The sequence below is a fragment of the Varroa destructor genome, unplaced genomic scaffold, assembly GCF_002443255.2.
Source record: "Varroa destructor unplaced genomic scaffold, Vdes_3.0 BEIS01000003.1, whole genome shotgun sequence".
NCBI lineage: Eukaryota > Metazoa > Arthropoda > Arachnida > Mesostigmata > Varroidae > Varroa > Varroa destructor.
In genome coordinates, this window is record NW_019211456.1 from 15,278,106 (window position 1) to 15,415,911 (window position 137,806).

Genomic DNA, 137,806 nt, shown 5'->3' on the forward strand with positions numbered 1-137,806 from the left:
TATATAAGTAGATTTACACATATTGTTCAAGCATCAATAGCAATACATTTGAAAATACGTCTAAAAAGGCCCGGACACGAAGCGGAGATTACGAATAAAATAGAAATCTTAAATTTCTTGCAGTGGCAAGCTTTTCGAAGGGAAAGAGGCTCTATTAAAGACCAAGTATACTTACGTACTGATTCGAATTGGTTCCGTCTTCTATAAAATACGGTCAACGGTTTTATAATGTAAAATTGTCTGTCTATGATTCTTCTAATATTCCTAAGGGAGGACCTACTCTTTACCCTAGAAAATGTATTCTGATGGTGCGAACAAGACGATATCAACGTTGGTGATCCTCAATATGCTGCTCTCTACTCCGCAAATGGAAACGTTACGTTTGTAGTTATCATAAGAGACTGTACCATCTACAATAGGCAAACGATGTCCCGGTCTGTATTTCTATCCGTCATCGTTTCATATTGAAGAATCTTTTTAGAAATTTAAAACGTACATACTACTGAGAAGTCTGGCTGCCTTACATAAGATGATATATCGAATTTGTCAATCAATGTGTACGATCGATACTTTTTTGAGACGCAGCGCGAAACTGTAGACCCAGTAGAAAAGCTTTAATCCTTGTTTCTATCTAATTGCTTTATGAAAATTCCGATATGCGTGAACGTCTAATAGTATTCTTAAATATTTCAACATGTATCGCAAACAGGCTAATTTTGAAACGGAAAGGACAGGTAACGTATTTATGAAGATATATATATTGGTTAGACTTCGAAGTTATGCATAACACTTACCTATCAACATGAAAGCGACTCGAGTTAAATAGCTATTTGTGTCTATAAAAATCATTACATAACTACCGGTAGTTAAGGCTTGAGCATGAATGTATACTGCAGTGCGCTACGTACACATCGAATATATTTAATAATGATAAAAGGCATTGCCTCGAAACTCGCTAACCGTTATTTTGGATACCTTAGCAGCCATAGATTCTTGACTGATTTTTTAGTCATGAAGGAACGAGTGTTCGCCGCTTAGGTAAATTTATGATTAAAGGCTTTGTCAATCTAAACAGTTAATCATTCTTCATGAAAACGCGCATATAATATACTTGATAGGACCCATTGGGCACTATCTTGGAGAAAATAACTATCACGGAACTTATATGGGTTGTTCAACCACAGTGGGAAAACATTATGTACTTAAGAGTAAAACGGGGTGCCGCCAGCAACGTTAAGCGAAAAGAACCAACAGAAAAGTCACCACATAAGCACATAAAGCCGGGTCAGGTAAAATGTCCTTATTTGATTGGCATCAATGTCGATCGTGATTCCTTCTATTCCCAGGAAGCCCACCCGGATAATCCCACTCGTTGCACAGCTAGTGCGTAACTTCGATCCTCAGTCCAAGGGGTGCGAAGGCCCAGGGGCCTCTCGATCACGCGGGCAGGCTTAAGTTCAGCAAACGATCTTGCCTTATAACCGGCGGAGAAAACAGACCCTACTGTGGGCTTGACGTTGGTCAGAAATATCGGGAAGTTAAACTCAAACTCAGCCGCCAAAGCCATCCCGCTCTACATAAATCCGTTGAGGATTTTCTCTTGAAGCAATCAAAAATCGAGCTATCTGGAAGCAGGAAGCGGCCAACCAACAAGCTTCCTGGTAGATCAGTCTGAGCTGTCCACAGTTATCCGTTTCTCGCTTTGCGCTTGTGTCTTTACTGATTTATATATCGTTAATAAGTTATAGATTCAACGTCCTCCAATCTCGGAGCTTATAATACTAACCTAATAGCGTATACTGCTCCTTTTGACTCGAAAGATCTACTGTGATATTTCAAAGGTAAGTAATAATTTATTTGAGCAGTGATTTCTCTCATTGAGGAATATCAAATACCCTCTCGTATTTTTTCAATATTTATTTATCTATACATTGTTACGAAACACAAGCTTCTTCCACCATGAGCATGTTGTAGTTTCATTGTCATTGTTTTTATCTTAACGGCACACGTTCGAGTTTTTACGCGCAAGTGAAAATGTAACACTACGGCATGAGGGGAAACTTTCGCATTCGCGATATGATAACGTGAGGGACACGACATTGTACCAAAAGAGCTTTGTCTTGTAAATAGAGGTCCAAGCATAACATCTTTCTAATCAACCAGGACTCGATGTGTCGTATCTTGGGCATAAGCATGAATCTTTAGATAATTGAAGATAGTCGCCTTTTTCTTTATAACAAAATATTATGCCTCCAAAATTAATAAGGTCAATTAGAATTGTTAAAAATAGAATACTATTATTCCGAAGCATGTACTCCCATCCTTAGAGAAAATTGCGTCGTTGCAGAGGACAGGAACCGAGTGCTAGCTAGCACCATGACTTGTGTCATTTCACAGTCATATTTCCAAAGCATCGGAGCTATTCAAGGGAATTGTGTAAAACGCTTATCGAAATGGATAACTTGGAAGATCGAAGATGTAACAGTATCTATTTTGCTTGGCTCTTATTCTCATTACCGAGTTTTCCATACGATTCGAAAATGAGTGACGCTGATTCTGTATTACGAAGTGTACATTCGAGAATTCGACAAGGGCATGTTTTTGAGACAACGGTCAAAAAGGGGCTATTCGGAAAATCCAACTTTTCATGACGCCGAGCCAAGGTAACTGAATGAAATGGCACGTTTATTTTGTCTTTAGGTTGTATAGTACCTAGTCGTGAAAAAAGTGCTATCTGGCTAAATAACAAGTAAAATTTTAAATTGCATGATCATTGTGCAACAATATTGATTCGAAGTCTTTTTTCCCACATCTGTACAGGGTCTATACATTTCTTAGAAATTGGATAGTTACTACGATGTGCCTCAGCGCAGCGGCATCACCTAACACTCTGCAATATTGGCGCTTGTCGACAACTCACATTGATTGCGAAGTCTACACAGAGTGTATTAGATCGTTCCCTAACCCTAAGCAAAAACATTTTACTGATCTAAAATCTACGAACTTCTATAATAATAGTATGACCGTGATAGTCATATTATCATAATCATATTATTCCATATAATTTACATCCGTCAATGTATTGACACTTGATTATTATTCCAATTCTTTTTTTTTTTGTATCCGCGTTCCATATAGGAATTATTTTTCTGCAACAGGGCTTAAACCTATTTTTGCTAGCTACAATTGAGAAAATAAATACTTAATAGAGAAGAATAATTAAAAAGATGTTTAGTTTTCTTTGCGTCAGATTCGATGCTATTAGATGTGAGTAAGATTCGTAAGTTAAGCTTAGCAAGTTTTGCTTTTGTAGTTTTCGCGGTAGCAAAGGTCTTCTTCGAGGGAGCTTGGAGAAAAGCGAAGTCTTTGTCCATTTTTGCTTCCTAGCGCAGTATTGCGAATGTTTTGGGGATCTCTGACTGGTTATCGAATACACCGAGCGGATCCGAAAAATAGATTTCTGTACAGAAAATTTTCTATACTATGTACGATGTACCTTTAACAGTTAAGTGATAACACGGTTAGACTCTGTTAAACAATAAATACGTTTTTTTTTTTTCTATTATTATTCCATTATCATTATCTTCTATTTTTGTTATTATTATTATTATTAATATTATAGGTACTTACAATATCAACAGTAAATTATCGTCTTGTTTTTTTCGCACAATCCTTTCTTTGTATATCACACGGAGACGGCGACTCGGTGAGGTTTTTCCCTAAATAAATCGTTTGTCCTATTTGCATACACACGTGACACTCTAACACAACCAGTGAGTAGTACATGGTCTTTTAAAATTAAACTAACCAAATAGGCAATCTCAACCTTCTTTTCACCTCACTCTGCATTGACGGAATTACTATGCCCATACATATGTTTCGGTCTTATATGTTATTAAAAAGCAGAACTTTTCAAAGACGCGTACGAGTTTAATGTTGTACAGATCTGCAGCGCGCCTTGGAAAAAATTTTCACGTTTTCCCACCGTGGACTCCTCTGACGATACAGGATCAATGAATTTGATAGGTCTGTCAAGCTGGACATGCATAACATTTTGGGTTACCGTCTGTAGGATTTCTGAGATTTGATCATCTAGATTATTAATTGCTGAAGTCATGTAAAGTACCACCACCTAAAAGGACAAGTCAAAACTACCGGGAAATAATTTTGTCATCATCTGTTATTGTTTTTGCGTCCCTAGATGAAAAGCTATATCGCCAAGATATATCGTTACTAAATGAAATGGTAAAACTTCTATCCGCTAAGCTGATTTGTCAGTTTCTCCGTCATTTGTAACATTCCCTCATTAACACTTATTTGGTTTCTGACGTTTGAATCCCAGCTGCCGTCCGCCTCTGTCCTTGTGTTCTTACACCGTGAGCCCTTTCTTAGTAATAAATATCGTGGGTATTATCATACTATAATACAAATTTACACGCGGATCCGTTAATGACCCGCAACGGTAAAAATCTCTATATCTCACGTTGTTTACTCGAATGATACTGTACGCCATAAGCATATGCACAAAGTGTTTGAGACAAAGACTGGGTTTACGAATGTGCGTGTCGCGATCCCATGATGAAGTATCGTTTTAATGTACATATGCAGAAAATACGGAAATAAACAACTTTTGTAACACGCCATCATTATCCAGTTCTAATGTATTCTAACGTATATTCTAGAGTAACAACAGTTGCTACGGCACGTACCACGAGCATGGCCATTTGATGGGGAAGGGGGTTACAGCTCTTATCTACTATAGAGGTTTTCTAAATTATTCTATCACAACATGGGCACAACACATCATCCTTAAGTACAAGCGATTTAAAGTAAGCTATGCAGAACTGTGCATACGACATCAAACGCCCACTCTGGAAGGCATGCATTTTTCAGTAGTTGATTTCGGATTGAACTGACTTGTTCGTTACTTCTGTAAACATCGAGTAGCATCGATAGTTTGCTTGTTTATCTGCATACATTTCTATATATACATATTGTCGGGTCTGTCATACAGGATGTTGGGTCTGCTACTTGAAGCAGGTCAAGCTCTAGATGGAAAGGGAGGTCGTGGGATAGTCAACTTCTCATATGTGTCGTTTCTTTTTTGTATATAAGCTTATGTACTTTTCTTATTGTTTCTGCTGTTGGTACGCGTGCTTCCTAACTGTGAAGACAGTTGAGACGTGTATGGTCCCGACGGGCTGATGGGTGAGATCGAAGCTAAAGAGTCGGAGCGCAGAAGCATGGGCTCATTTTGCACCTCCTGTGGTACAGCTAGTGCTAACCAACGAGCGCACTTCACAGAATTTTTACGCTGACCGATATCTCGTCGAAGATACTTCATCTGCTCAACAAAGGCACTTTCCAAACGCTTCTGCGACTTGACTGCAGCGACAGGGAAAGATGCAGAATAAGTAAAGTTAGCTGTGCTTGTCAACAGAGATTACGGAATTAATTAGATTAAGAATAGATTTTATTATTTGACGTTCGATAACGTCTATATAAAGCACACTATCCACAGTAACAAAAACATGTCGATTTCTCTTCCGTTAGCTACACCGGTTGATGTACATACATACCTGAAAATTTTTTCTTAATATTAGTGCTGTCTAGGTCCTGGCTGTTAGTAGGCGGCCGCATGAGTGCGAGTGCTCTACCCGAGAATAGGGATTTCAGTGACAATCGCTTGTGTGTTTTACTGAGAGAACCATGATGCGCGATACATTGGACCGATTTAAGCAGGAGCTCAATTACCTGAATAATAAGCAGATCAGAATATAAATTTATGACAATGTCTGCCATCATTAAGGATGCGTATGTTAATCAAGTCACAGTGACAAAACAATATATCTTAATAATTCGACCACAGAATAAGCCGCTGAAAAAGAAAAACGGAATTAAAAATGTGGACTATATATCATTTGCAACGAGCCTTCATCTACGTTCCACATCATAATATCTGATGGGTAGTTGTTTGCTGAAATAGAGTATACATCTCTTACTTTCTTATTAACTAGCAAGTCTACTACAGTTTAGTTACCTTTGCGAGCTCATCCAAAACAGGAGACGCTGCTGGGATCGACGGCCCATGTTGGGTTAACCAGGTGATAAGGGATTTGGTGACGTATTTGTACAGCTGAATGAGAACCTCTCGAAAAAGCCGCTTGTCAGAGTTGCAGCCGGCGGCGAGTGGCCACAGCCGAAAGGCTTTCTCGATAACCGTTTTGGTCCAAAGGTAATCGCAGGCCACCTATGGAGAAAAACAAAGGGCAATGGAAACGGAGCTTAGAACTGGCCAATAAAAGACCAAAAAATAATGTTTTGTTCATCGACGTATATTATGTGCCTTCCAGCAAATGGTTCTCGTTCAATTCCTCCATTTGACTGAACTCTATATGGAGCGTATTCTGTCTTAATGGAATTAATTACGAGTTAGAAATGTCGGTACCTAGAGGTAACGATGTTTTAGTGATCTTTAGAAGAGCTAAGCTCTTACGTAAAGCGAAGTCTACTAGAATACCTAGACATTCAAAAACCGAGGTTAACAATGAAAACAGCTGTCATAATATCATCTGGTTGGTTCCCGACACTAATTTACATAATACTAAGCAAAATCTAAACATGTTTGCTACCGAGCTGCTGCTATATAAAACTCCAAGGGAGAGCATTTTCTCACTGAGGTTCTTCCTCTCGGTATTCATAGAGGCTAGACGAGTTCCTATTCTTAACGCTATAAAATCACTCATAAAGCGATGCGACTGGAGCCAACGAAAGGCCGAAAACACTCTGAAGATTTACAAGCAGGCAGACATTACAACTATTGCCCAAGATGGCAATGAGCGACGTCAACAGATGAAATAGAACCAGCTAGCAGGACGGGAATCATTAGCGTTAACGAAGCGGTATGACAAACACCGAATAACCATTTACCACAATTATAAAAACAATAATAATCATTTTATGCGTTATAGATTGAAATAAAAGACCATAGTAGGAGAAAGGCCAGTTGGCTCTTCGTAACGGATACATATTGTGCACACACACATCTATATATATATATATACATTATATATAGAGCTGGAATTCATTATGGATGTTTCACGGTGAACGAATGGTAAATCGTAAGCAAGAGTTACCGACTGTTACGATAGCTTAAATACGACCAACCACCAGTGAGATGGAGTCCGTTTGACGGGATGCAGTAATGCATAATGGCTTAAACGGATTCTAAAGCGAGATTCGCTAGGAAGAACGCAAGGGAAGTAAAAATGTGTCCTGTATTTTTCAACCAGTAGAAAATCAACTGTCACTTGGCCAACAATGCCAACTTAAAAATATCTAAATCATCCGCTGAGCGGGCTACTCTGAAGAAGCGAGGGCTAAATTCAATGCACCCTTAATTTCGTATATCATTCGAATCTGATATGCCACTCAATAACCGTTATTGCAAATTACGCAACGCAAACCTAATTATTCTTCCCTATATGGTGAGTGGTAAGTGGACTAGCGTAATGGGGTTCCGTCGGACAGGCTGACAAAGACATCGTCCGCTTCTGATCTGTAGATAGTTTCGTTTGATCAAGCCATTTACTATGATCTTCTGCCTGTGCGGCGTCCTTTCCGTAAAAGCTGTGTCAATACAACACTGTTTTGTTAGAGATGAGAGAAACTGATATCTCGTTTAGCAGTGATCGTACCGTCACGCTTTGCGCTAGCTTTGCTAATTAAGCTAACAAAATAGAGTGTCCGTCAATTTGCGACGCACAATGCCCGCTACGATTAGCCCTCGATCGCAGATCAGGCAACAGATTTATTTCAGAAGGAATGGGTCACGATTTCTCTGACACGATTTGACGTAAACGGCAGCATTTCTAAAGAGGTGGCCATTCATTGCACTCACCACGCGATGCCTGTTACAATACGGGATGCGACTGCCCCAGCTAAATTTGTAGCGCGAGCATGACGGTTCGAACGTACCGAATCTCTTGATACGGCCACTATCGATCACACGGGGAGTTTATTAAATTGGGTTCCGTAAAAAAGACTTATAGTTCTTAAGTGTCCTGTGTTAGAAAGCACTTTTTGAATAAGTTCCAGCGCATGAACAGCAAAAGCGTTTTTTTTAAATCCTGCCTTGTATAGTATCAAGTTTACGATTTAGTTAGAGATGCAGATCTAGTTAAGGTCGAAAGGTAATACCTTCTATATCTAATAATTTTTCGGAGCTACCACTACGTATAGTAGTTACTAAGATGCTTCTATTATTTTCTGTGAGTTGAAACGGGTACAAGTTGCGCATACTATATAAAATGCTTAAATAAAGTGGCGCAAAAGAAAAGTAGAAGAGTACCCACCTGCTGTAGAGCTGAATTTACCATTTCTGGCATGAAGCGTGGCGCAACCTGCATCAGGAAGTGAAGTGACTCGAAACCCGTGTCCAGATCGTTGAGTATCGACATCTTGAGTTCGTCAAAGCTCCTACTGAAACGCCACATAACGATCTGCACTAAGTTTTCTCCATCCATGGCTACCAGCCAGCGTTCAAGACGGCTGGCGGCGCAATTGTACACTTTACGGGCCTCCTGCAGCAAATGTTTGGCAGGCGTTGCTGGTTTCAGGCCCAGTCGTAGGGCCACCAAAAGGCCCAAATTAGAGGACACCTCTTGTTCTAACACCGTCATCTTTGACACTGTTTTCTAGTTTGCAGCGATAGTGGCACACCCGAGCCGTCTGCGTCAACCCCTAGTGCCGAAAACGGATCGAGTTCGCAGGATAAGTTGCAGATGTGAAATCGGTGCCCAGTTTGCCCAGTGTTTATCTGTCTGCTAGCAAACCACTAGTACTTGAACTCTATTTGTCGAGCGTATAATAAGTTGAAAGAAATTACACAACTGTGCAGTATGAATATAGTTTGTTCACGACCCCTTTCTCACTCGCTGCGACACAAACGACAGTATCGAGCCGCGCGGTGTGTCGGCTACTGTTAAGCGACAATAGACAAATGTCGTCGAACTTTGATTACCTAACACTCAACGGCGCTGCTTTTTGCCCTTTTCAGTTCTAGCGGCCGACTTCTTTCTCATGTCACTCTTGCTGTCACGTGAACGTGCTAGTGACAATGTGAACACTGTGGCTCGGACTGTTACGTTACGTTACAAGAGTACATCCATAACAATGTCTAATCGACAGATTGACAACGGCATACGACAAGAGTGAAACGATAAAGAGATACGAAGCCAGCTTCTATGTGGCGCGTTGTCCTTCCTGTTCAACGTGTAGAGGTTACATGAGTGCGCACTGTATGGAAGTCTCGGTCTTTAAACAAACCTGACGAAAGGGCTTGCCAACAGCCTGCCTCCGCCGCCGCCGCAGCAGCATCCAGCCTTCACATCCTCCTTTCCCAAGGGAAAAGAGATACGTAGGAAGCACCAGTAACCTTAGTAAAGATGGCGCGCGAGCCATTGAGGGTAGGTGGTAAGTCCCTGTTATGGGTGGAGAGTAAGAGGTACAAACACTACAATTTCTACACATACATACATACATACAGCCGGCTAGAGCTGTCATGCGCGCAGTCTAGAAATTACGCATTAGGACTAACCTACAGGTCGAACGAAATGCTGTTAAGAGTAAGAGCGATTACGCTTAGAGCAATCAGAAACGAAAGACACGCTGTCTACAGACGGTGGCCTCTACTGCTCGTACTATTGTTATTGTTGTTGTTTTAAACAGTCAATAAGATCGAGCCGAGTGTTGATTTGCAGTAAACGATGATCTTTTACATTGCTACTGCTGTTGTTAGAGGTCTACCAGCGATAACGTGTATAGGCAACTACGGACTTATGATGTATAGACAACTTGTCGAATGTTACTATAGAAAAATAGTTAATATATATTAAGTCTTTCGATTCTACGTATAGAAAAAAGGAAAAATCAAACTTTTTCATAGGCAAGATTAAATCCTAGTTGCGGACCCGATACGATGTGCAGGTAATTGTTGGTACGATGAAAATCGTAGATATTGTTGCACAGTGAGGATAATAGCAATATTGATAGCAAAAACAGCGCAACAAAGAGATGCATAGTGCCTCCGAGCACGCATACATAAATAGACATATCTATGAATAGTATATAGGACGCGCGTAGATGGGCAAACCAAAATAGATAACACGTCGCATATTGCCCCGTTGTCGAATAGAAAGCAAAACCCTATTGCTGGCCATGACGATACAGAAAAACAAGTAACGAAAACTGTTATATTTCGTGTTTTTGTATGAGCAGAAATTAGTGAATTAGGAAAGCGGCGGTAAGCGTTTTGTATAGCAAGATAAGGTAGGTTGGCAGGCGGCAAATCTATCAAGAACTGTTAATGGACGTTTTTCCAGCTGCACACAAATCACCCTACGCGTTGCCCTCATTCGATGCTCACCTGAGCTATTCTTGCAACGGCTGAACAGAATAAGCGCAATTTCAACCGACTGTTTATTACTAAACAAAGCAACATGTTCTTTTTTGCTCATTGTTAAAAAAAGGATAATTTCTAATCCTTCCCATAGTATAAATGTAAGACTCATTTAAGTTTACTGTTCTCATTTAAAAGCTGATAGTTCACTAGTAGCACAATTTCAAAGTGCTCCAAATCTTCTGCTCTTGGTGCGGCCTTTTTGTCGAAGAGTCGACAGATTTGTGACTAGACATACACAGTCTCCTGTATAACCGTCACATCGGCAAACGTTTCTGCCTGTCTCAGATATTTAGCATCGGTCTATGGCAATAATCTGATGCACCCAGGTCTCAATCTCTGTCCGTAAGTTTGATGACATACCCCACTGGAAAAGTTTCCGCTACGGACATTATGAAATCATTCTGTGTACTTAATGTTGTTAAACAGTTATCAAATACGTAGCAGTACAAGGACAATTATAACGGGTCCACTCTGTCAAGTTGTCATATCTGAGCCGCAGACTAGACTGTATTCACGTTAAACATGTTCATAATAATTATCTTTATCCTTGACAAAAAAAAAAAGCTGGCACATATTTCTTACTCCCTGTGAACATTTCCATTACATCACAATATACGAGATAAATCTATCCTCTTTTCAATCTATTATTCGTGCTGCCCTCGAGATGCTCGTAACGTTTAAATCACAGTAGGCCCTGTGCGCTAGCCATCGCCAATTAGCGAATAGGTCTTTATATTTCATTGTATTTTTATCGTCTATTAGTGTTCGGAAGCGTAATATTGATAGTGATCGAAGTTCTTGCTGGCCACAAGAAAAGCATGTTTTTATCGTTTTCATGATTCCGGCCGTTAGTTCATTGCCACAGCTGCATGTTAATCCAAACAACGTCCGCTTCTAATCGCTTTACAAAAACGCTACTCTACCGTTTGGCACGAGAATAACTTAGCTTTCGAGTCTAACGTAAACTTGACCAGCATAAAACGGAAAGCCTTAGGGCAATGCCCACTTTCGTATGCAAATATGAATCGAACCATAGAGTTTAACTGCTGTGGCTAAAAACACACTGATAAAATGTCAGGAACCTTCGAGAAAAGTCGGTGATTTTAAACCTTCTGGCATAATCAGCGGCAATGCAACGAAAGCAATCGAAATAAGTGTTTTGAAATCAGTTGCAGTAAAATTTCCAATAATACAAACAAACGTTTCAAACGAAACCTACTGATCATAGTCCTGATTTTCGCGTACATTTTCACGTAAAAACACGAGTTGTCACAGACTTCGTCTTTTATAATACTATGACATTTTTTGTGCCATTTATTGGTATTGCCAAAGGGCAAAAATCATTTATTTTGTTCGTATCTTGCGATAGCGAGAAAAAGCTGATCACTGAGCCTATGAACGTCGAACATTACTCAAGGAATATAGAAATCTTAAATTAGCCGGAACAGTTATATATATATATATATATATATATATATATATAACAATGCGCTCTTTAGGAAGAGTATATCGAATGGAGGTTGTTCATATACCGCCTTCATTTTTCAACAAATCAAGCTTGTCATTAATAAGAAAAATTTTTCCAGTACTAAAACGTGATGACACCAACTGGCTAATAAATAATAGGATGGGAAATGTTTTTCATAGCCGCCCTTAATATGACATTCCAGGCTTGAGGAACTACACCGAACTATTTGAAAGCACAAATCACCGATTCAAGCGAAACATCTGTCTGACTTCAGTGCTACAAGCTTGGGATTAATTATTCTTTTTTTATTGCCAAAGTCACCTACATTTCTACAGAAAAAACCTTACAGTCTCCTATAAGCATTGGATCACCAATCAGTCATGGTTGGATCAGTATTATTTTTCAAAGTTAGAATGGAACTTTCCTTGCTATTTGAGCGGTGAGTCACCGAATATAGCTGCATCAGATGCAGGTGTCCCATAAGAAACAAGTTTCACAACAGCTGTCTTGTGGTTTTGTAGTGGCCCAATTGCTGTGACTGGAGCAGTCACAGGCAGGCAGGCACGGGTGGTCAAGGCAAAGGTCGCGAACATCCACCGCGACTCCCTTCGGAAGTTTGCGGATCTTCACCACAGAGTCCACTGGAAAAGCACCCGTCTGCTGAGCACGTTCTTATCTTCGTTTGCAGCCTAGACAAACGCAAATGCGGGACATAGGCTAACTGACCGGAAGGTGGTTCACCACTGAATCCAATTCTAGGTCGTTCTCATCTGTGGTTGCGCTAGAACAGAGAAAAATAGGCACAGCATATACAAGCTTGGGCGATGTTTGCTTCTGTGCGCCCCATCGGCGAACGGTTTACGATCTCGCAAACTAGTGGAACCCCCGTTAGCTGCTTGTCGTTGCGCAATGCGCTTGAGCTACGGGGAGTCCGAGAAAGCTCCACTTGTTGATGGAAACATCCCATTGACCTCCGGTCAGGCGCAACTCGGTCATCTATTCGCGTGTGGCCTCATCATCGGCAACATAACTCGATATGCAATTCTGCCTGTTTTTTTCTCTATAGCCGTGTGTGACCGAGTTGCGAATTTCTGCAGATGTTTCGCCAGGATTGGCCACCATTTCATGATGGAATGTATGTCGGCCTTTGTTTATCAAGGGAAATGCTTCTCATCTTTGTGTTCATCGATAACTACCGCAATGCTGGTAAGATTATAGACGATTTTGTACGTATTGCTGCACACCGACGGCAATAACAGCAACAACAACAACAACAACAACAATAACAACATTGATAGCCAAAAACCGCACAAGAAACCGGGTATGCATAGTGTTTACGAATACACATACATAACTAGGCACATCCATTCATAGGAGGTAGAAGGTGCGTAGATAAATAAATCAAAATAGATAATAGGACACTATATAACGTACTATTCCATCGACGGATAGTTCACAGTACAAGGCGAAGCCACAGTGCTGCTTATGACAATGCCGAAAGAACGAGATGATGCGGATTGTACTAAGATAACGAAAGTTCTTAGGCAAGCAAGCCAACAGAAACGCGTCGCTAGGAAAAGGATCGTCAATAATACGGGGTTTATAAGCGTCTGTTAGAGCTATAAGCTGTCTGTCTCTGTGGGTTTAATTACAACAGCATAACAAGAACCTTCAGTCACCAGCTACTCTTACTTTTCAAAGTCAACATAAACTATCCGAATCAATTACTGGCGGCTCTATGTGATCATCTATTATTTGTTGTAAGTAAATATCGAAATCACTCGCTACAAGCGGCATCAGTAACGTCTACATGTGAAAATGCGTGTACATTTTTTTGTACAGTTCACGGAAAGCCATATTTCCCAGCAGCTTAAACAATTGCTAATTGATTCGAGAAATTAAAAAGCTAATGGCAGCATTGGCCATCAATAAAATACATACAATTCACCAAATGTTTCGCAGGAGCGAAACGCTTAAAGAGCTTCATCGTCTCGAAAAAATTGGTTATCTCTATCGTTCAAATCTACCCAGTGAAGATGCCCAGTCAAGCAGAACCATCGTAGGAGCGCGTCCTTTTATGTCACATTCTATAGTTAACTACAGTGTTTTTTGTTCGTGACAAAGGAAATGCGTACAGATCCGAGAATGATACGGGTACGCACAGATTCTTTCAGCTGCACGCGTTCAAAAACGAACTTTAAATAAGGTGCATACGCCACAACCGAAGACGTTTTTTTACACTCAAATAGGCAAAGGCGTAGAATTAAAAAAGAGCTGTAGAACCTTTTAGGCGAAGGTGCATTTCGGAGAAGGTCAATTTTGGATACAATTGCGCGGGAATAGGGTAGATCCTTTTTGGTCTTTTTTATTTAATAAAAATAAAATTTTAAGTGACGTATCTTTAGAGATTCTGGATATCTAAGGTTTCAACAGGGGTCGACCATAGATAGCTGTCCTTCCAAGAATCTAGATTATAGAGTACTGGGAACCTTAGACGTGGTTAAACAAAGGAAGAGAAGACGGGGCATAGCAGATGACGAGAAGCTCGGATGGAGCTCTACAGACTCCGTTGTCTGTTCCCATTGAAAATGCAACTATATCGAAACCAGCAAACCTGAGTGGAAATTGAGAAACGTAATATCACGCAAGTGTCGCGTACGGGACTGAAACCGTTGTATCGAAAGCAAGCAACGCCAGATCTTTGTGCTTAGTTAGATTCCAATGGCGCAGGTGCACCTCTAGGGCTGGCTAGGAGTGGGGTATACATCACCCAGTGTGTTCGTCTCACAAATATCTATTTAACTTATTAGTGCAATAAACTGAACGAGCTTTCGTCAGATTACCTAATACGGCCTATATCCAAATGGTTAAAATAATTTAGTCGGTTCCAGAGTAAGTGAGCTATTGTAGATTTTGGCCGGAAGAATCATCCTAGGCAAGCCCAATGACCAAAGTAGAACTAGGTTCGGCTTCATCTTAGGTTTGTTTTATATAGCACAATGTATGGCATAACTATTAAATTATCAGTCGGGTTGATCTAAAGAATCTGGCCCAACTGTTACAACTAATACGTTTACCATTCTATCCGGTAACTTTCCAGGTATTGTAGTCGTTGTATAATTCCTTTTTTCTTTCGTTTCAAAACCCAGCGAGATTTTATCCATATGTTAAGATTGCGGCTATTGACTTTGTTAAGACTTTATGCCCCGCATTTCATTATACTAAAAATAACATCGTGGCGGCCGGTACACGAGGAAAGATAAAAGGACAGAATACATTGCATTCAAGTAACGGATGCTTCGACATTTATGTTGATTTATTTGTCTTACCAAAAATCGAGCTCAGCTTTATAGTTAGTCAAATTATCCCGGGGCACATTTGCCCTATTGGTTAATATAGCGCTATATAGTGTTTAAGCAATAAACTGATACAAAATATCGTCAGGTGATTTTTGTACTAGTTTTAATTTGCGTTTGCAATAAAGGGTCTATGCCCTTCGACAAACGTCTACTTATCATCCAGATTGGCGTCAGCTTTGTCCGGAAGCTGAAACCCAGGCCAAAAATTGTCCACAAGCTTGGCACACGGACCTTCAACTTGTTGTATGTCTATCTAAAATGTTATGTACTGTACAAATGAATGTTGAAAACCAAAAAGGGCATTGAACTCTCAGTTTTACGTATAGCATCTTAAAGGACAGTATGAAGTCTATGCGCCGGCGCGTAACCTGAATATTGCTGGCTTACAGACGCTAAATGGATATTGGACTGATGTCTAAATCGATTTACAGGCGATTGTCCATTGATCTATTTGAATGTATTAGTACTGCATATGGCTACGTTCGAACTATCAAGGCTGATAGTTGACGACGCATACGTATTCTAACCGGTTTTACTGGCGATTATTGTTTTAGGAAACTCGTTGCGATTGTATAGATAAGCCGCTAAAACTAGCTATTTCTGGGACGAGTGCATCGCGGATGGTTAAACAAATGGAAGGGATATAGTTGGTGTTAACGCCTTGTAATATTGGCTGTTTGTTTACAGAAGCTTTACGACTATGACCCCACACAAATTAACATTGATTAGCGATGATGCTACGTATGACATAAACATCCGCCATCTCCACTAATACAAAGACCCCCCAAGTATTGACCTATAGAATAGCCAGACAAAGATATTTACTTTTCGCCTACTTTCAGTCTCATTTCCGTTAGAAGTGGACTGAAACACGTCAAGTTACGGAAAGGGGCGATTGAGGATTGACAAAGCGAACTTCGCTAGACAAAAGGAAATTCCCTCAAATAAAAAAACAACAACAGACCTGCCTAGATTTGCCGGAGTTAAGAGCCGTAATAGCAGATGTGGTACGTCTATAGTTGTCAGCAATACGAGAAGCAAAAGTCTTTCTAGAGGACGCTGTGGCGGACTTAAAGCGGAAAATCACTCGCGGACCCTGACACGTGACGATCCCGTCATCGCTGGTACTAACACCGGCACCACCACCATCACCACGATGGACGCTAACGTGGATATCAGCCAGCAAGACGTCATGGTATCACAGATCAACAGCCGTACCACCACCATCAACGTTTGTTGCTGGCTTCGAAGAAAAAAGGGCGAGAGAGTAGGGAAGGCCCCGCGCATGTAGTTACGTGGTATGGAGCCACTGTTAGTACATATGCAGATAATCAAAAAAGTAAGAAGGAGACAGCCAGTCTTCTAGCCCTGATGCACTGGCCAAAATCTTTTAAGTAAGAAAATGGGGACCACCTTTATTTAGCTGCCGCTAGAGTACGAGTGTGCCATCTCATGTTATCTGTCGATTTGGCGAGTCAATGGGACGGCACGCACCCAGACCGCGAAGCGGTGTGTAATAAAGAATACTATGTCGTCTGTGACGGTGTGCTAAACAGATAACGGCGTAAGTAAAGGGATAAAGAAGTGCTCAGCGTGATCACTTTTTTGGTTGGGGTTTTTGTAACGCATAGGGGCACTACCTGGTTTAGGTCTTTTAAAACCTACCTTATGCCGCTTGTGGTGCTCACCCGCACTTGCATAGCAAGATACCTCTGTTCACCTTTTAATCAATCCAAATGTTTACTTACGGCATTATACAAACGATATACATGAGTCCCTTCTATATCAAGTCGCTTGAGATGTACAAGCTAACATTCGCATAAGCAGTAGTGACAAAAAAACGCCAGAATGATTATGTCCTTAGAAGTTTTGTGTGCCAGTCGTCGCTGCAAGGCTTGCGCATCTCTGATCGACGATCTAGATGTACCTGAAGATCTTAAGGCTAAGAAAAATCAGCGTCATTTGCTGCACACTTAATTTTCAGCTGTTGAAAAAAGGTAAATCGTAAAAGAAGAGCAGGTAATAGCCGAATGTTAATACTAAGATATGCTGACATCAACATGGGTTCTAAACATAGGCCAACATCTTCTTTTATTTCGTTACATTTTAATGAAGGACATTTTCATAGGTGTCCAACATTAAAAGATTGAAAGGTACACTATATGTCGTAATCGACAGGCAGGCCGTGTGCGATTGGGTAGAAAAGCGAGCTTGTTTAATCGCTGATTGGCATTAAGTGAACTCTACAAACCAAAGAATTCATGCAAACCAGTGTTACGCCCTACACGGAGTGCTTCGTTTAAAGCAATGCGTTTAACAGTGCAGCACCGAATGCTAAGTTTCGAAACAGAGATGTGCGAAGTGGTGCCGCCTCGGATCGCCAGCCCAGGACTAGCGAAATATTATTAATTACATGGAGAAATGTTGTCGTCGAGCTTTTATAGTAGAAAAAGGTGGGGCTGCACGGGACGGGGGCTATATAAGGGACTATATTTCCTTCTGTTAAGGGAATGTTAAATTTAAATTTGAGTGCCCTTAAGCTTCCACAATTTTCGACATGCACATGGGTGGGGGATTTAGGACAATTCGTGTCACTAAGTTTTCTCTTTAACTGGGTTATAAAAGGGCGGCTTTATTGAAGCAGTTACGTATTTCTTCCAACCTTTGTTCAATGGCAGAGAAACAGAATAACCAGTTTGTTTCTCTACTACGGTTTTCCTATTTTGTGATTATATTTTCAAGGGCAAACTGAAAGCAAGTTACATTTTAGAAAAACGTTGTATTGAGTTATGTTATATGATCACCTTGAGGGCTGCACAGGCCAGAGTGGAGTTGGGCTATATGGGCTATCGCGTTTCGAGCTTATATGAAAGCGGATGGCGTCGATATTGAAGGAAATATATGGCCTCCGAAAACAACTTATCTATATATATATATATATATATATATATATATATATATATATGTCAAATAAAATGGAGACTTTATATGCAGCCATTCGCTGAATTAGTTGCGGTTATACCTGTTGTCAATAGCGTGCCACATATGGTTACTTTAGGAAAAAAATTTCGACGGTTTCGTTAGCAAGCCGCATTTTTCGGTCTTGTGTCGACATATGTATTAGAAGTTACAGCGAATTTGGCAGAAAATGGCAGTAAACATTTTCTCTTCTAGCTATAATTGCAATCCTTTCTATGAGAAGAAACAAGCTCTATTGGATAACTGACCTCACTAGTGGCACACACACTTCAGCTCCGGCTCATACAACCCCACTCGATGGGGTCATATGAGCTTAACTTACATTTTTTTCGAAATTCAAGCCCATTTAGGCTATCTAATGAAAAAGTCTCTGACAAACATATTGAAATATTTTTTTCCTCCCGTTACACCCACTGTTTTCAACGATAGCGTTAAATAAATTTTATCTGACATGGTCCCGCTCTCTTCTATTTCATATTTAAAATGCATGACATTATTCTCTTGAAATGTACTACTCAAGAAGTGTATAGCCCTATAAAAAAAAACAAAAAAAAGAAAATCAGTTTTTATCACCTAAACAGCCTACCTGTCAATGAAAACTTAATGTGTTTGGTGAACCACTTAGACTTTAAATAGTGATAAGGTACTATACGATATGTGTAGTAAGTGTTTGATTCGTCACCTATTTGATCACATGATGAAACTTTAAACGCTGCATTTGTTCTAAACTATAAGACTGAAAAGAAAGATTCCTTGATTTTTACGTAATAGGAAACATTGCACTTCTTATTTTTAAGGTAATAAATTATTATATATTTTCTCGGGTCTCTCCAAGTGGCATATACCGTCTCCTTAGAGGGCAGAAGTTTCCAAAACACGTTTTGAGTTGTTGATCCGTGTTGAAGTGCAAAGGCCACGAAGGTAATTATTGCTTTATGAGTGGGAGATGTCTGAAGTGTATAACAGAATATCCTATTCGAAGTCTCAAACAGCAGCGATGTGTAAATAGCTTTGCATTGTGACAAAACAGAACAACCTTAGTCGGGACTTTCTTCTGAATAGCCTGGTTAATACGAAACCAAATGAACGTACTAATCAACTACCTAACTCATAGGAAACAATACGTAATTAATCAGGCCCTCGTAGTGGCATAGCCTTTTTCGGATGACGGGTCTGGTTGGACGCTGGGCGTTGGTTTCTTTGCTGGAGCTATTCATTTCAATATCCAATTTAAACTAATGTCTCTTGTCATCACCGGCGACAATTCAGTGCAAACTACTCATTGTGGCCGTGTAAAGCCTGACGCAGAGCGAAATGATGGGATATCGTATGAACCCATAATCTAGTGTTGGATTCAAAACGCTATGAAATATCAAAGCTCAAAGATTAAGGTAGTTAACATTGGTCGCCTCTCTGCAGCCCACCTTTTCGGCCAAGCGGTTTGTCGACCGTCCTCCTCCGAAGGTGTACAGATCGAGCGAAAAAAGGTACTTTCAAATGGTGTACCACAAATTAAGGACAAGTGAGGGAAAGGTTACGAAGTGAGGAAAAAAACGTTCGATCCAAGCCGTCGAGTAATCACTAACCGTCTCTCAAATTAATCTAGAATAACTATAAACTTTCCTACTATATACCTAATAATGGTGACACTAATTTAGCTCTTGAATTGAGAATGTTAGCTATTAAATTAATCAATTAAAAAGAAATCAGTCGAAGATACGCGTTAAGTTGTCCAGTCTTTCCTGTTAGTTAACTAATTTCCCTTATTCGACACGACAGCATAGATTGCTTGACGCAGTTAGAAATATCTCTTCTGGGCATAAAGAAAACAACGAGTAATTTGCGTCGCCATATTATCAACGGACAGCTGCAATGACACGATACTGGGCCGCAGACCGAATAGTTAGGGTTGTTTTCTAAATGAAGGAACAGCGGATAGCTTTTATGGTCGCCTGGGCATCTCTTATTTCTAGTTAATATGGAAGCGATAGGCTGATTTGTTTTTCCTTTGAACATACACATATACCACACAAGAATTACCGATATTACTTAAAAATATAAAAAAAAATTTATAGAAAAGATGATTCCCACTCGAATACCCAGGTGTAACGAATAGACAATTGAGTCATCACATTTGCTAAGAGATTGAACAATCATCATCCTAAAACAAATTTCGTTAATTGATGACATTTTTGACGTAAACGAATAAGCGTTATGAGCCTGTCATGATAATATACGTGGCTGGCTTTCTACGGGATCGTATACGTTGCGTCTAATTGCAGTCAAACAATGTTTTATGTAACGAATTTCCTTGCCAATTTTTAAGGACGTATGATGACGTACGTTCGCGTACAGGCACGGACACACGGTTCGTGTTGTGCTGGGAGCCAATCGTCTAACAAGACTGTGCCGAACAACGGCGCTGAGCTTAAAACTTGAAATAATAAGGCTTCGTTATTGATGGCCTACTGAAGGTTAATGATGGCCTATACAGCAGTTCATCAGGGGACATGATCGTTTAAATAGTCAAGAGATAATACTGTGTTTTTTCTACTAGACGCACATTGTTGCTAATAGCGTACAAAATGCAGCTCTTATGCTGGCGTTGTATGGAAGCTATTCTAGAACTAAAATGTCACTTCATGTCCGATCATTAGGTAACGGTCTATTGCCTGAAAGCCAGCATAAACTTTGCACTCTATTGTCAGTCGTCAAGTAATTGTGCTATCATGGCTGAGTTTCACCCATAAATGGATGGAACTTTTACGTTAGCCTAATGATTAACATTTACTGGGTGTGTTGGTGCACGCTATGATCTTCCTTGCCTTGTTGATGACAGCTAATGTTAGCCGAGGCAAATGACAGAAGTGGTACGACAGCCATTTTATATATTTATGCTAAGGACCACATCACAAAGGGCTTGGCTCTCATGTCTTGCCCTGCTAATGTATGTCATCAAACGTGCAGAGTCTTTGGGGTAGTCTTGTCACGCAACGGGTTCTTCGTTACCGTCACCGTGTGTGCACGAACCGCAAATGCAACCTCCGTAAGCATTCTAATAGACTTTTACCTGCCTCATCTTGGAAATAGAAATCAAACAGATACTTCAACCGCGCTATGGCGAGATAGGTTAGTTTCTGTTCGGTAATGGCGTTTCTTTTTGTGTGCACATATACTTTTCATATATAATATACAGCTTAGACATATGTCTAAAGTATACTATGCATCTCATGCAGTAGATCTCGATGAAAAGGGTTTTGCGATTTATTTTCGTAAATGGCGACTTCGCTGAAGATATGCTATAGAAGCGGTGGATCTGCTCCGTGGCAGACGTAGAAAGGCAACTCTAAATTGAAAAGTTTAGAAGTTAAACTTAGAAACAGAGTTCTATCTATTTTTTTGTAAACAAAACATCAGTCGATTTGCAGTCAGCTGGATGCACATGATAGTTTGAAACTAGTTTTTAATACTTACTAACGGCCTTAAATCCCCTAACTTAAGTCAATTTATTTGTATTTGACAAGTTTTCTCTGTGTAAGTTTGAAACGTAACGCTTAGCATAAACGTTTAAAAATGCTACTGTGCTCTAGCCTTTTTGCGAAGGCTGTCCAGCCTTCGCAAATGTGCATTTCTTAACTAAATTGTGTTGTTCGTGCTGTAAGTTGGTACGTTAATAGCGGTTCGTGCGACGAGAATAGACTGCGCAATTTAAGTTACTCGACCAGTAGTTAATTACGGTTATATTCTGGATGTACGACAACACTCGTCTAACGATGCCAAATTAAACAATAGCAATCTTTTGTCGTTTGTCAAATACGTTTAGTTAAATCGAGTACGTTACATCAACGCGAGCATGATTCTCTGACGGCATCCGGATTTGTAGTATAAGAGCAAACGCCTTAGTCCTTTACGAAACGCAGCGACCCCAACAACTGGGCCCAGCTACGCTTGCATTTGGTAAATTGACCCCCTACCACTAGACATTTCTTCCATTTTACTTTATACAGAAACTAAGTGACAGCTTCTGATGTCAAATTCTAAAAGGCAGATTAATCTGACTTAAAAGCTACTACTACCTGAGTTCTGGAACGTGTTTCGCACCGCACTAATATGTAACTAGCTTCGCCGTATTTGGTCAAGAAAAACGTAGAGTTTAGATACGCCTGGCCAAAACGAGTCCACCTGCGATATAATCACTTAATATATCGATTACAAAAATCATTTTACGTAAGATTTATGTAAAGGTGTATCTTGATATTGTTTCGTTTCGCTACCGCTGAATTTACGAGATAAAGCTTTCCGCGGCAGAAAGTCTACAAGGACATCTTCTGATGTGAAATAGAGCGCTGGCCAAGAACTGCAGAGATTTCAATATCCTGTGTCATCTATTTATAAGAATTGCATGCCACAAATCTAATTACCAACAGAGTGCCCTAAAATACGAGGTATATTGACACTACCGTTAAATTTGAAACTATTTAATAGGAATATATGTGTATATGATTTGAGATGAATGTTGCCTGTTAGCGTAGTCGTAGATGCTTATAGGACAAAAATTAGAGTTTGCGAAGAAGAAGTACACTGGATGATTTGTTACAATTTGGTATAATGTTTAACAAATAGCTTAAACCAGATGTAATAAGGACTTACATAGGTACGTTACAGTAAGACAAAGGAAGAACTCGTTTCAACCTTTACAAACCTGATGCCTTGCCTCTTCTTACCGGCCTTTTTTTTGTTTGCCAAAATTACCTGCCTCGGCTGACTGCTATTTATTGAATTAATCATTGTATAACCTAAGTTCATCATTAAAAATAGAATCAGTGCCTGCCGAGCAACGCATTGCTGTTCCTGTAAACAGGACCGAATCGTGATAGTCGCCATTATCTGATCGTGTCACTTCCATTGGCCGTATCATTGGATACTATCTCGTTATCAACGAAAGGGCTGTTTAAAAAGGACGTCGTAGGCCCAAACAAAACATTCACATTATATCACCCGTGATCAAGGCCTATCAGCTGTATCGGAATCGCGGAAGATGCTCTGTATATTTCAGTAGACGATACAGGTCGAATGCAGCTAAATGATTGCAACTCTTGGAAGCCCCCTCGGCATGCTTCTTAGAATAGTGTTTTTCGTACGTTGCTGGCATAATTTGATAATAAAACAATTTTCCGCAGTAATATTGCCACTATTATGACGATTATCTAGTGGGGCAACGCAGTTAGGTTGGTCCGTTTCGAACGCCTAAGAATCATCGATTATTCGAGGTACTGATTTAAACTGTGAACGTAATTTGGAAATATATGGCCCTGATCAAAAATTGTTACCAGGTACAGTGTCGTTTTTCATTTATTTTCTTTAACCGCACCATCGCAACTAAAATATTATAGTAGAAATCAATTGAACTATTGGGAACGTCTATTTGTATACTTTTATATATATAACAGTTTAATTTCTTTTTTTTGTAAATAAGCCTTCGTATTATCATTATCATCATAACCACCATCGCGCCTTTGCAATAAGGAGTTCGACAAAACTTTCGCTTACATTACGAATTGCAAGTGTCCTTTGGCCTAAGAAGCTGTTGGTAATGTAGTTGGTCCCTTCTGATGATTCCCAATGATTATAAAAAAAAAAAAACGTGTGTTAAAAAAATCTTAGCCCGGGCGCTTTTACTGTTTGTAAGCGTTGTGTTAGTTGTTTACATAAAATGAGAAAACGCATTTTCATCTGAGCAGAAGGTTGTTTTCAGGAAAGCTTGCGCGTATACGCATTTACGGCACACTAATACATCGAGTGGCAACGCTGTTACGTCGTGAATCTTTTATTCAACGCTTAATCCATCCGCGGCGTTTTACTAGGATCCGCTTTTGCTTTGCTAACCTTCGGAATATATTGGCACACGTTTTTTTCTTATATGTTAGCCAATACGGGCTACTTAAATCGTTGTACATGCCGTAGACACCCGCACAGACTCAAACCGACGTCAATTTAAATTGGTGCGGTATCTTGAGCATAGAATGAACATCAACAGCATGATCTCGTTTCTTTGCATTTGCACATGGTAAGTATGCTGCATGATGGAGCGCAATGACACAGAGCAGGGACGATCTCTCTCTTAGACTTTTCAACGGCAAGTCCGCCCTTTTTCCATCTCGTCACAGTTTTCCTCGTTTGCCAGTAGACCCTATCACCGATTGGCTACAGTTCCAATCTCGGACCTGGGCTATAGAGGCGGACATTCACTAACTCGTTGATACAAAAGACCGGCCAAGTCGAACTACTCAACGTGGAGCATGAAATAGAGGCAAAAATGACTCACCTGAGGCCGGCGGCAACGGGTATGACTTTACGGTTTTGTCAAACACGTTCGGCGATATCAATTAAGGGAGCAAGTTGTTGTCTATTAGGAAGGATTCGCAGTTCGCGCTATGCTCGCTTGTGAAATTTCTAACAACAACAACAACAACAACAACAACATCGTTCGGGCCAAAACGCACAACGCACATACTACGTCTCCCACTCTGGGTCGCTAAACATGATGAGCATTATTGCCCAGTGTCATGTCAAAAGCCTCTTGCCGAACCCAAAGAACTCATTCATTAGTATGTAAAGAGGGACGGCATATTATAAATAGCTAGAACAACAGATAGTTAGATGTAAGCAAGCTTATTAAATACTGCTCCTCAAGATAATCAGGTCCGCCTAATTTGAGTTTGTAGATATATTTTTGTATATGTATACTATATTTTTATGAAATAATTTTGCCGGACACAAGGACTACTATTTGAAAAAAAGAAGTGCAACTTCACGCGGTACGATTTCATTTAGCACACAAATTTCTACAAAAATCGGAACAGGTAATATCAAACAGTTCCGTCGAGAGAATAATCTGCAGACCCAGAAACTGGGCGCGCTATTTTGTTTATAAGCTGGTTATAGCGATTTATATACTAAACGATTTGTTTTCGAAAGATAATGCAGTTTAAACTGAACTGGTAGCACCCACACTCTCCATTAGACTGTATATATCTGCAAAAAAAAATGACGGCAAGATTAGTTTTAAATTCGGAGGAAATTCAGCTTGCTATTACCCACAGTAATCGATCTTATCATCATTTAGGTAGGTTTGTAGCCGTAAGTGAGGGCGACGCGTCTGTTGAAAAATGCCTCTGCCAGTAACTTTCTTTAAAACAAACACCACAAGTCCACACGACAATGATAAATACTTTTGCTTTTTGCGGAGATAAATACGATACAGAGATATAAATCGACAAAGCTTATAATCGATAGATTCAAAGTCATAGTTGACGGTTTACAGTAGGAATGTAAACTTAAGAACTCAATTGGAATAGATCTATTTGATTTTGACAGGTACGGTTTTGCTTCCACTTGTGGTGGAAACACAATCGTAGTAAAGTACGCGATGCGTGGACCATCCGTACTGATTAAAAAGACAAGCTTCTATCTTGATCAAGGGTGATTTCAGTTAGATATAATCTACCCGGATGGCTAATTATTATATAACAGAATTCAACTAGACATTGTCCGCTATTCAGACATTGTCGCTTTCTGCATCGCACTTTTTAGCCTGATTGATAATAGGCGTCTTTACCATTTTTCTATGCAATTAGGGCTATGGCGTGCTTTTCAACACTGTTCGGTTCATACTAGAAAATATATAGCTCTATACATTCTGTTCTTCTCCGTTTCCATCTACGAAGAACATGCATTCTCTTTCTTTCAAAGCCCTCTCTATGCGATATTCTTATACAAAAAGTAAATAACAGTCTGCATAGTGTTATAGGTCCAGGCCCTTCTTCCATATATGTATAATCTTCATGCAGAAGATCCAAGTGTATATGTGTACAAAGAAAGCTATTAGACGCTATATTCCATCTTCATTTACATCGATGCCCAACGCGAGGGCTTTCCTTGCAGGCGAACACTGTAGAGTTATTCCCATTACTGGAGTCCAGTAAATTTCATTCTTGTTTGGCCTATTTTATGCCTGACTTGCTTAAAAGCCATTTATATCTCACTGCCTTACCCATCCACGATTTTCTTCCGTCAAGGACGATTCCAGACGGAATTGTTATGTAAGCTATAAAATGGACTTTGTATACCAGTATGTGCTAATACATTGACGTATGCATATGCACATATACATATCTAATATCTATGTGTGTCTGCCTGTCTACCTTCGCATATTCGCAGCTAGACAGCAGTTGCTAAGAAAGCGAGTAAAGTTCCCGACTCTGTTTACCTCGCCTGTGATTCTCAACTTAACCTCTCACGTAAACTATATATACATATGTCAGCGCTTTCGGGAGGAAAAGAACGTGTAACAATCGTTACCTAGATGATAGTGGTAAGCTTATCTTGCCAGTGATGGCGTGACGCACTTGAACAGGGTGGCAGCGCTGGACATTTCACGTCGCATGGCAGTGGGTAATTGCTATTAACCGCTATTCAGCGTCATTGGTGTAGCAAACGAACGCATTTTTCGGTATGCGCGGCGCGTCGCCCTTAGAATGAAAACAAGGCTATAAATACGGCGACCCAGTCTTGCGCAGCCAGAGACTGTGGACATTTCAAAGCCGAGGCTTTTAGGCAATTTTATAACACCGCCAACAGAAGGCAACCGACCTGGTAGACTATACAATGGTTCGTAATGCTCACTCATTTATATGAGCGTATGGTGAAAATCGCGGAAATACCTGCAAGATATCCCTTCCAAGATAAGTTCCTCTAAAAATTATCCTTAAACTAAAAAATAATAACAACAACAATAATAATATGAACCCGCGATTTTAACATCAAATTTATTATAGTTCTTCTATAGCTGTTATACCTGTTTTTCTGTTCTCCTAGAATCGAATACAAAAAAACTATGTCTTCCATTAAAAGAGTTCTTCTTGAGCTCGGCTTTCGATGCCGGCAAATTTGTACACAGGAGCCATCCGGTGGATAGCACAACCTGCCCAGTCTTCTTTCAAGGCGAGCAATGGTTCAGAAAACGGAAAAGTTGTCGTCCTGAGATCGCTGCCGCCTAAGATGCGGCCGTTTAACGTGATCAATTTACATTGTTTTTTTTTGACACGATAACATAGTGGCAAGCGCTGCTACTACCCAAGTAAAAGCGTCATGAGATGGGAATACACTTTCTGCTCGGCCTCCACCTACACTATCGTCTACTCTCGTTGGTCCAAGGTCCGATCAATGCTGGCGCCCTTGCGCGTTAACAATAATAATAATAACAGTAGGTGGGCGCCAGAAAAGATATCCAAGGTCAGGAAGACGTGAATCGATATTGTCGACGCGTAATCATTTACCAGAGAATAGTTAAAATATAGCGGCAGTCGAAGGCTAAGGTCCTCGGTTGGCAGAGAGAGGCTGAAGGAAGGCGCGCGGACAATTCAAAGGAGGAAACGCGTCTAAAAAAAACAATAAAAGAAAGGAAAGGAATTGTCTATGCCACCCCAGGAGTTCATAAAAAGAGTGTTGCCGCCAATTACAATCGCACGCTATTGAGCTGATTATGGAAATTATTTTATTAAGATTATGAGAAATTGTTATATGGCAATTGAGATTGAGAAAATGTCAATAATCATTGTTGTTGGAGAGCAACGGCTCGCTTCGCACCTACAGAATAAAACGGCAAAAAGTTGGTGATGCCCAGTAAGGACTGGGGACTGACGGGAACGGAAACAAATCATTCGACGATTAACCTTATCGAAGGAACTAAGGGGAGGAGGGGGTGAAAATCACAGGCTATTATGGAAAAGGAATACTTAACTGGCTCTAACCGTGATTCGCCGGCTCAAACCAACGTTGAAAAAGATCATGACTTCGTTTGGCAGTGACTAGTGTTATCTATAGTTTTCTTGGTCTCATCAATGTATGAATATGTACGAATACCCAATATTCTACTAAGCGTACGCGATGGAATTATGGCTTCAAATGCTTTTCTTCTATTGGCGTTAATACCTATCCGTTAAGGACACGAAAGCCGTTGGGCTGATAGTTTTGGTCCTATTTTTCTGAACGAATAGGCTCGAAGCAGTCGTTTTACTGTTAATTTTTTAGTGAACTCCATTTAGTTTCAGATCTCAAAATACCTAACGCTCATTTCAAACTATTAATGGTCACAATTACCCCATAGGAAGAAACCTGTTGGATGCGAAGTTATCTCTATCGCTTTCGTATCCTATTAGATGGCTTTACAAGGATAACAAGTAAAACCCATACCAACCCATATCAGAATCGAGTACACTATACTGTGTTGTTAATGCAATGATTCTAATCAAATAAGATAGGTTTGATGCTTTTATTGCGTGCGGCGAACTCCTTTAGTGCCGTTATGTGACTATTACAAGAATAACCTGAATACGCGCGCTTGTGTCTAAGTTGTTAGCCTAATTTACTGTAGCATTATGTAGGTACTAAATATGTTAAAAAAAAGTTAATTAATTTCCGTTATGAGGAATTACGACACATTCTAATGTACTAGTAATACAAGGATCAAGAATCTAAATAATGTTGCAAAACAAAAAAGAAAAATGCAAAATGTCTATAGCACGAGATATGGTATGGAATTTTGCTAAGTCTCCTTTTCAGAGACTCTGAAGACATGTAGAAAATATAGTACAAACGCGCTGTGATAAAATATAGTTAGCAAATTGCTTAGTTTGTTTCAGCTTTCAGTATATCGTTGTTTACACCTTTAGCAAAGTAACATTAAGAATCTACGAGATCTAACGACCGCTATGTTGTCAATGAACCGTAAGATCTTTACAGACATTTTTGAGGCGTAGCGTAAAAACGCATTTCTTTATTACGTACCTTTGTCATGTTCTGTTTGCAATTGGCAAAAGTCTTGCACCTAGCTAACTTTATTCGCATGCACATTCCTATAAATAGTGGCAACTTTGTCAGTTAGTCCCTACATGTGCCCTAGTATATTGCCTGTGTTTCTGTGCTTCTAGTGCTCGTAGTTTGTTACTGAATGTCGCAGGCCAACCTAAGCAGACCTGACAGAAGTTAATATGTCGAAGAGCTCGACTAAGGTGACCCCGGCCTGATGAACCGATGACGTTAGTGACTGCTTCGTACCAGCTTATACATCTGTTAAATAAAGATCTGGGCTCATTCTGGGCTGGGAATTTTGAGAGAGAAACTGAGCATTAGTGAGTAGCAGTCTCGGCAGAAACCAGTTCATTTAACTGGGCTTAGCCCCACGCTCCGCCAATTGGCATAGGTATTATGCCTTGGTGGTGCTAGTCGTATGTAACCTGTATTACTTAAACCATCTTAAGTATTTAGAGCTGATTTGTCCTACACAACATAAACATATCGACTAAAAACGTTTAGCTTCGAACCTTCGATTGAGTCTTTTGGTCACCTATAAACATATATGAAAAAAATCAACTCTTTTAAACTATGTAAAATATTCAAGTTAATATTGATTTTGCTCTGCATATTAAAGTTGCGTCCATGAACATTTTTTTACCAATATATATATATATATATATATAGTTGATTGGGTGAACTTCATGATGATGGCAATTATCTTTGCAGGCCGTGAACGTCACTAGAAAGAATTTGGAAGCGCATATAACTTATTGATTTTACCAGGGTTTGTATGGTTTACATAAATATCGCTTTTTTTCTATTTTTTTCTTCACTTTATGTGTCTTGATATATGGTTGCTTTTTAGATGTAGAGATAAGAGAATACCCCCAATTGTATTCACAGGGAAGGAGCTTAGTGAGCATATTGACCTCAGTGAACCCAGATTGGTACTGGTACGCCATCACTCGCTTATAGGGACAAAAAGATAAGCTTCTTTATTTGCACAAATTATAATTACGTGTACGATACATATACTGAGATATTATTACGCTCCAAACAGCTGAGCATACAAGATGGGTTTAGGTTAATGATGTGCACTATATATAGTTACACTATATAGTCATTCATACACAGGACGTCGATCGACAATGTTCTATATATAGAAGGCTGAAGACGAAGTGCACGATTACGAGGCACATAGTCGTGCTCACTTCGTTAAAAAGTTTTAATAGCTAAAGTAAAACATAATGACAGATCGAGAGAAAATCTCGTAGAAAAATATACTGACAGATTTCCTGTGGCGATAACAAGTCTCTGCTAGCGCCCGTCGTCTGTCGGTAGGGTCATGTAGTTATTGGACAATCCTTACAATAAATAGGTGAACTTAGATTTGCAATAGTAGATCGTACATTTTACAATAGATGGCGTATTTACTACCTCAACGCAGGTAGTCTATTTCTTCAAAAAACGACAAGCGCGCTTTGTACACTCAATGCAGAAGTCGATCAACGCTGTTTCACGCTTGAATCAATAATACCAAAAATGTTTACTAGACGTACAGCCAATTTAGCTAGTTACAGCTGTGGGAAAAATAAGATTGTAATGTATTGTAAACTTTTATAGGACAGCTGAATGTACAATTCAACTGTCCTCTAAGTTAACTTTCGAGCCCAAATCATCCATGTATTGAGACGGGCAGAAGGTGAGTGACGGTAACTTCATTTGGCCACGGCTATGCTGCGCTTCTATTCGGTCAATCTGTAATTAGTAGTTGGCTTGAATTAAGTGCACTTTTAATTAGTAAATTAGAATAATTGGAATTAAGACTAAGATTCGGATAATTTATATTAACCGTGCATGTATAATAAGAGATATAACGTTCAGTTATGTTTTCGTATGTTCATCGTATCAACTCTGTTCCAGAACAGCATTTAATGAGTGTCCTGCGAATGCCAATTAAAATTCTATGCTCTTAGTATATGTGTCAACACGGTTGAGCTTAGCTCCATGTTCTACATATGTGTAGCGGCTAGCCGTTTTCGAAAAGCCAACACGACAGCATATAGAACGCCAACATAAAAAGCTCTCGCTAACGCGTCGGTGGTAACCGCATCGGAGACAGATTTCACTCTACTAGCGCAGTAGCGATAGCTTTGTGTAGTGATCAACAACGAACGCTACGGTCAACAAAGGCCGGCTAAGTACGTTCATACCTAGTCGTATAATATACAGTATAAATATGAACTGATGATATTCGGTTAACTCAGAGCATCGAATCACTGACACCTATTGCTTCAGCGTCAAAAAAGACTCCAAGCAAAAGTAACCGTTATCTTACATACACTCGGTATGGAAATGGATGCCAGCTCTAAATGTTATCTGGGTCTTATGTCATATTACCAATTTGTTGACACTGATTTTTCAAACAAGAGTTTGTATCGGCCATCGTTAACAAAAATCGTCTAGAGGAGTTTACAGGCAAGTAACTCTAATAACATATTAGTAAACTAGCGTATCAAAGTTAACTACAAGACAGACAATTAGAAGTGTTACTACTTTCGATCTATGTTTCGTTCTGCTAAATGATTGACGATGAAATAGTATGGCACGTTCCGGGACGATCCAAAGGTGCAACATGTCGTTAACAGGACACCAAAAACTATAATCGTATCTCCGAAGTCGTAAATGACTTCCCTCGTGACAAGGCAATGTACCACGGTGACGTGGGGGAGAAAGGTTAGAGAATTAAAGCTGAATGTAAGAATATGATTACAAAATCTGAATATACATATGCAGTTACAGGAACATTCAGAAAGTTATCCGTCTTAAAACTAGAGTCCACGACAGAAGGACAGATTAATAGAACTTGCCTAAAATCAAATGAAGATTTAGTGTCCTAACATCTAACCTGGTCTTAATACCAAGAGAATCAGGAATAACGCCATACGGAGAAGTACTTGATACCATGTGAGATAGCAGTTTTCACGCGATACCAATACGTCCTGGAATTCACAAACGAAGATCACGAATCGGGACGTTGTAATGTTTACGTGCCACGACTTAACCGATCCGCTAAGGTTCTTAGCTAAAGCTAATTAGCGACCTGTTAAGTGCATGTTCTCTGTCAAAATGTATACCCAGCGATCTGGAACTATTGGGTGTTACCGGTTGTACTCAATTAACGCCTTTGTTACGGCTTTCAATATAAACTGCAAAGTGCTTTCAATACAGCTCAACCGACAGTGTGGTATCAAGTCGAGCACAATCCCTTCGGCACTTTTTGTTGTTATCTTTGAGTTCAGGAGCCGGGTTCAATCTCGTATATATCCCTATAAAAGGTGTCCTATGCTGTAATTTTGCATATAGTGTTAGCACGAACTCGACGCCAACGCTAATTTCCATGTCAAGTACTATTCCTATAATACAGTAACTTAGAAAGAACAGCGTTTTTATAAGCTCGACCTTGGTACGAGCGCTTTTTCTAAGCTTTCTTTTGGATAATAAGATCTTATCTTTGAAATAAAACTACAATTAATCAATGCGCTTAACGAAAAGTTAGGTGCACAGTTATGCTTTTGGGAGCTGATGCCGCCTCCTTTGAATTATCACAAATAAATTCATTTCGAATGTGAGGAGCTTTCTACGCGTGGGCATCATTCCCATCACCCAGTGAAGATTCTATTCGCATCTTTCCCGAACGAGAAAAACTGAAGATAAAGAAAATTGTGCATCGCTAAATATACAGTCTGAACATCGATTATAGAATTATTAGGTTGGATGTAGCGTTCGTCGGTGTAGCTTGTTCTGTTGTTCAGATTCACTGAACCCGTTGAACGTTTACGCATCCGAATTAAACGAAGGCGATCTAAGGCGTCTGATACACAAACCACTAAGTTGATTGCTTTCTCCCATCTTTGTTTTTCTGCTTGCTTCCAAAAGTCGTTGTCCCTTTACGTCATACGCAAACGACTACAATGAATTTGTCAGCAGCTGACACTTAGAAAAAAGAGAAATAGTATAATCTATTGATATAATTTGTGATAAGTCTGCAACACGTTCTATGTGAGACGCCAACTTTGGTCGACGGAGCTTCTGGATTTCAAGCCATGCCTTTCGTGGAAAGCCCTTTCGATTGCGGCAATGCGTTTGTCTTTCGGGTTTCCATATCTGACCATCTCCTCACTGCCCTTTAACATACTGATCTCCGTTCCTGAAACGTCTGCAGCATTCGCTTCGCGATACTTTCAGTTTAAGGCCTCCTTGCCTAACGTCTTCACCAGTCATCGATTAATTTTCACAGTATTATAACCTTCAAGAAACAGGAGTTCAGGACCACTTACCGTCGGTTTTCCAGATTAGATGTTGTTCCTGTTGAACAAATTTTTCCTGCTGTATTTATTATTGGAGCCGGATTTCGTCTGCTAGCGCCGTGTAATTCAAAAGTTATTCCATTTCAAATTCTGCTGAGTCGGCTTGTAACAGCCGAGATGGAGATTCAATGGAGAGATGCAATAATCATTTTTTTACTAAGAAAGTGCAGAAATCCTACAACGATTGAGCTATGGTGTCACCAAAAAATAGGAGACGGTCACTGGTGAGTTAAAATAGGCAAAGTTTAGCTTAGTGCCATTATTTTAGAATATAGAAAATATTTGCCTAAGTTTTGACTAAGAAGCCGTCAATACTTTTCGCCCGCCCAATATAGCGAGCATCTGCACACACTCCTATACTGACGGAAGTCAGAACCAAAGCTAGGTTTTTTGTGTCCTGAAATCCATCTCGTCGCCGTATGTTGCTTTATTATAAAACTCCGCAGAGCCAATCTAAAAATCAGAACTAAGGGTAGTATTGAAATTAATAATCGAGTATCGAATGAATTAATAAAATGCATAAAGGTTGCTGTTACTACCTGAATTGCAGTAACAATTATATTTAAACAATGCAAACAAAATATAGTACTATCATTATCTATAACTATTGTTGCCGATAATGAGCAGACGCCTTTAGGAACGCAATGGGAATATTACCGAATAACAGCCATAAACACAATAACCTCAACAATAACAACAACTATTTTTACGGACTAAATATTTAAGAGGTACGCCTTATCACTTGTGTTAGGTAAGTAGCATGCTTGGATTTATACTAGGGTTATACCTAGAACTGAGATTGTGACTTATGCCCGTGAATATGATCATAAATGCTCTTAAATGTTAATGCATAAGGACACGTTGTTTACTATGAAAGCGGCCAGCCATCACCGACTTTCCGCTTGTTTTGTCGCGCGCAGTTTCGGCCATATTACTGGCCAATGCAAAATCAGGCCTCTTTCATTAGTCAATATTGAAGAGATGTGTTTGGAGCTCTGAGCACCCCACGACATCTTCCTGCAAGATGTCAGACTGAACCTTCACTTATTTCGTTTCTAGAGGACATCACCCATCAAATAGATAAAGGGGTTCTGTGAAACAAGCCTGAGTTTCCTGTTAGGTAGTGATAGGTTAGGTCAGTTGAGGAGAACACTGGCAAAAACATTTCTTTGTCGTACCGATCTTCTAGTGTGCAGCTGGTCAACTGCATTCATAGTAAGTATTGTGGTTCCCCAAGCACATTTTTACGGCGCTTGGGGCTTGTTACGAGTTTACCAATGGTAAAACATGGGCTGCCTCCAGCAAATATCAGCTTACGGTTGAAACCGTGAATGACCACTTATCTTCTGAACGGATGACGAACGAAAACGGGTTATAATACGTCAGATAGATTTTTTTTTTTTTTGGCAAAAAGTTATCGTCGGCAGTTATAAATAACGATGCGAATAGGCTTTAGAGTAAGGGCGTCTTGTGATATTTGCTACCCTGTGCGCACAAAAAAAATGGGTTGTATTGGATGATATTGCCTGTATAAATCATCCCATTTCCAGCTGTAAATAATGACCTGTATAAATAAGCTTTAAGAATTTTTATGTCGATTGAAATCTACATAGAGCAGGATTGGTTCGCAAGGTTTACTATCGAAATGGGAATGGTCGAGTATGCTCTCGTTGGGCGTCAAGCTCGATAATAATAGCAGTTTGTGAGCTATATTCACGTAAGGAGTAGGCGTTGCAATAAGTTTAATTAGTTTCTACTGTCTGCTATATTGTATTCATGGCTATTTATAAACGGCCACGGATAAATCTCGTTCCTGTAAAAAAACGCTAGCTTGTGTATCGAGTAAAAGCATTTCTATTCAGCATAGCGTCAAAGCTTCGTCTCAGGCCACACTTAAACTCGCCATCTCTATAAATATCTTCACGTACTAGTAGCTATATTCCCGTGATAATGTCGTATAAAATAACTGTTCTCTCGGCAAAATATGCAGCACCAAGCGTTTAGTCTCTGAAAATATGTTGACCTTATCAGTCTATTGCATGTTCAGTTTGGGCGTTCCTAGTTTATCGACGTTGGAATGTATCGACAGAAAGCTGTTGTTTTGAGATATATTCTCTATGCCTTTTTACAACCAGCTAAAGTTATCTATTCGCGGAACTTCGCACGAGGTCTGTGAAAGTAAAGTGGAGTTGCTATAGCCGCACGGTTCCGTTTCGAAATCACTTATGTTTTTCCTGGTTATTTTTTACTAAATCATAGTTTTACAATGTTTCTTATAGCGTTGACCACTAAACTTGTCTCGACGTCACTGCGCTGGTAAACCTACAGGTATAACGAGTACTGCTGCAATAGGAAATCACTCGGTGTGAAAGGCGACGGTTAAGCTGCATTTTCAAGCTCCTCACCTTATCTAACGTAGTATAGGATAGTTGGATCCAACACTAAAACATACAGCAATGATCTTCTTTACTCAATGAATAAATTCAATGTAAAGCTGACAATGTCAGAAGCAATTATCTTCCAATTAGAATCGCTTGCTTATCCATATCATCCGTTAATTATTGTGTGAACTGAATGTTATTAAGGTAGTACCGCCGCCCCTGGTTGTTTTGTACACGGTAACGCCTAAGGCGGCTGTCGTCGTCTTGCCAGTAACAAAAACTGACAAAGTTCTTCATTAATAGGTGAATTGTCCGGCTTAGTACTGACCAGATGCGGCGGTGAATCTTGCTAGAAGAAAATGCTCAAACCTAGCAGACTACGTCGGAGAAGGTAGGTAAGGTTGTATGACAACTTCGCGCGAGTGTTGCTCCACTACGATAGAGCGAAAAGACCGCCAGCGAGTAGGTAATTGTAACAAGCCAATGTAAAATACCTGTGCAATCAAAGGCATACCGTCGTGATCTTGTCAAAAATAGATAGATAAAGCGCACCAGGTGTCATACGTAAGTCGCCTAGTTGCTACCATACCAGATAATAAGATTTGAACAGATGGCCCGTCGATAGGGCTTCTCTGCATTTTGAGACTGGAATGTGAAAAGCCCCAGACGGAATGGCGCAAAAAAGGTAATTATCTAGTAGCAATTTTGCACCTTGTTGTGTACCACCTGTGAGGACAGAGGGCAAGATTCCTATGTTTGTGCTACAAACATTATAGTACCTTATAACACAAAATATCTCCTCATGGGCAAACTGTGTGGAAAAGGACCAGGACAGAACAAAGACAGTCAAAGTTGTTGTTGTTGTTGTTGTTGTTCTTCTTCTTCTTCTCACGAGATGCGATAATATTCATGGTCCATACTTTTATGTATCGAGACGCCTATTTTAGGCTGAGATTTAATGGAGCCAAAGTATTAATATTTCAATTGGCAAAAACAGTACGAGCGGGAACAGTGTTGCCCGAGAATACAAAACGACTTTTGACAGTAAATGGGCGCATGCGCATATACGTTGAATATCCTATAGGCTATATATGATAGGTTTTCTTTCAAATATAAAATCAACACCCATATAATTACCTATCGTACCCAATTCTTTTAGTGAAGCTAATGACGTATTTAAATTGCCAGATTGTGGCTGTTGGCAGTTTGCTAAATTTGGACACTTGAAACGTGCTGTATCAAGAACAACATGAACGCACGAAACTCTGTACACAGAAGCTCCAAAGCAACAACAGCAAAAGTAATATCGAAATTTAAAAGGCAGGATTTAGACACCGGTAATGGTTTTGCAATGCACTCGAGAAATTGAATCTAACACAGTTACTCGTCGTCACTATTAGATATTTTCTCTATAGGGGATAAAGAAATCAGCTGAACGTTGAGTGTTTGGTGGAACAGGCTCGCAGTTTGAAAAATAGTAGGCCTACCAATGAAGCATGATCCTTTTGAACCATAGTCAATCGTTTGCTTAGCTAAAGGTCTACTGTTTAGTGTCTATGCGCTTCCAGCTGGTCTACTATTAATTTACTGTTGCACTCCGTCGTCTATAGATGTTCTTGATTTCAATATGATAATCGTTTGACTCGGGCTGGACGGTCCTGCAATTGGACAAGTGCCATCTTACGTTAACTCGATTTGCCGTTTGTACCAAATGTAAATAGGACAGTTTCAATTAGAAGCCGGACAAATGCAGTATAATCTTATCGCGTCGCTACAATAGTCGGCCCCTTAACAACAATAATTCGAAGTAGCAGTTCTAAATTGTTTAGCTTGATTTCTTGTTTCATTGTTATTCAGCTCTATTGATTTTGGGGTGATAGCTACGCCAGCGCGAGACAAAAAATAATGCAATGTATTCTATGCCTATAGCAATTCTTATAGAAAATAGTCGACTACAGCTAGTAGATCTCATCAGTAAGCCAGCAGTGTGTACTTCCGTCCTGATGTGCTGAGTAAATAAAACTAACCAGATTCAACATAGATTGGTAAGCGAATATTATGTATAATGGACATCAACGTAACTGCTTAAGTGAACATTACTTGTCCTAGTGAATCTAGTAGATACGTAGCACCCTAACACAACTACGATTGCCCTTGAGATGTTTACCTAATTCTCTTTCACTGCAACAGACTATATAAATTTAGCGCTAAGATATATTTTTACCGCTGAATTTCTACACGTTGCAAACAATTTGGCTTGTGAACATCTGGATCGTGTAAACACAATATCTATAAAGTCGCATTAACTTTTATGGTGCATTTTCCGGTTTCAATTCTATTTGTTTTAACCATTTCAATTCTATTCATTTAACCACCTCACCAAATTCAAAACATTTCCATCGCCTACAAACAGCACTATTATTTCTGAGATAAAGCGTGTACTTTTAATTGAAGAACGGCATGCACAAAATCAAGACCGGTAGCATATGGGCTTAACAATAGAAGTTAATTAAGCGAAATCAATTTTGGCTAATGCCAAACGCTTCTTCTTCTTCTTTACTTCGACTTTACTAAAGGCCTAAACGCAAGCAGAGAACTCCCATAGTTCAACAAAATAACGTATCTTCAATGTAGCAAAAGTCGAAATGGCCTGGTAAAAATCGTGATATACTTATTCATACTTGCTTGCGTTTCATTCGCTTTCCCTATAGATAGCTGTTTTTTGAATATGCTCTCTAACGAGACTTCCTTTCATGCATATTCAAGAGTTTTTACAAATATTTTTTGTTCTCATAGTTCGGCTGGACTGCCTTCGGGAGCATTTCGGAAGGCACCGTAGGTGCCATGTGTTAGAAAATCAGGCGCTCTCTGTTATCGATTTAATAAACTGTACGTGTTGCGATATGATATAAGCTATAATAATCGACAATCTCAGGTAAAATTTCTGCACGGTGAAAAAGCTATTTTTCGGAATCAGTCGTATATTTAACCATTTGGCAATTTTAAGTTTTCAATCGCTTGGTGACATGCTTTAAAATCTAAAAATGCGTCTGTCAAAGTTGCGTACAAAATATGGACCACGTCTTGTCTGATATCCGGTCTAACGTTTCTACCTAATTAATTTCAGTTAACTTAATTCAATAACCTGCATTGAAGTAAGTCCTCTCACGTCCAGTGCGATGAACCGACTTGTGGAAGCCATCCCTCGCTGTGTGTAATATTATGCATAGCTATTAACCAGTAGCTGAAGTGAAATCTAAATTCAATACATTTCAACTGAATGACATCTCGCTTTGTATTTATTGTGTAATTTACGGTTCTACCTTCCTCGAACTATTTCCAAGTGTTACTTCACTTTCGCCACTTGAAGGGAAAATGAAGTCGGTTTTTCCATTGCTACGGGGGCTAGAAAAAGATATTTTGCAATCGGATTAAGAGTTGAGTTGCCGATCAAGTTAAGCTATACCCAGAGGAGCTGAGAACTAGGTTAGACTATATTACGTCTGGATTCAGACGTGTACGTCCTGAATCCACATATTAACACACTTCGTTCTGGTAGCTAGCCAGTATTTGAAGGCTAAGGCACTGAACGTGAAACACAAAAAGCAATCTATAAGTGACGTCGCATCGCTTACATTGACGGGCCCCGTTCTGTGGCTGTCAGAAGCCGATTTCCTTTAAGCAATGTGTAGCTGTTTAGCTAACGAAGAAGGTACCTACAGATGATTTCTGCCAAGAATTGATCTACCAAGAATATTTACCGCTAGTTGCTTCACGTATTTACCATAAAAAAATACTTTTGTGTGTCTTAGAGTTAAATCATTTGTTGTTTTTGCCCGAAGACACGCTCATATCTGTAATACTAAGAAATAGGTTCGAAACCAAAAAAACGTCGGATCAAGCTCCATTATATGGCAAATATGTATACATTTTGTCCTTATATTAATTTCTTTTGCTGCTGCTGCTCTGCTCTCATAAGATGTCGTTCGGGCTTACTTAGGCTTACGGGCTTACTCACTTAAGCTCAGGTTAGCTGTTACTACGCTCTATTTACGTAAAACCCGTTCTAGTGTACTGTTATAAAGATCTGTTTGTTATAAAGGTTTAAATCCTTAACAAGATTCTTTAATTCGGTTTTTAATAGGTCTTGAAGTCTGGAGCGAAGATTCTATCGAAGTGTCAGTACTTCTGTAGCACAAATGCATTTGCTTGAAACATTTTTATTACGTTTGCCAATTGCCTTAGGTATTTATAGCATAACTATAAACATGTCCTTATGGTTACTTCTCTTAGGTACAATTCTAAAAATCAGAATAACAACTTTAAAAAGTCGAAGAAAGATCACTTTTGTGATCGAAACTATTCATCGAAAACCTATCAACTAGAAACACGCGCTTTAAAACTGGTAGTGAGACTCGCCATTTCCACTGTAAAAATATCCGTGGAAGTCAGAATTAGATCATACGGAAATGGTTATCTTAATCTTTGAATATTTATCGTTTATCTCAGACAAGTTTCTGTAAAAAAAAAATGAAATGCTTTTTCTCTAATCGGCTTTCGTCTGCTTTCGCATACCCGGCAATAGTATAGAGCACTTACGATTCGGTGTATTGTACAAGACGTCGCCGCGTCAACAGCGTCCTTTTCTGTTTGAGATCATTCTCGTTTAGCAGCGAAGGCTACAACGGATCAATATTGCTTCTTGTAAATTGCTTCGTTCATTACTGACAAATCATATTCTTATCTACGTGTCTTAGACCATGGAATCTAAATGGGACAACTGCTATATTACGAAAAGTTCTTATAGACGTAATGTAGTTGTTGTATGAGACAAAGTGCATTTTCTCTTTTGCCTTACGATTTGTTTTTATCATAGTTATAGTCAATTGACGTCACGCACAATTAAATTATAAAAAGCTTGCTATTGAAGTTTTATTACGAAATAATATTAGAAGCGTTTGTCATTCGTCGTATAATATCGTTCGTTATCGTATTTGCGCCCTGTCGCATTATCCATAAAGATGGTGCACTCTGAAGCCCCCTTACGTTTGCAGCCACAGTTTGAGGCCAGCAAGGTACGCAGTGGTCAAACAGAATGAAGTAATCAAAACAATGAAGAGAGCAAATACGGTATGGGCTAGGTCGAGAATAAGCAGTTTACGAGAAGTACATCTAGGAAATTTCACCGTTGGATATATATGTGCTATGGTATCCAGCCTGGTGATGGTCCAGGTCATATAATCGCTTTTGGCGTTTGTCATTAAACATAACTCCATATGGAAAGTGCTCAAAACCTTTTTAAGTGCTACCATGTTAACGCAATTAGCATGTGGTAGAAATTCAAAATGCACGCATTACTAACCCTTCCAGCCCGATCAACTCTATTGAAGATGTTCTTCCAATAGGCGTACCATGTTCTTGGTGTTTGTGCTTACTTCCCTGTTGCTGCGGCTGATGTCCTTTGCCTTTGTCGTGCCTGTTATCTTCAGACTCCCTGTTCAAATATATCATCGTCCTCGGAGACACTTCCGGCCCGATGTCGCCCACTTTTTTAGAGTTGGTTAGTTTTTCCTCAGCTAAGCGACCACTGCGTGTGTGTATTTTACGGCTCTCGTTTCTTCGAGTCTTAACACTGCGAAGAGCTACGTGCTGAGCTTCTGGCGTGACGTCTTTGCTGTTGATGTTCTGTTGAAGGGTCACATTTCGCGATCGCCTTTCGAGAATCACGGAACAGTGTGCGGTTTCAGGAATTTTTAAATCTGCAGTGCTCTTTATAGATGATCGCTGTGGCCGTGGAAAGGATTGTCCGGAAGTACTTTGCGACGCGCGCTTCTTAAAAATTTCTTCAACGTACGCCGACGCCCGATCTGACCATAGCGATATGCTTCGCTGCACCTTTGATTGTTGCTTCAATTGCTTACGACGTTGGCGTTTCTTAAGCATCTCCTGGAACCGCTTCTGGGAGGGACCGTGGTACGAGAAAAGCAGAGGCCCGATCGCGGGTCCACTGCTGCCGTTATTCGAACAGCACTGATGTGTCTTATAGTCCGCTGAGTGACTTTTGCCAAATGTGGTCTGAGATGGCCGCGTAACTCCATAGCGAACCGACTTAGCATCTGCTGTGATCATCCTACGTGCAGAATTGCGTAGGTGATAATTCTGGTGTTCTTCGTAGGACGCTCCTGGCTCTTCCAATCAGTATCTTCCTCTTAATCTTAGCAAGTGCTTAATAAACCGTTGGCACCAAATATTATGAAATAGTTTCCTCGGTTAAAATCAGCACTTCCATCTCGTGGTTACCTCAAATCGATCAAAACACGTTGCCTAAAAATATCCATACAAACGGCAAACTTGTGACACACTAAATGAACACCATAATATAACACGTAATTTACGAGTAAATTTAGATTTTGTAGCGTCGTACTCTGTCGCCCTGCTATTCCACGCAGTGCTCTCAAAAATTCAATCCCTCACGCGCTCCTACACAGGCCGGCTGGACGGAAGCCGCTGTCACGGCCTCTGCCGGCAGGTCTTTGTCCAGTAGAACGCCACCTTCAGTTCAAATAAACAGACACGTTGGCAGAGAACGTACCTCCATGATCACAACCTTAACTCTGTTCCGTCGCTTAGCAAACGAACTTTGAACTCGACTAGATTTGTTTTTAATCTCCCTCCGTATTTCTCTATGGCTCAGGATGTTTGCTTTTGCCCTTCCCCTTGTGGTATTTGCTATTTTATTATTTCCGTTACAGTTCAATTGTCAATAAAGCTACTAGATACAACAGTTACGAACAATCATCCGCTTCTGTCTGCTTCTTAGTCAGAGTAGGTCGAGAGATGGCAGCCAACCAACGGGTCTAGCATCATTCGCTCATCCAGCGCAGTGGCAAACGATTGCCTTGGCCCCCTTCTCTCTTCCTCAGGCGGTAGTGGCTGTAGAAGCAGTAACCTTCGCTCTCCCCCTTTCTTTACCGTTGTGTCTCCTATAAGGCCTCTAACTTGGTCAACTTCTCCGTTTGCGTCGACGGAAGTCGATGTGTCTGACTGGGTGCATATCTGTGTCTATGTGTTGCTAGCTAAGTCGATCAGCCGGACTGTCGGTTGGGAGAGTTGCAGGAAGTTGAAAGTAGCAGCGGGACGAACTGGTAATGGAAATAGCGGGTCTCTAATAGGAGGAAGTTTTCTAGCTGCGGTTATTTTGTTCCATAACTTTGAAGCAGCGTGGTAGCACGACGAGGCTTACAGAGGCCTGCAAGCACGTATTAGCAACAGCACCACCGCAACGGCGTAATAAGGACGATATGAAAGAGGATTGACATCTCCGTAAGGGGACCTGGCAGAGCTTGTCATTTGCTTGCTCGCTTCGTCGTTCGCTCTATTGGGTTGCAGTTCTCCACTCTCGCTTCGCTATAGGTTGAGAAGGGAACGACGAAACAATGGCAAGAACGAGCTACTAAGGCTGTTTGGGATGCGCCGCCTTGGACGGGGCTGCTGCTGTTGACGGAGCCAGTGGCCAAGTCGACCTGCCGCCCCCTTTGGGCTGATGATCGACCGTCAATCGATGCAGACTGCAGCATTATAGTCTTAATCCGGCTGGATGACGACAGCAGCGACAACGGGAGCTAGGCTTCTGCCACCACTACAATACGCACTCCGTCTCTTGCTTCTTATTCACATTTTTGCCCTTCGCTGCCTCGTCCTCTAAGGCTAGACCCCATCTTAACTCTCGGAACAAGCAGACAGCCTCGCTTATTTTTCCGCTATTGTAATGGAGCACGTATCGTCCAGTTCGTTGGACGTCCTTGAAAGGAGGGACGCCATATGGGGCGCGGACAGTAAAATTTACACACTATTCGATGCATCGGGTTACGCAGATAAACAGTGTCCAAGTTGGTTAAATATACATTTTTTTTTTCTATGTAAACGTATGACTACTCAAGACGCCTGAAATAGATAACACATGCATTATTTGGTCAACTTTGCTGATGACGAAGCATGAATGGACGGCCGCAAAACTCACGACCGGACAAACGCTTAATCATAATACCATTGTTGCAGTAGAAACGATGGCTTTGGCCTTTTTGATGCAACCCAAGGGGGCCATTGTGGCGATTGCAATGGTTGTAAATTTTGCTGGTGTTCCGTCCACAGCGACGCAGGTTACACGCTAAGAATTGTCGAAGAAAATTTCGGTTAAACAGCATGGGACGGAGATAGATTGTCATCTATAACTAGATAAGTACCGCCAAATTCACGTAATATACGTCTGCTACAGTTTATCATAGGATGCTGGTCGTAGCACTAGTACTGAACCTGGTTATTTCGCTGTTGAACGCTCACTATAATTGTTGTTGAACTAAATGATATGTACAATTTGACCGGCAGTAGTAGATATTGGACTCCCCGTTCAACTACTGTTTTCTACACAGCTGAATTTTTTGTCAAAAACATGTCTGGCCTAAATAGAATTGTAAAGGAGGCCCGCGCATTGATCGTCGATATTTGGTCGATCAACGCATCATTGTTCACTCAATATCCGGCCTCAATACAGCTACCGCTGCAAAACTAGTATTTCTATATATTACATAATATGAGTTATGCTGCTATGGTGAACAGTTGTTTAAAGCTAAACAGTAATTGGGGTACGCGTAGTCGAATCTTCGTTGGCGTTCAGAGCTGACTCCGTGCGTGCCGTATCTGTCGATTCGCTTCTAACCTCCCCCGCCAGTGACTTGTTGATTGAACAGGCTTAATATTTAGGCGCCTCTGTCATTAGCCCTAATAGATGCTGTCCGCTAGTCACGTACAAGTAGTCTTGCTGCCAAAGGATCCCTCGTATCACTCTAGACATAAAAAAGAAGTTTTTTAATATATTCATTTATATATAGCAGAGACGGCAATGATGCTCGGTCGCGCAAGCTTTTTCGTACACTGACACGAGGCGGAAAGCTTAACGAGGAAGCAATCGAATCCGCCTATTGTATTATGTTGTCAGAAAGTAGAACGCCTATAGATGATGCAGTCCGTGACCGAATTGCATAAACGTCCATCGCTTCTTAAAGACGGGGAGAAGTCGATGAAGGTGAGTCACGAAGGAGAGGCTGGTCAATGCACCTGGCCGCATAAGCTGGCTTTTGGATTTCTTCAACTGCATGAGTGATCAAAAAAACAATCTTTCATAACTTCGAGCAGAAGTTATCCCACGATTTAGGAGTTGAATTGGTAGCAGATCAGTAAAGGCCATATAATTCAATTAACATCTATAATAATATGTTCGGCCTAAATAAATGAAGCTATATATTATGGAAACTGTTCAATCGTGGCATTGCTCTACCCGAATACGTGTCAGATGATTTTTCAGTAAAAAATAGAAATAAACTATCCAGTGAATGTAGTATTGCATTCGACTACCGGCTTTTCCTTATACATAAAACAACATGAGGGAGAGCGCAGACAAGATGTACAGTCAACAGGTAAGAAAATTGACATTGAACTTTTGCGTAACTTCATACTTAGTGCGCTGCACAGCTGAAACGGGAGAACTAAATTTGCACACTGTGAAAATCAGAGATTAATTTACTGAGCAGAAGGCCATTCAGAACGCCTATTTGTTGGGTAGGTCTCCTGAGATTTCGAAGACGTTTACAAAGAGTTCCTTATCAGAAAGATCAGAGCGCTTCCATAGAACTACAGACGTGATTTGAAGGTCTGGCTATGACAGGAGTAGTACTTGTACTTATCTGGCCGAAACTGCTCAACTGGGAATACATAGGATGCTTATTTCCAGCATCATAAATTTGCTACGATAACTCATTTAATAGTGCCATAACCTCCTAGCCAAACCTTAATGATTGCAAAAACTTGGTACACAACGTGTACCCTTTAACTAACTGTGCAGGCTTCTGTTCGGAAAAAACGAAAAGTAACACCATACTCAAAGGCTGCCTTTGCAAGGAGCTCTGCCAGGATACAAGCTATTTACGTTCGTATATTTTAAAGCAGTTTCGATCATCTTCCGGCTAGCGTATGTACTGCTGTGTTATCAAGCCCGCACTGTAACAAATCGCTTGCTGACTAAAAACGTGTAGTGAAATAAACGAGATAATAAAGCGCGTGCTTTGTTCAGTGTGAACATGTTTGTTACTCTTGTTTCACGGCGTCTGCTGTACCCTGGTTTCCTTAATTACGTCTCTCAATAAATCCATTCTATGTATAAACTGTTTTTGATTCAACTGTCGTACGAATATACGTACTCATATTGAATGGGTCCATGCCTACAGCAATCACGGCAATTTTCTAAAACTTGCATCATCAGCCTCATCGTGATCAGATCCTAAAGTTGCGAGTCTCATCAATTTTTTCATCTACACACAATTGAACTTTTCAGTTCGAACATATTTATAGTAAACGTCATTAAGACGTCATTTCGTAGCAAGACGCATGGTAACCGAAAGGTAGCTGTCTCAGTTTTCGAAAAAATATTACGCGGTTCGCTCATGATCAGGCCAGTGATTCCCGAGTTAGCGGATAGATGCTACCTGAAATACAATCATATCAGGGTAAATAATCTTGCGCTCAATATGATTAGAGAGAAGGGAACTTACGTTTGCCCCTACGTTCGAATAGCACGAATTATGTCAATTTGAGTATCTTTTATTATTATCATCATCAAGGATCCTTAGTAGTATTTGAGTGTACGTGCTAAGTTAGGCCCATTCGTAAGGCATAAAATCTGACAGTTTCGCGTGTAGCGCCAAGAAGCACACTGCGTAAGATTATTTACTACCCGTTAAGAACTTGTCAAAACTATGAAAGCAAACAGACATCGTAGCAGAATTAACAGAAATACGCATCTATGCACACAAATGAGCAAAACAAACGAGCAAACAGAGTAACCTTTGTTTTTTTGGGCCGTTCGTTGTCTACGTACGCAAAGTAGGACATTTGTCAATGATTATAACCTATAGCCTAGCTAGAGACTCAAGAAGCACTTCTTCGTTTTTTTTTTGGCGCTATAATAAGTCGGAATAACTTCCCACACTTGGCCAGGAAGAGTAATCAGTTTAGCCTAAGAGGCTCGTTATCGTATCGTTGTTATGATTATTTTAATACAATAACAAATGAAAATGTTGTTGAATTGTTTCGTTGACATGGTGAACAGCCAGCAGATTTTGTCAAACGCCCAGAAACCGCTTTTTAGTGATATGATAAACAAAGGCTGCGCAATCCTTACGTGGACTTATAACGGATTGACAAAATTCAAAAATAAAAAGGACATAATCACTGTTGATGTTAAGCCAAACTTTGCCGATATACAATGAGACAGCGTTTCACACTATATATCAACATACTGTTTAGCAAAAAAGGAAGAGAATCCTACTATTGAAAAGAAGACTTCTTTTCTTGGTGGTTCTAAAAAGCGTCTCTCGTTTATCTCTATGGCAACGCTGGTAGCGACGTGCTTTGGCTTCATTTTTTTTTCATTAAAGAAGTGCTCTTCTTTAAGCACAGGGAACAACTACCAAATGATACATCGGCTCGGATTACTCAGAGTATCTGCACGATAAATCGAATTTAATGCACGGTCGAACTACACGAAAGTTATACTCAGGACAAGCTTAAGCATAACGTGCTATTCAATTCTATGTTGACTTCTTGACCACGTGAAAATACATCCTAAAATCATTGTCTTAATTTCTTTTTTTGCGCACATCTCCGAGAATTGGCTTTTCAAGAGATCGTAATTAAACCATATGTTTAGCCTAAGCATGCTTGGGTAGCTACCATGCGACTAGGGTATTAAGCGGATCCAGGATGGTTGTACTTTTGTACAACGTATTTGTTCTGTTTTCTGAAGAATGCTTGAAATAACTAAATCGCTGGGCAGTTTCTACAGAGATATAAAGTTTCCCATAACAGACTATCTTATGGAACGGGGCGTAGATGAGCAACGAAAGGACAATGGCGGCTTAGTCGGAGCTCCGCCTCAACCAGACAAGTCATTTCTTAACTCGGTCCTGGTATTTTTCCAACATGGACGTCCTATAACGACTATATTTCTACATTTAACGTTATTTCATTAGGCAGCTCTTTACATCGGCCTATATATAAATACATTTAAGCGCGATAGTACGTCAACTCGCTCATAAAAATGACAATCAATATTTTTCCATGCAAAGAATAAAGTAAAAATAAACTTGAATAGTGCCTTTCCTTAAAGTAGTAGGCATAAAATAATTCAGACTAGTAACACACAGCTGGCCACTGCTGTTTCTTGTACGTTTGTGGATGTAATGATCATCAACGTGCAGAGAGATGAATAACTTAACTTACCTTCAAATTTGTGCAATTGGTAAAAGTTCTCGTTCTCAGGCTTTTGCGAAATGGACTTCACGATTATATCTAGGCATTAGGACAACAGACGAAAGGCTAGCACTCATGTAATTAATTTGCCTGCTGATCTAGAAATTCTCCAACCTTACACTGTCTACGTGAATCCTATACAAGTCGATTAATGGACTCTTTAGATTGGACTCTTAAGACTCAGAGAAGCAACACCTATTTACCGTTTGGCGGGTAACGGGCCATTATTTGTACCGAAACATTATTTTATCCCTAGATAACTTAGGAGCCTTAGTCAATCCTAGCCAATAGACAAATTTAAAAGCTTTTTGGCCGACAGTCGACCATCTACAGCTATATCAAACACGTGCACATCTGTGTGTGTGTGTCATTTTCAAGCCGAGAAAAACGCAGCTGAGGATAGCTACCGTTAAGCTCATTAAGGGTAACTCGTATTCAGGCGGCTTTCGTGGTCAGATGGAATTAGACTTAGATGGAAGGAATGACAGAAACGAATTATAGTCTCCACTAAAATGTCATAGATAAACTTCTGTGTTTAAAGGTGTAGGGAACGCATGACGGGTCCTTGCATCGAATCCTCTCATTAGCCAGTTGGAAAAATAATGGAATTGCACGCTGTCACGTCTGACATAGAAATGCGGGTACATACTTAGACTTTCAGACAAGACTGGAATAGCTTTAACGCACTGGTATTATCTCGCTAAATCGATCCCAAAAGCGTATATCACCATCAAAGGAGCGGTTTTGCTCGTGAATTTGAAACAGATACAGGTAGGTGTGCTTGTAAAGATGGCCGGATCTCTTACAGGTAGCTACAGGCATTAGGATGCTATTACTAACATAAGCTCATCCTCGACTTAGGTTCTGGCAGCGTAGCTAAATATGTGACTCACTCACCTAGGCAACGCAATACTTCTGACCAAACTACGGAATGCTGCCTATTAAAAGGTACTGATATCGACAAGAAGTAATCTTACTAGTAAAAGAAATAACAGATCACTGCTCGGTTTGTTGTTATATATATGCAGGAGTTATTTCTTTATTTCCTGGGAAGGTGTGCCGTATCAGTTATGCGTGATTCATTGGTCCCTTTACGCCCCAAACGTACTGCACGGCGGACAGCAGAGTATATCAGTGTACACAGAGGGAAACGAGGCACCCGTAAGGCAATTGATACGTATGTTGAAGCATCTGACCGAACGCAGTAAGTAAACAAGTGAACGAAGGGTATTGAAGTGGGACCTACGCTATTAGAAAACGCTTTGTGGCTTCAAGGCAAACTTGCTGAAGCGAACTGTATTATAAATAGGTATACGGCCTTAGGAAGGCAACCAGAGAAGGGTGTAATTCATATTATCTGCCCCTTCAGGCGTTTCGTGCAGACACATCACACATCGTAATGTGTATTGATTTAGTTCACTTGGACGCATACACGCCGGACAAAGCCATACGAGAAAGAAGTTGAGTGACCATACAACAGGCTAGATCGATGTTGTATTCTCCAGTGTTAAGTGATACACATGCATATTGTGCTTCTTACTTACTCATATTAGAAACAGTAACTTCGGGACGAAATATAGACGGCTTTCATCTAATTAGCAACATGTTCACAGGCGTCATGAAACGACATTAGGGAGATATTAGCTCAAACGTTCACATTTTTTGGCCTATGGTAAATTGTTAAAGCTCTAAAGAAGGTAGACGGACTAGTCAAGGCCCAATGTTGATGTGTACTTATTAAACGCGCATTATTTAGTAGCAGTGCACAACTCATTTAAATAATGCGCTTATGCTTTTTTCTATTGATTTCACCAGACGATGTCCTGCTCGAGGCAGTGCGTACCTACAGACGTGCGTAACGGAGCATCGAACCGCTAAGTTCTTACTCATTTTTATTAAACGGCGATTTTTTTAGGCACTTAGTTCGGGCCACGGTAAAATACCAATCAACAGACGCTGCCATTAATCTGTTTGCTGTTAATATCAAGTAAAATCTTGTGCCTTTAGTGTGCTGTACATCTCAACCTCGATGCGTACGAGATTTAGGTCAGACTATTTGGTCACTATCTTGCTGCGTAGCTGCGCCCTATTAACGAGGCCGCTATGTCCCTATGATACAGAGAAAAAAGTCTTTTGGCATATTTTTTTTTCGTTGTCAATGGAAAACGAAACATTTTATTGAGGCTCTTCTGTTTTGCTTATTTATCCGCCGTTTTTAGCATTCAGCTTCCATAGTTTGCTTGAACTTAATGTAATTAACCTAGAGCAACTAATTACCACATAAGTTCCCTTATCATACAAAATTAGAAAAGGTGTGTAGGTTTCGCGTAACTTGGCAATAGAGACTCCAACTTTTCATTAAATTTCATGTTCCGCGCTTATTCTCCGCTCTTGTTTCTAGTATTAAATTGCAGTTCGAACCAACGAGCACCAAGACAGCGAGAATGAGAAGCCCTCTACTGCTGAAAAATATCATCGTATAACTAGAAAATGTGCTTCAAGTTACTTCTTAGGAAACCTTTTTACTAGCCAATATGCGCATTATGTGAGCTGACGCAATTTTATATTGCCGCTTGAGACAGAAAGGGCAGAAACTCTTGCATTCGGTGTATAAATACGGTTTTTTAAAGGGTTTCTATGAATAGAGTTCACCACGATCAAAGGCTATCCTTTTGATTAAACGCAACTTACGGTTAACACAACGGAAGCCAACATGCTTTTAGGCATCCCTAGGAATGATTTAGGCGAAACGTGCCCGATGCATTGCACAGAGTAAATTTTTGTTTCAATCTAAGTAAAGTACGTGTCTTCACATACGGATTGCGGACAATATTGAGAGCGTAGCGATGGCTGAGCGGGCCAGATACGTTTGTAGGAAGTTCGCAGATAACATATTAAGCAATATACGCGGTTTCCGGCTCTGCTATTAATGGTCTTTGGGGTTTCCTTCCCCAACCGTTTTTACCTGACCCGGTTAACAAAAAAAAACAAACAAATCCATAGAAAATATATGTGAAAATCCTTCTCCCTTAAACCGCATACATAGTTTTACATATGCTTATAGGTAAAAATAATTTTGAATACCGCAACGCTCTATTTTGGCTTTTTGTAATTCAGCATACCGACAATCGTAACACGAAGGGGATTTCTCTGCTTGAAGACATGGCGTCTTACTCAAGCGACAATTGGCCGTGTCTTCGTCGTACCTCGAGTAGTTATCTCATCTATATTCTGTGTAATAGACGATCTTGCTAGCACACGGAAAGTTTTTATCCGGCCAACAAATTAAAAATCACAAATTCGATCAAATTTCAAACCAGCGTATATCTAGCAGTAGCATCTTCAAAGTGGACTTTAAAGTAAACATGTCTATTTCCTAGATAGTGACTACGACATCTATTGAATACCCTAGCTAATTAACAAAATAGACTGAAGACCATATTTATTTAACAAACGGATAATCTTAACACTGTTCACGTATCTAACTTATGTTACGTTTGTTATCTTTTCTATTTTTAAAGTAGAATTGAGTTATTTTCCAGCAATTTGTTTGGTGGATAACTGTATTGAGTTTTTATATATTATCTAGAATTGTTCTTATTTCATTTCATCAATTTAATGTCTTAACTTTTTAAGAATATTGAAATTATTGCTTTTGATAACTTGTATGTAGCGGAAAAACTTTGTAATCTGGACAAAATGGTGGCAACAGATGGTGTAATGAAGAAAATACTCTCAACAATGATTAGGTTAGTAGAAGCAAATCATAGAAACAGAAACAAAGTTACTCGGACCCAATAATTTATCTAAAGGCGCAATGCAATTAATTTACTGTTCACTTGGTAAGGGTAAGTACGCGTATTTAGCCCCTTAAGATAACATGCTGCTAAGACAAAAGTCGTTTACCGATATATGGTTATCTTTATGTAATTTACCAAACCCCGTGTGTCCATAACTGAAAACCGTTTGGTCTCCAAAAGGACAATCGGGGGTTCTTACCGTACTCAGAAACGTCGAGTACTTCAGAAGACAAACAATCGATTAGATTTTCCGTGTTCACCCTAAATAAAATAGGGATTCTAACTTAATTCATTTCACATAGATGTAGTAAGCTGTTCAAAGCACTAGACGGGAGAAATGCCCCGCATCATATGATAAAGTAGTTCTGTTTTCAGTGAGCGTTATATCCATTAAGTAGCCACACTTTCACAAAGTGCAATACAATTATACTGTATAAAAAAAAAAAATATTTCAAGCTTTACGTTCGATACTGCCCGAAGTGCCTTTCAGAATTCGGTACATTATCGTGTGTGAGGCTGATGAATAAGCTGTTTCAGGTTTTTGTTTTTACAAACATTGAGAATTTCAATAAATACACACAAGTGGGCGAGAATCTTATATAATACAATAATATCCAGAGGGATGATGATTTCCATTTTTTACTATGATTATTTCTTTACTTCTAACGTCAGTAAGAATAGCCTCGAACCCTACCAGTAACTTAAAATATTCAGTATGTTTTACTTCGCCATTGCTCCATAATAGAGTGCGACGGATCGTCACTGACTAGAAATTTTCTTTTGAAATCGAGCACTAATATCGTACTCTTCTTTTGCTTAGCTCAATTAGATAAACCATTCTGATAATCATAGCCTCTATCTTTGTTTTCTAGGATAGGATGGCTCGGAATTATCAACTTCAGTCAAACGTAGTGTTAGAACAATGTTTGTAACAAATAATGTGAGACTGTGAAATATGATTTTAAAAAAATCTGCGCGTTACAATTATCTGATTATAATTAATAATATTATTTTAATTACGGCTTAAAACTGTGGTACCTTAAAACCTTTGAATACAATACATTTATGTAACATGCCTTCTAAAAATCTGTACCACAATGACGTGAACACCTAGATGATTAGTTAAATCCAGATTGATTTTTTAACTTACTTATATCTTACACAGTATAAGAGATAAGTAATATCTCTTATATATATACTTATATACTGTATAAGTAATATACAGTATAAGAGATTTGGTAAATTGTACCACAGTCTGTCAGTCAGTCTTGCATTCGTGCCAACTTTATAACAGTAAAATGGGAATGGACCTTAAAATATTTAAGCCATACAAAGAGCATTTACTTACAAAAATAAATACATGTAATTTTACTGGTTACAAAATGTTCGGTTACCGCATGTACGTTCTAAGTTGGAATACTTCCTGATCAATTTGAGACTTTAATTAGTGAACATAAAGCTATAAATTAAATTTTCTTTAGGTAGAGGCTCAGAGAACGTGGTATTCTTCTATATTTCCTCCCCTTCGCCTTCTCAGTCAAGGCAGTAATTTTCACGCATATTGTTAAAATAATTGGGTCGTATCCATAGAAAAAAAACACTGTTACACTTAAATGATTGTAGCATAGCACCAAAACTGAGCTTCAATGACAACTAAGTAGTTTGTGGTAAAAAAATGCTCTTACAGAGTCCTATTATTGCGAATAATTGCATTGTATTCTATAAAAAAAAAAAAAAAAAAAAAAACGTTTGCCCAGTTAGAACTAGCTGCCCAATAGTGGATGTAGAATAAAAGGTTTCATCTTTCCTTTCGTGAGAAAAATGTCGTCACCGAAATTTTTGTGAAAATGCCATGAGCATGACGTGTTTTGCCAACTGATGTCTTGTTACTCTATGAACATTGATCCTACTTCTTCCGCTTCAAAATCTATACACTTTACTATTAACTTTCATTTTACATATTTTAGACCAAATATAATCCGTATAATTTCAATGCACAATGCTGTTTAACTTCACTTAACGACCCATTTTCTTTTCTAACTGTTCATCATCTAGGTGCTAGCAAGACTGAAAGGAATCTGGTAAATAATGACACGAGTAGGTTGTTACATATCACATCAATCGGTCATCACTTTAATTACGTTATCTGCTTGCACAGATTAAGGCCTATGTACAGAAGAAAAAAATGTCTCCTGCCGAGGGCGCTAGTGACCCTGCAGCTCTATAGACGACTTTATAGACTACTTGACTTGTGTTGGGTTGCCCCGAGGCACCTATATACATTTACAGTAGGTAAATAGGAGGTTGAACTTCCCTAGTTCACATGATGCTCTAGGATCAACTAGGGTTAGTCAAACATGTCGTTGCTGAAGTGCTTTTTGCTTTCCTCATCGCTATTAGGACTCGTTCTTCGTGACCGAAACAGAAAGAAGATTAGCTAGCAATGGTAGGTGGTGTCCTTCGTTAGTGCTGAACATGTGCCCTCGGTTGTTAAACGCACCCGGACATGTTATTTTCATTTTTGGCTGTAATGAGTCCGATAAGTGTGCTGTACCCCAGCGATTACGCGCGGTCAGCAACTTAGAATAAGGCACCATCAAATCCTCCCTCAGCACCGTCAAATCCTCCAGCGCCTCCGAAACCGGAAGTGTCAAAACCGGCACCAGCAGCGTCGAATCCAGAGAAGTCAGCTCCGGCAGCTGACAGGCCAGGAGAATCACCAAACGAAGAGGCGTCAAAACCTCCCGCCGAAGCGGTGTCCACTCCACTCTCGAAGTCCTGAGCATAGGACAAGGCCGTAAGGGTGGCAAAAACGATAGCGGCGAAGTAGGCCCTCATGTTGATCACTGTTGTTAGCAACCGCTGCTAGTTGATAGCACGAAAGAGATTGTGTGATCGTCGTTGGCTTGTCCAGAGCTTGCGTCCCGATATATATATTCCGTACCCTCACTCATTTGCGGGGTTTGGCCTGTGCCACTGTAAGCCTAGCAGATTTATCATCTTACCACTTCGACTGTTACTGGGTTAGAATTACGCTGTCGACCCTGCTGGACTATCTCCCTCCTTTCCTGCACATTCGACTAACATAAATCCTTCTCGCTCCAGCGTGGAAGCGCGCGCTGTGTGTTTAATGACATAACCCAGTTTCGCGCGCGTAACAGCAGTAAGACCCGGTGGAGGCAACGGCAACGTTAGCGCTGGTAGCCGTCCGATAAACAGCGGCGTAAATCCCAGTCAGTCAGTCAGTTTGTTAGTATATGAAGCATCGCCACCCGAAGCTAACGTCAACAACTGATCGGACCTGGGTCTGGGGCAATTTCGAGCCACGCACGTCGCGACAGATTGTCGCCGGCTACAATATAACGCATTAGACCTTTACCGCTTTAAGACGCTTCTGGACCATCGCTACATATCAACATCCATCGGTTATGACGACAAGGTGCGACTGCGGACGATAACTTTGTCGAACCATTGGTAGATCTATGGTAATCCACGAATATATATATATATATATATTTTTTTTTGCGTTTAACGCTTCCTGGCATTGCGAACCCACTGCAACATCACAACTGGGCATGTTAGTCAGGATAATTTCGAAATAATGTTCAGTGAGTAGGCTTGGCCTGCTGATAAAACATCCATGTAAACCTCATCTCACAGTGGCGTTTAAAAGTTGATCTTTTCTTCTTACGCTGTTCAAATAGGCTGAGCCTGTGAAAATCGTCTCGTCATGTTTTTCAGTGACGAAGATGCCTGTCAATAGATATATGAGACAGTACATTCACAACACACTCGCTGATTACATTATCGCATAAGCCCTGTGCTTGTACTGTGGTGCGAACGACATATCTGAAAACATGTTATAAGCATTCCCATATGGAATGGCGACAGCTGTTTGTTCCTGTAGCAGGTCAAATATGTGCGTGCGCTTAAAATAATGATACTTCAACATGCCAAGGAATCCAAATCCCGCAGCAGGAATGGACACTAGAAGCAGTTACTAACCGTCCATCTGGTTCTATATAACTGCTAAAAAATTCTGTAGCTAGAAAAAAAAATCTAGAAGAGCATCTGCTGCGAATAGACATGAAGATTCATATTCTGTAAAGCTTCCCTTTCATTTAGTAACGGAGGACGAAACGTACTCGGTGGGATAGCTACTATACGCACTATGAAATATATCGTCCCAGGTTCCACGTCATCCAGTTAAAACGTTTTGCTTTTTTCCGACGTTTATGGCTACAGCTGGGCTGATGCTTGGGCGGCTTCTAAAACTCCTTATGATACGTCGTTGGATACGGAATAGTAGATGAAACGATCACTTTCAACAGCGGCTCATATATGAATTTCAATTTAATTTGGTATTTTCCAAAATGGAAATTTTCGGTGAGGAGAATATGGGGCGTCCATTAATCTACTAAACAGTCCACTTCAACAAGTATTTAACATACTGCGGACCTTATACACGAAGAACTTTTTATTTTTTTTTTTTGTATACGAAGCAGGCTGAACTTTTCAGGTGCGTCCGCCACGCGAAGAGAAATATCTGGTTTAGTCAGGTAGCTTTGAGATCTAGACTGCTAAAATGCATTTTATTTTTATTCATTTTTATACTTCGAAATCACCTAGCCAGAGCTAATTTCGACGAGGTACACGTAAAGTTCATTCGTTTTGAATAAGCCTAATTTTTTAAAGATACTAAACTTCAGATATTTCAATAACTATACGAAAAATTGCTTTTGAGGTAATGTTTTGTTAGATATGTGTATTTTAAATGAGCTTCATTGTAGGCAGTTAGATGGTTATCTACGCGTAGGTAGATCAATTAGAAAGGTTCTATTTTAAGGCTTGAAATGGATTTTTTGCTGCTAGTTTGAGGAGGTGTTACTTTTGTTGAAGTTAGCTCAAATGGACAATGTTTAACTTATTTAGTTCATTCGTGCATAAGTTAAGATATTGGTGTTTTTTAAGCTTTGTGCAATAAACATTGTTTAGCAATTATTTTTTTGAGCATTTGGAGTAAGCTAATTAGATGACGAGCATGTGCGTTTCGCCTAATTGACCCTGTTATTGTTTGTGTTGTCATTATTTTGCTATACCGTCCCAGTTGCGCATAGTTCCAAAATTACCTGTCGTATCTTCAAAATCAGAAGATTGGGGTTGTAGGCTATCCCACTCTTCAGTTTAATTTCGACATGTTCGACAAAGTAACTATTATATTTTTCTATACTATTATATTCAACTTGACTGAATAGAGCAAGTTTAAAGTATCACCACAACGGAGTTTGAATTCCCGGCAACTAATACGGGAGTCAAGCAACGCAGCCCGAAGGTTTTTTTTTCATGTGGTGTGTATCAAAATCGCCAAAGAACTTTTAACAACAAATACGTGCATGCTACGTAATTGGGTCAGTTTTTATCGAAAATCGATGTGTTGTTTAACCTGTGCCAATAATAATATCAAGATCATCAACAGTGGCCGTAGCCACTGGACATTAAATAGCAGTACTAATATTTGTGCAGCGGATATATGTAGATAAATGGATATAGTGTTTCTATTACAACTGGAAATAATGATACTAATAGCGTAATCCAATGAGCTAGTGCTGATCATAGCAAACATCGTCATCAAATCGACCATGGACCGCAGTCAAGCATGGTCATTGTTTATATTTTTAGATACCGCCTTACAAATATCAGACTGGCGATTGCTGCTCCAGCTGCTGTCCGGCTCGTCCATCATGTGAAGTCCTTGTGGTATTTGGTTGTTCTTGGACCTCGTGCCTTCATCGGCAGCAACAGCTGAAACGGGATCAATCAGGGGAGCAGGGAAATTCAACGCGGACGCAACTCGCTGGGGCGGGAGGGCTGAAGTAGCCCCACCTTAACTACGAACGTAATGCTATACGCACACAAACTAATTTACTTGCACCTGCCGCGATGACCAACAGTACGAGCAGCGTCAACGAGAACGAGGTAAGTTTGTTACGACGGAATTTTCTGCGGTAGAACTAACAACGAATATGTACTTCAACGATGGCAATTTGCTAGACACTGACTTGGATCGCGATTGCTATTTTCGCTATAGCAACTGCCCGATATCGTAATAATTACGATGCAATCACTATTTTTACTATTACAGCCGGTAGCGTTCGTGTTATACCGCGGGGCAATTTCAACTGCAGGTGAATGAAACTTAGGTTTTTTTCTAGTTTGTTTAAGATAGTAATCATAACAAGAAAATACTATTATCTAACTAATACGCACTGTGCACCATACCTCGTCGTTCGTAGCCCAAGCTATTAGAGAAATTGAAAATGAATTGGCTATAATTTATATGTTGACATGAAAATGTAACAACCAGGTATTCTTTAAAATTGCCGGTTTGCTTAGTAGCTTATACTTAAAAAATTCTAGTTATAACTTTTATTGAAGTTTCAAACAGAAAAGTTCTAGTGACTAGTTTCAAGAAGAGAAACCGTGTGCAGCACAGTATACTTTGTGAAATTATTGAGCTAGTATAGAATGCTCCACTAGCTAAGTGTGACTATTGTATCTGCCACTAAATGATGATGGTAATGCGCCTACCATTAACTTGTACACAAACCGTAGTTTTACAAATGCGTCATGTCGCTAACTCATGCGCGAGTTGGCGCGTGTAGTCACCATTGAAGTGCATAAGACATTAAAACTTAAGTAACTGATAATGGAGCACTTATCATGGCGAGGACAGTAACTTCTTGTTCTTAATAGCAACGAAGAGCAGCTATGACCCAATGTCTTCGTTCCAGATAAACCCCTACCGAATACCATCTTCGTCAATCCGAATTTAACGGCTTTTCTGCCGGCAGGCATTAATCCGGGGAGGAATCTAATGAGGCAAAGCGGAATATCGACAGTAAAGATTAGATTTAAAGAACTTGTCACTATTGCTGTTTCTGATCATTCCCGAAAACAGCAGTCTAGCGCGATTTACGCTATTGAAATAACCTTCAACATTTAGTCTTTTTTAAACTAGAAAAGAAAACTATCTAAAAAATTAGCAATATTTTTTGTTCATTTTGATTTCGTTGATCCCTGTGGACCTTCGACCTGATATTGGCCCTTAACGAAATCTATCTGCTGGCTTTTCGTGGGTTCTTCAGGTGTGTTTAGAGGTAAACTAAGTATATCGGGACGCGTCAATATCGCTCTAATCGCAGTTGCTACCAAAAATGTATTCACGGACTCAGAGTAGGAGATTTGGAAATGATCGATGAGCTAAGCCAAGATTTAAGCCTTCAAGATTTAAGAGGCGAACGCTGTTCACATTTAATAAACATTCTATGAGCGATATCCTTGTCGACACATGCGCAAAAATTCCTACCTCTGTGTGTAAGTTTACTTTTGTCGACTTTAGCTTATATCTCTTTTAATATTCTTAATGCCCCTGGTAGTCTAACGAACCATCTTCATAAGACTGCGGCATAAGTAGTTGAATATATGAAAGAAAAAAACAAAATATATACAGGACGAAAGCTTTCCGCGTAAAAGGCCTAGGACGCAATGTTTAGATTTTTCATTGCATAAATCCTTTGATGTTCTAGTAGCATACCTCGAAAAATTGCCATGCAAAAGCATCTTTTTTGAAAATTAAACAAAAGTGCCAACGAAATAAACTTACGTCATTTCAATTTTTATTTCCTTGAATTGAATAGTCGACTATATCGTTCGTACTGATACTCACACTGGTTACTTTAGCTGCTGTAGAAATTTGGCTGTAGCCTTACGAAAAGCTGGAATCTGATCCAACTAAAAATGGCGTCGTTCAAAAAAAAATAGCAAAGTCAACCAAAAATCGACAAACCTAGTCGGGTTTTGGTTAATATTTCTTTCTATTTCCATTCACTGTTATAAAGTACTGCGAATTTTTAGCAAAAATAAAAACGCTTACGTACATGAATCTTCATACATCTTATGGTCTACTTCAGATTCGGCGATATATCGACTGTCTTACTGCCCTTTTTAGGCCAAATATATGTCAGATTTTTATGGAAATACCTAAATCAGGCCATTTAAATGTATCACTGAATGGCATTAGAAGACGTGATGTGCCAAAATAATAATCATTCTAATTTTTTTTTATTGCTAACGTCAAAATCGAAATTAATCTGTTAACATTTTGTTTTCAGATAGATATTTTACGAGTTCATATGTAGGGGACCATTTCCTTCTTAATGTAGCCACAATAGATTATCCGCTGCATTTTTTGGGTTTTACAGGACGTAGGGCACCTGTCGTAAACCACAATGTTGAACAGCGCATTTTGTGACACGACGTTGACCTGTAGAAGGTAAATAAAACGTTGCGAGTACTTCAGAATAGTAAAGTATTTGTACAATGTACAGGTCCAGAAAATATTCCTTTTCCCCATGCAGTTTGTTAGAGGAATATCACTACCAATAAAATCAGATGGCAACGTTTTTAAGGAGAAAACCAACATAAGTAAGATTAATATTAATGCTATTAAAAGGTCAGATCTAAATGTTAAATAAGCATTACTAGGGAATACGATTGACGCCAGAACTGCAGGCAGATATGCATTTAGGTACGGCACATGTAGATGTGGAAGCACTCTGATTATATCATCCACCACAGCTCCTGTCCACTTTGCTTCGATAGTGTATGCACCATTTGGCTACACGAGGCTATGGCTTGCATAAATCAATGTTCAGTCTAGTGTTTTTTTGTACTTCTGTCTGTCTATTTCAAGGCTATTGAGTGCCTTTCATAAAAAAAGTCAATTTACATATCACAGGTCGGTCATCTGCAACCGTCCCTAATGTTTTGGCCTAGATAATGGTGGGAGAAAGAGGACATCAGGAATACGTAAGTAAGTGTCGATATTAAGGGAAAGTGGACTGTTGGACATAAGCAACGCCTCCACGGAACGATTAGGGGTCAAAGACCTTCATTCTAAGGTGAGTTTTTTGTTTACGCCTGCCGCGGTTCTCACAAACAGAGACTCATAAGCTGTGGGCGGGTACCGTTTTGGCCTAGGTACGAAACAGATCAAGTGGCCTGTATCGCTCGACCTGCCATGGACACGTACGTGACAATACCGCTTTCACATCAAGGTTGGGTAAAGCCATTTCGATGAATTTCTACGCAATTTGTATGAATCGTTACCGGTCCGACAGCTCCTAAGTCACGTGTAAAGTAGTAGCGGTTGTATTATATGCTTTGTCATGACCAGATCAACAGTGGATCGATAAAAATTACGCTGTGTTTAGGACGATGCGTTTGCAGTTGGCCATGATCGGAAGAGGTGTGTCTTTGTGGGGGCAATTAGATACACGTTAGGATCCAAGGCGATCTTCGTAGCCTTTTGGGCAACTCCAAGCAGCGAAGCTTAGTTTTCCCAATTGTATTCCATGGGCTTAGAATTTGCCTAGTTCGCCGTCGTTGGATTAGTTTCAGTTGTTACGATGATCGCAATGGTACTGTTACACGTTTGGCAACGAACAGTAACTGAATAACGAGTTATGCAGTTATCTCAGAACCCAAACAAAACAAATCCTACGTATGTATAAACGTATTATCAATTTAACTATTTAAAGTGCTTGGGTAGTTCTGTTCTTATACAACGCGAAGTTATACAACGTATTCAGAGACTAATATTAGATTGTGATAGGTTTTAATTGACTAGGAAGACAAATCCAACGATATACTGATAATTTCTGTTTCGATAAATCTCGGAACATAACTAGACGCATTTTCGATCGCCGGCCTAAGATCGTCTGGCGAGAGCTTATAAAAGCTTTCATTTTGGTATTATGTGGGCTTGTCCCAAATCACTGTTGTGAAAGTGGTTTATTTTAGCGTACATATATAGATGTATAGGATATTCTATATATAGGAAATATACAGGATATATATAGGAAATAGACGTAAAAATACCCTTGGCGCTGTAGATGCAGCTCTTGCCTTGCCTAGTGGAGCTACAAGTCTGGCAATATAAGCCAGAGTTTATGACCGAGGTAGACAGTCAATAACTGACAACGTTCTAAATCCTGTATTTGCTAGAATAGCTGAAGAAAATCGGCCTAATTTTTAGAAATTCAAATTTTTTTCTATTACCTCAATAACTGCCATGTTTTATAAATTCCATAGAAGCGCTAGTAGGAAAAAATATTAACAATCAGCGTGATGAACAACATGAAAAGTCTAATTTTTCAATTGGCCGAACTCCTACAAGACGAAGTTTAAGTTTCCGCTGTTTTTTTTTTAACATAGGCTCTAATAGATCTTGTGAAATAGCATACTATAGTAGTATTTTAAAGCTCGTCCCACAATTCCCAGCAGCATTATGACTTTCTTCTGGGAAATACATTAATTTGGCATGTTCAACCTTCTCTAGTCCTACTTTATTTTTATACGGTAAGCATGACCTGTAGTGAAAACAATATCCTTAGGAACAAGCGCATGTCCGGTTGAGAAAAATGTCCGCAACTTTTTGTTACGTTGATTTGCTTATGCCATCAGGGGCTGCTGGCAAATTCTATCTTGAACTACACTTGGAAGCTTCAACTTAATGTTCCAACCGCAGATCTTTACTTAAGTTCATTAGCATATATTTTTATTGGTTGCAAAACGAATTCCATGCTATTTACTTTGCGCATTCTGGGTAACACGATTGCTAGAATGTAAAAGTTAGCCTATATTAAACAGGCCAAATTGCCGTCCGTCGGTAGATGTGCATCAGTCGCTCAAATCGCGCCGTGGCCCAACGTGATACACCTAAACGGAAAAAGCCTACCAAACTATGACTAGCCGCTACCGTGTGTGCTTTCTGCCAGAACATGGCGGCCAACCCCAACAATATACAAACAGCCCGGTTAACAGGTGATTCCTATAATCGGGAGATCCTGTTTGGTGTTCCGCTACGATCGCCACACCCAATAGAACTCCGTCACGAGAATATCTTAAACAAAGCATGTTATATATACCACGCCACCGCATCCGATGTAAAACTTGAAAAAATTTATGCTGTCATGGTTTGTATTGCTAACAAATAGAGCAACCGATAATAACGAACAAATTGAATAAAGTAAGTGTCACTAGTTTCAGGCTGGACTACCATGGGTAAATTTTCGATTGTTGCCACCAGCTGCCTTGCTGTAATCCTACGAGGAGGGCCACAACGATACATAGTTCTTGATTTAGAGATTTGCCACAGGACAATCGACCATGCTAAGGGTGTTCATAATGCGTAAAAGTACCTAGCTGGTACTCTGCTGAAAAAGGGGGATGTTTTAATTTACGACGGACACCTTTTCAAGCTAGGTCTTTACTTTCGGTAGACGACTTTTTAAGTCTCAAGCAAGCAATAATAATATATAAAGCACAGACAGTTTCTTCTGATCGATACGTTGTCATCACGGCAGCGTACACACGCCCACATGACAATGTGACGAATTAAAATAACAGCACAAAATTGGACTGTGTATGCAAACTTAAATCAAACTAAGTTCCCTCTTCAACCTCGTTCAACTTTAAATGCTAAACAGCGCTCTGCCGTTGATCCGATCGATGTGGTGAGATCGCCGAAATAGCGGAAAGGGACAAAATTGAGAGAAATAAAACTCAAATTTTTGATCGCGGTCCAGTTCAACTGCTCTTTGCTCTTTGTGCCGGCCGCTAGAATAGGAAGCTGCCAGGATCGATGGACCCATTCTGACGCGGTGTGGACAAAGTCGTTCCATCCTGGACCCCCTACTAGCATGACACTTACAGAGAATTTCCCCGCTTTGTGCTTCAGTTGCTATTAAAAAGATATAGTCATTAGCAATATTGCTTAAAGCAATTATAGGTGTTCCTGAGAAAACAAAATGTAGACTTGTTATGTTAGATAATTCGTAAATAACACAGTTACACACCCACTCAGAGTTGTTTGCCGACGGGATCATTTCAGTTTTATTTTGTTTGCCTGAAGCATTAGCTTTCAGACATTATGAGATTGTATTGTTAATATATCATATGTTATTAAATGACCTAGTCTAAACCAAAATGTAATTCCGTATTATTGTTGTTGTTGTTGTTGTTAGCAATCTCAGTAACATGTATTTTTAAGGAATTACTCTAGATATTAAAAAAAGAGTTAAGCGTAAATTATTGGAAAAGAAAAACGAATTAAATAGCAAATGTTTACTTTACTATTATAGGTTTAGCGTATCAGCAAATAGTTCCTTAAAGCAAGAACAGTATAATGGTAAAATATACGCAGGGGCATATTTAGACGTCATAAGATTTGCATTTTTATAATCTATTTTTAGCTTATTGGTTATCTAAAGGAGTTGTTCAACGTCACACTGGTGATAACGCAAAGAATATGTATTTATAGGATCTACTGAGCTGTGTACGTCGCTTCAAAGGCAAGAGGTCAGACAAGGATCCGTTTTCTTTACGAAACAAAGATTTCATTGGCTAGATCAAACATTTCATGAACTACTGAAGGAATAAAAACAGAATAAGAATTTAAAAAAAAAAACCTGTTTTTAATAGCCCCAGCCACAGTCGACGACAGGTTTTTTTTAATCAATCAGTTGTGATTATTGAGAGTCTCAGAGCAAAAGCTAGTCACAAAGTTTAGGGGCTGGATGACATAACCTAGATGAAAATATGCCATCTGGCACCTAGAAAACCTCTTCGTCTCGGAAAACGATCTACTAGCTGCCCATAAATCAGTTTCAGTGGTGCTAGCCACGTTGTAGAACATTGTACCGACACATAACGCCATCTTAGTAAGTAAAAGCGCCCAGGGTGCCCAAAGTTTTTATTAGGTCTAGTGAGCACATTTATGCTTGGTAAATATCATGGCAAAAAGACAATATTATTAAAGCCATATAAAGAAAGAAGACTGTGGTCAGAAATATACCCGCCAGTGCAGAACAATCTGCTACAAAGTTCCGCGACAGACAAAAATAAAAAGTATGTATAACAATTCGTGTAAATGGAGGATTTGAAAAGCGCAATAGCCGTTATAAGTTGTGAGAAACTGATTGTGAACTAAAAAGTACACCTTCCCTTGGTACCTATAAAATTTCAAACATCGTCAACGACCCGTTCCAGATCTCTTAAACGGTAAGCAAATATCAACTGTGTGCGGAATAACATCGAACAATTGCCTTTTTTCAGCGAGCCTGTGCGTAACTTGACCTTTGTCAAAGCAGCTATGTATTTATGTATCTGAATGAAGGGGACTGGGCAGGTGGAAAACTTTTCAGATGGGTTTCTATCTAGACGCAAGTTGTGCAAAATCTAGCACAACGTATGCAAGTTAAAGAAGACATAAACGTTGTAACGTTTACATGATGCCATCCCATAACGATAATGTGTTGTGTAGTAAATATAAATCTACGGGCAACTACTAAACGTACTTAGAATATATAGAAAAAAAATCGGTCGTTTAAAGCACCCCCACAAGCGGAGGAAACAGGGGCTATGACAAAAATAAGTCGTTTGATCGTTCGCTTGTAACCGTGAAATTGTTGCTAAATAATTAGCCAGCGTCTCTCGCAAAAGCCTCGAAAAGGGTTTGAAAACTGAACTAACATTTTTTTTAAATAAAATAAATAATTTCGCAATTACCTTTTTACCAAGCGACTATCTGTTTTGTTCTGTTATCTCTGCATAGCTCATTTTTTCCGTCCTCGAGTGATATACTCACTAGAGTATATCTCTAGTGAGTTATCTCTGTATATGGTGTAGTACCATAATAGTTTGATGAATGCTAGTGTGAATATACGTAGAAGATTTGAACGTAACTGAGAACTATGCGTTGACGTTTGGGTATGTCTGCTTTATTTTACTCTGTGCTTCTTTGTAGCAGAATTTTCTCGGGAATTATTGTTAAAAAGCCAATCTGTTTACCAAACATCATGATTGTTGATCACACTTTCGCAAACACGGATAGAAGCTAAACCCATATAATAATTTGCTGCTAATAGCGCAATCGTAAAGCCCTGAACAGTTTCCTACCTGATTTTCTAAATTTTTGTTACAAATGATATTTACATGGACAATTCTTGGGTGTAATTTTGAGCTCCTTGATCTTTATAATCCAATAAGCTGATTTTTATGAAACATACAAGAATCTAGCCTGGAATAAAATCACGCCTTTAATTAGAAAGGACATTTTTATCGAAGTGTTTATAAGGATCATACGACGTGTGGGTTTGATTGCTACTACAGTCATAAAAAAGGAGATTACACAACACACGGGCGTCAATGTAGTTCAGTATATTAAGCAGAATTTTTCGAAAAGAAAACAGGAAATACTCTAGCAGTAAAATTACTAGAACAAGTAGGATAAATACACTTCTGTAATATATCATCTCTGCTCAAGCTGTTTATTTGGCCTAGCTTCTTTTATGCTAGCTCTATTGGCAATAAGTTACCTCGTAAAAGTTGGAGTTTAAAGCAAGAACAAATACCGATTATTTCCAATGTGTGTCAGATGTCTTGAGGTGCGAATGTTGAAATGGCGTAGACCGTTTAATAAATATGAGTTTATTTGCTCTGTATACGAGCCTACAAATCATTTGTAGCTATGTAACATCAGCGGTTAAATATATGAGCATATGTGACAGTCTGCTACGTCAGTCTCTACAAAATGTCGAATAAGAGAGTTGGAACAAATATTGCACACATTTTACGCATTTCGCCATCTTTTACATGTACTTAGTTAATGGTTTCTACATTCTGTTGGAAGTGTGCAAAGTTCGAGTTAATCGAAATTTACAACGATACGATAATACTAGATGGGAGGGAAGAACAAGCAACACTTATGTTTATTATGCCCCGAGATATTGGCGAAACTATTTTATCTAAAAGCGGAAAGCAGATAGCAATACTCTGGATAACGGAGATGCGTGATCACTGGTCAGCAGAAATTTTGCTTGTTGCTTAGCTAACGGTCAGTTTAATTTTTTTTTGGTTTACAAAAGTTTACTATTGCCAGAAGCAAGTTAACTTTATAAGCGAATGTTGTATTTTATAGTAAATACGCATTGCAATGCGCCACTTATGCATATATAACAACACTGTGAAAACTGAGTTTCTCAAATGGACGAAGGGGAAGCTGCCAAGTCGTTGCTAGTACGCAAATCATACAGGATATAAGCCTCATAGCTGCTTCATAGGCTCCTATTGTGTGTTTAGTTTACCCTGTGCATCAAACCAATTAATGGGAAAATAAAATCAGTAAAAAAAAGTTGTTAATTATAACAAGTCATGTGACATTTGTGTGACGCATAAGACAAATACGATAAACATAAATTTGCGATGTTAGGTAGGCCCACAGCGTCGTGATGGTTAAAAAAATCCCGTTTATATACAGATGTCAGTAATTCTAGATATTTGTAGATAGCTTTTAAGTTTTGTAGTATGCAAAAATATCTTAGTGTAATAAGGAGAACTCCGCACTAGCTTGAATGTCTGTCGACTTGGTCCTGACCGGAAGCAGGCTACTGTCATCCTTAACGCTGCCTGACTCCTTAAGCTTTCATGTTGAAAATGAAGTGCGTCGAAATCTCTCCAACTATAATGGTCAGAATTCTCGATTCGTGGAAAACAGGCTCATTTCTGCTAACAAACTCGCCAGTAGCCTACAGCTTTCTTTCCTGCTCTACCTGCTGTTTTTACGGCGTCTGACAGCATCGATTCCACTCTGATGAGATTCTACCTGATAGCGAAATTTCCCTGAAATCTAACTGCTCAGGGTGCGCTAAATTATACTATTACTTTATTTTTTTCAATCGTTATAATTAATATTATTTTTTAACTACTTATTTAATTTTTTTAATGATTTAAAAGAATAATAATAATCAATCGTTTCTCGTTTTCGAGTATCGTCGGATATCGATATAAGCACGCAAGATATATAAAAGGATCATTTCGTCTGCTTCAGTGTAATCTCATGTTAGATTCAAATCTTATCGGATTTTAATTTTTTTTCTTAAAAAATACCCTTCCCGATGTCCCCTTTGAAAAACACAGACAGTTAATCTAGCCATATCTATCTAGCTGTTACTAGAGGGTCATCATGTGAATCAAAATTGTTATTTTATCTAAAATTGTTTAGTTGGGTTTTTTTCTTTATGTGGCACAAACTGTGCTATATATTATAAAGAAATGCACGTTTTTTTTTTCTGTGATTAACGTTTAAAAGGGCGCTGATTGCGAACTTTAGCCACGTTGGTGCTGCTGCTTATGCTACAGAAGTGTAGGTGGAGCGGTGTTTGCATTTGGGTGTTAAATTTGAATACACATGATTTCATCTAGTGCTGAAACAGAACGTAGATATACTTCGTTCCGTGCCGGTGACCGGCCGTGTGGAAGACTAGTTAACGACCGAACTGAAGGTAAAAGTTGAAACTTTTAGCTAGTATGTTAGGAGAGAATTGCTGGGCATCGGTATTTCATAGTTGCCAAACTAATAAACGAGAAACACGTGATTTTTCAAAGAAACAGAAACTAAGCGAACAAAGTCTCCTATTTTGATTTTACGTAGATCTGCTGCACAGGTGATTTGCTCTCACAATAACTGGGGTCATTTACGTGCTAAAAACGCGCTTGCGAGCAGAACCTAGAAATTTTATGGGCGCACTAGACCCATTTTTCTTTCGATCTTCGAAGAAAGCAGAACCGCGGTTCATTAATCGGACTGCAAATATTTTATAACTAAAATCTGTGCTTATTTTCTACATAAACCTGATCACCTCTGGAGAGATTAAAGGCCAACAATTTCTAACATGTGTAAATCTAAACAGAGAAGAGCTCGTTACACGTAACGTTCCATGTAGAGGGGATCTTACGGGAAAAGTAACATCTACCTGCAGTCATACCGATGGTTTCATGCATATTGATTAGAAATACTTCATTCATGGCTGGTGCGTCAGCTCAGCGTACAACTCTATTGTGTTCACTTTTTTGGGATCAACAAGGCTAGCAACGAATGCTGTTTTGTTTCGTCTCATCCCTTACTCTTTCCTCTGTTCTTTGTTTAGGTTTCGATTCCTATAATTTGCGTAATCTCTGCCGTTAAGGCTTTACGCTTGCCATACGCAATATCGCCATAAGTAACCCTGACAAAGCGTTTTTGACGAGACAGTTCGTGCGCCTTCAAACTACTATTATATGGCAATAATATATCGAATTTTAAAAAAATATTAGCAATAACACCGTAAACAATTAATGTAACTACAGTGCAAGAAATCGTACGCAGTGTTCTTGTAAAGGATAAACCCTACGAATCATAAATATACATATGATTAAAAAACAGATAATAACCAGCGATAGAAATGAGGCAATTGGTTCATTTGCTAAAATGACCAAAGTATTTTGTTTGTTATCGGATATTTTTTCCGTAAAGTCTAAGTAGATAGTCAAAAAAATAGTCTGAAACAGCGAGGCACAAGCGCATAGCTATTGAATTGTCTTGACGCAAATAAAATCACGTTATTTCCGAACAAAATCTGGAACACTTTGCTATCGTAAAGGTTAAAGTATCGGAAGAAAGACATGTCTCAATGACTATTGAAAACGGAAATACTACCTAAAAAAACCTGTCAAGCAATTGGGCACGGGTCAGGTCCAATCGATGCGTTAAAAACGATGAATATGTTCGACGTAAGCAATCCCGTATGAACGTTGTTGGATGAGTTTTGGAAAATCAGCGCTATTTATAAATCGGATATTTTTTTTTCTTTGAGTTTACCGATTGACCGTCTGCTCATTCGTAAGTGCAAGTCTTGATAGATCAATAAATCAAGAACTCTGCACACATAGAATCAGATCATATGCGTGAGTTTTCTTCTGAACCGCAATGAAATTTCGTGCTCTTTCAACCTATTTGTCAAATAGGGTCTTTTGCTCTGAAATAAGGAATAAGTAATTTCGTACCTATTGTTCAGCGAATGCGATTATTCGGACGAGCAAACTGAGTAGTTTTACTTGTTGAAAATTCAGCTAAACAATACGGGTTAGATATCGGGTACGAAAATGTATAGATAGTACATTCTAATTATTAAACGTTCCGGTTTGGAATTTATGTCTGGAATAAAAAAGCAGCTGCTTTTCATTTCCTAATACGATTTTTGTGGTCAGCCTTAGATTCATCCGATCAGTTAGCACTTTCTTGAGGAACCCATGAATAGTTTCACGTAGCCTCGCACAAGGGAGTCCTGATAAGTGCGTACACCCATACAAGCAAAAAACTAGATGTTCGAATGCGTCACATCTTACCAAGCAACCTAACTACTGATGAGGCTGCCATTTATCTGCACCAATATAAAGACACATAAGGCTATGTTTGTTCGCTTTGTTTTGGAAAAAGCACTAATACAGCCCATTTCACGCTTAATGTATACTATTGTGAAGGGCCAGGCGGCTGGTTGCAGACTGACAATATAGGACTCTGGTTAGTTGGTTTTTTATATCCTAGCCACGTCCAAGCTAACAGTTATTTATTATTTATATTCTTGGCCGTTATATTCGGCTCCCGCTACCAGCTTCTGCCCGCGTGTAGCACACCAGTGTCCTGCGTGAAGCTGCGCTCTTCGCTACTCCCACTGAATTTCCATCCTTGTCGCAATGCCTCCCGGACAGCCATTATCTTCGTGACTGCGCGCCGTCACCTTAGTGCTCCTACGATACTGGCTGCGTCGCAGTTCTATCTACGTCGAGTCGTAGTAAAGCTAGAAAGCCTTTCCGACCTAAAGCCTTTACGACCTAAATTTAGCGACTTTATACGATACGCATCCGTTTATTTCTCGCCTTCGCTTTCGTTTAGTCTTTACCCCGAAATTTCCTTGCGAAAACCTAGGCCCTTTGCGGCGGGACCTATTCTTCCTTTTCTTAGTTCGGCGTGAATCATGTCCTGATGCCGCTAGCGACACTCAGGGTTGCTTGGTAATGGGTGTGGTTTGCCTCTGCCAGTAATATGCCCGGTAGCTTTCCCGGTAACAGTCAACTGGCCGCTTTTGGGGTTCATTGTTTCAGGAATATAGAGTTGGCCAGAGACCGACAACATGCCGGTTAGACACTAGAACCTTTATACCACAGCTAAACTGATATCTAATCATCATCTACTACTATTACTACTACCACTACCACTACTACTACTACTACTACTACTACTACTACTACCACTACTACTACTACTACCACTACTACTACTACCACTACTACTACTACCATTACTACTACTACCACTACTACTACTACCACTACTACTACTACTACTACTACTACTACTACTACCACTACTACTACTACTACGATTTAAAAATCTTAAAAGCGCGAAGTGCATACACATGTCGAGCACCGTTTTTGTAAGATGACGTAAAGGTAAAAAGTAAGATCTTTTTCGATAAAACCTTTTTGTGGTTCTCCATTTAGGCTAGTCATCGTCTTGCTCTAGGGTGCTCTCTCAAGTTAGTTTCCATACAATGAAAGAACGCAGCGTTCACTTTGTTGACTGTGTATCTATATAGCTGCCTGCTTTACCTAGTTAAAATGTGACTGATCAACTTTAGTATTAAAAAACCACATTCATAAACACATTATTAATACACGTAGACAAGCAGTATTGCAACACTGGGTATTATCGTCAAAGACGTGTAGAATGCGTATCCACTGTTTTGCTAAGCAGATATGAAGTTTTTCGGTTAAAGTCTATGAACTTGCTAAGTTCAGAGCAAAGAGTTCATGAACACTGGGTGAGTCTGTATGTGAATTAGGGTAGGGAATTAGGGTAATATTGATTTGGCCCCGGATTTTCATCTAACACAAATTAACGCAAAATGACGCAAAATAGTCTAGATTAAAAAAGAAACGGAAGAGGTTTTCAACTATGCGAGCACAATTCGAATATTAGGTCTTTAACTTGCATGGAACGGCCTTTACGCTGTTATCTGTGACTTTTAGCTATCTTAGTTTTTAACTATTGCTTCATCATTGTCTGTAAATAACAAAAAACACACTAAGAATCTATAGCGTGGCTTCTTTGCAGATAAAATATAAAAAATGTTTCGCATATGCTCTGTTTATGCTCCTCGTGTTACAAAAATGATATCTTTTCAAGTTTACCATTTACACTTAAGAGATTTTGAACAAAAAGGCACGAAGGTTCTGTTGGACTATAAAAAGCGTTAATTACAAATGGTTCTTAACCTCCACGGATATCGCGAAAACTATAAAACATCGCAAAGTCTCGTAAAAAAAGCTCTTATCTCCGCAGTTATTCAACAGCATAATGCTTAGGATTTACTTCAGTTAGGTATTTCAATTATTTTATATTATATATTATTACCACACATACACAATTATGTGTGTGTATGTGTGATAATAATATATTTTGTGAACAGCATAAAAATTCACGAAATTGCGCAGACGCTCCTTTTTCAGTCGATCAGTTTCAAAAAAGCGAATAGAGGAATCTCCGTACGCGGTATGCAGCCTCTGGCAAATAGATATCTATGTCGTATGTATACATGTGTATGTATAAACTGTATAATAGACGTTTTACGATGACCCAGGTTTCCTAAGTCAGCTTACTGTGATGGCTTCGCTTGCTAGATCTGTTATGTTTCGAACGTCTCAGAGACGTCAGGTTTGACATTATGGGAAAGTTAATTTTGTTTAGCAAAACGTAAATTTAGTACTAAACTAAGCAATCGCGAATAAAAAAACTTCCGTAAAAATACATACATACACAGTTTTTCAGTAGTATAAACCGAACAGTAGGATGAAAAGTTGAAAAACATTCAGCAGGTTTATTTACTATTTTTTAGCTATTTCCAGCAGTGTTCTATGCGGTACTGTGCAGTTAGAAACGGTACAAAGCAACAGTGCAGATTGATCTAAGTTAGAAATCCTAACGGTACGGCACACAAAGGCACCGCGATAACAAACCCTGTTGAGTTGGGTAGCGTCCTATAACCAAGACTGTTTAACTTGAAACAAACATATACTTGTATTTTATTGAACATCTTGGACAGTAACTTCATATCCAGACGTACAGGTAGTCCAGGATAGCCATCTCTTCAGCTCGATTCTTTTTAAAAGTGACTTGTTAATGAAAAGAAAAAAATGGAATGAAAAGGCAGTGCAGTGCGACAATGGGACAAATGATTTCACAATTCAGTCAAATTGACTTCCACGTAAACTCGACGATTATTTAATATACAGTTAAATCAACAGAGTCTATATGCAATATTAAATTATTACTAACTAGAACAACTTCCTTTTGAAATGGCTCCCTATTTGTTCGATAATTGCATCACCAATTATAACATACTGATCTCAACTCAATTCCCTAATTAGGTATTAATACATTTGTTTATATGTCGAAGTCAATATCACCGCTAATAATGAAGGGGTAAGCAGCTTGAAATATGTAGTCTTTGTCTAATTCATATCTGTAGATATGAATGTAAGGTGTTTGGGGTGAAATGAGACATACTTGAGCGACCCAAACCCCACCGAGTATCATCAACTTCTTTAATAGCCTGAACTTGAGAGTTTCCGTGGTCTTTCGAAGGATCCGAGGAAGGTTTACATCAAACAGAGCGATAGGCTTCCGATAAGTTTAGATCGAAAAGGCATTTTGCTCCTTCTAGATATTTCGAGCTGGTAGGTCTTTAGCGCTTCAACGATATATATATATATATATATATGTAACACAAATAAATAAATGTTTTTATGTAATTATGTTATACTTCATGGCATTTAAGTTAGTGACCGTCGTCATGCTCAGTGTTTTTATAAAAGCCCTACTTAAAAAGGTCGTATGGGTTGTGAATGACTGTTGTATAGCTCTAACGGCGCCAATAATATGTACTGTTTGATTTAAGAAGACGACATACTTAATTAAAGTCTAGACTAAACTCAAAAAGGATAAACGATACTCTTCGGTAAACGCCTGGAAAAGATAGTGGACTAATACCCTCCCAGAACTTCAACTATGTGTGAAAAAAATCAGCCTGACTCATTGTCCTACGCCATCCAAGAACCAATACATCCAGAATCTGAAAACACCATTTGCTCACATAGGGGTGCCTTCAAAACCTTCATAGCAACACGACCTAGCCCGTTACAAAGCAACTTATTTACCACAACAACATTAGAGCTGTTCAATTGATTTATTAACACATATTATCAATAGAAATAGATAGTAAACTATAAATGGTTGGTGTTATTTTTAAATATAAATGTTCTAACTAGGTACGGGATACATTTAAGAGTTATGTTACGGCCGGTGCATCACTATCATCATCCGTTATTACTCACTAGTACTTATGTCATTCGCATAGAGGATGTAATTAAATCGCCAGGACTGTCAATGGTAAGCCTCCTATTATCACGGACTGTCTTTGTCAGCTCAGGCTTGTGTAGTAACAACATCTAATTCGCGTAGGTTTTGCGTAACCCCCTTCGTTATATTTACCGCTCTCTAGCCTGCGTGATGATGATAAGTATAGGCGTATATTAATAAAGATTCTTGCTGTCGGAATGACCAGTTAATTAATCACTTGGTAAGGGAAAGAGTGACTGTTTTTTGAGTATCAACTTACCAGATTTATAGATGAAACTGCAAAGTGGTTTAGGACGATGAAACGGTCGAATGGCACCGCAGTGGGTAATGTATTTGCCTACTAAACTCAGGTATATCTGATGGGCTGCATTTGAAGCCAGGTGAGGACCGTCACCTGATTACATTGTTGCAGCAGCCGTTGATATTCTTCTTGAAATTCTATTAAAGATTACCATTTATTTCATGTCATGAGTATCATGAGCAGATAAATGTTCAATGAAAGTGGATCGATTGAAGTCTTTCGTCTTAAATAATTGGTTATACTTACTTAGACATCTACCCATAGCTTTCTAATCTACTAAGTAAAGACCTTATTGGTGATCGAAACTTTTAAATGTTGCTATATTTTAGCCTGCAGTTTTTGCATTACGTTCTACGCCTCTAATGTATATCTGGCCTGAAATATGCCTCGATCGCTACACACGACGGTATGAGAAGAAACAGCTTTGAATGTATTTTCTAAGGCCGTCATTTTTCTACACAAATCCTGTTGATTTTTATTTATATGTAAAGCAACAAACATATGTAATGCTCCAATTGATCCTATTCACCCGTATATACATAATTTGTTGCCGATTCGCAGTTTCAGAATATGTTAGACGCCCAGATAGTCTGACGAAATACCTTTGTGACGAAAATAATGTGAAATTAGGAAATTTCCAGCGTTAGATGAAAGGAAGACAAACGTCAACAAGCACAGATCTTTTCGCAAAAGGTTTTTTTTCTTCTCTTTATTTGCACATACTTTTTGATAACATCTAACGGAAAGATGGCAGACTGCAGAGCTGCAACTGTCAGCCACTGTGGGCCCTTTTTCACAAAAAGGCCCTTTAACGGATTGGACAAATTTTCAGCGAAACGGATTAATGCAGTGTCAACGCGTTTTTTTTTAGTTTAAGTCATTGGTTATGCTGTCCGTCTAATTGATCTTAGCCTAAACGCTGCCAAAATCGGGTGGAAATCTCACTGGACCATGAGCTCTCTGACGATTTGCTGGGAGTCGACCAAGCTAAAAGAACGTCCCTAAGAATTCGACACATAGTTAGTCCCGAGCCGTGTCTAGGGTTTAGCCTGTCACCCGGTCGAAATGCGAAACACCTTGAGGCTTACCTCTCCGAACTTCCATCACACATCCATTCTTGTATCCATGAACGCCTTTGCTCAAATTTGTCACAGTGAAATTTTCAAGTATTGGCTTCGACTTTTCTTCACTGGTTAGTAGAGGCGCAGAAGATTTTTCTCTGTTTACATTGGCGCATGGAGAAGCTTTTCATACTTTTGCCGTGCAGCCTATTTCTCATAGACATGCTGTCTGTACGCTGGTGCTTCTTCACCGAATTCAGGACAAGCAAAACATCTACATATGTACACCTTTAGATTATCATTATTACCAATCGCTACCAGTCGCACACGCGTGTTCTGGAAGCAGGTATGCATTTTCGCAAATAAACTAATCTGTCCAATCACACACTTGTTGCCTATGTACATACACTAGAAATGATGCTTCTCTACGGGGAACAATGATAATACATAACCTGCTGGGACTATCCGCACCTAAGACGTCTGTCGCTTATCTATCGTTTCTAGATAAAGTTATTAGTTGGACAATTTTAATTGAGTTGTAAATGGTGACGACCTTTTAGCTGCATCTCGGGTAATTGTTTAGCTGTGTTAATACGAAATTAAAAATTAGGCCAAGTCTCGTATTTCCATCGATGCAATGTACGGAAACGATTATTTACTCCGGTAATCCGGCGCTCGACGACGTTGTTCCTTCCTTAAAAAGAAATTGTCACTGCATTTTGGGCCCGTTACGATGCCTATTTTGTTGTAACAACAACTATTGCGCAAGTGAGCGCCTGTGAATGTAAAAAAATTACACATTGAAACAGACATTCGGTGCTATAAAAACACGAAACGATCGATTCGTTAGGTGACCATTTAGCTGATGTTAATATTTCGAACAATCGAAAAGAAGCGAAATGTACCAACCGTTTCGTAACATTATTGTTGGTATCAATGTACGACAATTTTCATAGGACAATGGGTTTATTTAAATCGACGGTTGCCGTTCTATTTTCAACTATTTCATAGATCCGATTAGACAGCAGATGAAGTACTGTGAGATACACATATTCCACAACAGCACATCATAGAAAATGGGTTTCTAATACAATCGCGTTTAGTAATTAATGTAAATTGCGGCACGATGTGGAAAACAATGATTTCAGTCCTTCTTCTATGCTCATTTGCTGTTCGTTTAATAGTTGCCGTAGCCCATACGAATGAACATGCCGCGCTTTTGGCACGTAACCAAGTCTGAGGGAAAAGTTAAATTTCGCTGTCTAAATTTGACTGGATGGAGGCTATGCTGTGACGACCTATCTAACACTTCGGCCAGGCCGAATCTGCACCACGAAACGCGACCTTCCGTTGCCTAGTCGAGCGAGCGAGCGATCGATCGATTGACCGTCCACTCGGATAGCGAGCAGTTGCAAGAAGCATTGTTGCCATAAGCTTACAGACATCATCATCATCATCACTACGTGACAAAACACATTATACCGTGCACGCAAAATGGATGCTGTAATCGTATCATAGTTGGCTTTCTCACTATTGGCGCATTGATCACATCGAACGACAAATTTTCGTAAACGAATGAACCGAATAGCAGCAAGTAGATTATTCGATCTAACGCCAGCGACCTATATATATATATAGTGGTTGAAATAATTTTCTTTTATAACTAACTGTTACTGATTATTCGTGCTACTAACGTATGGAGACTCTGAAACGCCCTCAGCTGCAGACGATATCGCCGCGCTTCTTCAAGTTTGCTCCCTCGGATCGTATATAACAGCGAGTTAAATTAGTCTGTCTCAGACGGTTTATCCGAGGTGTGTGTGCGTGTGAAAATCAGATCTGTATAGATGTGATTTTACCGCTACGATTTGGCGCTTAGAATCAGTGTAATGCATCGACGCGGGAATATGTCTTGTTTTTTTTTTATGAGTCTAATGTAGATTTCAATTGGTTCGCGAACGTACTTCATTATGCCGCGCTAAGCTAGATGGCTACAACGGTAACGTTGTGCGGTTCATTTGTTAGCCTTAAAATTGGTAAAAGTTGTATTTTTGTATGCCTTTGAAATGCATAGGTATATAAACATTCCTCGTTGAATTCGGTTTAGGCGTCAAAATATCTGACGGAATCGAACTTCACGCTAACAGCAGGTCGGAATTTCCAAACGCCTGAAAGGTCAAAAAAAAACTCAGATTAATTATGGTTTATCTAAATAGTTTCGAATAGGCTCTAGTCAAAGTCTCAGAATAGTTGAAATGGATTTTTCAATTTGCCTCGTGCTAGTCTCTTTTGGATTTTCCGTAGGCCATACAGAGCCTAGCAGCAGCGTACACTATCGATGCCAAACTACTAGAGAAGTTTATAGTCTCGGCAGGGGCTAGTCCGCGACCAGCTTCCTCCGCCGAGATGGATTTATGATTTTGCTTTAGAAGTAACTGGCTGTCTCCATTGTATCGAACATATTCCCGCTATGCAGGAAAGATCACCGAAATGTGTCCTAACTTCTCTGGAATATATATATATATATATATGTATAACTCTGCTAAGTTTGAATTTATCAATTTTGAAATTTTGACCCGGTAGAGAACTATCGGGAGCGTCTAAAACACACAAAAATGCATAGAGAAATAAAAAAACTTTGGTAAAAAAAATAAAGGTAAATGAACCTATTTAACGGGAAGACATAAGGTGGATCTATTGTTTATTCTCTACAAGTATTTGCGTGCCGTTCACTTTGAAATTTGCATATATAGAGGGTACGCAATCTGAAATGGAGCTTTTACGAGTTGATTATAATACTAGATCTAAACCAAAAACAACAATTTTTCACACGTCTTAAGACGTTCTGTTATGTTATATTATATATAAGTTATAATATAAGTTCGGAATCTAAACCACTTTCCCTTATTATTATTTCTTTAATCCGTGTACAGCTTTCTATTCATAGCCGTGTGTGAACGATATTAGAAGGCGTAAACTCATCTTTGACACGTTATATTCCTATGGAATCAAGTGTTCGGGTGGTAACAGGTCAAAGGTCCCAGATATGTCAAAGCTCCCAAAGGCCAAAAGCTTCAAAAACTAAAACGTGTTTTTCTGCTGCTAATTTTTCTATCAAAAACCCAAGTGTATAAAATAATTTTTGAGCCATTTTGATTAATCTTCGAATCTTTTAAAGCTAAACTTTAGTTGTAAAGATTTTCAGGTTTGCTTCATGAACGTTCTTCTTCGTTCTTTCAGAAGCTACACGAAAACCGCCAAAACGTAGACCATCAATTTCGGGCAGAGAAAAAGGAAGTATACGAACTTGATGTTTTGTCCGGCGCCTGTATACCAACTGCTTTCAGCTTTGACTACAAAAGCGGTCGGTTGCTTGTTTCCAAAATGAATTGGTCTTCTCTTACAAGTAATAGTTTTACAAAGTTTATCCTCAAATGTTACATCCTGAATTTGTAAATATGTACGCGTATTGTTGTATTTCGCGGAAATTATTATTGCTGGTACTGTTGTTACATTGTTTTGTAGAAGCCTTTTGAGATTTAAAAAAAAAAAAGCTGTTCGTACTTTTTTTTTCTCTCGTCTATTTTACATGCCTTTATTATTCGAACCATAGACAGTTTACACAAAAAATGTTTCTCTGAAATATTATGTATTATAATAGTTGTGTAAATAGCAATAGCGTTGTATGTTTTTCTTTTTAAATAAATAAAAGCTATTTCGAGAAACTTGTCTGTATTGGAACTTGACGCCCTTGACGATAAAGCCAGGTATAACTGTTCAAGTACCACCATATTTGCTAGTAATTATAATTATTTCAATGCAATTTTAGCCCAGTACGAATCACCCGACCTTGGTCTGATAACGTGAGCTAAACAACACATCGTATGCATTGCATAGAAAATCTTGGTACTGGGTAAAAAATAAAATGGGTTGCAAACGAGCTTTGTTTGTGCATGTTAAACGTAACATAGTATCGGTGAAAAATTCACACGTTAAGTCATTTTTTGTTATATTGTTAATTTTTCTCTATCAAATAATAAAGGACGGATCGGTTGTATACTTGCAGGGTCGTTTTAGATGATTTCGCCTAAAAATAAAGAAGAGGAAACGTCATTTATTATTATTCCCGCTGATCACAGTGTGTTCCACTTTGAATTCGTATGGTAAGCCTAAACGTATGGTCGACATAACCCCGTGCTGCTCGAACTTAGTATGCTACAAATTATTAAACTGAATTGTTATTTTGAAAATATTTATTATGTGATAAATGATAGACATGAAAATGTGCTATATCTCTATGGCACAATGAGCAAAATATTTCACTAATATCGAACAAACAAAAGTTTCGTACGTAGTTTCGCTTGAAGGGCTTTAGCGCTAGTTCCAGCCACTATGTTCAGCTTTCGAAACAGCCAAGTCATAGAGACTCGAGCTCTGTTCTCGTTAAGGCGTTGAGGCAAAAGGTCGATGGGTACCATAGGCGAAGTCCTCAAGGCTGTTTGGGCTGCTACGGACGCTGAGCTGACGAGCTTCATACAAGGCGACCAGCTAATCTGGGCATTTAAGCTATCTAGACAGGTTACGGTATTTCCTTTTTAGAACGGAGTAGAGAACCACGACTCGCTTCTTTGTTCATCGATACATGTTTCCGCTATTTACGTTTACAAAAACGATCGTAGCGTCCAATCGTTGTTTTCACAGCTTTTCCTATGCGCTTACGCGAATTGTTGAATTTGGACTGAAGGACCTAGTAATATCTGCCTTAATAGTAGAAGGAGCGAATATGTTCCGTATGAGATTGACAATACCTTTGTCTATCTACATGTATAAATAACGTATGTGCATCGCTGCAAGTTGACTGATAAGAAAAAAGCGGTCATTTACCTTTTAAATAGCCAGGACAAATACTATAGCAATAGCTTGCTTTCGGGAGACTGAACGCGAACTATATAACCGCCAGTAGACGCTACTGGTTTTTCGTTATATAGTAAACAACTAAAGAAGGAACGTTAGGCCGACGCGATGACGGTTCGCATATGAATTTTTGTTTTAGCTATGGACACAAGTAAACAAAGTTAACACTTTGAACGCTTTTTTTGACAGTAATAAATTACCTAAAAAATTACTAACACATATATTTCATGCATAACCAAATTCAATAATAATAATAATATTTTTTTTAGAAAGGCACTACGAATAGCATTTACGATATCTACACGTTTAGACCGTATGTTGCACACTTCTGGCTGCTGTCTAAGGTATTATCTTCAGCATGTCAAGGTTCCTCTAGTCTTTTTTATCCTCTATCTATTTTAGCGAATAGCAAAGGAAGCTCTACGCTTTCCTATGTATATATCGCTAAGGGGGGAGTTACCTTTATTACGTTTTTGATTCAGCTTCAAAGAAAAATATCTGATTCGAAAGCAGTAAAATAACGTGAGCATACCCAACGTGGCTACTTACTGCCTCTGGAACCCAGATCATTTTATGCGAAGCCAAAGGTCACTGACAAGTGAAAATTAACGTTATAGGTTATACGTGATCGCTTATATTTCTCTCAATAAACCAGTCGAAGGGCTGATGATTATCCATGCAGCCCGGCAAAATTGGAATGATAAAGTTCGATAAGTAGATTAAGTTGTGATTACGTTTCTCGTCGTAGAAAACGAAGTGTTCCCTTGCTTGTTATAAATAAAATTATACATGTTTATACATCATTCAGCCCACAGAGGTGATCGTAATTGAGAAACATATTGACGTTTTCATTAACTGCATGTCCCTGAAATAGGATTAATCCAGCACGTGGTCCAACGCGGCAAATTAATATACCTCTTTCGCTAGGAGAGGAGAGAAAACCTGCTTCTGAAAGCCTACAAAGCCTATTTACAAAGGTGAACACGAACCTTGATTGACAAGTACATTAAGATTGTGGAGAACTGACAGAACTGCGACAAACAATTACTACCGGCTCATTGAACAAATGCAAAGCTCAATATCGTAATATTTCTTTTTAAGAACAACTGTGCTTGGCCGACTAAGAACAGCTAGCTCCTGTTCTCAGTGCTTATACACATAAAACACTTATTTCTGTTTCCAAATTTAGTTTTCCTACCTCCTACTCACTTCGATACCACATTCTATTACATCATGTTGGGTGGCCGAAAAAGCATTGACGATCTTTTTTAGCTAGGTGACTTCGAAGCCCCGCACCTCACATAATATGAATCGCGTCGATCGATGTTGGTATCATTAGAGCCAATATTCGATAGCAACAGATATACTAAAACCGCCAGCCTATAGTACCTAATCTGAGATGAGGTGATAAATGGTATTTCTGCAAGAATGTGCCATATTTCATAGTTTTATCTCGACAAAGACGCAAGTTCCAAGGATATCAGAAATGCATTGTTACAGATATTCGAATAACAGGGCTAAAGGCTGGCGCTTTTGTTCGATAAAATTTCAATGTGAAAGATGCTTCTAAGATGTGGCAAAGCTGATGCTGAGGCCAAAGTAGGTGATAATAGGCATCTGCTGAGATACGAGTCGTGCATTCTGAGTTGCTGCCACGCGATCTCTTCTTTTACAACAAACAAATCATCTTCGCAGTGATCGACGAATTACAAGCAAAACTGAAGATAGTGCTGCTAAAATTGAGCAAAATCGAAATGTGACATCACTAAGGAGCTGAACAGCAACTGCTTTTGAAGCAGCTGGAGTAGGCCAGCTGCATCAAGAAGCTCGATGTGTGGATGCCACACGAATGGACGTAAAATCTTTTGCTTTTCCATTGGGCGAAACTCTACGCAAACGAAACAAAATCGAGCCAAAAAAAAACGTGCAAATAAAGAGTTCCTCACAATGTATGCCAAGACCCAGATCGACGCCCGGGAAAGCGATGGTTTTTGTCGGATAAGAGTAGAGAGGAATCGTGCATGAAGAGCTACTGTCACCTGGTAATATGATTGATTCGGGTTTCTACTGTCAACAGCTACCAGGATTACAACAAGCCGCTTCGTCGGAACTAGTGAAGGGAAAGGGTGGCGTTTTTTTGCATTAACAGTGCCAGAGCAACCGGCAAAAATTGAGAAAATTTTGATGAGAAATTTAAATACATTCGCCATATACCTCTGCCGTCAGTTTCAATTTCTTAAAGAATGTTGTTAACTCGTTTCAGTCGAGGCATGCAGAAATCGCCTGCCACACCTTCTCGCCCAAAAACCGCAAAAGTTGAGAGGGTTAAGAAGTTATGGTGACGATTGATCAAACTGGCGCAGTTTTAGTCATATTGCATTAACTTGTGCTTTATACGTTTGCTTGGGTTTCGGCGTATTCTTCAGCTACCGAACATGTAGTATTGCTTCGTGGAGAACTATCTCTCTATGTCGACAAATTATAGAAAGAACACATCAAACGTCCATGTCCCATGTTTTAATTTGTTCAGGTACGAACAATATCTATAGAAAGCTCCAAGTATCAAAGCGGCTCTCCACCAGCGAACCACCGGACTGCCTCTCAATACGACTTGACATCTCATCGGACATCGGTTCCTCATCTTCGCCGCTGGGCCAAAGTGCACAAGTGCAGAGACTCACAGCAACAACACCGCCAAACGCGATCAGGCCAATCTGTAATTACGTATAAAGGCCGAATTGCAAACGAAAACTGTAACGCACAGCCTTACCCGATAATTTACCGTGGACAATAAATTAACAAAGGAGAAACGAATGTCTTGTATATTATGTGAAAGTGATCTCAACTGTAGAAAGAGCTAGTTGGACAAATGTTCAGGTAATGCAGTCAATTAGTTGTAAGTAAAACAGAAGTGAATGCATTAGAAGAAAACAATTATCCGTCACGGGAGTGTTTCTAAAGATAAAATTCGGCGATCAGGATGATCCGAACACTAAACGGACTGCGAAATTTGCTATTGGTAAGCTTGACCCTTAAAATTTTACGACCGGCGTAATGTTTAGCTTGCGTTTAATGAACATACAATTAAACGACCTGCCTGATTCATTGCACACCTGATATTGTGGTAGCAACAGATCGCGGAAGAAAACGATAAATGAGACCGTGCGTACTTGATAGCTAGTTAAGCTAAGTTCGCCTTCAAGTTCTTCAGCGAAGACAGCGCAGGTCCATATGGCTGAAGTCCACCCGACTTCAGTGATCCGTAGCTCGCGCGAATTGTTTAAATGTGATTGTAAGATTCCATCTCGATACCATAATATGCTGTCGTTGAAAGATGTACACAATATTACACTCATACGTAAATCAGGTATTCTATTTAAGGACACTTTGGCATTTTAATGAAAGTGACGAACAGATTTTTCTTGAAATATAAATTTTACTTTCAAATCTTCCTTTATAAAACTATTTAAAACCCAGTATCATTAAATTAACCATATCTTGATTTGACGTACAACTTCACAGAAAAAAATCTCTTATATAAAAATATATGATTTAAAAATCCTCTATTTAGCTTAAATTTGCTTTCAATCAAAATAGACTTAGAAATTTAGGTATAATAAAATATATCTAATCTTAGTTTCGATTCTTGTTTCTCTAAAAGTTCCAATTACTGGAATTTTTAAAAATATATCACCGTCTTCTAAACATAATTCTTTGTATGATAAAAGATAATGCCATCTTCTGTATAATCGCAATTTTCGGAGCACTCGTAATGTCGTGTTCAAAAGATTAGCTCCGTTATGATTTTTTATTTAATTAGTAATTATAGTAATTTATTAATATTTTTAGAGTTTATAAAAACTCTAGAGTTTATAAAAACTCTATCCACCCAATAATGGTTTATTGGATAATTTGACGATGCAGCGCCTTCAGTGTTACTTCAAATACGTTGTATATAGTTAAACTGTTGTCAGGTTCCTGATAGAACATGTTCTCTCTGCCGAGTCTATGCGATGCTGAATAGGTGACTATGTTCATATATATATATATATATATATAGCTTAACTCAACACACTCTCAAGTAGCACAATTGCATCGCCTTCGCCGAAGTCACGTCCTAGACAATGTAATGCTGCGGTATGATATATATAATATGATCTTATTAGTCAAAACGCCACGTACAAAATTAGCTACTATTTAGGAGTGGTGAAAAGTCAAATTTAAGGTGAACTGGAAAAAGGGAAAAAGCTATTTTTCGGGTTCGATATTCTGATACTGAGTTGCCGGAACAAAACCGATCCAGCCATACAAACTGAATAAGTTATTGTTCGAGGCCGCTGTAGACGTAGATAACTACTCTAAACTGTAGTCACAGACGCAGTAATGGTAGATTCAAGATGGCTCTACCTAGTGTACTACCAAATACGGTAAGCTTTCACATTTGTTTACTGAAATAACCTATGGCAAGAATCTCTACTAGGTCATCCAAAAATATTGTAAATCTATTAACAAGTGGCAAACGGCTGGGAAAAACTCAATTGTAACTTACAAGCAGAATTATCAAAACATGGCACAGCTAGAAACGTTATGTCTAATGAAAATTAAGAAAGCATAATAAGCCGATAGCATAAACCAAAAACAACCTCTTTAAAGTTAACAATTGTAGATATACAGAAGAAACAAGTTCAGGTTCAACTGGTTTTCGTCACTACAAATGCAAACGGTACAAAACTTTTGTACATATTAGCTGTACCTAACTCGTAGAGGCCAAGTACGTGTGGCCTCGCTAGTCTCACAATGCATGAAGCGTGACCGAAAATAATGTCACACTCTTATTAATATTATCAAGTGCCACGGTAGATAATTGAGGTGTTAGCACAAACCGTCTTTAAATTGTACGTGCGAAGATAATCCAGTAGTTGTACTAACAAATGGGTATGTGATCAACCGATAAAGCAATCATGTCACGTATTAACTACGTATAATTGTTGAAGACCTGAAGGAAGGTTAAATGCGAGGGCATTCCGACGATTACGTTGAGGAAGGAGTGCTCGATGGAGTGTCTGTTGCGGCTAAAAAATTAGCGTGACACACACGGCATGGGTCATCAACGAAATAGGTCATCCTACAAATACTGATTCCAGATACGCTGGCAGACCGCCATTATGAACGAGGGTGCTCCATGTACAGGTGTGCTGAAAAGTATTGTCATTTATACGATAGCACAATCAATCACCATTGGTTCATGAGCATATCTGAAAACTTAGTGGAACCCCAGTATACACAAAATATACGTTAACTGCTCGTTGGATAGCTAAAAACTTTTTGATTTGAGAGAAAGGCTCCAGTCTGGCCGGAATCGATTTCTTTCTAATGTCGCTGAGCGGCAAATAGATGGACAAAGTGATCAAGTCACATTCTAGTATCTTTCCTCATCCTTATAGGATTCAGGCCCCCTAAAGAACGCATCTCATTCGACGTCGGTATAGCTATCGGTATAGTACGCCCACTTAATACCGCTTTGCAGGACAATCCGATTTTGCCTTGCAGATGCCAACGTCACTTGATCTAGAAGTTGCTTAATTCTGCTTGTATCACAAAACCGCTGAACGTTAGCTCCTACGGCGGATTGTAACGAAGTAACCAAGGATGGTTTAAGAACTGACAAAGCTAGAGTTTGATGCGGGGTAAACATTGTCTGTGTAGGTAGGTTATAATTGTTTCTGGATGTGATAACTCAACATTTAGCTTTTGATGCAAAACCTCTCTTCGGATGCCACACCGTCTCTGATTTGTAGTTACACGAATCACACGACAACAGAAAAATCTGGCGCCGATTTTTTTTTCTTGGTTCACAAGACATTACTTTTAGGAATAGCATGGACAATTAGTGACGGTGCCCTACGTATCATCTAACAAGACTTTAATCAATCCGGTTAATTTGATTAATCACACTAGTAACACAGCTTTGAGGAAGTTTACGTTAGAACTAATACAGAGCCCACCATTTGACAATTCTTCCAGCTTATATCACGACGTCATATTCGCGTGTATAGAACTAGACTATACAGTCAGAGTTCATCTCGAGAACAGCCGTAGAACTTGTTTCGCCAGCTATTTGGGCGTGATTCCCAATCTAACAATTTCTGAAACGTAATAATAGGGTTTCCAATATTCATCTATTTCTTTCTTGCCTACGTTTGCGGAACTTTTCTGTGACGTCAATACCTTTCGTGCCCCAATGTGCACATCAGAACATGAGCTAGGTAAAGATACATCAGCTGTATCTTTTAATAGCTTTCTTAGTTTTAACCTTTTCAACCACTATTACACCCGTGGTTTAGTTAGGTCATTTTGGTTGCCAGATTGATCAGTCTTACGCGTAGAGTTCAGGTGAGACAAGTTCGCTCGCCGCGGAACCGTCCATTGATTTTGCAAATCTATTAGCTCGCTTCGAAAGACTTATTATGGCCTCAAGCTGCTTGAGAATCCACAGTTCAATAAAATATAAGCCAGTACCTAGGGCCGAACTAGAACCTACTACAAAAAGTACCAAAAACGTACCGCTGTGTTCAGGTGCGGAGGCGACAAAAAGTCAAATGGAATGGTCGTCAGAACTCAGAAGGAGCAATTCACCATAGCACATAGCCACTGGGTAAGCGAAAGAGCACTTGTTACAAAAAATAATCCACTAAAAAGCAACAAAATCTATAACGCAATTCTATAAACCAACCGTCCAATAACCGAATAGACGATTCGTGAACAAATGACACGAAATTATTTAACCATCACAAAATCTTTTTCTCGATGCTTTCCGCCGTTGGATAGTAAAGAGTTTAAACTCGATCTGAAGGATCTGTGGCAAGGATTTGCTTGAGTTTTTACGCTGAAAACTTGTGCACTTACGACCTCCAATTACCAACAGTTACGGTTGGAACAAAGGTTCCACATATTGCGGTGAAGACGTCCTGGTAGTTACAAGGGGGAATACAGAGCATGTTACGTTCTTCATTTATAAATCATCATTATCTCGAAGCGAAGTTTCCTGGAGTAAATTTGGAAGAGTTACTGACAATGTAAAGAAGCCAAAACATGTCTCAAATCTAACCTGCTAACATTTCATAGAAATACCTTAAGCAAAACGTTCTGGTTCGTCCTAGACCTGTTGAGGTGGTCCTGGCATAAATGTTTATAAGCTATATATTAATCTCCAGCTAGAGGCTTGAATGTGCTCACTTCAGTCTCTTATTTCACTGAGTCGGGGTTCGTGAACTTGTTCATTCGCAAAGGTCCCGGCTGAAATATAAAAGAATAGCGACATTTTATAAGCAGTCATCTTACTCCTTACGTAAGTTATTTACCTGTAGGTGAAACAGTTGACTGGGTTTAAGAGGCAGGGCAAAGCGCTTGTTGATTCATTTTTTGCTATGTCAATGATATTCTCCGACGACATAACCATCACCGATTTAAGAGTAGCAACTAATTGGTACTTCTCGATCATCATCACGAACGCGTAAATTCCGTAGTCGGAAGATCGAATATAGGGCAGGTGGAGCGTCGACTGTATACGGTAGTCACCGCCATCGTCAACGAGTGGCTGCCAGTTTCGCGTCCAATAACCATTTTCGATTTTGATACCGCGCTTCTTAAGTAGTGTCCTAACAGCTTCAGGCACCGTCAACTTAAGATGCCCGTCTTCGTGGACGCGTGTTAAAAGCGGATGTTGTACGAGACCGTACAGCTCTTCCTGAAGCTGTTGGTATTTATAATCCGGTACCGATCGGCTCAAGCATACATTCGCATAACTTGATCGGTGGATTGGGCCATAGCATGGGGACGGGTCGCGGCCCAGACACTGCCGAGTCTCTTCGAGTTTTTTGCAGCGTGCTACGCAGCCCCGGGAGTCCCACGAACCCCAGCTGTTACTTTCACTACCGACTAAGATTGCGGCGATTAAGAGTAAACATTGCGTAAGTATATGCATCGTTGTTATCAATCATTAGGAAATAAATAAAACACACAATTTCAGTGTAATACAATACCGGTTGTTTTCATTGCATTCGCTCGTAGCTAAGTCCCTCATATATATGTATATGTCTTTTCAAAAGTAATTTTGGAAACAAAAACTAGGAATTTAACAATATATGATCGCACTTTAAACGTTAAAATTTCGCTGAAAGGTTTCCAAAGGTTCCGTTTAAACTAAGTCTGAAAGAGTACATGCATAGTGGGTATATGAGCCGATATTGGCCGTTACTTAAGAGACAGGAAAGTTTATTAGAAATTAGAATAGTTACTATCCTTTAGAAGACTAGATAGTTAACTGACATTAACCGGATCTTCATTAATAACATAAAGAAAGCCATTATGCCTGGATTTTCCAAAATTTACACGAAACATTTTTTGTGGAAAATATTCACGCACTAACCCGACGCTACCAGGACAAGCCTATACACACTGCAAGTCGAGGTTCGTGTTCCATAATCTATTATGTTAAATAAAGGTTATGATTCCATTTTAGTTCCAGCTCTTTGGCAAAAATGTGATCTAGGTACAAATTGGAAGCCTTTCTTGGACTTATATTGCAAAATTCGCAAAAGTCATAGCTTACAGACGTCACGGAATGCACCATCTTCGAAGTCTCATGCCTACATTCGTTCGATTGTTACCGCATAATTTTCCAACGGCAAGGTGAGTATCGCCTTTGGATATTACCATTGATGATTACGATCGCAGAACAAATGGATTTCGTCTAATTAAGAAAACTCGTTAATTAGATTCAGCTTTTTTTTTTAGGTCAAAAACGGCGTTTTTCTTTTTGGTCTGGTCTTTAAAGTCTACCATTCGTTGAGAACGTAGCAGGGTCTTATTGCTATCTTCACTTACGATGCGCCTACCAAAAATATCGTGGCTTTGCCGAAACAAACTAGTTTTGCGAGGCAAAGAATTTTTTGTTAGCGCGTGACAGGGCTTGGTCGGGAGACGCGAGTCGGTGTTCTTTGATGAGACTGGTTATCGGCCGGACTCGAAGAAAAATCTATTACAACCCACGCCAGTCGCATGCATCGTCGTCTATTAGATTGGAACGCCTAGATAACGAAGGGTCAACGATAAAAATGGAACATTTTATGAAGAAGTTTCTTAAACAGACCCTGTAACTCATGCAACCATTCTGTCGGCAGGGTCCGTAAAGATCGTGACCATACTAACAATTGAAACAGATTAAATAATAATTATAGTATAACATTCGAGCTGCACGACGAAATGCAATTGACATTATCATTTTACATAGATAAGTACATGTGCACGACTCACGGCGTATGTGCTGTCAGCCGTTACATATACTGAGCGCAGTATGCATTATCCGCATACACACGTGTCCTGTTTGCAAAAACAAGCAAAATAGAGGGATTAAAGATGTTTCCTTTAAAACGGGTAGTTTGCTTACGCCCATTAGAGCCCTTGCAATTAGAAACTCATCAATGGCGAGCCGGACGCTGTTTTCAGCCGAGCTATCTGCCTGTGCTTCTATGTCCGCTACGAAGCTTGCGTACGGTACCCCACGGCCTTTGGGTAACCGCGAACTGAGGTTACATAGTTACCTCCTAAACGGTTAGTATATAAGTTGCCACGGACGTATAATCGATTTCCTTGGAGAGATTTATTGACAGTAAAGTAGCATTAGTTTTGCAGCAGAAGTAGAGGAGCGCTTCATTTAATAGCTAAACTATGTAGCTTTCAAAAAAAATCTAAAAAGCAAAACACAAGTTTAATACACGAGCATATAGATTTCCTATCATAATGTTCCAAACGGATCATAGTTTGCACCGTTAGCTCAGAAAAAAACAAAGAACTGTGCTTGTTTTATCACATGTCTAGCTACCTTTGATACTACAAAGCAAAGCATTCACAAAAAAAGTCGGAAAAAAAAAAGGCGGAACTGTACCAAAATGGGTAAATATGTCTTTATATATATATATATATATATATATATATCGATTTGGAGCCTTTGACCTGTAAAAATCATAACTGCACCATTAATGCAGCGATAAACAAACGTAAATGCGATCTGAAATAAAGCTAAATAGCTCTTGTTAGTTTCTGTCACGTCAAAGCTACCAAGCTAGGTAACCAACCCTTTGCTAGTTTACTTAAAAGCTTGAAAAGAATATATACAAGCGAAACGGTCGACCTTATTATCCGAGTTAGTAGTATATCTCCTATAGGTTGCAACTGTAAAAAAAGGAAAAGAAATTTAAAATTTTTTAAAATTTAGGGCATAGTAAGCTAGCTAGCTGCGTCTATCCTGCGCCTAAAAAGATGTGTGAAGGTGTTGAGATCTGGCATTTACTATAGATTGTTAAACGCATATGAGAATCTTCGCTGTGGGACTATACCATGTATAAATTGGATAGTCTGTAATCAATAGTTCGCTTCAAACGAAACGTATTGAATGTTGTATTCCTGAAAGCAAAAAAAAAAAAAATCGATCCGACTTCTATAGGAATGACCCTTATACGTCTAAAATGTTTGATTTTCTCTTTAGTAGATACTGTATAAAACCCTTATAAGTTACGAATATTAATAATAGGCATACTGAATAATGCTAATCATTTAATTCCCCTCGTAGCTGTTCAACAGAGGGTGGCTGTTCGACCACGAAACGCTGAGGTCTGCAAGCAGCTAAATAAATTAGATTCTAAAAGTTTCCAAAGTAAAAAGCTACGACAATATCGAACATTTCCTAAGCTACGTGGCCTCGGGGTCGAAAAACCAAAATTAGAGAAAATGATTGCTGTGAAAAATTCAAGTCATGTCCACATACCCTACAGCAGAAAAGCTTCTAATGTTCAACTTATCCTATCTCAAGTCTTTGATGTAACTTCTGCGTAGACGCCTATTTAACATACAATAGTGAAAAGCATTTCGATCACAAGACAAGAACATGCATGGTGTATCCTAATTCTATAATATGCTGCCAGAGACGGCATCAAGTCCACGATAGAACGTAGGACGCATTTTAAATCTAATGAATAACGCTTATGTACCGAAAACGGGAAAGCTTGCGTAAATCGTCGTGCGGTGGTAAACCATTTTTCTTTTCGGAAAATGAAATAAACAGAAACTAGAGGTCAAATACAAAAATTGATGGAAATATTAAAGTATTTCGCTTTTGCCCTCGATCATATCATGTATAATGGTCACCTCTAATAGAACGTATTAGCAGATAAGTCATACCTTACTATAACTAATCGAGCTTATCTTGAAGATTCGTTATCGAGTTTTGTTGAGAGATGCATTTATTAAATTTAATCCACAAAATGTTACCTCTCTCGGGCTTTTGCGAAGTTCATTGAAATGAATCCTGTTGTTGAACTACTTCTATACTAGGTACTAGATGCGCTAAAGATGATTCGCTTTATTTATTTATTTATTAACACAGACTCGTGAGCTGAACTGTTTGTCAGTATGGTTACAGCTCTTGATATAGTCCTAAAAGGGATAGATTAACAAACAGCGCATTCCAATGTCTTTGTTAACGTTTGCCTCCAACTTAAGCCGCTGTGCACGAACGTGGTCTACTTAGAAGCTGTAATTGGAAGTTTTCGTTTTTGGTCTATTAATAACAGTCGCCACAGAAAGACCTGCGCGTAATAGACCCTGTTTATTCCAGGCGGTGTTTGTTTCTACTCCTTCCAGAGTCTTGTGCGATCGACGAGAGCAGTGGAACATCGATGCGGTACCCTATATTGAACAATGCGAGAGCCGGGTCGTTGCTAAGCTTGATGCACCGAAACAAGTGAAAGATCTGAAATAAGGCTAGCCGCTTTGTTTTTAATACTTTTGGCAAAGCATAGTAACCAACAACAGCATAATGAACAACTCAAATAGCGAAAGATATCAGTTTCAAGAGAACATTTTGTCTGCCTAGAAAGACGAAAAAGTAATCTTCAAACTGGTATAGTTGTTCCGATCGGGTTATTAGGCCAAGATCAGAAGACTATTCTATTTTGCTCAACTCGGTAACAGGACTTCGCCTAAATGTTCACTGCATCACCATGAGAAAGATGGCTGGGAACATTGCGAGACAATATTGGATGCGATAACTCTGAGCACTCAGTATGTGCACTAATTACTACAGTGCGCTTAGCATAAAGTGTACAGTATACAGATCGGCTATGTGTTACAAGATTTACCGCTATCAATAAAAGCGTATGGCGAAGGTTTCGTTGCTAACGAACAGTCAGTGAGCGTCACGAACTGCTAAATGTATATAGGAGCTTGCGTCTTCTATTAGAAGATTGCAGGCCATTCTAGCTAAGAAGGTAACAGCAATATAAATGTTAGCCTTTTAGATTTTAGTCTCTGAGTGGTCTGCAGTCTGATTTTCCAATTTTTTCACGTGAAACTGAGTAGTGTGTCTTCATATTACGGATAGATAACTTAGTGATTTCTTATCTGCCTATTATGAGTTTGGGACGTATGAACCCCTTCTGCACGCGAACTGTCGTTTAAACACGACTCTGTCACACGCTTGGTTCATCACATTGTCCTGCTAAAGATAAACTAGCGATAATGCCGTGTGATAACAACGTGTGCAACAAGCCTGCATGCAGGTCGCTGGCATATAATTAAGAGCCTAATAGAAAAGTGAATAAAATACAAGTTGTCCGTTCTATATATAGGCTACTCATATAAATCCATAAGTAACTGCAACCAAATGAGGTGACAATACTAAGCTGAACTGTGGACATTGAATTGGATCTGTTTTACTTTTGCATTTGGAAATTACTACTGGTATAATATAAAGTGTTAAAGGAATAAGTTAAAAACAAATAGAACTGAAGTGTTCGATTAAGGAACCATTCAAGTTCCTTTTAGTTACTGTCGCAGCTTGACAGACTGAGCGCATTGATAATAAACGCACTGCAAGACAATGCTGATGAGATTATACTTATTCTCCCTGCCCTCAGATGACTACAGGGACTAGAGCGTCCGCGAATATGGTCGTTACAGACGTCTATGATCGTTGCGGAAATTGTTTTTTAGGCTTTTTTGATTGATGATCTTTTTTCTCGACGGAATAAACGATACTTTTCAGGCTTCTTGAGATGACATGGCTGGTATACGATATGGAGTTATTGTACGATCTAGTTTTTGTTGAGCGCTAATTGTCTACATATGATTGATGTTGGTTGTAATCGAACGCAATGACATATATTTTTAAAAGATCGGTGTGAATATTTGAAGGCAAGGCTAGAAGCCAAACGGTGAAAGGAAAAATAAACTGAACGACAAATTTTTCCGATAAATAGACTATCTCAAAGCACCAGTTGATAAGTTAGCAGCACTCTGATCAGGTACGCCTAGGGGTGTACTTTCACACCCCAATACTCGCATTTTGCAGCCATCATTCGGCTGAGGATGCCTATAACATAGACTTTAAATCGTAGCTATACAACGAAGGAACTAGATAGAGATCCACTTTCTCTAGCGAGGAAGACTCATTTGTGCAAGATGTCTTGAAGCACAGATTGGCGAAGAATACGCTGAACCTGGCTGCAATTTTCAAGCTAGAAGATTTCAGGTTTGGCTCTCGTTATAGGCATGCAAACTGATGTAATCTTGTACATGAATATTAGCCCATAAACTAACTATATTCATATTAAAAAAGACTGCATATACGGGTCCGACGGCCTCGGCTAAAATCGACGCGGCCTGCGCAATTAAGTTGAAGAGCGGTCTATAACGATGGATCATTTCGTCCCTGTGATTTTTGCTTTAGTGGCTGTGCATTATTTATCATCAGTTTTGAAGTCTCGCTTCCCGTAATCTATTAGGCCTAATCGTTCTTCTCTTCAAAATGGGATATGGACGAAGGTTTTTTAAATGGTTTTGGGCAATTACATGCAGTTGTCAGATGCTCAGGAGCCCAGTTACGCTGATTATAGGCTTCTTTTCACACACGACCTATCTACATTTCTCATTTGAGTTTGGCCAGTGTTATGGATAAATCTGTACGGCGAACTATCGTGATAGAGGTAGCCTCCAGTGCACAGAAATGTGTTACGAAATTGAAGTTTAAAAGAGTTTTGTGGCAGAAGATAGATAAAAAAAAAAAAAAAAAAAAAAAAAAAAACTCTATGTTTTATCTAACATATAGAATATCTAATGACGGTCTATCATATTAAATAGTTAGCGTTAAGCTGCAAACAGTTGGAAATGCAATTATGATAAAAGTACGTCCTTCATTTATTTACAATTCTGAACTCGTTCGAAAGTTATCCGCAAGTCTCTAGTTGTGAAGGTCAACCAAGCTCAAAAGTCAGTACTAGGAGTCCAGAAGAAAGCCTCACCTTCGCAAACGTAATTCTTGTGAACAAACTGCCCCCATTTTTTCGTTGATTTTTGTGTGGTTTATTTATTTATCAATAATAAACATTTTTCTGGTTGATTCAGTACGGTCCTTGGGCTAACACAACGATTGTTTTTATGCTGGTACAGATAAGGGAGTCTTATATACTTAAGGTACGTAAACAATGGTCATTTATAGTAGTAATATTTGATCACGTCTTATTTCGGACCCAGTTCTTTTGGTAGAGAGGGGGACATACTACGCACATGGCAACACTAAATCATTATTTTTAAATCAGAAGGTAAGGCTGCAAATGTATTATTCACTGTCCATAGGTAATACAAGTTGCTTCGTGACGATCAATTTTAGTGATACTTTTTTTATTGATTTTTTGATTGATGATGATTTTAGTGATATTTTAAGAATCAGACCTTTCGGTTTTAATTATAAAGATTATTTTGACAGACAAATTTTATAAGTGATTTCTAGGGCATTACCCTCTGTGATTTAATTAAGCTGTTGATTTTTATGAAATTGTGGCAGCTTAGTTAGGTCTCATCTAGGTTTGAATGATGAAAGGTTATTTCTGAGTCGGCGCAAAACGATCTTTTGTGCTTGAGCAACATGTCCATACCGTCTACTATATCTAGACATATAGAAGGTATAACTTGGTTAATTGTTTGGTCAGCTTCCAATAGTTTTCCCTAATTTCTTGGGAGGACCCAACGAAATATTTTCAGTCGACCCCGTCGTGCAAAAAACTCAGGGCGTTTGATTTCTAGGTTTGTTCCGAATTCCCCAAATAACATTTGGGGTACGAAAAAATATCTCGGAAGAATTTCTGCTGCACTTATTGAAAACATCAGTATATACGATAGAGTAACACACTTAGGCACCCAGCAACGACCTATGACGGTGTTTGGTTTTCTGTGAAAAAGAAACAAAACAAAATCAGGATTAGATATTACTACATACAATGATGACCTGCACGCAATTGCAAATCCATTGCAAACATACGTTGTTTCCTTTGTAGAACAATGCGCAACTTTTTAACCGTAATTGTCTAACAAAACACAGTCCTTTACATAACGAGTTGCGCTTCGTCAAAGCAAAAGGTTGGCATATATTTTTCTCAGCAGAATACGCGCTTTACACTTTTCGTATTGAGTCTCGTTCATGTTTACCGACAGATGGGGTATCCGACATAATTCAATGGAAGTTGATACATTGAAACAATCCAGCTTCTACGAACGACCTTAAATAATCTACTAGCGTACCCCGTATACTATCAGACTTTTACGAATTTAAGTACGACTACTAAAACGCCAATGGTAACGAACACTGATTGAACCCTCGCACTCACATTACGCCTGAAGTACCATATTTAATTCACCATCGTTAGGAAACCATGTTTGCTAATAAGTATTATCTCGACATCATCCGAAATAGGCCATCTCAGTAGATACCTGACTTTTTCTAGTCATTTATGTTCTTGGCCTGCTAAAACGTTCTTTTATGTGTAGCAACTATTTACTGAAGTAATGCAGATTATGAAATTATAGCTCCGTACGTTCGCCTTATAGTTAATTGAAAACACAGAGTTCATATAAATTTAGTTAACCTATTAAACGGCCCGGATTTCAAGCGAATGTAAACAAACGTAGAGCTTTACGAGCAAACAGTGCTAACTCTACTCTAACAAAAGCCGTCGCATGAAATTCTAGACGCGGTTTTTCCCAGAACGATCTAAACTGGCAGTTTGAACATAAGGAAAACTAATTAACCCTATAATTTGTTCTTAGTGACAAGAGTAGCCGAAGTGGACCTGGACGCCTTTGCGTAGAAGTACCTCTAATTTAGAAAGAGGTGCGAATCCCAAATCAGATATAAATCTTTGCATATACGAGACATAATATTTAGCACTGAGCCATCCATCTATTTCGATAGGGGCACTTTGCAGGTTCTAACTAGTGCCAGAACGTAAATCTAGAACAAAAATGCTTATGACACATAACACAGAAATCCTTGCAATCTCTATTTATTACATCTGCCTTTGAGAGGTCGTAGCGATCAAGCGCTGTGCGCCGTCGGGGAGATCCTGTACTCGTTCTATGAGTTGAACGTTTTTAACGTTTTGGCTAGATTTCAAAGTTTTATCACGGATTCAAGCTACATAGTATGTGTGACGTTTTCGAAAATGCGACAATTCCTATATTTTATTAAAGAGAGGTTTCAGAGAATCGTGACTGCGTGTGAAAATAACAGACTGAAAACGATTAAGGGAATTAAAAGGAGTCGATTTTAGTCAGGCAGTAAGATTTATCGAAAACAAAAGAGGGCGCCCTGTCGTTGAAGGATACAGCCTCGCGAGTTGAGTAAGACGACAATAACAATTTTGTAGGGTTCCTATGGCTAACCAAAGTAGCGATAAACGAAAATAACAGAAGCACAACAATATAATCCCAGATCGTTGCCTAAGCGTCTAAGGAAAGACTTGAGCGATACTCATGGTCGTTTCTACCATCTCGACTATTATAAAATCATTCTATTCGAGGCATAAAGCCGAATGGAACTCTCTGCGCAAAAGTTTCAATTATTATCAAGCAGACAGCTATCTAGTTCTTCTATTGATGTCCGAATAGGCTAATATTACTGCCGCATTCCGGTACATTAAGTTCGTAAACATGGTATTGAGTAATATACCCGCACCAAAAATTTATAATACAGTTTAAGTTATCGTACAATTGATTCCACGGGTAGCAAGACCTTACGGGGTAAGTAAGTTTTTCAAATTGAAACGAATATATAATGATATGAGAAACGTAGGTCGAAATAGGTATGCTAATTTAAGGACAACTTACACGGACTTCTGTGGGAAATGAGCCATTCGTATTACATATTCAATGAATCCTATGCATCACATTATGTAAACGAATTAACTGTCGTGCAAATTGTAATGATGATAACAAATTGTGCTATATATAAAAAGTCAATGTCTGAACTACTTTACAGCGCTCTGAAACGCCGAAGGTCTAATACGCAAAACCGAAGAGAGCATCCATGGACATCCTGACTGACGGTTGGTACTTCTAAGCTCGTAAGCTTAAGAGTATATCTTGATCGACCGAGGAAACCGAGCTGCTAACATAAACGGTTACCTACAACGCTTCGACCAGAAGTGGGCTCCCGTTATCTTTAGCGTTGCCTACTTCTGTGAGCTTTAAGGCTGAAAATGTTGCGAGTTGAAATCTCTTACCAAAAAATCTTGAGTATGCTCGACATGTTGGGAGACCTTCTGGTTAAACACACTTTTCTTTAGGCCCGTCTCAGCAAAATGCTTCTCGCTACAATTAAAGGCGAATCGCGGCTCGATTTAGGCTGTATTTGCTGCCTAACACGGACCGTGTCTATTTCTGCCTGTAGTGCCTAAAATGACACTATTACGAAAAACGTAGGAAATTCATTGATTCTCATTTCTAAATATTATAAATTTCGAATCGAACCTAAATGCAAGCACGCAAGGTAGAACGATCGTTGTAAAGAAATTTTCAATGGACTTAAGTCCAACGACAGCTTTCTGTAGCGTATAATATAGCTTTGCGATCCTAAGGTCCGCTTTGGAACAACACAAATTGTTAATGATGACACGTATGTTTTCGTATAAAAAGGTGGACATTGCGTAATTTGTTTCTAATATAATAATTTTGTTAAGGTGTTTTCTGGCATCTTGGAGAGGATTGCTGGCCGCAGGTACTCTAATTGAATAGAACAGATAACTGCTAGAGACCCCATCAAACAGAAGTGAAACGACGCCTTTTCGTCCTTTCGAACAAAGTTGCATTTGCTATCCAGCCAGATTTGCTCTCAGAGTCGCGGGCATCGTTCGCGGCGGTAAAACCTATCAGAAAAAGTACAAATAGTACTCGGTAATTGTAGCGGACTCGATAAGCATCATATTAGGCCATATATTTTTGCGCCCAACGTGCTCTCGGACCTGAAAGTGTGCTTCCTACATTAGATAAAGCTTGCCTCAAGTAAGAGATGTTACAAATACTAGAAATATCGATTGGAAGACGAAAATATCGATTACCATTTCTATCGTCGTATGGATATTGTGTTACTGGTAAGCAGGTAGGTTGCTGCTTTGGATGAAACAACAGAGTTAGAAAAAATGTACGTCCTTCCCAAGCACAAGGCCTTTTCTCGTTCTCGAGCTTATGGGAACTATAAGATAACAATTCGCAGCTAGATGACTAGAACACGAATGGTTCGTTATTAAAAATGAGTGAAATCAGCGTTCGGACTTCGTGTCAAACATAAACATGGCCAGTTCTGGAGATATCGGGAAGCAACGATTTTCAACGTACGTAAATTAAGAACGCGGAGGCATTCTGGGTATTCGCTTCTGTCAGACAGCACTACGGTATGAAGGGCATATCACAAAACATAGTAAGATCCATTCATGGCCACGCCACAGGCTTCATTTCGAGCAAAAATGACTTTTTTCTACTAAAACCGATTTGAAATACTTCATTTATGACTGGTGTTTCGCCGAGATAAGAGTCGCCTAGCGTATACTGGCTATGCTCGCGTTGCATCTATCCCTTGTGAACGAGAGTTTTTACCAAAAAGTATCACTTTTTGCGTCTTGACATTGTTTTCGATTGTTCAGATTTCGATACTAAGACTCCCGGTATTTCTGACAGCGAAGCCACCGATGTGCCGGCGTTTTTTGATTGTGAAAGACGCACCCTTTGCAGATGAGCCGCCAGGTCACAGTGACTTGCCTCAGATCACAGTCTTATGTAATTAAGACCAGGCAAGCTTGCCCTAATAACGGGCACAAAAGGCGCCATATGTAATACAGTGAACGAATTTTTATCTGCCGAATTCTAGAACTAATCATACGGCAGTTGCGACTGAAGACCCGACTGAAAACCCATTGCATGTAAATGTTTTTGTTAGCACAGATAGATTATACCAATGGGGCAAGCTGGCTTGCAACAATAATAATGTAGGGAAAATACTTCATAAGCCCCGTCACAAATAATGATATTTGTTTCAGCAGTTATATGTATTCACGAAATTAAAAATATAGCTTAGGCTAGTCTATAACAAATGTTAACAGTACCATATCTAGGTCTGGCGGCAGCTTTAACAGACCAATAACTAGATTTAGCGCTATTCCTTTAGAATAACAAATACCCTATATAGAGTATGTTATCGTTCGACCTGGAACCTAGCATTTTAGAGCAGCTGATTTTAAATTTCACCAACAATCACCTGATATAAACAAATGAAAACAGGCACGATTCTACAAGTGAAAACGTATTACAGGGTACGATTAACTCATTAACATAAAAATCTGGCACAATTTTATTCCGCTAAATCGATAAGTAGCAAATGTAATTCTCTTGCTAGATATCTAATGCAAACTGCTAAATATACCATATACATGTACGTTTGCAAAAGAGAAGACCAATAAGTCGCAAGCTAGGTCCAATAAACGACATTAAGGCGTGAGCATTGTTCCATCACCCTTCATCCTGCGATGCTGAAGCTTCTTATAAACGTCAGCGCGCTGGGCTCCATCTTTGAATCTTGAATCAAATTGATTCAAGATTGATTGAATTGGCTTGAGATTGATTTGACTGATGAAGCTTGATCAGTTGATAAGGTTTGATCATCTTGAATCTTAGCTTGTCTAACAGAAATTCAGCTGAATTCATCTGGTTCAAGAAAAGAACACGACAGCGAGAGGACAACACCTATACAAGGCTCACGCCTGGACTTCGACAGCACTTGCGTTAGCCAATTTAGTTTTCAGTCTTTGCGCATATAATTCTAATATGGCTTCGCATTTATTGTCGGATCGAGCAAGCCATAACATGCCTGGTGATTTTATTTTATTTATTTATCACGTACTAGTTCTTTAAATAAGTGAATGGTCTCGCCAAGGAAATAGCGATCAGTTTCATAAGTCTATTTATTTCTACTTAGCTTTTGGTTACCTGTAAAGTTCGCGGAAAACTGACAATTTCAGCTAGGGTTAGCTTCGGCTATCGGGCTGTACAAAAAAACACACTCCTTTTGATTACATAAATCCGCGTGGTGATACTGCAAAGGATGCGTCGATTTTGCTAATAATTACTAGACCCTAGGCGGTTTTCGTGGACCTATAGATTACGGATTCTAGAAAGTTTTTCCTGACGTGTGCATTCTATAAACACGCTTTGTTCCGTCTATATGCTGAAAATTATAGGCTGTGCCTTGCGATGCAAAATTAACCTTCCTTGTAAGTGTTAGTCAATCTCACCAGCAAGTTGCTTCAAATAACTTCTGCCGCTTTAGATATTCGAATAATAAGGGGCCACCGAATGTTCGTTCTGGTAAACGGGGCAGATGTTCAAATCTGCTGAACTGCGATTCTTTTAGTTTAGGCCCCCTCAGAAATACAGCTGTGCGAGTTTTTTTCTGAGGAATTGATACAGGTATTTCGAAACCGCGCTACTTTGAGGCAGAATAAGGGCTCAATCGCCTGTTCCTTCTCCGCCGCTAGGAAAAAAATCGGCCTGGATCACGCCGCGACTCTTCCAAGGAATAGCCGCTGCAATTTCCCGAGTAAAAGTCCGTATTGGGTAGATTTTTTTACTGTCAGCCAGTTCAAAACTTTTCCATTTTTGGATCGAGGCAAACGTAGCGAGCATGGCTGTCACAAGTATATGCCAAACGAGGCGTTCATTTTTTTTGGAAGAATCTTCCATTTAGACTCAAGGTACAGATCAGATGTGACGATAATAGCCGATCTATGAAAACTACTTTACAGTTAATTGATCACATGAAATAAAAGTTAAATTTCCGAAAAACAAACTGCCATGTCATTGATAATCGTCAAAAGCTTTGCAGTCCAGTAACCTTTATGTTTCTGGCTTCTAGGACCATTTCATTGTTTTTTAAGGCATTTCCATTGATCCGGATACGCATATTACATGAAGAGTATTCTTTTTTTATGAATCGGCCGATCCAATGTCGAATAATTACTTAAAAACAAGTTCCCGTTTATACAGTTCAAGTCAGACTTTTCAATAAAATCGAACATAACCTATTGCAGTTGAGTCCTCAATACAATTGTCGAGGCAAACAAGTTAAGGGAGTTATTGTACAAGGCCGAATATTAGACATGCCGCAGAATAAACCAATATTTGTTCCCAAATAATGACTCTTTCCAGTTGAGCTGTCATCGGCGATGGTTGAGGGACACTGCTCCAAACAATTTTTAAGATAACTTATTATAATCATTGAAGTAGACAGATCGACGCTAGCCCATTGTGTCAATGTGGTGTCAAGGGGTCACCGTGTAGAAGTACTGCATTTATGCCTGTCAAGCCTATAAAATATAATACGACTACTTCATTTTAATAGGAATGATGACATACCGTCTATTTCCCTTTGTGGGAAGCACAAATTCGTGTTATTATTTGCGTGAATGATGCCACAACATCATTGCAGGCTTTTCCTGTACACGAATGTTCAACTCAAAACAGCAATATAATAGGTCTAACGTTTATCCTCATAATCACACCTACACTAGTCTACGACGCCATAGTAATGCATATAATAACGTTGTATATGACATCTACATCACTCGGATCATTCAGATTAAGCAGAGAAACTTTAGAGGCTTTGTGAGATAATCAGATTTCTTAAAGGTCAAACAGGCGAAAACAGAGTTTAGCATTATAGTCATCACCGCTTATATATTATTATTATTATTATAATTAGACTTCAAAATTTTATTTTACATATTTTTTGGTATAGTTTGTATGTTGTAAAACGTAGAAGAGAACGAAGTACTCTAATTATTTTTGTTGTAATTTAATCAGAAACGCGTAAAATTACTTAGGATTTTTTTTTAATAGTTCGTCTATAGTAATACAAACGTTCGTAACAAACGTGATTTCTGTTAATAAAACTATAACATTAAAGATTCTTTGAGCTCGAACTCCTTACGGTTAATCCGGTTCTGAATAGGGCAGAAACAAATAAATACGCTCAACGAGAAAAACTTCTAAACACATGGATGTACGTCTTTCTCTATCAAGGTACGCTAATCTATTTTGTTTCCCTTGTCCCTGTATGACCATTATCCTGAATCCAATTTGCTATGCGCCATCTGCCTTTTCGACTACTGAAAAAAAACCTTAAGATTGCTGCATAACCCGCTCGTACCTACGCAAAAACAGAATAGCTACTTATTTAGCTCGACACAGTATCTATCGGATTAGCAAGTTATAGATAGCAGTAAATATACACCCTTACAATTTTATGGTGTCGTCCTGTGTCAGGAAATATACTTTTACTTGATTTGGCCTCATTTGTGCTCTTCGGCTGTGCACGACGGCTAATTGTCGGACTACGAAAAAGTTCGACTTTGCTCTCCATGGAATTATAGGGTCGAAACAGTTTTTTTTTTTTTTTTTTTTCGTTATTTTATCTACGTTTTGGAACATCGAAGCTATATTCATTAATTTTAAAGATGTGTAATATTCACTCATAGCCATGTTGACCTTAAACGAACCTGACGGAAAGCTCAGCCTCAATCACACTTAATTGTTAAGTATTCAAATAAGAACAAAGAATGGAAAACGCGCTAAATGCGTGAAAATTTTAGATATTTCTGCACTTCGGACCGGCAGTGTATTAAGATTGGCTTAAGAAGCTAGGCGTTAAACGCTTGGCGCCAAGACGCATTTTATTACTTTTTAGTCAGTGAATTTTTTCTGAAATATCGAACGATCTATTTACTGGCACATAGCGGAAAAAATAGAGGCGCCGAAAATCTGGTTTTGCTTAACTTAGCCCTAATTTACTGAAGTAAACTTAAATCGTGATGCACTTATTTTTGCTGTAATGGATAACGTGTAAAAACGCGTAGGTAAATACGAATAAGAATCTTCTTAAGGTCCCTTTTTCTTGCGGAATACTTTACCCGCACTATTATTTACCGTCATTATCAACGAATTACAAGCTTAATTAAATTTGATAACATGCGTATTAGCCATTCCAGATGAACCGTGCCATTTTTCTACACTATACACAATACCCAGAGGAACAACCGCTCTGTGAGAATACGGTACCTATCTTGTGAAGCATTTTGTCCATTCCATTAAGACATTTATTATATATATTATCCATGTAATAAGAGCGCTTAGTTTACGTTATGGCTACATATTGATTGTGGATTTTCTTCACTTATATTGAGTGGAGACCGTTTCATTACACTGGTTTTTACCTAGAGCGTCGATTACACAGAGTGTAGTAACAAATATCGTATGAGGTAACTGCTATGGAAATTAGAAGTGATTTTTCTACTATAATTATTGGCATAACGTCCAAAACACTGGCATATGCGTTTTATTTCCAGACTCTGTGCGCAACTTTCATTAGCCCAAAACCGTTCGAAAAAGCTCCACTTTCTCTGTTCTCACCAGCTGTTTACTAAATTAGGTTTTCGCCTAATGCGTTATTATTTTCTCGTTTTCAGGAGATGTGCGTCTTTGCTGCTGTGTCTGTACCACTGCCATAGTCCACGTTCTGCTCCATTGCCGCCGTCCACCTCTGTTCGCACCTCGTTGAATCAAGGTTTCTTACAACCTGACAGCGATCTCCCACTTTTCTGCTTACTATTTCTATTTCCTTTGTGTTCTCGTTCGTACCGATCTTAAGGCTTCAGGCTCTGGACATCAAATTTCACCTTTTCCAGTACCGGGCTGAGTTGTCTGGCATCTTGCTTGTAAGGCCGAGACCGGCCTCTGGCCCCGGTAGGTCCTGACCGCCATTTGTTGGAAACTCATTTACCTCGTTCTTTGTCCTTGTGCCTTCTTTCCTTTCCTGTCCTGTCGATGAATAGGGCGGACGATCAAACGTGTAGGGTCTAGTCGGGTGGTGTCGCTCTGCGTCGATCTGTTTCCCTTCTAGTGCTCCTTACTCTTTCAGTTTCCTTGGAATAATGAGAACGTTTGAGCGGCGCGAATGTTTTCTTCCGATAGCCTCACGACTGACATCTTAGTTAACGACATTTGCTTCTGGACTGAGTCGAAAAGGACTAATGCTACCATCAGAACGGTCGTTCGATCGTTCACCATTTCTTACCTTCCTCCCTATCCTCTATTTCTTCATATTGTGTCGTCAATCAAAGAAACCATGATAGATCAGAGTTAAAGTAAGAACTACGTGCTGTGAGACATGGTTCCTCTGCCCGCTTTACATAAAATGCTTTATCACTCGTTTTTATTAGTTCCTATTATGTTTAGCTCTAGTGGAAATGGTTGACTATGATCGTGCTTGCCATCGGGCGTGGGCTTCACATTGTTTCTCCGCAGTTCGGCCTCGACATAATTGAGATCTTTGATTCGATAACGCTGAAAAGGCGTTTGATATCGGTTGAAAGACCACATCCCTAGGTAAACCGCTAGTTCTGCAGCGGTTATACTTGCCGAAGTATCTAATTTTGTTTTATCTCAGATAAGTTGAATAGGCCGACGCAGTTCAGCCTTTTCACTTGAGGAGTAGCTGCATAAAGAAAGCAATAGCGATAATCACAAGGCGGTGTGGCATCATGTAAGTTTGATAACAAGCCTGCAGTTCTATTACTGAGATTTTTCTTAAAGATGGGAATTTAGAACCAGTTGGTGTAAGGTCTCCATAATTCTATATGCCTACTCTGCTCAACACTAAACAACTTTTCGATTACGCATACATTTTATAAACTACAGTTAAAGGTAAGGACATGTATGTGTGTAATTTAAATAGGGAAATTAATAGGATTTATTGTTGTTTATAATGAACAGCTCTAACCATAAATTGCTCTACGTAATATATTCTATATAAAGCAGCTTAAAAGTAGACCTTATTTGGTTCGATTTGTGTGTAATTCATTGGAATCGATATTTTAAATCATTTCGTATTTTCTGTAAAATATATAACATTTGGCTTACGCATCGCTTTGAGCGTGAGCATACGTGAGAGCTACGCAACCTCTATAATAAAAACGTTTTTTTGTGTTCATTTATCGTTTGCCTTCATTTAGATAAAAGTATAATCTTCTGATTGCAGATTTGGCTCCAACGTCCAATCATTGCTGTGGTCATAAAGACGAAAAACATTGCCGCCTTCGGTTCCATAGTTTGGAAACGCCACGGAGGCCTTTTTATAGTCATGCTACCTGCTTGGCCGTATATATCAGCACCAAAATGTATAAAGATAACGGTTGCCAGATAATTATTGCGTAACAGGTTTGGCAATGTAAGGGATTATACAGCGTTATTTCAGAAGTGACAACTTTAACTAGTGTAAATGTTTGGCACCTACGTGGCCATTTACAAACATCTGTCAATAGAAATAGTGCTCGATGCAGTCACGCCGTACAGCCTTCTTCATTAGCTATATATGATGGGCGCACTTCTCCAATAACAGAGTCCAATTTGATTTTTAGGGACCCGATCTCTTGTCTGAAGAAAACAGAGAACTGGTAGGTGGCATCACCTTCATCGTATATTAATGGAAGCCACAAATCATGCGTAGGCTGACGTTCCAGGTAGGTGCTATTATGGAGGTACGTAGTCATAATCATATCGAGAAGACTTTTTACTTGAAGATCCATTGTATACAGATTTATAATGCTTCCTTGAGTACCTAAGAAGCCTTGAACTGCTTACGTTATAGCTGATAGTATCAAAGGATTATAGACCGCTTCGCAGATATATTAATAAAGGACATGTATTTCTTGGCTAAGTCTCTGTAAGGTGCGCAGGCCTATAGGAGTGGCTGTGTACTTAGCATAGACACCATTTTTCATCATACTATAATGGCGTTTGTGCTATTTATCCTGAATCACTGTATTAGCAGCGGTTCTTGCGGCAGACGTGGTGAGACTGTAACATGCTCTTTCAATTAATGGGCCTACAGATGCTAACATTGTTTTTCGTTTGACAACGTATTTATAATCTAGCACAAACTAACTGAGTGACGCTTTCATGTTAATTCTATATATATATATATACATACTATGTATGTAATTTGTGAAACGTCAGATGCAGCAAAGGACAGTGAAAAATTCAATATGGTATAATGTTGTTAAATTGTTCCGATCAAACGAAAGCGACAAATAACATGGTGATGAATAGAGCAAGTATGGTACATGTAGATCACCGACTAACAATTCAGCGTAGCTAGATGGGCCAATAGTAATGCAGGTTTACTCTATTTAAACAAACAGTAAGATTAATAATAAAAAATAAGTGGTAGCTCGCTCAACTTCCGATGTCTTAGAATGATCAAGGATGGCAGAAGGCAGCCTTGTGGAATCTGATGGAATGCCTAACGGCGGTACCGGACGTAACACTTGAGACCTAGTATTTGCTATACAATACAGCCGTTAATTATTCAAATATAATGACCGAATTAAATAAGCGAAAATAAAAAATTAAACGAACATTTAGGTATTGAACTTTTACAGCCGAGTGTGCTGTGTCTGGTCGCCTGTAATCAAAAAAGGTAAAATCTTAAGGTCCATCGATGTCTAAGATAACTAGCTTTGTAGCGAGATAAGGTGGTCGCCTGTTCTTGGATTTATGTAACCTTTAATGCGAAAAAAATTGATGTTTTTCAAGCAAACTCACTGAGACAATAACACGCGGAGGAATCACTGGCGTTCAACTTAAATAGACCTTTATTTAGTTTGAAAGAATTTGAACCTTGTGTGGCTAATATCTGTAGAATTCTTCAGTTCTTAGTAGTAGACTTCATTTCTTGTAAAAATTGCGTAACCTACGTGACCTTCCCTTTTCAACATCCAATTCAATAGGATATTTAGCTTTATTAGAAATTTCTAAAATAAAATGCCAGAAGGGTGTAAGCTAGAAGTAGCCTAAGTAGATCTAGACCACCTTGGAATACCTTGCAATGATTTTCTCACCCAGCAGTTGGACCGTTCAAGACCAGCGATAACTACGACTACTGGAATAAGTCTGATCAGAAAAAGGTGCGGAATTGTTACGTTCCATTACGCAGAAATCCCGGCAGAGCTCTACTAGAATAGACATCTGTGCATCGTTTCCTGCAAACCAATGCTTCTTTAGCAATAATTTTTCCAATGCCATTATCAACAGTCGTCACCCATTAGCGGTCATCTGCTTTGAAGATACACACTTTCTTTTTGCAGACTCGATCTAACTTCAGGGTCAGAATACTTTTACAGGTTTATTTGTAAGTTAATTAAACACCATGAACTCGTACAGATGATTAGTCAACGTCATAGATATCTTTAGATTTTCCCTTCCTTATGGACGTTAAAGTTTAATGTAATTGAAGTATCTGACGACACCACGCCAGTCGATGTTCAAAGTGAGCCTGAGAAATTCCACTAAAGGACGTAGTTAGGTAAGGTATCTTTCCAAATAGCAAAAGAAATTCTTCTAATAAATAAGGACTCAGGTTTCATCACATTATAGCCAACCCGGCACGTAAACCCTCTTGTCCCACTGTTGTGCCCTGGATACCACATTATTGCTTACTCTAATTAAAGAAATAGCAGCTCCCTCAATTCGTGAAGTTTGCCGCCTTTATTGCCACAGACTTGAAACAATTAAATAAATTGATTGTATCGGTCTTAAAATGTACGTCAATCAACAAATAAGAGGTATGGTGTAGAACTCGACACAGCAACTGCCATTTTTTTAGTCGTTATCGAAACCCTAAATTGTGACAGAACGGCGCCTTGGCGAATCAAATCAGAAAAATCAACCTAACAGCAAGCCAATTCACGAGCTGGGCCGTGACACGAAATATGAATTCCTCACATAAACCTAAAACTAATATTTGATGGAGCTTTTCTACGTGTTGTTTACTTCGTAAGGTGACTCAGCCATGTCTTGCCAAACAAAAATTCACACTACGTCGTTTTTTTCAATATCTTTGTTTTTGTTGCTCGTGTTGTCAGGACGCCATGACCTGCCTTGTATCTTGGCACTCCATGTTGAATTTCATACGGTTGCCAACAAAGTGTTTGCTAAAAACGGACGTTTGTTGAATTTAGACGAAAAAGATCACGTACACATCAGCTTCAGAAAGTGTTTCTGTCCATCTGTTTTGCCTACTTTGTTATATTTTTATCGTGCATAAGTTCCTCGAAAATACTATAGAAAAATACAAAACAATATATGAACGCTCATCCAAAAATTGGGTATTTAAATAGCTTCCCCATAGAGAAATAGCGTGCGCTAAACTTACTGCTTGCGGTCTCTATTTGCTGGTCATATAAATTATAAAAATACCTAAGGGACTTAGAACAGTATATGGATCGCGTCTAGCGTGATATGGGTCGAAATGGCTTAAAGGACCTATGTTTGAAAATCTGCCATAGAACTTTTCGTTTTCAGCTAGAGGATAAATTCCCTGCAATTTCTGTCATGACTGACGAATCTGTCATGACGGATACTCTTACGGTCTTACGGTGAAAATTTAGCTGCGGACCCTCACTTTGTAAAATGCGGTCTGATAGACGCTGCAACGGTGTCCATTAAGTTGCAGTAAATCACCTTTTAGAGGAGCTCGTTGAATACAAACATTGCTCGCATTTGTGTTTTGATTATGTCTTTGAAAAGTGTTTTCGAATATGTATGGGTGTTACTGGCACGTGAATCATGGGACTCCGCGTGGTTCAAATGAGTTTTACGATCAGAAAACTCCTTATCATAACACGATTGTGTAAGACTAAAGAAGTGTTTTCCTTAAATTTAATATACTACCCTGTATTATTTATCCGCTACATGCAATGTACGCATTAGAATCGATACGTAATGGCATCTGGTGTCAAACTTGCATCCCCTCGACGTGCGCGCTCCAGACAAATGAACGCTTCACAATCCGCGAGAACAGAGAAAAAAAAAAAGAATACGAAGTTGCTCTCTATGAAGTAATGTGGTACGTAATTTGCGTTGGCGCAGACTCAGCAGGTTGTGACATCTACGCAGAAGGCTATATATATCTCTTAGGTAATAGCGCATACTTATTATGACAACTTAGATATGAAACAGCGGTAACTAAGGTCAGTTGAAGATAAGTAAGTTAATGAGAATCAGTTCCACTAAAGTAGCTAAAAGTAGCCGTGTCATAGTTGAAGTAAAGTAAAATTATTAGTTTAGTTTAGTTTTTATTGTAAACCCGCTCATCATGAGCTGAAATCGTATATTTGCTATTGTTACAAAACCGTTCGAAATTTGAACGGATGTATTTTGACGATAAATATGGTATGTACCTGCATCTATTCTGCGCCTATGGAGAGAGCCCCAAGATTGAAGATCGATAAAGAATACGACTACACTGCTAACAATTTTATTCCATACGCGAGCGTGTTCGAGTAAGCATACGTTTATGGAAACGAAAAGCCGTAAACAGCTTGTGTTGACTATATTTACTGTTTTATACGAATATAACACAATGGCGAGCGAACCGATTGCAGGCAAAAGGACCGTCATCTCGAAGATGGTCGTTGCAGACGTCTGTAGCGCTCGACTGAAGATTCAGCCTAATCTATAGGCTGAGCGTAATTACAACGCATGCAGTCACGACTGCAAACGATTTCAAAAGTGAAGCCAAGTACCAAACAGAACAATCAATATACATCATCAGTCAGCACTGACTAAATTCAGTCACGCTGAGATCGCCATGTAAGAACAGAGCACATGAAGGCTCACAACGCGCAGCCTTTCAGAATACGAATTAAAGATGAGTTCAGTGGAAAAGTGGACGTTTTGGTCGGGACGATATTGAATAATTTACTTACGTGCATGAAGTAAGGACAAACGCACTTTGATTTTGATTTACGGCGTAAAAACGTCCAAGTTGCTAATATATCAGTAATTTTGTTATCAGTTTCGACGCTAAGGATTTCTTTGTGTAATATATCTATAAATAGATTGATTGTTTATTATGAAATAATAATTTATGTATAGGGATGGCCGATATCAAGTATTCATTGTGGATGTACCAATTGTCTTCAACTGGAAATAGCTTCAGCTATTGAAATTACAGTACACAACATTAGTGTTATTATTTCACTCGATAAACAACGGGGGCACATAGAATGCTTACATGAAGATTTAGCAACGTACGAGTCATCTGTAGAACAGTTGTTCAGCGGGAAATGATGGTGCACTAAGGCACTCAATAGAACGATATATGATAAACGCTCAAAGCGAGAGGCAATAGACTGACCCACAAGATCAAATAGATCTTTACCCTGCACAAACACAGCGGGTTAGATAAGTAAATGAACACGATTAAATGAAGATAGCGGTGTAGTAAAAAACACATGTAAGATCCTTGATCGAAGTGTTTGTCGAAAAGCGATATGCCTTCCAGGTTATTTGTCGCTATTGGCAGACAACTAATCTAAATGCAAGCCTTACATAACATAGTTAGCTTAACAATAAATATTGCTATGATTTTTATTTCTACTACGCTATCTGAACTCGGGAGTAAGGGAGTCTTAGCAACGTCTCTTTAATCTAGCCAGTAGTCCAATAGATTTGCCGTAGCGGTTGTTGACAATTCGATGAACGAAGCCATCAGCTTAGCGCTTAATTATCACATAGTTGTGCTGCCCATCTGATTCATGCCCAAATAAGGTAAAGTTCCTGGTCGGCTGTAGCGTAATACATATAGTAGATAGAGATACTTCCTTTTAAGCCGTCATTCTCGATTTCCAAAAATTGCTCAATCTACCAACGGTCGAGCCCAAGTTTCTTTATATGAAAGTTGACGACGAACCCCATTTCTTGGGAAGCATGCGGCCGTGTCTGATGAGTCGCTGTTTAGACTTGTTGGTGTCGCACTTATGGCGCATACTAGAGTTCATCGGTTAACGAATATCTTTAGAATTTTGGCAAACTGTGAAATGGCTGGCATGTGTCTATGTATTCTAGACAAGATTCTTTTAGAGGAACGTGTCACAGGCCTTTGCCTCTATTCGTTGACAGGTCACACGCGAACAGTAAAGTATTTTTATGGAATATAGCTCTGCAGAAAGCGTAATTTCATTTACAAAGCGTACCGTAACCCAGCCAGCTGCCTTTGAAAACGAAGCTAAAGGCGTTTCTCTGTGCTCGCCTTATACTCAACAGAGTTCTGTTCGGTTGCATGGCTTTAGCACTCCAGAAATGTACTGAACATCCGCTCCCGCACATGTAGCGTATAGAACAGTCAGACGTCTGTACCCTTCTAGCCCTGTCAATGGCTCAGTTTAATCTACGCGGTTGAAATTTTCTAGTATGCATTCTCTGAAGCCCCTAAATCAGCATTTAGCTTAAGCCTTGTCTCTTTTTAGAGCCCATGTTGAATCTAGTCCGACCGTCTATCTCACATTTACAGGTAAGAGTTCATTTTTTGCCGTATTTGCCTGTCCCCTGTTCTGTCTCGAGAGACCGCTCTTGGAGGGTTACTCTGGCATTCAACTTGCACGGTTTCGGATACCGTTCTGTACCTTGAAACAAACGTAAACTAAAAATAGCACATTTAATCGACAGTTAAGCAAAAATTCGCAATTTTGCAGAGAATTAGTTTGTTCTCTCCTGGCTAAGTGTGGCATGGCTGTTCCATGTCGGGTGGAAGCTGTGATAGTTCACAGACGAATCCATAATTATTATTCTCATACTAGTCTAAAACCTGCGGTACTATTTTTCGAACGAGAAGGGTTTAGTCCTATCTAATGTTAAGGCGAGCCTACCTTTCTAGTGCAAAATAGGCTAGTCAGTGTCATAGTGCGACGTCGTGAAAGTCGAAGAAGCATGGAGTAACTTAGCTATTTTTATTGGAGCTTCCTCCACTGCTAAGTAGAATGAGATCATCCGATTCCCTTTGGCTGCTTATTCTATATGGCCGAATGCAGTGTTTTGGTGCAGAATTTTAATGAAACTGTTTGTTAAAAGTATCCTTTGCCAAACTCAGTCAGTGCAGTTGTTTTAGACTATTATTTTGTCCACCTCGCCCAACGATCGCGATGTGCTCAATACCTGCGGCGGTAACTGCGATTGCAGTTTGGAAAGGAGTACTGAAAGGTTTCAGCTCGTGCAAATAGAGAACGTATATGAATTTGCATAAACCTATCTTCGGCTTTGTCATTAATTGTCGTGTAGCGTTATTCAGTAGATGCGCGACCGTTCCTGTCTGTAGCTAAGATCGTATTGAAGTAATGTTCGACTGTCTCCATTAGCTCTTTTCATTTGCCCCCGATGCACCGTAGGCACCGCCCATGAGCGCTCGACTGCACTATGATTTTTCCCGTTATCGTTCGTGAACGCCTATTTAACAAACTTCCTTTTAGCAAACCGTATATATCTATATGCTGTCTTTGCTCTTTGATATTACGTAATTTTGCAATCGATCATTTAGGGATCTTAACCTTCACAACTATACTGCGTTTAAAGCTAAATTCTAGCTTTATTTCTTGTCCCATTTTATGGCCACACTTCATTTTCGATATTTGCTAGCAATGACATTCTCGTTATTCCTTACAGTCTAGTACGTATAGTCGAAGTGGCTCAGAAATATTCAAGCTTGTGATTTGCCACCGGCCTCGATCCACTCCGCTTTGTCTCAGCCACTTTGTATATAGGATTATATGGTACTTAACATTACCGCTATGTTCGATAGCGATCCACTCAAGTTGCACATACTTACGTATCGTACATAAGGAGGAAACAACCTCTCTGCTAGAGTACTAACCTATCCTAAACCGTATCTACACTAAAGTTAACGCTTATCTGCCTGTTTCCTGACTTCCCTATTCTCTTCTCTTTCCCTGTTATGAGATTAATCTAGGGTTTTTTATAATCCGTGTTAACATCCGTGATACTTCATTAGGCCTCGACTCTAAAATACTTCAGCATTTTTTTTCACTGCACTGGTATTCAACTTCGGTCGTTCAGTTTGTTTAATGTTGTTGAGTGGCTTCCAGTGATCTCACGCGCTATGGTTAGCTTCGTTATTGTTTGGCTCTCCAATTCCGATTCGTCCCACGTGGGACTATCAGCTTCGTAATCGTCTATCGCCCTTATCACCCACTGATTTTCTTTGCCGCCCTCCCGGGCACCATATGACCTCTTTTTCATTGCTACCCCTTGCCACAGCTGGCTTAGCTTCCCCCGATGAGCTCACGTGATCCTAAATAGTTTTATTCTTCACTCGCATCGGACAATTTCCATTTGCTACAGCAGCGGTTCTAATTAAAAATTCTTATTCGCTTATAACGGATTGGAGTCGTCCGACCTAGATGGGTCTCGGTCATTATACCTTCATTTTGCTCTTTGTTTAAATACGCATTTTCATATTGTACATTGTTCGACAGAAACGTGTCTGAAGAAGGTAAAGGCGAATACGCTATGTAAATCAGATCTGACTACTAGAGTATCGTCGGGCTTGAGACTTTCGCCCGATGGACATTGGATGCCTTTATCTCTTTATTATACAGGTCGCTCAGAAAGCCATTTCCATCATCTTTTTTTCGGTAGAACTTTTTTTTTTTAACTACGATTTACTTACGCGTTGCCGAAATAATATCAGGTCTCAACAGTTTATAATAAAGATACGTTTAGTAGAAGTTACAGTATAATCTCACTTTATACGGCGGTTGGACCAGGTCTGCCATAAAAATCCAATATCGGAAAGTATCAACGAAGACGTGTCGAGTTTATATATTGTCTTACTACAAACAGCGGTGCGCAACGCAATGCTAACCAGTGGTCGAAGCCAGCCGGCACACACCGTAGCCAGAAAACATCCTGTATGTATTGTAAGTGAAGTCTCGATAACGATACTCTATTTAGCTATTCTAAACGGATGATATTTACGCCTTAACAAATGCCCCCTGTCCTACGGTACAGTGGAAAAACCAATTCTCGAAATGAGTTAGGACTCCGCGGTTAGCATGGTTTTAATATTATTATTATTACATTTAGTATTCCTATTACGTCTGTGATAGTATTTGACAAACGCTTAAATGAGCCGATCTTTCGAGCAGCACCTGTTTGAGTCAATACAAGTGGACTGATACAACAGGGTTAGAATCGTCATGACTTGGATAGAAATATATACTGAAAGTTATAATTCATAGAGGTATGAGAAAGAAAATACCCATACTAGAATATATTATAGATAAGCTCGAATAGATTTGAACGTGTATTTTACTGACAGGGATAAAAAGCACATATCAAGGTTAGTATCAATAATCTAACTGAAACTGGGTTAAGAGTTCACATAAATAATGACTGTGAATATTGGGTTAGGTTCCACCTAAAGCGCCAGATATAATATAACGGATTAATTTAATGTTCCATTGATTTTATCACTTTAATTACCTAAAATAAACATACATCTCTTTGAATTTGCTCGGATCGCTTATCAAGCACATCAATATTGACGGGCTGATCGTCGCTGACACAGATCCTGGATGTTAAATGAGACAAATACTGGGAGAGGATCATCATTAGAGGTCTGTTTTTCAGACGATCATCATTCTTTGTTGACATAGTAACGGTATCAGTGGCCGAACACTAGGTAGGTGGAAAGCAATGCACTACGGGTTCGTATACAGAAAAAAAAAGCGTCAGTAGCAAATTACGGCAGAGATCAATTGTAGTCGCGTCAATGACAACGGCTTATCCAAGAATGATAATATTATTAACAAGTCTAGCCGATCAGCGCCAATTGGCCGAACAATAGTCTTGTTGATATATTCCAGCTATAGGAATATATAAAATAGAGCACATATTCAGTCTGCTCCTTAGGACTCGTTCTGAGCGAACGGGAGACGGTGGGAGTGCGAAAACATCATTCCAAATTAATACAGATGTTAGAATGGGGCGTATATATGTCAAAAGTTGTATATCCTTTGATCTTACATTGTATTTGAATTGAGAAGGATCGGCTTCAGAGTGTGCTTGACCGTGCTACATCACAACAAACTAAGGGATAGCCGAATCAGCTTAGCAGGCATATGCACCTATCAGTCGCCAACTAGCAGTCAACCTAGTTAGTTTGCAGCCTATTATTATCTAGTTAGTGTAAGCCTATTATAGTTTATCTTCTAGGTACGTATACACTGTGTATCATTCATCCAATATCTGTCGTTGCTTACGTCTACTGCTATTATAGATAAATACAGATGCTTGTGCGGACAAATGCGCAGTTTGAGGAAAATCAAGTCTTCACGTACGTTGTATGTGCATGCGGTTTCAGCTTTTTCATATTATATACAGTTTCACAGAAACGTTTAGTTTTTGATTATTGTTATTTTATGAGCTTTAGTTTTTCTTTTCGTAAATGTTTCGATCTTATTGGTGGTATGCTGCAACTTCACAAAATTCATTTTATATATATTTCATATGGCGATAGGTGCCTGCAACGTTTTGTTGCTGGAGAACCGATTTGTTTTTAAAAGAGGCACATTCCCCAACTATTTAAATTTATTGAACTTCAAGAAGTTGAATAAATTTAAAGGGGGCAGCTATATGCAAGCTCGTACCCTGTAGCTAATCGTAAATCACTTGCAATAGCCATTTTTAAAATTCCTGCCACGATAAATAGCTAATTTTAATTTCTACTACCAGAATTCGAAGACTAGATAGTGGCTTTGGGCAGGCGACGTTTTCCGACGATTTGGACGTCATGGTGACTAGCGAGGCATATTACCATAACGTTGCCCGTTTTTAGGTATAACTATGTACACTTTTAACTACAAAAATAGTTAGAAAATTACTATTATAGTGAAGTGCTCATGACCATCCCACTGGAAGCAAGTTAATAATGTTAATATAGTTTTTCAGCGGGTCTCGGCTGAATTTTGGAGTTTTGCGGCTAACACATGATTCTCACCCTGTTCGGCACTCGTTGCAAGGCAGATGCGTACTGTAAATAGGATTATTGATAAGATAAATTGTCACCATTTAAGCTGACACATCTGTACCACGGTACCAATCCTTACATCACGACTGCTGCCTTCTAAATAATGCGCACCACGTTGTCTCTTTAGGGCCGGATTTCAAAGAAAGCCAAAGCTTTCGAGCGTCGTGTAAGCTATATCCAAAATTTTATGCAAAAAAGCAAACGTGTTTCTCAATCGATTGCGGTTTGAAGTTGACTGCTTCGTGCTTCGATGAGTCCTTAGACTCTTTAGGAAAAGTCCTTAAACTCAATATGCGTTCCACGGCGAATACGCCTTCTGAGATATCCTTCCGCTAAACGCAGTTCACCGTTACGGCGATGCGAAGCAAAACTAGCCGCCGACTCCGCTAGCATTTTTCTCTCGGCACGGATCTCTGCTTGTGAGCGTTAAACGGTACACGACCTCTTACTAGCATTAACACGCTTAGACAAAAAAAGGTAAATATTTCCAATCGTATCACCGGGTATCTTTAAAACATCATTCTGTTATGCCTGTGGATATGAGCAACTGGCTCTATAACTCAATTATGGGTCATTCTATTTGCCTAAGTTAAGGAAAATTTTTATCAGGCTAAGGGAGGAGTGATTTTCAGTTAGCGTCTATTGCGTCTTAGACGCTTATCGACGCCTGCTCATGAACCTAGATTGCCAATATGAACTGATAAACAGCAACGGTTATTCACTACCGTAAAAAAGCGAACACTGAAAACGCTGCTTATCGTTTCCTTTTCAACATAGAAAAATACAATGCAGGCCAACTGTGGGGATAAAATCACCGAATCATTCTTACCTTATTCGTCAGGCCCTTTTTATTTTACATATTTTTGGAGACTAGTAATTGATAATAGCTCCCTACATTCGGCATAAGTCCGCAACAGCTATCTACGACCTGTCATTGCTCGGAACTGCGACACTACCAAAGTAAACGAATCGCATCTCTATTCGGGGACTGACCATATGAGTCTTCAATGTAAAGTAAGCTTATTTGTACACTTTATTGTGTACTCTATAGAAAACAGCTCAGCTTATCAGCGAAATATTTTGTTAATACCAGAAATTATTTCCATGGAGGGCATGTTGTGTCCCGACACCTAGGAACAAAATCCTGCTTGTCATGAAAATCAAGTCTGCAGTTGAAAATACTTTGTTTTTATGTGGCGGCTAGGCCGGCAAGCGATAAAAGAATATTGATATGGCCTGCTTGAGCCAAAGTGTTGTTTTGGGGGACACGTGAAAGATAATAGAAGATTCAGTTTGTAAAAGGATCTACTGTACTTATTGTAGTGGAAAATTTTCCATGTTTTTTTTTATACTATAGGTCAGGCTAGCGCTTGGACTCTGGCTCATCAATTTTGCACCCTATTATTGCTATAGTCTTTACGGACATCGCGTATGGGAAGAATAGAACATCTTTTTTTTATAGTAAAAATAGTTAAAAAGCTCGAAGTAAAGCTCAGCTCTCTTCATGATGACATAATGTAGTACGTTTTTACACAATTGGGTTGCTACGTGAATCGCTCTAGTGCTCTAGAAAATCAACTTTTTTGTTGTGATCACACCTATGTTCCGGAAACAGTAAGCAGGCGGGATTAATACACCATTTAATGTGTTGTCCCTTTCTCTTGGAAAGCCCAAAGCTAGGCCCTTGGCCTTTCCCGTATGGAATAGGCAATTAGTTATTCTGACACGCCAACAACGATTTTGAAGATATGATTGAATCAATTCTAATGAAACTTGGTCTTTCTTAGAATGCTTACTTCATTTTGTCGGGCTATTTAGAGTTTACTTCATCAAATGCCCTTGAAAAATCAAAATCAGAGCAAAGGGCATTTTTACTGTGCATATTAGATGTATGCCGGTAATGAACCATATCCAGGATAACTGCAGACTGAATAGTTGTTAGTCGGTTTGTTGTAAAGTCTGGAGCAACATTTTCACTCATTCGTACTTTAAGTCCGACGATGATGTCATCATAAAATACTTCTACCGATTCAAGCGACGGAGCGTCGGGCGATCGTTTGATAATTATCCTTAGCACCTATTTTTTTGAAAAAATATTTTCAATACATTTCCTAAACGAAGCAAAGTATTGTATTTACACAGCAATTGTTACTGTCATCGAACATCGCATATCATACGTCCCGTCGGTGACAAGGCTTTGCAAAGTAGATAAACATACGCTAGCCTTTCAATATATCGTACCAGAAGAAAGGCCTTTGGCATCGCTTCCGATCTGATGCATCAATAGCGACGGTCTACAGCAACCAGTTCGCTAGAGCCTTATAAACTGTCACTTCTCCTAAATTGCCTAAAGTAAGAACGGGAAGAAGCATCAGGCACACTCCTACTAAGGCTTGTTTTTAGTTAGTTTGTAATAAGGGTCAACGATATTATGAGGACAACGTTTGACCAAGTTACTTCTATTTATTTGCTGCTTGGCGTTATTCCTCAGAGTAGATGCTATGCTGATTGAACCGAACTAGAAATTAAGGTATGTTTCTTAAACTGACTCCGGTAGAGGAAATCGGTGTACCTTGGTATTGGCCTCGACGATATTGCAAACGAAAGGCCCGTGCGAAATCTGGGCGAGCACAGTTTACCGGCGGCTTGCTCCGAAATGACGAAGGAGCGAGAAAAAAAAGTTTTGAATCTGTGCCTGTTTATCTGTGGATTAAAAGGCGAGAGGAAAAGATAAAGAAAAAAAACTCTATAGACTAAATTGATTTTCGCCATTCATCGGCCAGATCCCGCTTCAATTTCAGAAAGGGTCTGCTCCACTAGTAGAATCTCTTTGCTGAAATTGGGGTCGTTTCGAAGCCACAGTTGAGAAAAATTCTGATATGGGAACATTTTTAGTAGCAATGGATGCTTAAGGGAACAGCGACTGAGATCGCTCCTGCATCACCAACGGTGAAAGTGCAAATACCCGTAAAGCTGAGAACCAACATAAAAGTTTCATCTGATGTAAAGACGATAACAACGTCGATTGCATATAGAAGTTAGTAAAATCACGATATTGAAACAATATTAATTATCACGAGAGCAACAAAGAATCCAAGGTTGATATTAGTGCCGGTGTACGAAATGCTTAGAATTCTCTTGTTTCTTTGAGCACTCAGATAAATGAGCGAGATTATGAACCCATAAATAAAGACACAAACTGTATTTAATTATTTTTTGTATAGGTATTTTCATCCATAGTAACTAAAAACATTGCTCATTATCGATTTTTTGCTATTCGAGTGGCAATCCTATTGTAACACATATAGACAGGCTTCTTACAAGAAGAAACCTTTCTTCCTGTGAGAAATAAGGTTCGTCTGTTAATTAGTCTTAACTATACTGAACGTTATAATGTCACCTAAAAAGACGCCTTTTATTTTTTGTGAGCCTTTCAATCTCATCTCGGTTAGAAACTGAGATAGATCGAAGCGTTACCCCGATATCATTTCCCATTATGTGACTGTTCCACTGTCTTTGTTATTATACTTCTAAGCAAAAATAGCTCTAATTAAGGAGGTCTTCCCCAGTTACCGATCAAACACCCTTATAACCCCGAACAGGAGCCCCGTCAAACTTCGTGTGCTTCTAGATTGGACAAGAAGCCTAAGAAACTTCGTCATCGAAAATTAAAGACAGCAAATTTGCCGAGCGCACGCTTAATATACACTATCTATACTTCGCGAGGTGGATTTGATTAGTCTTAGACAAATGCAAGACTTCAAGCACATGCAGGTAGCTCTAGTGTACAATTTTCATGTACCGAACTTGTTGCCGTCGATACTTTCGTACTGCCAATTTTAGGAATCCACCTCATAACATAGAACTTTGACGCTACAGACAATACTCATTTGTGTATTTTTCGAATTAGTAGTTATTATTGGAGGCAAGCAATCAATTGCACACACATTAATTATGTCTAGGTCGTTGCATATTTATCTAAGACGGATGGAGCGATAACTATAACAAAAGCTGCTATTTACCAATAGCAGTATTTCAACATTATATATAGATATAAAGCGCTTTTTGCTTAGCCTAAAGATGTCAACAGAAAAAATGCTTGATTTGTAGTGAAGATGATGGTAGTGAAAAATACATTTTGTACGGTTCTGCTCAATTAGCTGCAATCTATTGGGTAGATAGAGAAGGAGACCTGGGCTTACGAGTAACTTTATCGTATAAAAACACCAAGCAAGATTCAATTAGCTTTTAAGTGTGCTGGAGTCGAAGTTTAACCTTCTAGTTTCAATAAAGTTTGCAAAGCGTCAAAGTAACACGCCTACCCGTATCGCAATCGAAAGTGCGAGGGGAGTCAATGCAATATTATGTGCTCTATCTAAATTTGACAACGTTTCAGTACACTTACATACTAAACATAGCCAATTATAAACGAAACGGTTACTATAGAAGTTAACTTTAGTATCGGAGAACGGAGCTAGATAATAAATTTCTAGAAAACATCAAAGGAACTACGGTAGAGTGCATGCATTGGCCATCTACGAGCAGAGAAATATTCGTCAAAGCGTTTATCTCCGTGTGAATGGACGGGAAAAGTATCCATTTGAATCCGAAGATATTTAAAAGACTTTAGTAGACCCTATGCACTATTAGAGCATCATCGGAGTCATTTGCAGAGGGTTTGCTGATTGGTCCTGAATGACGAAATGCGTATTGCAACACTGTTACAGCAAATCCTAGAAAGCGGATTTTCTCATATGCGTGACTATGCATCTTAATACCCATAAGGTTCCTTTCTTCGATCGCGTGTTTCATTAAAGATTACGTCTATTTTTTTCGAAACTAGTAAGACTGAATGTCTTATTGTTCGAGAATTATCTCAGAGATATCTCGACCATGCAAAAACACTCCTCCTTTGTAAACGTCAAATAAAGATCACTGTGTTAAATCCTTTGTAGGTCCAATTCACGAGATGGTAGATTTTCTTGATATTTACCAATGAGCTCTGTTGTCACCCTAATCTTCAGCGTACTGCAGAACGCTTTATATTTGGTAAACGTATTGGGAGTCAACCGTAACTATTGCGGCGAAAAAGCCGCTTCGTTCAACAAAGCACAGCTGAGAAAAGTTGTAACAATGTTGAAATATTTTAGATAGATGCCTTCGTTGTAGGGTGACATAGTCTTCGCTGAGGTGCCCTATGAAAAGTCAACAAGCATCCGTACATGGTTGACGTCATTGGTAAGACAAATCAATGTATTTGCCCCGTGCGTGGAAAAGTCTAACGTGTTCGCCTTTCCCTTGTTATTTTTCTCCTGGTTTTTCAGTTAACTTGTTATTTTTGCGCATCAGCGATCATATAGCACGGTCTTTCGTTTGATGGTTGTTCCTGTTGGTAAACTTTTGAAAGCACACTGAAACATCCGCGATCTGTTCGACTGCACAGCATGCACAACTCTCCACACAAACCTTTTCCAGCTAAAAGAAGTAACACCAGCCTTGGCGCGATTCATGTTACCCTAAGAGGGATATATAAACATACTCTACCTTTAACGCCATATAGATCTGAAGAAAGCTCTCATTGATTCGATCTTTTTGTATGTTTAACTGAACTCAGCTGGAGGCCCTGGAACGATATAACAAAGCAGCTATAATCTATAGGAAGCGAAAAAAAGACCTCTAACAATAGTAGAACAGGTCGGCAAATAACAACGGTTAATTTGAAAATGGTTACGGGCTCGACAACATCCATATTCAGCGTTGGGATGCAGCAGCACTTAGAATGGGACATGCAATTAAGAAGTGTCGATTCTCGTGCAGAGCTAGATCGAACTTGAGTCCTCCGATGAGTGTCCCAGCCGACTACCTGTAATGAGTTATACGTCGTAGACAGTTATCCGCTGCAGTACGCTTGATCGAAACTCGAACACTCTTTCGAGTCAATCTTGGAACGTAAATTGGTCTTGTTTATACCTTACGTGCTATGTATTACTTAAAAAATCGTCGAATAGTCAGCACTCTGCAGAGACGCCCCTCTGAGGAGCAATATCGTAATTTTTCTTTCTCTTCGACTCTATGCAATGTAATAGGAAGCCAGCCATCATGGATACTCAGTGCTGGATAACAGCTGCGCCTTCTGATACAGTGACCCGGCCGTCGCGTATCCCGTAACGTGTGTCGTTCGAAAGAAAGCAGTTTTGTGAATCAATGTAACCCGGATAGATCTATTTTTTTTTCTGCTAAAATTGCTAATTTCTGTAAAACGAAAAGTGTGTCTTCCAGTATGCAGTCGGCTGCCGTGATAAAAATTATCATCATATTGATCCTAGTAGTCTTCGTGGATCAATGTAAGTTTGAAGTAGTAAAAGTACTGTTTTTATATGCATTCAATATTTTTTTTTACATAACAATATATATTTATGAAAAACAATACGAGTGTGAACAGAGAAAACATGATTATACTAAATTGAAAAACTCTGTCCGTGTTGGTAGTACGCTATAATGTTGCAGGCCCGTGCTAACCATAAGTACTTCGTAATGACTGCAGTCCTAAAAGGTTCATCAGAGGATTTTTTAAGCTTGGCTGATGTTAGATGAAATTTCCCTAGGTTCCTTTGGAGTCGAGCAGCATTTGTGAATAAGTATCAAAACTCAATACAGGAAAATAATTGCAAGTGAAGTAATGCCTAATGCCTGCTGAAGAAAATAACCATTAAGGCAACGACATTGACAAATGTGATAACCCTATAATACAGTTGTATTGCTATATGGATGGCAAACATTAACTTACTTGTTCATTCTAGTAGATCACAGGCTATGTCATGCCTTCTTAATTAGTAGCATATTATCATATAAAATAAGGATGCTTTCATGATCGAAGCGTCAATGCGCTTTTCCCATATACAGGCGACCCGACAAGAGGAGTGGGCATCCGAATGATTTTTGTCCTAAACCAACGATAGACTAGGCAGTCTGAGCACCGTATGCTTTACATTATCAATATTTCAGCTAACTTCGATCTAAGGCGCACATGTAATATGTACTATGCTAAAATAAAACTGTATAAAGCTAAAAGGAAACACAATTCAGCTATTATATTTTTAAAGTGTACGCGTCTTGCGATCAGTGCTATATTACACTGTATTATGTAATCACCAGTTATTTACCAAGATGCCCCATACGTGATCAGACGATCACTTAAGTACTATTAGCAAAGCATCAATGTATATTGGATCTTGAACCTTTTTGAAGCACCGAATTTTAACACGTAGAAGAACGGTTTTATCTGCTTTCAGGTTTCGCAGAGCCTTTAATTAATAAGAATTACACTGTAGCTGCGAAAATTGCAAAGTTTCAAGCAGAATTCAACTTCAAAGCGGCCAATGTCAGGTAACGTTTATCCAGAGCAGGTTATTGGGTTGATCTCTGTTTTTCCACTGACACACATCGAATTATTCTTTCGATTTAATTATAGCTGAGATTAATGATTGTATCGGTTAAACATTAAAACAAAGTTTTCTGTCAGTTTCAATTGCAGTTTTCGATGCACCCCTGCCGGCTTTACCATACACTTCCCTGCATATCAGTTTCTAGCAGTCAAACTAATTGCCATCTACCCACATTGTGACTGACTTTTATTGTGAAATGTACCTTCTGACCTGCTTTTTCGACTATGGACGAGTGGTATTAGAGTATTCTAATAACGCCTATCATCACGGCTCTGACCGTTGACGTTGTTATTATCGCTTCCCCGCTATGTTGTATATGGGCAGGTTTACTCCTCCACCTAACCGGGACGCCGAAGGACCGCTGTCAGTGCACGCATATCTCTATATTCTGGATCGCTTCATTATTGATACCTATGAACACAGTGTCACCTTTTCGATGGTACTTTGTACGGTAAGTGCATCCTCTTGAGAGCTACTGAATGGCTATCTATTTGTTACTTAAACTCAACATGTATTATTTAACAGACGCAGAGAGCGTGAACTAAAAAATAGCACTTGCTCCCGTTTTGCTTATCATTTTAACTGTCTGCGCTCAAAAAATGTTACTTTCCAATTTGGACCATATCGTAGCTGACGCCCTGTCTGTCTTGCGTCAGCTCCTGTAATCAGTAGTCGATAAAAGTCAACTTGTCTAATCTAAGTATGCTCAAAAATAGGTTCAGGAAAGCGACATTTAACTTAAGAAACCCATGGCAATTTTCTTCATTAGATGATTCAGGCAAGGCTTGAGCCTGGGTCGATATATAGATCAGCGTGTACCTGCGAAGCCACCTTCCATTTGATTGTAATAGCTGCGGGTATTTTAATACTCCGAGTTAGGCACAAGTGTACGATTGGACGTATAACTTCCTTTCAACATAGCGTGGTGCCCTCTAAGAACAAAGGAAAAATATTAATCAGATTTGTTAGCACGCAGCTGTGTGGATGCTAACAACAAACGTCTAAACTCTCTGTGTGACCGGCAGCAATGGGTGGACAAACGATTGGTGTGGGAACACGAGTCAGCCCCGACCAGCATCGTGTACACGTTTTGGGTCTACGTTTGGTCCCCCCGAATACGATTTAGTAACACGTATGTATCTAATAAATACCTGCCACTGATAATTTTTGTGTGCTCGATAGCTCTTTGTAGTCTTTTCTGTCTCTAGTAGCCTTAACATTGTAGTAAATTCGACTGGAAGTGTGTCGCGTCTTGGGTTCACCGATAGTTCCACTATATAGATTGGAAATCCACACATCTGTTTTGTAACCCGACCACTGGTGACCATTGTTTTGCTTGATACAAAAAATCAACAAGAGAAGAATTCATAGTAGTGCAAAGGAGTGCTATTCAAGCATTTTTCTTTAAAATCACTAAGAAAAATTGTTGGCTCGAGCCGTGAAGCTTGCGGCACTCTTGAAAATGACTGCTAATTTTATTGTTTTTTCGAGCGTTTTCCTCCTAGTTGCTTTCATTTTTGTTACTACGTGTTAGCCAGTGTTATATATGCCTGATCGCATTAAAACCTTTAAACAGAAAAGAACGTAGTTTAATTGATCTGAATGTCGTTCATAGCGAGGTAATGCGCGAGTTCAGGTAATACCTATACCGGATCTGGATCTAACACATTTATGGTCTTAATGATTGTTTGCTCTCATTGTGGACGTCTTTCTTCTCAAATGACGAAGTCTGTTAGTCTATAAGTCCTTTCTTTTGTTCATACACACATCTGTGTTTGTACAGGATCAACGCAGAATCCACAGTGTATGTTCCTGTTCATGTAGACAGCGATGGTATTGTAATGAGGTGCCAGGTGTACGATATAATAGCCCCATGTTCATTTGACCTAAGCGCCTTTCCCAACGACGTTCACAACTGTAGTCTTTCGTTTTCCAGCATAAACTACGGCAGTCACGTAAGTTAGCTGAACTTATCACTAGCTGCTCTAATTCACGACGTAGAACAGAAGTTCATCTGAGAATTAATTACTCTGAAATACATCGAGAAAGATGTTCGTAATCTTTTTTTGATTGACATCGATAGAAATAGTCGTAAACACAATGGTTCCTATTTCAATGAAACTGAACAGAAGAGAGGCGGTCCTCTGAACAGAAGTTAGGTCATTATAGTTTCTATTTTGATAACTTTAGACCACGCGCTCGTTAGTATAATGACATGACAAACCTAATAATCTGAGCTGCAGCTGGAGTGGAAAGGATCCTCTGATACATAGTATTCTTTTTTCTCTTGCTTTTCAAGCATCGCTCTTTTATCAAAACAAGATCGAGCTGAAAGTGAACCTTTTGCAAATATATACATTTGTTGTAATATTATGCGCATATCTAGGATATCATTTTCGAGCCTTGGATTACGGAGTCGGAAATCAGCTCGTCTGAATGGAAACTTCTACCATCGGCTCGTGCTCTGAACGTGCCTCAACCATCAACCGGCAACATATCAACGGTCGTGGTAGATCTACAAATCAGAAGGCAACCGCATCTGTATGGGTAGGCAGATATTAAAATTGCCTACTTCCCTAGAGCTCTAACAAATTGTTCTCCGCCATTCATTTACTTACACGAGCCTCAACCCAAATTCAGCCATTGTTACCACTTCGACATGTCCTTACGTATCAATGATTTGCAGATTTCGCGTGTATCTGGCAATGCGTACCAGCCATCTCCTGTTGGCTCTTACAATTCTAGCTCCTGAAAGTTGTCGAATATCGCTTACCTACATGCTGCTTCTGACCACTTGTTTACAACACGGCTTTCTTGCCACGATGACTCGAAGTTCTACCGAAACACCTCGAATATGTAAGTTGTAGGCTTAGCATAATGAGGAACGGCCTACATTATTCTTGGCATTCTACGTAGCTCTTCATGCCTTTTGCTAACGTATATAGCACGAAAAGAAGAAACAGCAGCGAGCTCGATTTATATTATATCGCTCGGCAACAAAACAACCGAGAGAAGGAAGATATATTCATCCAATTGACATTATCATTTCAAGATGGATTCTGTTAGATGTTGTGGTCAATAACGTACCGGCTTGTACTACGTGTGAAATCGAAATGCCTAATTCTGACGTAGCAAGCAGAGCTAGATAATTCAGACCATGTTTATAAAAATCGAGAGGCGTATTATCAGTAGCAGAGTAACAGCTGAACAATCTTATCTGAAGAGTTTATTTAATAAATACTTACAAATTGGAACACCAATCCCTTTCGTTTCACCGTTACCGCTTATCCATGGATTTTTTGTCACTGTTTCTTTGCCATGTTTGACCTTGTGTAAGAATAAAGTGACAACAGCTAAATTTGTTTAAATAGAGCTTTATCGAAAGGTGTTCTCTACCGTACGCTTACATCGGCGGTTTTAGAACATCGAGACTCATTGCGATACCCCAGTTAATCATTGACACTTCAAACACTATAAACAAAAATCGCTGCCGATTATAATAGTGGTAGTAATAAATAGTAATAAATTTTTCTTCTAGAATCTATTTTATAGAAATATGAAATAACCAATAACGACTTTTTTTGGCACTAACAATGGTAGTAAAATTGCAACCTGCCTTAATACTAAATTGCCGTTTATTTTAGCTTTAGCAAAAAAAAAATCATATAGAAAATGATATAAAGATCTCTAAGTTTCTAAATATTATTAAACTACTCTCGAATTCGATTTAACAAAGTAGAATAGCATCTAATAGTTGTGTCAAAGCACCTTTACTTATATTATTTGGCGTACACGGTCTTGATTCACTTCGGGTATTCAGCTGTCCTCGTATATATATATATATAAATTAGTAGTATAGAAATATAGTTTTTCCTTGTGATGTAGCGTCAATATACACAAATGCTTACTGACATTTCAGCGAACACTGCTGTCTGAAAATAGGTTTACAATGCGTTATTGAAGTGGATAGTGAAGCTTGTAAAATAAACCATTAGAGCGGCGACCATGTGCCATCGAGGTGCTCTAAGTCCAATGAAGAATTTTTCAACGAATATATTTGTCGCAATAAGAAGTCCTTGCGCCAGCTTTCATGTGCCGGACAGGACCTCTGAGGAAAGCGTACTATTTTTTGCTAGTTCGAAAAAACGTGCAATCCTGTCATAGAGGAGTTCCAAACTGTTTCTTTCTTTTGTCTCAATATCAGTTGTTCCTAGAAGACTGTTGTAGTTGTTACGACCGGTATCCCGCCGCTTTATATCAATGCTAATACGGTACGGCATGACAATTCCGTAGCGAGCTTGTCCGTTCCCACTTTACTCTTTTGTATATACAGTGTTTGTAGAGACTGCTAATAGAACTTGTATTGATTAGTCGTAAGACGTGCGAAAATCCTATTATGGTTGTTGCGTAGCTAAGTTGCGTTCTTTCCTTTTCAGTGTGGCAATCGTCCGCGAGCGTTTTTCTGTCTCTCGTCACCGTTTGCAGTTCACTGTTGAGATCGTCTTTCAGGCCTTCGAAGCTTATCAACACCCTCAAACGGACATTGTCCGTGCTAGAACGATGCATCCTTCTTTCTGGCGTTGGACTACTCGTTGTTATTTTATTATTTCAGTAGAGAGAGCCATTTACGCGCCTGTATCGGCCAAACATGCAATAAATAAAAAAAAAAAAACTATGCTGCAAGAAAACACGGCCCTGCTGGGAAAAATGGGATAAAAGCGCGTCATATCAAGATATCATATCGGGTGGCAACTGATTAACACTGTATAATAACATTAGCCAAGCAGGCAAACGCTTTGTCAGAATGGAGCACTTCTAACTGATAGGTTTATTTATTAAATTGTTTTTAATATCGTAGCTATTTTCTGCTCATGGTGGAAAAAAAAGCAGTTTACGCAGTGCGCGTGGATGCTTAGGTATTCAAATGTCTCCAGAAGGGCAATTGTTATGGGTCACCGAGGTATTACATATAGTCGAGTACTTAAAGTCTCACAACGTGAGATAATGACTATTCTGCTACGCATGCGCAAGCAGAAAAAGAGAAATTTTATTACAAAATGTGGCTTCTTTGAAAACTTCTGTTCAACGTTTGTTTTTTGGTCAAATCATAAGCTTTACACTTTCATTACTGCCTACCTCCACGCTTAGCTTCACTAGTTGAGAAACGGCTGAAGTTGGAAGTCTAGTGATTTGATCCCAGCCAACCAGAGGTCTTATACTGTTCTTTTGGAGCCTGTAGGCGCAAGCGTGAAGCCAACAGGCCAGATATGGGCCTGCTTTTAAAAAAACGGACATTATACTTTAGGTTAGTTATAAGATCAACCACAACAGTTTCGTCTATCATGTTTATGTAATACCGCAATTTTCCGCCGGCGACTAAACAAGTAACTGTTCACTTATTCAGTCTCGTGAGACATGATCCATTCATAAGATTCATACAATTCCGATGTAGTTGTGGTTATTATAAATTGCCAGTATGATAATGATACGCCGGCTACCACGTGCTGTTACCAAGAAAATACTCCAATGAAAAAAATACAGTGTGGTATAAGGCGTTTCATACGCCACATACCCTTTGGTAGACCCTTTGGAATAGAAGTAAACGTAATCCTCATTAACGATATCTCACACCATATACATTTGTCTTTCCATGGAAGCATGACCTTTCTTGGACTGTGTCTACCAATGCGGATCCTTTGTTCTAAAACTATAGTAAATTGCCGAATGGAAAAGTACTAACGACTTCCGGATTATAAGAGTGGAAGCGAACAATGTAATAGTGCGATGTTTTCAAAACATGGGAAAACTACGATTGAGTAAGGACTAAGTGACATCTAGAAACTTATTCATATATATATGCAGATCGGCTGCCGCGTACATGGTGTTGGAGAAAGATATCCGCCACAAACGCTGCACTTCGGTAAACGTAAAAAATATCGAAGTTGCGCAGCAACACGGCGAAAGTCCTCTGCTGTGGGCTCAATTTCTCATAATCATCGTCTGGCTTGACCATTAGACAAGGGCATGCACATCCAGTATACACGAAAATATTTGCAATTGTGTCTAAAATTCTCGGACTTATCTCTATACTGCTATCAGTCATTTATAATACGTTAATTCCAGGATATGAATTCAAAAGTTTCCTTCTGAAAGCGTTAAAGCATTAAATATGCTAGTATAAGATGAAACTATGTATTATTATCAAGCCCTTGATGGGCGCCAGCACCAACCCTGGGTTTAGCTTTTCACTCTAATTCTGTCGGACGCGCATTTTCGAAAAGTTTGTGTAGTGGCCGGCGTCGAATCTGTTAGAGCTGTTGCTAAGTCACGTAGTTGCGAAATGCTAATATCTGACGCCGAAAACGGCTGAGTATTGCTACTCTGTGGGGTCTTTTCAAATCTGATTATTTTCAGGTAAATTCGAAAATAGCTCCCCAATTATTTTCTATTTAAACTTCACAGCTCTACGAATTTACTTATTCACTGATTACGTGATGGGGTATTACGGTAAAACTAGCTCTTGGTTTTCGTTCGAAGCTTAACTACGTTACTACAAGTGTTACCTGTGAGGGTATTGGTTTTTGCTACAATAATCATTGTATTTCCTGGTCGAATGCTCAGTATGATTGGCACGTAGCGTGATGTCTTCATGAATCACAATATGTGATGCAATACATGCATTAGTACTCGCCTATGCACCGGATTCGAATGTCTCGCGGGTACACGATTTTCGTAGGCACCCACGTGGGGAATTGCGTTCTAAAGAGGATTGTACGCTCTAGAGTCCGGTAGTATCAATTTTTCTTTGACTGTATAGAAAAGTACGCTGACGAGAAAATACCGAACGACTCGAAACATTTTTTTCCGAGAAGTTCTTAAAAAAAAAAATGCTTAATTTCCAAAACGTTCAATTTGCCCGTCCCGAGCAATTCAAATTAAACACAACGCTTGAGTGAATGGCAGTGGCATCCAGCGTTCGCATCGCGCCTTCTATCCATGTTCAATCATTATTATAGATTTTAGCACAAATGAAACATTTTCTACATCTACCAGAAATTACGAAATCCGCCTTGCAAGGAGTTCCTAACCATTGACTAACTGTAGGGTGAAACATCGAATAAATGAAACTGTATTACCGGCCAAGTTAAGTTACGCTAGGACTAGCCCGACGTTCATGCTAGATTGGGGTAACATATTATTACGGATACTAAGACAGCGACCAAATCTGGCCAAATGTTAACTGACCACTCTATTGCACCAATGCATTGAATTTGTTGTTTGCCAAGCTAACATACTGTCGAATGATTGTATGTAGGAAAGTTCTCGTTTTTATAAACTCTTCGCTTGTTGGTTTTTACAATCAAGTTTATTATAGTTGAACAATGGAATTACGTGTTGTGGCAGTGACATGTAAGAACGTTTGCAAAGAAAGTGTTGCCAGCTTGATATTTCCAGGGTCAGTTGTATATGTCTGGCCACAGCAAAACGCATTTGCTTAACTAGAAGAACTTAAATACTACTTTAAATTATATAGGGTTGCCCAAATTGAAATACAGGTACTATCATACGAAGGCGATAGCCTAAACAGATTGAAATTATATGTGTAGATATAGGTAAACGCTACATGTCAACATGATATATTAGATAATGTTCCTACGACGATCAAAACAAGTTCGAAAGGTGGGAAAATGTTGACTTGACAGCTACTTGTTCCAGCTTTAAAATTCTGTATTGGAAATGTTTAGTTACAACAGCATATGCGATTTGGACAATTACATTTTCGAGCAAAATTTGTTTTTAACAATAAATTTAAATACATTCCAGCGACACTAACATGAATGACCTTAATTCATTTTTAGCTGAATGGTTGAGAGTTCGTAGAACTCTAAAATAGTATCTAGCAACCATTTACTATCATTGCCAAGGAGTAAAAGGAGAGTCTGATGCAGCTTGTTAAGCAACAGATCCGCCAAGCCCTGTTTGTGGCCTATCTGTAAAAGTATTAGGTGCATGGAATTTTTCGTTTCAAAACGATAGGGGAACTTTTCATCCCGCACAAGGAACAATCTACTTAAACCTTGCTTTCGTGTCTACCAATATTGACGTGTGGGGCTAACATGGATAGACTGTTCAGCTATCCATTTCAGGTTTTAATTTTTCCTATAAAAGCAAAGTCTCTAATAGAAAATTAGAAATACTCCGATCTGTGATACTGTTTAGGGTTCGTGTTTCAAGCTTCTTTTGGAAGGACATCTTTATCAGGTTTCAGAAAACGTATATACAGTTTCGGGTATAAAAGCACTCTAAATTGAACCATCCATCTGTGCTAATTTTGCCAGATATATAGACATATATATGTACATATGCACAAGAGAGCGTTTAAAATCAACTCCTCTAGCACCCCGATATTCCACGATCCACAAAAATCACGTACAGTCAGTATTTATTTTATGGTCTACCTTTTAAAGCTTCGCTTGTAATTTTGTTGAATTCCATCTTACCTAACCTGTAAAGATATCATTTGGCAAGATGGTAGGCGAAACTATATATCCTTGTCAAAATACAATCAAGTGGCACCCCTACACCTCTATTGCTGAGTCGTTGCGTATTTGGAGTGCCATACGGTTCATGATATCATTGATGTCGATAATATTCGTTGTTTTCTGTTAGATTGATCAGTTTCTCCAAAGAGACGAGCTCAAATTATGAACAAAGGGTGTGTCCTCTGTAGAAATCTTCAGGACGTTCTGCTTCATTAAGCAGTACAGGATAACATAAAAATCACGAACTTTCTATAGGAACTGGGCGGAGCCTCCTGCCGTTGCACTATGTAAACAAGTTCTCATAATCATCTGCTCGTTATAACATCAACGATTTGTTTCGAGTAGCTGTGGCTGGGATGGATCTTATTATACTGAAAAACTTATTATACACTGGTTTTCCCATTAAACCAATAGAACGGCTCCGCAACCGTGTTCCATGGTAACCGTTGGCCAAAGCTAAAATTTAAGCCAGCTATGGCCACATATTCATAGTTACCATTGCAACACACTCAGACATGGGCGTAAATGACCCAGATCCCCTTTACTGGCAGACCCGAGCAGGAATGTCAGATACCTTAAATATCGTTCGCTTATAGCACAATCATCTCTAATAGCAATTCAACTCCAGAGTAGCCTAAAGCCGTACCGCACCAAAACTCGTCCGATTTGGTTCCTAACTAGGGCTATGGATTTATGTGGGAGAATATTAGCAGTTACGTCGGGTGTATTTTGACATTCACAGCTGTTAATCATATGTAATGCGTTAATTCGACTCATATTGGAAATTATATGAATATTATTAACCCAAACATTTTTTTATGGAAGCGTTAGAGTGTCATATATGTTTCTAGCTGGTGTATGATAAAACCGAAAGAAATCTAATGCATTACTCGTACGGATTATAAAACCTTTAACGGGGGCCGGAATCTCTGCTTTTTTCCTCCATTTTAGTATAAATTTATCGGGCGCGGATTTTTAAAGACTTTGTCGAACTGCTCCGTTCCAAGCGGAGGCGGGTTGTCTGCACTGCTAGCCCTACCGGTAGCCAATGTATTAAATTGCAAATAATTGTGCCAGTAGGGCTGTGTGTCCATTGGTAAGTCACATTTTTACCAAGCACTGATATTTAATGGGGGTCAATACTGCTACACCGTGGGTTTATTTCGAATCTAGTTATCTTTAAATAAACTGAGAGACAATTCCCCAGCCTTCTTGTTTCGTTCATGAAATTTTTCGTCTTCCACGAAGCTACTCATCATATCATAATGCAGTGTGGCATCGCTGCAAAACTGGCTTTGGGGTTCGGTGTTGCAGGTTGAACTACGGTACTACGTTTTTGCTGAAATAGACTGTGTCATTCCTTAGGAGATGCCTAGTATAACTGGCTCAAAGAAACGTGGCGTGATTTGTTTATGACTACTTAGAAATTGTCGTGGAGATTATGTATCGTCATGATCCTTAGTCTTCACGATAACCGTCTGCATGTTAACAAAAATATTCAATATGTTAGGCTATTGAAGACATTGAGGTGTGGGTACGATTAAGGAGTTTCGCGGTTCCCTTTGCGGGAATCCGTGGCTCGGAGTTACTGAATTTCGTAATGGGTTCCTGATCATCCCGGAGATTATCTGTACGGTAAAAATAGTACCTTGTTCGTACGTAAAGTTCTTTGGGGCTGGCGTTTTTGATTCGTATTATTAATTTACGGTGCGTTATATTGACGGTGAGGTGCGGAGTATGGTTGTTACGATATTGGTGTGTGCTATCCGATAGGTTAATATACAGGAGCAATTTAATGATTAACGAAAGCACAATACGATGAGGAAGTCTTACCCTTAATCGTTCGTTTGTGCGCGAAATTCAGATATATTTGCCGGATACATAATCTTCGTGAGCGTTTACGTGAAGAATCGCGATCTAAATGGGGTTATTGATACTGATAGCGTTTAGATAGTTTCACGATGAAATCGATGCACCTAAAAAAGAGGGGAGGGAAAATACCGCAGATACGTACGGTAGTGGTGTATCTCAAGCCTAAGTCGGCCAATTCGAATCTATGCGCTAGATCATTTGTTAAAATAATTGTCGTACAGAGTGCAAGAGCTGTATATGCTATCATCCTGAAACTTTATTAGCTGGACATATTGGAGTTCTTATTCCGCGCAAATTCAAATCAAACGTCCACAAGAGAATTAACGAATGAGAAATAAGGGAATCTCTAATTGCAATAATTCGAATAGATTTAAAATCAAGGATGTACATGTAAAACTAAATATACATAAAGCCTATTAGCTGAAAATATTCACAAATAAAGGTTTACTAACAATGTATTGTTCAACAATGGATAAGTTTTCGAGCGAGATCTGGTGTAGGAAGTTACTCAGGATTTCCTTGAGTGTATTATTCTGGAAATCATAACATACGGCTAACTGGTTTAAATAGTTAGCGAGCGTTGATAATCGCGTATCACTGTATATGGTTAGCCTTGCCACCTCATAGGTACTATACACAAAGCAAGGTCTAGCAAGACCCACCTTGGTTCTTGGTGCTGTCCTGGAAAGGCGTTCGTGAGGATTCGTTCACACGATAGTACCAGGAAGCGTCAAATTATTCACTGCTTTTTTAAGGAAGGTTATATACTGCTCAGGATATGTACTTCCCCCAAATAGTGTTTATTTTCCTACAACCCCGTAGTTGTTGTCATATTGTCGTTTCTAGCAGTGCCTATTGCAGGTAGTTTTGGAATACACAATATCGAATTAGAAGTGACTTGAGACACCTTATCATCGGTGATAGTTATTTTTTGTGACGGTGAGCACTTATCATATTGAGGTTTGTTTTTAATAAACTAAACGTGGTATAACAGAAAACTGTTTACACGATCGGTTTGTAAATTTGAACTTGCAGTTAATAGCGATTCCTCTAGCTCGACAAACAAAAAGAAAACGTAATTTACATAGCACATGCACATCTTCATAATCTCTGCATCTCTGGCTATTTAGGAAATACACATTCATACATAAAAAACCTTTCATCTAAAGGATATCACGGCATTGCTACGCAGTAGATCTAGTCGCTGGCGGACTGATGCAATTTATAGTCGCAGCAACAGCAGCTTTTAGATTGTTTAGAGCCAGTCTATCCCATTGCGCGAGGTCTGTGGTTTTAGGGTTTGACTAATGAATGTATATTAATCATGGAATTAGCAGGAAAACCGGAATGTCTTCCTGAGTGGTGGTTGACGCGCAGGCCTAGCCTTAGGTTTACTGAAGTATCTACCAGCGTTTGACGCAGTCGAGTTTCTCTTTCCACTGGTTAAAGAGGACCTCGACAAAACATGCAGACAAGTTATACGAGTTAGGCGGTGGAGGAAGAAGATCCACCAAATCAGGTACGTACATGCGTAGCACTCATACATTCTTACAATAAGTGGAACTGCAACATCGTGTTCCCCATTTTGCCTGTGTACGTTTTCCTTGGAAATACTGTAGGCAAAGCTCGTGTTTAAGATTTATATAGTGGTATATTTCCAATATGCAATATTGCGGGGTATACGAATCTTGAGTGGAACAAAAGTATCGAAATCTCCAGCAATTCACTTAGTAGTGAATATTAAGTGTATAAAATCGCTGGCAAAGTAAAACGAAAATAGATTGGCATGGACAGAACGTTTAGGAAAAGGGTTCTACAGAAAGCGTTTCTCGTCATTTCTAAGCAAATGCTAGTCCGGAAGGATGCCAATTTCCCTATGTTGTGATGTTCACTGTAAACAGACGATGCCCAGAACGTACCGTACGTAGAAGTAGCATAAAAAATTCACTGATAGTTAAACTTTTTGCCGTTCGTTTAACTCGCCGTTCACATTCAAAGCTCAGTGGTTCTATGGCTTTCTAAGAATCATCGAAATTAGCCGATCAAAGCATTTTCTGCCTACAAGTGTAAGTGTGATCCATAAAACACGTATATGTACCTGCGTGCCGTTTTGTAACGGTACATGTGATTATACTGGCATTTATACTACTACTATGCGACTACTGTGCGACGACAGCCATTTGAGCTGTGGAGGCATGTCTAAAACTAGGCTTGTGCACGTAGGCACATGTAATTAGTTATCCTACTTCTTTTTCATTTTATGGAGAGCTGTAGCTCATTCTGAAGCGGAAAGCAAGAGGTACAATACCACGTAGCGTTGTAACAATAACGTCGTCGTTGTGATTATTGATTATTTTATTTAAAGTGGATTTCAGTGATCTTGATGTGTTGTGAATATACATGACCTAGTAGTGGAACTACGAGAAAACCTGACGGGAAAGAAGCGGACTCGAGGAAAACGATCGTAAAGAGAAATTACAGAATCGGAATATCGAGCGATTCATAAGGACCCTTAGACGTCGTTTTAGGTATCGTAAAGCAGCAAAACAAATAGGCAAAGCAACTGCACGATTAGTTCGTCGAGGACTAAGGAAGAAACATGGTTTGAGCACTGCACGCCTACAGCGGTTTTGACGAATTATTTCATGAGTTCTATAATCCAGCTGGTCAGACGTCGCGTTGGTGGTAAATTTGCAAAAATTCTCAGGGTCCAAGAGGTTTCTTAACGGAAACTGTTATTCATGGCAAGCCACCATGTCACATGATAGAATTTTGAGATGTAACGGTGATTGCCGTCAGAAAAAGACAACTGTATACTAGTTTAAATGTCATCCCTTGGTTTATTTAGCCACCGATACTCTTCTTATATGCGCTGTCGGTGCAAGGGCACTTTATATATATATATATATATATATAGATAGATATATATATATAGATAGATATATATATATAGATAGA

The 137,806-nt window shown here is 39.2% G+C and overlaps 5 protein-coding genes and 2 long non-coding RNA genes across 19 annotated transcripts in view; 3 read left to right on the top strand and 4 right to left on the bottom strand.

Moving 5' to 3' along the window:
* Positions 1-3,526: 3,526 nt before the first annotated feature.
* On the bottom strand, positions 3,527-9,478 carry LOC111247064 (uncharacterized). The gene is made up of 4 exons (XM_022797608.2): positions 8,355-9,478; positions 6,041-6,250; positions 5,580-5,754; positions 3,527-5,385 (listed from the first exon to the last, which is right to left on the bottom strand). Exons 1-4 carry the CDS (start codon positions 8,679-8,681, stop codon positions 5,117-5,119), a joined length of 981 nt encoding a protein of 326 aa, XP_022653343.1. The 5' UTR covers positions 8,682-9,478; the 3' UTR covers positions 3,527-5,116.
* A 7,175-nt stretch (positions 9,479-16,653) lies between these two features.
* LOC111247315 (uncharacterized) lies at positions 16,654-62,243 on the top strand. Of its 11 annotated transcripts, XR_015323018.1 has the most exons (8): positions 34,303-34,710; positions 35,775-35,823; positions 36,180-36,267; positions 57,719-58,015; positions 58,182-58,224; positions 59,185-59,413; positions 60,301-60,371; positions 60,837-62,243. It is a non-coding gene; the product is annotated as an uncharacterized LOC111247315 (long non-coding RNA). The 11 variants fall into 11 exon arrangements; XR_015323025.1 differs by lacking the exons at positions 34,303-34,710; positions 57,719-58,015; positions 58,182-58,224; ... (1 more) ...; positions 60,301-60,371; positions 60,837-62,243 and adding exons at positions 33,994-34,223; positions 38,673-38,811; positions 39,004-39,156; XR_015323024.1 differs by lacking the exons at positions 34,303-34,710; positions 35,775-35,823; positions 57,719-58,015; ... (2 more) ...; positions 60,301-60,371; positions 60,837-62,243 and adding exons at positions 33,994-34,246; positions 38,673-38,811; positions 39,004-39,156.
* Positions 28,603-33,543, bottom strand: LOC147756573 (uncharacterized). Its single transcript, XR_015323026.1, has 3 exons — positions 33,466-33,543; positions 32,034-32,127; positions 28,603-30,883 (listed from the first exon to the last, which is right to left on the bottom strand). It is a non-coding gene; the product is annotated as an uncharacterized LOC147756573 (long non-coding RNA).
* On the bottom strand, positions 39,156-43,350 carry LOC147756574 (uncharacterized). 2 transcript variants are annotated; one of them, XM_086982574.1, is made up of 2 exons: positions 41,239-43,350; positions 39,156-40,555 (listed from the first exon to the last, which is right to left on the bottom strand). In XM_086982574.1, the coding sequence occupies exons 1-2, from the start codon at positions 42,003-42,005 to the stop codon at positions 40,543-40,545; spliced, it is 780 nt and encodes a 259-aa protein (XP_086838700.1). In that variant the 5' UTR covers positions 42,006-43,350; the 3' UTR covers positions 39,156-40,542. The 2 variants fall into 2 exon arrangements, with proteins under 2 accessions (XP_086838700.1, XP_086838699.1); XM_086982573.1 differs by lacking the exon at positions 39,156-40,555 and having other exon boundaries at positions 40,779-42,200; positions 42,469-43,347.
* Positions 62,244-83,174: 20,931 nt separating the features above from the next.
* On the bottom strand, positions 83,175-88,711 carry LOC111248163 (uncharacterized). Its single transcript, XM_022800014.2, has 3 exons — positions 88,034-88,711; positions 83,786-83,993; positions 83,175-83,386 (listed from the first exon to the last, which is right to left on the bottom strand). Exons 1-3 carry the CDS (start codon positions 88,654-88,656, stop codon positions 83,216-83,218), a joined length of 1,002 nt encoding a protein of 333 aa, XP_022655749.1. The 5' UTR covers positions 88,657-88,711; the 3' UTR covers positions 83,175-83,215.
* Positions 88,712-112,221: 23,510 nt separating this feature from the next.
* LOC111247786 (neuronal acetylcholine receptor subunit beta-4-like) lies at positions 112,222-132,266 on the top strand. Of its 2 annotated transcripts, none has more exons than XM_022799142.2 (9): positions 112,222-112,458; positions 122,313-123,332; positions 124,281-124,374; positions 124,758-124,884; positions 125,459-125,565; positions 126,370-126,388; positions 126,820-126,980; positions 127,120-127,289; positions 128,870-132,266. In XM_022799142.2, the coding sequence occupies exons 2-9, from the start codon at positions 123,269-123,271 to the stop codon at positions 129,046-129,048; spliced, it is 921 nt and encodes a 306-aa protein (XP_022654877.1). In that variant the 5' UTR covers positions 112,222-112,458; positions 122,313-123,268; the 3' UTR covers positions 129,049-132,266. The 2 variants fall into 2 exon arrangements, with proteins under 2 accessions (XP_022654877.1, XP_022654871.1); XM_022799136.2 differs by having other exon boundaries at positions 112,227-112,458; positions 126,217-126,388.
* A 1,701-nt stretch (positions 132,267-133,967) lies between these two features.
* LOC111248016 (uncharacterized) overlaps positions 133,968-137,806 on the top strand; it is a 13,147-nt gene continuing 9,308 nt past the window's right edge. The window contains exon 1 of the mRNA XM_086984159.1: positions 133,968-134,072. The gene's annotated coding sequence lies outside the window, so the exon portion shown is untranslated. The remainder of the gene's footprint in view (positions 134,073-137,806) is intronic.

Bases quoted from the DNA above. Each gene is read 5' to 3' on its own strand.
- LOC111247786 (XM_022799136.2), top strand. From the start codon at position 123,269: ATGCAGTCGGCTGCCGTGATAAAAATTATCATCATATTGATCCTAGTA. The intron at 126,389-126,819 runs GTAAGTTAGCTG...GCGCATATCTAG, and splicing joins GCATAAACTACGGCAGTCAC to GATATCATTTTCGAGCCTTG. The intron at 127,290-128,869 runs GTAAGTTGTAGG...TTTCCTTTTCAG, and splicing joins TACCGAAACACCTCGAATAT to TGTGGCAATCGTCCGCGAGC.
- LOC147756574 (XM_086982573.1), bottom strand. From the start codon at position 42,005: ATGATCACAGCAGATGCTAAGTCGGTTCGCTATGGAGTTACGCGGCCA.
- LOC111248163 (XM_022800014.2), bottom strand. From the start codon at position 88,656: ATGCATATACTTACGCAATGTTTACTCTTAATCGCCGCAATCTTAGTC. The intron at 83,994-88,033 runs GTAAATAACTTA...TTTCAACGACAG, and splicing joins GTCAACTGTTTCACCTACAG to CATATTATGGTATCGAGATG. The intron at 83,387-83,785 runs GTGTGCAATGAA...ACGTAATTACAG, and splicing joins TGTTGCTACCACAATATCAG to ATTGGCCTGATCGCGTTTGG.
- LOC111247064 (XM_022797608.2), bottom strand. From the start codon at position 8,681: ATGACGGTGTTAGAACAAGAGGTGTCCTCTAATTTGGGCCTTTTGGTG. The intron at 5,755-6,040 runs GTAACTAAACTG...CTTATTATTCAG, and splicing joins TTTTGGATGAGCTCGCAAAG to GTAATTGAGCTCCTGCTTAA. The intron at 5,386-5,579 runs GTATGTATGTAC...CTGTCGCTGCAG, and splicing joins TATTAAGAAAAAATTTTCAG to TCAAGTCGCAGAAGCGTTTG.